Source organism: Dermacentor silvarum, chromosome 5 (genome assembly GCF_013339745.2).
Source record: "Dermacentor silvarum isolate Dsil-2018 chromosome 5, BIME_Dsil_1.4, whole genome shotgun sequence".
NCBI classification, from domain to species: Eukaryota; Metazoa; Arthropoda; class Arachnida; order Ixodida; family Ixodidae; genus Dermacentor; species Dermacentor silvarum.
Window position 1 is genome coordinate 40,052,058 of NC_051158.1, and position 144,179 is coordinate 40,196,236.

Here is a 144,179-nt window from a genome sequence, read left to right on the forward strand (position 1 = left end):
GTCGGGGTGCTTGAACTGTTTTTATTTCATTGCGATAACGATTATATGGACACTCCAAGCGGATTTATGCCGTCATCGTCGCCGTGAGGTTCCGTATAAAATCCAAGGGCCATAAAATCGTCACCGCGCGCTGTATGCTGTATGTGTGAGTGCAATCGCGTTAGGGACGCGCGCTTTCACGGAGAGCGAACGCACGGCGTAGAGCAAACGCGACGTCTTCCGTCGTGCAAAATCTCGTGGGGCGATGGGAAGGAAGGCGACGTTTAGCCGCGGCACCAAATACGTATCTTGCGACCGGGCGCAAGGGGAACTGGCGACTCAATCTCCCACGCGAAAGGAGGAAAGCGGGAAGGAGGGGGGGCAGCTTCTACTCTGCGAGCAACTCCGTACTTGTATTCTGAGCGGCTGCGGGCTGTCGCGCGCACCGTATCATGAAAGCGATATGCAACACTGCTCCTACCTTTGTATGTGCTGTGCTTTCGCCGCTCAGTTTATGTTGAAGCGATAGACCGCACGAACCTTCGCTCGCTGCTGCCGCCGCGCTTGCTCACGCCAGCGTTTTTACATTGGTTGTCTGCGGTCAAAGAGTGTGATCTATTCATCTTTGCATGCGCGCGCTGATACCATGCTTGTTAATTCAGTTAGTAAGCGTTGATATACACTCGATAACAATACTATCCTTACTCCATATATTTCTCTACTAATTGGCTATCGCAATTGATGCTTCGCCTCTCGGGCGAAACTGTGACTTTTTTATTTGTTCACACTCAGCTAAACTAGAAGCATGTTGGTTCCTAACTGAGCTGCTATGTCGGAACATGTGTACGTAAATTACTGTGTGTTCTCTATCAACTAGCTGCAAGGATAAAAAACCGATAAATTGACAGTCACTTAAGTATCCTGACGTGATTTGAATGCGAAAGCATTATGAGTTCTCTAAGTTATCACCATTAAAGACTTTTCAAGTTCTACAACGTGTTTGCGTTCTGTTCTTCGCTTTCCTTTCTCTGCGTTCATTAATCACCAGACCGCAACCATTTAGAACTCATCGCCAAGTGGCTACTAGTTAATATTGTGATTGCCTCATTATACCACCAGGAGACACACGCGACTGATGTAAGCAAACTTCAGTTAATTTCAGACATCGAGACCTTTAGAAGAGGAGCAAGCTCCTGCTGTTTGGCTGTCCTCGCATCATAGCCTCCCGCGCTTCGGCCAGTGTTGGCGTAATTCGTGGTCGACGTCAGCAGAAACTGGTGGTAAATCCGGTGTAGTCGACGTAGAAGCCTTTTCCATCACGAGACGGGACGCGAACCATAGCAGACAGTCATCTGGCACTGACTGAAATCGCGTGCCTCGGAGTTTACATACCAGTAGTGGCGCATCGTCGTCGCCATTACTACAGTGCCTACGAATATATTCTAGGCACTGTACCATTACTACCTTCTCCCATCACGTGTACAATACATGTGTGGAGACGTTGCATCGTATGATGTGGCACGTGAACCAAGCGCATGGCAGGAGGTGGCGTGATGGGACGTCAATGCGTGACACGTGAAGTCATAGATGAGCATCTCGGAATCAATTTCACTTCCAATTATGCACGTGGCCACGATACGTGACGTCATACACTGTCACGTGTCCTTAATAACTCTAACTTAATCCTCCTTGTTTTATTTGTACCAACCTCAATCCTCCTTGATCCACTTTAACCAACCTTGATCCACTTTAATTCACGATCATTCACTTTACTCGACCTTAATTCACTTTACTCCACCTTAAGTAATTTTACTCTAATTTAATTCACCTTACTCTAACGTCGCAGCCAGGTGGCTGCGAAGTGACGTATGCAATGACGCACGTGGAAGCGCCTCGGAGGCATGGGTTCGATTCCCTCCCAGACCCAAATGTACGAAATTTTATTTTTAGAGCTATTATTTGACTTTTCTTTACAGGAACCTCCCTGAGAAATTTGACGTACTATATCCGAGCATTTTTTCACGCGTTTTCACTCTTTGCGCCGTCGACCATTTCTGGTACCATCGCTTGATCACACCGCATTTCCTGCCTCATGGGACATGTAATGTTTTCGCTTTAAAAAGCGCCAGTAACTGGCAACAGTGCAATGCAATGCACTGCAATGCAGTGCATTGCATTGCATGCCGCGCAGACGCTCGCCGCGCTCGGCGTGTCGCGCGCGTTTCCGTCGCTAGTGCGAGCGTACCTTTATAGGCTAGGTTCCAGGAGATTGTGTCCGTAGAAAACCGGAAGTGTAGTTTACAACAATGTTTAGGGTGTCTCGATGCCCAGCGCCGCAGTCCAGGGTGGAGACAACTCCGCTGGCGCCGCCATATTGTGTCACACGAGCTGAGACTCGGCTCATAACACTTCATAAAGTGTTACTCGCGGCGCGCTTCCAAGTGCTTTGCCTTGATGAGGATCTTTTTATCGGTGTCCCATCTGCATATCTTTATAACCAATAGCCGTTAACTCGTCGAAGGTCGAAGACGTAAATGCATGGCGCCGGGAACACGCCCCAAGTTGCCTGATTCAATCACATTTAATATGCCGTGTGTATGTTTAAAATACGCACTATTTTTTTTTTGCGCTTCGATGCTTGGTATATAAGGTTTGCGACCCCCTGTGTGTGGAAGTTTTTCTTTTTCGCTGTTGTATTTTGGTTTACAGGTCACGCCTCCTTTACCGTAGCCAGCCACTCGCGCACGACGGTTAGTTTCCCTTGCGTTGCGCGTGCTCTTCGCGTTCGTTGCAATTATTTGACGATATCTACGCGCAATTTTTGCTTTTTTTGCCCACAAAACTGTGTGCTGACAGGAGTAAGCTGGTGTAAAAATGACTGCGATGTGAAAATAAGGTTTAGTTAGTGCTGTAGAGAAAAATGTAACGTAACTTGTCTGTGTCAATCTTGCGTATTACACACAAGAAATCAAACGATGCACAAAATACATTTACTTATAATGTCTAGTACAATCGATCATGAAAGAGATATGTACATGAAAAATTATATGTACTGTGTGGCGCCTGAAGGTTATGTTGAAAGACGAGATAAAAAAATTAATTCGCAAAGTAGGCTCGACACACAATTCGGGATAGAGAGAGTTTTTTTTTATTTATTCAGTACATGGGGGGGGGGGGGGGGGGGTTCAAGTGAGTACATCAACCTTATTACACACAATATAAATCGAAAACAAGAATGCAAACAAGAAAACGCAACCGCGGGTAATATTAATCAAGATATCCAGCCAGAATACATACATCAGCTACCATCGAATACGTCGCATCAGCCAAACACATCGATGGCGAGTACAGAACATTTCATAAATAACCATTAGAACACTGATAACTACATTGAAAAAATAAACAACAATGCATACATATCACGTACAAAAACCGTAAATGAAACTAAGACAGTTAAATACAGATTAGCAATGTTTTTCACTTCGAAAATATAGTCCATGATGATGTAGGGCTGTTGACTTTAACAGACGGCGCCCATCCTGTCGATTTCCCTCGTACTGGTCCTCTTCAAAGTGTTTCTAAGTACAGGTAAAACAACAAAAGTGATTATTGATATGAAAAGTTGCCTTGTAAATACAGAGAACCCATTACAGTGCTTAAAAATAAATTTTAGCAGAAGCAATGCTGTATTACCTCGCTTCACACGTTTCGAAGAAATGCACAGGCTACAACAGACACCATGTCAGAAAGCGCCGAAACATTTTGGTCCCATGATGCCCCTTAACTCTACTACACCTGAGCATACCGTGCACAGGCATTTAAAGACCGTCACAGTACCCACTACGATCGGGAATGAGCACGAATGACCATCGGCTTACGATCACCACGCTACAAATATGTACAAGTCTAAAAAATCAGCTATGTAACGTAACACCCTGAGGTCCGCAAGATATCTCCTGAGAAATCAGAGAAAATCACAATGTTTCGCTTACCACGTACAAAACAGCCGCTCTCCCCAGACGAAGCACTGCGTTCTTTAGTCCCAAATAACCAGTACCGAGAAAAGAAAAAAAAAAAAAAAAAGAAACAAGCGACACACACGATGTGTACTTCCCGTGAAAAAGGAAAATAGGTGGCTTACGTGACGATTCGTAGCTAATGTAAGACTATTTCGCGGCTAAGCATCTTCGTCAGTCCTTAAAATAAGGGTACAGACTGCGTCCATCAAAACGAAAAAAGCCTATGCGACGCGCGCTCGCAAACCATACACTACTCAGACAGCATCGGTGCAGTGCTTACTTAGTTCGTGAGCGAACGTAGGTACGTGAGCAAGGATCAGAGAATACTTTCTTATTTAAATGAAAAACACGGTGCGGTAGTCTAAACATTCTTGACACTTACCTCGCAAATGCAGGAGTTATCCGTTGCCTTCCAGTGATCGCGCTTTACTTGGGCTTCCCATCTTTTCCGTCGCTCTGGGTCCCGGGGGAAGCGAAAACAACGCAGTCCTTTACGGGTCGATCCGGCGCACTTGGGAACACAACAGCCCGTCATGTCGACACGATGCACTTGATAGCTTGTCAGTCATGCGGCTGAACACTGTCTAGCAAGTAGAAGCGTCCGCGAAGCATCCGCGCGCACTGTGCCTCGAACTCAGCACCGGCCCCAAGCAATCGCAACGGCTCGCTGTGACACAATATGGCGTCGCAGCGAGAAAGCGGCAGCGACGGGGCGGTCAAAGGTTGGCACCACCCTGAACGGCGGCGCTGGCATCGAGGCACCCTAACAATGTTAGACACGTCGCGTCACCTAGTGGAGTCGTATGAAAACGCCGGGTTGGCAGCGTTTTCAAACTTAGAATTGTAGAAAAGTGTCAATTAAACCGCGGTTTTCACCAGATCTTAAGTTTGCTTCTTCATTACGGGACGTAGGTCACCCTGGCGACCACGTGAGCGCGTTAGCGCTTGTGTGCGCGCCGCGCTTGGCGTAGCCGTCTATAATAAAACGCTTTGACGGTACGGTGATCGTGACTGTGTACGTTCGGCCTGGAACGCGTACGAAATATCGAAACGTTCATGATAGGCATTTCTTTCAATAAAGCACGTTGCGGGGCTATTTGGTGAAACGCCAGTCCTGTCATGTGTTTCTGTGTCGTCGTCTTCAAGAAAGTCGCAGTTTCGTCCGAAAGGCGAAGCATCAATTGCGATAGCAAATTAGTAGAGAGCTATATGGAGTAAAAATAGTAGATTTATCTGCTGCATAAACTTGGACACATTCACCTACTAACTGAATTAACAAGCATGGTGTCAGCGCGCACAAGCAAACATGAATAGAACACACTCGATGGCTGCAGATAACCACTGTCAAAACGCTGGCGTGAGCAAGCGCCACAGCAGGAGCGGCCGAAGGTTCGTGCAGGTCTAGAGCTTCAACGGAAACTGAGCGGCGAAAGCACAGTGCATACAAAGGTAAGAGCAGTGTAGAGATCGCTTTCAAGACACGTTGAGCGCGACAGCCCTCAGCCGCGCAAAGTACAAGTACGCAGTTGCTGGCAGAGTAGAACCCGCGCCCTCTCCCTCCCGCTCTGCCTTCCCGCTTTCCTCCGTTTCGCATGGGAGATTGAGTCGCCAGTTCCCCTTGCGCCCGGTCGCAAGATACGTATTTGGTGCCGCAGCTAAGCGTCGCCTCCCCTCCCTCCCATCCCCCCACGGCCTTTCGGCACGACGGAAGATGCCGGGTTTGCTCTTCGCCATGTGTTCGCTCTCATGTTAAAGCGCGCGTCCCTCGCGCGCTTTCACTCGCACTTACAGCATACGGCGCCCGGCGACGATATTATCGCCGTTGGACTTCATACGGAACCTCACGGCGACGACTACGGCGACGGCAGAAATGCGCTTGGAGTGTCCATATATTTCCTATAGCAATAAAAGTAGCGCTGGATGACTTTTGTAGGAAAGAAGAAATAATGACAGACATGTTCGGTTGGGCGATGCCCAAGGACGATATGCCCATTCTGATCGTGGGGGCAATATTCACTACAGCAGACCCACCATAGTCGCAGCATTCGCTGGCTTCCATCTTCACAGGGGTGGAAGGGCTCTGAACTTTTTCAATGGCCGTTCCCGGAGGTAGTGCAGTCCCAATATAATTGCCACTGGGGCCATTTGAATGTGCCAATGGGTGTGGACCAGTTGGTATAGGCCAGAGGGGTTGTGATGAAACTGGGTATGTTCCACTGGGTATGTGATTACACTGTGTTTGATGATGATGATGAAAACTGATGACAAGAATTTGGGAGGCGATTAAACCTTTAGTTGAAGTCGACCAAGCGTTGTTGCGCCTGCACTACTCTACCAATAAATTATGCAGTTCATACTCCTCATTTTCACCCCCAACTCGCTCGGAATACTTTGTCGTTCACCGACGTCAGCTAGGGGTTAAATCGCGTCGCAACGTTTTGATTTGATTACAACATAGCGATGTTGGGCTGAATGTACATATTCATGCCTCAATTCTTTGCCTGGCTCTATAGAGCATCAAATGTTAACATTACGGGGGGGGGGGATATTGGTAGTTTTTTTTTACTAACTATTCGGTATCTTGAAATATATGAACCTATCTAAATATTTCGCAGCATCCGTTTCTTCAAAGTCTCGTTACTGTTGTTCTGCTAAACAAGGTATCACAGATTCTTAAAAGTGAAAGAACAGCAAAAGCTTTCGAAGGAATGCTGAAACAAAACTGGACAATGCAAGATATTGTTTTCGGTTTCCCGGAGGGCGTCCGCATGAAAACCTGTGTGCATTGCGTGTAGACTGTCACGTTACGCTCTTGGTAGTCTGTTCATGTAGCATTTTTAAATTTTTTATGCTACGGTCAGAGAGTTTTGTTTTTCGGAAACTGTCCCTTTTACATGTGTTTACGGTGCACAAGTCCTTCAGCAGCCTTTTCTTTACTTTTAGCACAGCATTTGATTTTTTCGGCAAGTATTTATTTGGCGTATTTATTAGTCTCTATTCCACACAGCAGCCAGTCATTCTTAGAAAACTTGTTTGTGACTAGCCTCTAAAGATCTTGAGAGGCTGTCTTTCTTTGTGGGGTTTTACGGGCCAAAACCAGTTCTGATTATGAGGCACACCGTAGTGGAGTGCTCCGTATTAATTTTAACCACCTGGGGTTCTTTAACGTGCACTACAACGCAAGCACACGGACGTTTTTGCATTTCGCCTTCATCGAAATGCGGGCGCCACGGCCGGGATTCGATCCCACGACCTCGTGTTCAGCAGCGCAACGCCTTAGCTAACTGAGGCACCGCGGCGGGTAATTTTGAGAGGCTATTTGTGCAGTTGTTAATGACAACTCGTATTCTCGTGTTTAAGACTGATTCTTTCTACAAGGTGGACTAGCTTTTTTGGACTAGTTACTGCAGACATGGTACCAATTGAGGTTGCTATAACATGCAAATTATCGCAACCACTGGAGCGGGCGCTGGTAACACTGCTGTTCTGGCCAGATTTAGCCCAACACATCTCTCGGGTAACAACAGCTCATCTGCGTATCATTGCTTACCCCAGTATACGTATTTATCAACGTTCCTCAGTAATGGTGTGGTCGATGGTGGCAAGTTGGTTTCAGCAGCATGCCTAGCCACGACGACCTTCCTTCGTCCTTTGATTTCAAGATGACATGATGCATTGATGCATGAAAAAGTTGTACATGGACGTATAATAGTTATTTGGCAGCGAAATTTTATGAACTGAAACGGGCCAAGGGACGGCCACTCAAACTCTTGTGTTGACGTACTTGCGACCATCAGCAACGCCTATTATAAGTTTTGTGTTCGTTGTGAGAGTACAACAGGAGTATACTAAACCGATCTACAATGTACCTGGTTAGGAAGCATTGCTCATGTTTTGAGCACCTATATCTTTCCGGCCGACGTGCGTCTCCTATTTGTCAGCAACAATGACAGGGTTGCTCGTAGCTCGACGTGTCGCATGCCGAAAGTACGAAAAAGCCCTTTCTCGTGTTTTGAAAGCTTTCTTCGTCATTGAATAATTAATGATTGTTGTCGCACTTGGCCCTGTCAAAGGTATACACGAAGCCATATTTCGCATGCACTCTAAATGGCATGCACTCGGAATACTGAAGCATAAAACTCTGGATCATTCCAACTAACATGTCAAGCGAAGCCAATTGACGTGTCACACAGGCACTTTTAGCTGGCTGTAGCATTCGAGAGCTGCTACGAGTCGCTTAAACCATGGCTCTGATTATACTTTACTCGTGTTCCCATTGCTTGATACAGATTCACTTCAACGACCATCGATACTGCGCGTGTAGCTCTGTAGTAAAGATATGTATAATCCGAACCATGGCAGCAACGTCGCCCTTGTTAAAATAACAGTAAATAACAAAACACTATAGTGAACCCCACACTCTCAAAAACGCGTCATAACTGTAACTTGTGTGAATGTTGAGCACTTCACTTCAGCGGTTTGCAACGCTTCATGCCACTCTTCCATCAAACTTTCATCCGTAGAAATGTTTGCTTCTCAAAGTCGGGTGAGCGAAGTGTGAGAAAACTCCTTCCGCTTTATCCGGTGCTCACGGCGCTTGTTGTTTTTCTTTTCGGTTGGCACTGCGTTCGTTATTGCAAAATGTGATTTCTCGAGCTCCCTGTAGTTGCCTCACCTAAAATTGTAGAATTCCCGTATTTATTATAGCCATTTCGAATAACCAAAAAAAGTTTTAACCTCCTAAAGCAGGGCAATTTACGAGATCTATTCACGTAGATCACTGCCGTACCGCGGGGTTTCCGAGCGATTGCTTCATCAACACGTGCGCTCTGTTGGGGCGTGCATAATTAATGGGAGGAGCCAACCTTATGACGTTGACTGGCCAATCGACGGCGAAGAGAAAAGGGTCGTGACACTTGTCACGTCGAGTAGAACTTGCAGCTAGGCGAGGTGGTTGAGATCTGAGGAACACACTGTTGCGCTGACAGGAAACAATGTATTCCTCAAAAATTTGCCCAGTTCCAGTGAATTTATATGTTGTGAGTCGATTTCCTCGTATATCAACCGGTAGAAAAGTCGGTTTGAAAACTGAGGCTGACGGAGCCGATGCCAGCCGTAGCCGATGCCTGACGTGAAAGCAGCACAGTACAGGTGTCGTGGCGGGCACCTGTACTGTGCTCTCGCAACTCTCTGCCCGGCCCCTAATTACATTGTCTTCTTCTCCACGACATCTTCATATTCCGTCGCCCTCACCGCGTCTCTAATTCAGTGAGTCGCTCGCGTATGCTGTTATACTCCACCTCACAAGTAGTTTGCACCGCTGCCGAAGATACCAGGCGTACACAGGTATTACCCTTGCGCAGAGGAATATAGTTCCGAGCGTAACTGCCTCAATATTTGCGGGATTACATAGCTTTATTTTAGCTTGGTACATGATACGTGACATGTTAGGAGCTGCGCGCATGCGCGTCGTATACCGCGAATTCCTGTGGCTGTGAGCAGACGACGCGCCGCGGATGAACACACCTCGAGGGGCATTCGGCCTTCCTATTGGCTAAGGAGTCCTGCAGGTTCCACAGTGTTACACATCACTTGTGAGATGGGGGTTGGAATCTCGTGAAAGAGCCAAAGAAAATTATCACTTTTATGAGAACGAGTGGCCCCCGTAATCTTTCCTGCGATCTTTGTGTCAGAGGCCGAGAATTCAAAACAAAGTGATCAAACTGCCGTCGACGTGTCCAATCGAAAGGACCCCGAAGCCAATGAAACCATCCCATTGCTTAGTTTTTCCGACTGAAAATGTCTTAATCAGTTATTTCAACGTGGCCCCGGTGAAGGCTTACTTATACGTTTGAGATACATTTATACATGAGTGCGCGCACGCAGGGCGCAAGCGTTCACCTATCGCAGTGGGTCGCGATCTCCCACAGTTATGCGACGCGTCTGCGAAGCTACTTCCTTTCCTACCATTTCTTTAGTTAAGGTAACCATTTTTCAAGGACCCTCATTGAAATGGACCGCCTGAGTGCTGCAGTTATACCTCCCCAGGATCTCCATTTCATCTGACGGATAGCCACATACCGACGTGAAAACTGAATAAGAAAGGAGGTCAACAGAAAAGAAAGGGACGAAGCAGAACGGCACCCGCAGATCAGCGTAGAAACTTGGAACCAAAGCGCCAAAACATCCAACGAACGAAAGACTCTCTCTCTCTCTGCACTGTGTCTCTACCGCGATCTGTGTTGACACCGGGGGTGGAATGGCACGACCTGTTTGAGGGCACTCGAAGTGGAAAGGCAAAACCAAGAGAAGACGACTCGCTAAACTCGTTACGGGCACTTTATCTTATCGCGAGCAACAATCGGCGAATATTGCTTTAACCGAATTTCTCTTTGCTCCGTGGGCGCCGGAACATAATAGAGCGAGAGAAAAGCGGGGAAGCGGCGGGGCAGAGTCGCGCAGCCTGCGCAAACTTCTATTTGTAATGCGAACGCGTGCCCTGGCGGCAGGACGTGTTACACATCTTCAAGCAGGCACGGGCTGAACGAGACCCGAGACGTTCGGCTGGCTTCGGCAAGGCATCAAGGACACTGAGGGTCGTTCGATGATCTATACAACAAAGAGGGTAGTAGTTGGGAAAGGGGCAGGGGGAGAGGGTGAGATGTCGGGGACGTATGGCAAATGAAGTGAGAGAGATAGAGAGAGATACGCCGTTCTCAAAGTCGGGCGCCGCCTGCTCTATTACCCGACTCTCAATCTCGTCTGCTCCCCTCGAAAAGCTGCATAGTGCTGCATTCGTTTTCGTCTGGCGGCATCCGAATAAGACAATCGGGAATAAAAAAAAAAAAAAAAACTAAAAACGAAACAAAAAGACAATACGGAGACCGTGCGTCTCGCTTTGGGCGTGTCTGCCATTGTTTCGCGGTGATATCTCGATTGTGTTGTGAGGTATTGATGCATTGTATACGCCGCACGTAGAATACGTTAATGCGGGCGTATGGCAGTGCGAGAATCGCTGCGGCAGTGTCGTAATTTTAAATAACACTCTGGGATCAAGGTGGCGGAAGAGTGATGAGCTGCGATAGACTCAGGCAATGTGGAGCGAACGCTGCTTGCACGAGTATACTGGCGCCTTTTGAACGTCACTGTGTCAGCTCGTAAGCTCTCGAGAAACGAACATGCAAATGAAACTTCAGTATCGAAGCGTTCTGAGAACTTTAATCAGGTTTACGGGATCTTGTTTGGTTAGAGCCTTCTGTTCGGGGCAGAGTAAACAGTGCAGCAGTATCGTGAACAGTTTTTTTTTTTTACTTCATAAGATTTCGCCCCCCTCCCTTGCCACACTGACGCTTTCCAATTCACTTGCTCTAAACTTGACTGAATGAAAGGCCGAGCGAGTGAATGAGCGAGCACCGCTAGCTTTTCTGGTCGACAAGAAAGTTCCAACGCGTTGTCCGTCTGGTGCGTTGAACAGCGCTCTATTTCTTAAAGCTTGAACGCATCGTGCTATCCACATCTCAAGTAGGGGACGTGAAAGAGAAGAGCAGGGAACCGCGGATCTGCTATTTAGGTAGACAATGCGTTTCTAGAAAAGCATTGCATTTGTGAATGTACAACGAAGCTGCCCCTGCTGCTTAGAATGCACGTTTCAATTTCAGGTTATAACCAATTCTTCTGAAAGAGCGACCAAGCAATCTTTTTAGAGCGCAGCTCTTAAGCGCCCGTTGCTACGGCGAGCGTCGACGTACGCCTCGTACCTCGTAACCAAGCAAACGAGCACAGCGAAGGGAGAGCGAACGCGTAGCGCAGCGGGAGATAAAAGACGGCGGATAGTGAAGAGACCGCAAGCGGAGGAGGAAAGTGGAGGAGGAGGGTATGGTGAAGGCTGGGAGAAGAAAAGCGTAGCGGCGCGTAAGACGGGCTGTGTGGCGACGATGGCTACGTGATGGCGCCATAGTGGCGCGCGTCGTCTTTATGGAAACAAAGCGCTGCATTAGCGGAGGTCTGTCTGCGGCGGTTGCTTTGACTCGCACCCACGTGTCACCCAATCGCTGCCTCTAGTGACCTCCCGATTACCGAGGCCATCGCGCCGCACTTCGCTCCGTTCGCAAAGTGCCACACGAGACTTATTGCCCCCGCCAGCCAATATATCGCGAAAATGAAAGCACGTATAGAGCTGCGCTCAAATTTTTTATTAGGGAGTATCGTAATGACTAAAGTCCCTATATGAGAAAAGTACCGCCATCCTTTGATAAACGCCGCTTCTCTCTCACCTGTATCTCTGATTGAACGATGATAGTGCGCGCTTTTCACTTCTTTATATTTTCTTTTTTTTCCGCCTCAGAGCCATGTTGAAAGTCCTCTGCGCAGCCGCAGTCGCCGCCGGCGGCGCGCGCCCGGCCTGAAAGCTTCAACGTGGACTTTCTAAGTGCGCCACCGTCGACTTGGCTTTCGCAAGCAAAAAGTAAAGAAAAAAGCAGGCGGTTTAGGAGAGGAGGCGGCGGAGGAAAAAGTAGATGGCGGTACTTTTCTTATATAGGGACTTTAGTAATGACCGGTGAATTTTTACAACGAATGCTGTATATGGGTAGACGAAACGAAGAACTGTTCGCCACATGTTTCGATAAAGGTCTCCATTGGCTGCGCCGTCAGTTACGTCGTTCTCTACGTCGCACCCGATCGCGCGCGCCATTGGCAGTGCCGTTAGTGACGTCGTTCTCTGCGTCGTACCCAAGCACGCGCTCTGCCCGCAACGCCGCCTCCTCGGCTCGCCGTTGGCGCATGCGTTCGATATCTCTAGTTAGTTCGGCGTCGTGGTTAGCAGCATCCGCCCACCATTGGCGCTTGCGTTCCACTAGAAACGCAAACATGTAACCAATAACTTAGAAACGCTTCAATACAGCGTCGCGATTGACCTACTGCTAATTAAACAACGGGGCCGCACGTTTCAGCTTCGCTTGTTAACCATCTGTACGGAGTGCTTGGGCGGTGAGTTTTTTTATCTTTCAGATGGCGCGGCGGGATTACGTGCGTTTACGTACGTGGGCGCTCCCATGTGCTAAACGCTCTGTCGTGAAACGCACTGTCACGTTCCGCAGATCGCTTGCGTGCTGCGTACGTATCTTCGGGGCGCAGTACTCAAACTCTTTAATTGATGTCAGTGGAACGGGCCAGCATACGAAAAGCTAACCATCTAACCTTTTATGTGGGCGCTGACAGAGGGAGACGGTCTCATTTCTTGCACCATCTAGCCGCGATGTCTGCGACGTCACCGGTGGCACGCCAGCCAGCCGCTTAGCTATAGTTACTCAACCAGTCGGTCGGTTGATCGGTCGGTCGGCCCAGCCTTATGCGGTGCGTGCTAGCCGCCCGGGGTTGCCCCGGCGCATTGCTGGAACACCGTCCAAAGAACCCGAACACAACGGAAAACGTTAATTTGATATTGCTTGCAATGTGTCACCCTTCTGATGAAACTGCCATGTGTGTGTTTATACATTTGTTGGAGTTTCCTTGCAAAAAAAAAAAAAATTGCTGGAGCTTCACACTATTGTGGTGTGATGACTGGGCAAAGAGCGAAGCTAGTGGCCCCACCTAGCTTATTCTCGCGTCGGCTAAGTTTCTGCGAGTTTATGCTTTTTATTTCTTTCGAGACTCGGGCAAACCGTCCATCGGCACCTCCGATGGATTTCTGAACTTGCCGCCGAAAGTTCTCCATGACTCGCAGGCCCGGATCGTTTTACACATGCTTTTGCTCGGTTTCACGGGGTCGCAACTCCGGATCTTCTGCAAATCGCTGACGTTTCGCCGCCGCTTCACCGGCGCGATATTCGGGATTCGCCCGAAGTCGTCTCTTCCGCTCAGGAGTAGCGGCACGACGATTTCCGCGCCGTGCTCCTCCTCTTCGGGAGTAACGCACTTCTTTGGTCGCCCCATCTTCACGGCAACGTGTTCGGCGCGGAGATACGGCACTGTGTCGCCGCCGCAGCATCGCGATGGCGTCACGACTTAGCTCCGCCTCCGTAGCTGTGGCGAAGCACGGCGCAGCTGGGCAACTTAGTTTGCCTCGATGCGCGTGCCCCGCTTAGGGTGGTGCTTAGGGTGATGCGTGCCCCGCTTAGGGTGGTGCCAGCCTTTGAACCAGTCGACGCCGCCTAGACCGGCTCTTGCGCGCTCCCTCCGCCATTTTGTTGCCCGCATTGTCCTCGCCGCGCTGCTGTGCTGGCGTACGCCAAGTGCTGCTGCGCGTTGGCGCTGCTTTCTTCGACGTGGAATGCCTGGATGTCCCCAGTGCTCCAACCACTCGCGAAATGGTGGGAGAATGTTTCATTTTCCAAGAGACCCAAAAAGGAGGCTTCTGTGGGTGGTGCGAGTCAAGCGTGACAAGTGGCGACCTCCTCGTGTGTCTGCAGCCGCGTGTCGGTTCCGTGCTACGTTTATTGTGATTTATTGATTTTGAGATGCGTGTAGGTAAATGCCGTTGACTGGAAGCAGCGGGCACATTAGTCTTGCACTAATGCACTATTAGTCTTGCTTGACGAAAAAACAAAACAAAAAAATGTGGTTGATCCCTCTTATATAGGAATCGGTATAGAACACGAAAGTGAAACGTGTCTTCACAGAAGTAGTGTAATGTTTATTGCACATTGATATATAATGTCTATTGGTGTTTTGTGGCTAAAGCGCCCTTAGGCGTTGATGCACCCACGCTGACGCCTGGTGGCACGTCTCCTCCATCACGACTACCAACGTCGATGACCATGAGCAACCGTCGTGCATATGGAAGCTGCACTACGCTGCACACGCTAGCACAACGCGAAAGACGAAGCACGTAACTGACACACTAATACAACGCGCAAGACAAAGCACGTAACTGAATCGTCACCGAGTCAAATCAGCGCGTACAGCGCGTCGTAATTGCAGCCTCCGCGATCAACTTCAGAAACATTTTCAGAGCTAATTGCGGAGGCCACGCTCCGCTGTGCTGAGTACGGTGAACGCCACCTAGGTGGCGTTGGTAGTGCTTCTTGATGCCAGCGTCCCTTCGAATGCTGGCATCGAGGCGTCGTAGTGCTGAGACCACCGAAGCGTTCACTGTCGGTGCGCGTTAGTGTCATAATGCAGTACTTCTCTTTTCTGCTCGTAGGCGGCGGCACCGCCCCGAGCAAGAGCGCGGGTACACGGAGGAGTGTTAGATATATAAGGCGCGTCTGTGTAGCTCTCTGCAAATGCGTTTGTGGCGCAATGGGTTAAACGCTCGGCGATCTATCGTCGCGGACCGAGAGGTCGTGGGTTCGATTTCCAAATTTTGCATGTTTGTGGAACTTTTTCTTCTGGTTTCTTTCTTTGTATTATGTTCGTGTACATTGTAAGCTGACGTATTTCCGTGACGGAAATACGTCAGTGAAGTCTTGGTGGACCCCGGCATAAAACACTTTCGTGTTAAAAAAAAAGGTTCCGCGAAAGACTGACAAAGTCATGAAGATGCTCTAGCGTGCGGGACCGGCAGTTGCCTGCGGCATGCTTGTTTGCGTCCGAGATTGTGCAATACGATGTTGCCGCTTCAGAATAAGTGCCAAACGTGCTTTCGCCGCTTTCTTTCATTAAAGTTCATTGCCTTTACAAGGCGCTAGTTAGCGAATCGCGGTCGGCGTCCTAACATTGTATCGGGCCATTGCCTGCCGCATGTTTGTTTACGTCCGAGATTGTATAGCAATACAATGTTTCCGCAAAGTTGAGCGAACTTTTGCTCTGTCTGAAGTCTGTATCTATGTACATATGTCATCACCATTGTTTCATAATTTATTGTCTTCTATTTAACATTCATGTTCAATTTTACAAGTGCTATAACGTTATGGTCTCATATTAAAAATTTGGTCACCTATTATCTGTGTGTTAATGAGCAATCAATAAATATTTTCTTCTTTGCTTGGGAAACAAATTTTGCGCTCATTCAGAAACACAAACTGGTCATACCTCGATGAACAGGTGAGATATTCGATTTTATTACTCTTTGACGGGTTTTATTCGTTTCTATTCCTTCAATAACCAAGCAAATTTTTTTACCAATGAAATATCAGTGCAGGTCAGTGGGCTTGCATGGGGCATCCATAACAGAAATATTAAAAAGGCTAAACACGCTGGGACAGGTATTGGGTGATGGGTTTCATCAGTTTGATGGTGGAAAGAAGCTACAAAGGAAAAGGCCAGATGTAAATGTCTAGAATGGAGGGCATGGGCGTGGTTGAAAATAAAATCTCAATCAAAACATTAGTAGATTAATACATTTTAAAACTTTTTGTTTTCGCCGAGACAGTTAACATACGTGGGAAGAAGGGCGCCGACGGGCCTGCCAATACCCGCGGCGATTCGTGGAATATGTGCTGACCTCAGCAACTGCCGCCGAGATTTAACCCACCGCCGCGTTTTGAAACTGTCTATTGCAGGCTCCGCAGCTCAGTTAACGGCGCTTTTTATCGCAACTCAGCTAGCAAAAAGCTCGGGCGCATAAAAACTTTCAGGAATTATTTTTCGCTGCTGCTTTGAGAAGATGGGCGCTTGGTGCGAGTAAGTTCACGACGCCAATTTATGTTGGGGCGGGTTGCCATTTCGACCCACCACTGAGGTCAGTGGATCAGCGATAATTTCTGTCAGGATCCATTTGATTCCCTGGTATTCTGCAAACAGCCTCACTGACGTCATTGACGCATAGCAAGCAGGAGTGCCGGTCGACGCCGTTGACTTTGGCTACTGTTGCCCCCTTTTTTTTTAGTCAGCAATAAGGCGTTTCCGAGGAACATTTAGAAATATATTCATTTGAAAGATAAATGCACGACCACACTTTTCCTATTTTTCTCAATTTGTGCGCCCGTGGGAAGCGATAAGCGAGCGCGGCGCTCCCCCCGCGAGAACGAAACCTGTGTGCAGTGGGGGCGAGAATGGCGGCCGCCGTAGCAGACGACGCAGTTGTCCTCACCCTAAGCGGGGGCGGCGCATCAAGGCACTCTAGGGCAACGCGTTGCTAGGCGACGCATAGTGACGTCCTCACTCGGCGAGGTTTTCCTGCGCACACTCCCCGGTCTAACCCCCGGCTTAAACAGCTTCGCTGTTAAAAATGTACCGACTGCGTGAGTTCCAACAGGTTGACGTTTTAGCTTATCCTGACCGGAGAACAGAGGTACTGATGGAGGCTTGGCGCATGACAACGAAATACATTACCGTATCAGCAATCCGATAACCACCTGCATAGCGTGAAAAAGAATTTCTGTTTCTGAATAAATTAGCCATATTTTACAGCTGTATATGGCTAATTTCCAACGGATCGATGTCCGTAGACCAAATATCTCGAAGATTGTGCAATACCGGACCGACCCGGTATTGCTTGAACTGGTATTTGAAGTAGGGCGCGGTAGGGCTCGAAGCAGGCTTCAAGCAATCCGCAAGCTTCCAAAAGTAAGTTTAATATCTTGGGTCCAAATACATCCCGTAGCAGATATTAAGCTGATAAGAACAGATACTACACGTTGACCCGCGTCGGCCATGTCTAGTTCGCACCATACACGTGTACGCCATCCCGCGTATTCAAACTAGTGCCTACAAATCTGAGTGTCTTCTGTCTCCTTACGTCATGCTCTCCGCAGGCTCCTTACCTCAGTTCTGCTCTGACTGTGAAATGGTTTGGCCGCGTGTTGTACGGTCTGAAAAAGAACAGCGTGCCTACCAAGAACGACGGCGTGAACAGAAAAGGGAATGGGCGCGGCGGCGGCGGAAGGAGACCACCGACGATGAGCGGGCCACGGACGCCAAGCGTAAGCGTGCCGCCGCCTAGGGCCGCGAAGCGGGAAGAAATTCCAACTTCCCAACTGGCCCCTATCCAGCAAATCGGAACGTTTCACCGGAGCAACGGTCTATCACCACATACACAGCTTCGCTGATCATCTACCTTCACAGAGTTGAATGGCAATGCTTTCTTTTTATTTTTTTATTTTGTATGACTACATGTTCCTATGAATGTGTAGATTTTATTATTAAAGCTTCAGTTGGAGGGTCGGCGCTTGTGCTAGCCTATCTTCTCTTGAAACTTGCCACGTATTTACCTAAGAAATGAAGGAAATATGCATTTGATAGAATAGTGTACCAAAATAACTTGAGTTAGCGTTGCTTTCTAGTGAGCCTTTAAACCCCACCAGTGAGACAGTTGGCCAGCCAGCCACTTAGCTAGTTACTCAACGAGTCGTTCGGTCGGTCAGTCAGTCAGTTCATACGTGCTGAATAATCGTTTCTCGACAACAAATGTTTGTCCACTTTCTCATGCTGCTCGTCGCGGGACACTCAGATATTTCACCCGCCTGGAAGTACAGATTATTACATAGCGTGCAACACGACTCCACTTAGCCGAGCATGTTCCCAGAGGTCCCTTGTGGGCTGCTCGCTCGTCGATGGAATTAAGCGCTAAGAGACACCCCCCCCCACCTTCCACCTCATTGGATGCGTTCCTCGGGTCGAAGCAGTTCAGCTCGCTAGCAGAGAGCCGATTACAAAACGAAGAGCGACACCTGCATACCAAAGGTAGAGTAGACGGCAAGCACGCGAGCCCGCAACTGGAATCGGGGTATTCCAGCCACGCACAGCGTCAAAACTTCCGAAACACTAGAAAGGACAAACGGCCCGCATTTCCCCGTCCGTGCTCACTGGGTTGCGTTTTGCGGGCGACGTTCGTCGAGACGCCGTTCACCTTCGCACATCCCTCCTCGCCTGCACCAGATCACGCCGCCGCGACGCCCTCGCAACTTGCGTTCGCATCGGCGCGCATGAGGGGAAGCTGCCGAGTGATCCGCGCAAAAGATCGGGGCATCCACCGAGAAGAAGCCGTCGCAGCCCGCCGAGGAACGCGAACGGAAAGCGCGCGACGTACGTGTACACGGTCAGAGACTTACGCGAAGTCGGAAGGTTGCGCAAGTTACGCGAGCGTCCGAGTGTACACCGTCTAGTTGAGGTCATCGAAAATGTCGAGCTCGTAAATTTCTCGACAGGACGCGAGATTAAGGCAGGGCTGGGGAAGCGTTACAAAGTGATACCTCGTCAGCGTGCATAACGACGCCGCGTTTTGGCAGAACGCGTGTCGTGTGGTAAGCGCTTTCCGAGTCTGAGAAAATGAGTAGTAAAGATAAAGAAAGATCTAGCGATTTCATTGCAGCATGCTGCCCAGGTGCTCTTACATGGGTGCATTACATTTGCACTGCTTAGTAAACCACAACTGAGCTTATTGAAGAATAATGTTTCTTTTTTTTTAATTGCGCCTCTTGCAATATACTTACGCACGCTTCATCAGCGAAGATCACACTCTGTGTTCGTGAGTCTTTGTAAACAGTTCAAGTGTCAAATTCAAAAAGCTATGTTGTCGATGTGTAAAATGTCATCTAGTTATACCACGTCGAAGCGTTAAGCCGGCGAATTACTGGCATGAACGTTCATGAATAATGTGCAACCTTACGCGGGTGGACAGAAGCTACTCCAATTAGTTTTCATGGTATCGTTAGTGAGTATAACTAAAGGCCATGAGAAAATGATGCTTTCTTGCCAGACGAAATCACCAAATGACACCACCTCCTATGAATGTATTAGAGGTTTATGGCGTGTCCAGGATTAAAAATATCATAAGAACTACGCTTTAATGCTGCTACACTGGTCAAAATACCATACGTCAGTTAAGACTAGTTCAGCAAGATTTCATGGCGTCTCTTGTGAATATCTCCGTCGGGTATGTTAGAATTGTGCTTTCGTGGAAGACGTCACCACAAAGGAACCACAGGCACGAATTTATTCCAGATTCACAAGGCGTCAGCCGTCGGGAATTCAGCAGCGGGTCGTAGTCGTAAATCGTCGCTAACATCGGCTATGTCGCCAAGCCAATTACAATAGTTTTGGAGTGACAGATCAGGCTTTGCCATCAGTTTCCCTCTGTGATTTTTACAGTTGATGACATGCAACAAGAAGGAAAAACCAAGGTAAAACAGAGTGTGTTCAAGGAGCATATTCTAGCTTAACCTGCCATGTGGCCAGACCGGGCAATCAAGTGTGACCGGACAATCAGTCCGTAGTCTTTGGTACGACAAAAAGGTCGCTAAAATGACCGCTGGCTTGTAAATGACGTTTGCACTTTTAGCTAAAGAGAGAAAGATTACCCTTAGATTGTAGGAACTGCGAAGGAGCGTTCTTATAAATTTTTGCTGACCTTTGACACTGCGCATCAGGAAGACCCACCTATACAAGACCCATGAATTCTCCCCATAAAGCCAACAAAAATAAAGCTGCGAGTCAAGAATCAAAGTTCGATGTTTCCAAGCTCTATATTGTACGAATAAATGATGCATTTGGTATTGTGTTCTTATCTTGTATGCATCGTTTAAGCCATTCATAAATCGCTGCCAACTTAAGCCGAAGCGTCGCTACAGAGACCGTATAGCTGAAAACAAAATCTAATGCAGATTCAACGCGCGTTTTCACACCTCGGAGAACATGATCACGAAACCTCTAATCGTAGCAAGAATCGGCCGATGCAAACACCAGTAATCTCTCGCTCTTTATTTTTTTTCAAAACACGCGTTTCATAACAAACCGGAGGGCCCGCCTCTTCGTGCATCTCATCGCAGATTTCATCCAAACACTGCGTGTACAGACGCCACAAAACTCCGCTCTGCTTAGCCGATCGTCCCCGCGTGCCCCGAAGCCACCACCACCGGCTGGCACGGAGAAAACGCGAGATATGAGTCTCAAAAAGTGCCGGCAGGCTTCGGAGGCAAGGGGCACCCCGAGGGCGATCAATGTTTAACCCCCTGCCGCGCACGCTGAAAGACGGTTTCATATTTCATTTCCCGTCGTGTACGACATTGCCCCCAGCGTTTCGTCGACAATTAGAGCGAATCGTGTGAAAACGGTGTGTGAGCGAGCTCCGGGTACAATCTGAGTGCCGCGTCTCTTCCGCCGATATCAACCGGATTCCGCGTCACAAAAGAAAAATGGCCTCGCTCGGTTATTTGTATCACTTCGGGGACTGTGCGGTATATTTAAACGATGCTATTCCCATGCCGGATGCGAAAGTACAAAATAAGTAAGTAAGGCGCCGGCGTTCTGACGGGCGGTGCTGGCCTTTTATCTGTGAACGGCTTCAGTTAAAGATCGGCTCCGTCGCGAAGACGTTTGGCACGTGTTTTGCCGTGTTGGGGCGTGTGCCGTCGCGTTTCCCAGCTTAGCCGCTTGCCCTTGTTGCCCTCTGTGTGAACGGAAACTGGCGCACGGAGCTGTTGCCTTGCTGCTTTCTTTTTTGGCGGTCCTTTCCTTCCACCCGTGGCTGGAAAGGCCGTTGGTGCACTTTACCGGCGCCCGCTAGATAGCGGAACTGCAGCTCTAGGCGGCATTGCAGGCGAAGCATCGTTGCTTTTGTATTCAAAGCATGCGCGATGTGCAGGGGCGGGAGTAGTTAACTGAAGGTCGAGTTCTTGTTTTAAACTACTCGGTTACGGGGATAAAGAAAGCGGCTCGAATCAGACGGTACGTTGGAGCTGTATAGGGGCATACATCTTTTATGGGCGCGTGGCGAATCGAAGCGCGGAATAGGAATTAAGCAAGAGTGGGTTTCGTGAGCTCTCTGCCAGAGATCTACGGCGTCGACGACAGTTCCTTTCTTGCGTCTGCGTTCATGATCATAATAAAAAAAGAGGGACTTTCTTGAGCGCATAACACGAGAAACAAAAACAAGTGCCACTATTATCCAAAGCGAGAGCAAATACGGTAAAATATCGACAAGCATAGCAGGCTGGTTCTGATCGGCAACGTGAACCAAATTTTAGGCCAACTTTTTCTTGCTGCCTGAATAGACTTTTGCCAGTCGCGATTCCGCCACCAGTGCATCATGTCATAATTACGAAAGCAACGTCTAACTAAACCAGCCACAAACCTACCGCCTAGGTTCTCGATTCCAAAAAATGCTGCAGTAATAAATACGCTAAGTAGGTTATTTTGAAATTGCTAACAAATATATATTTGCGAACCGCTTGGTCAGTGTGGTCTTATACGGTAAATGTGCACTACAGCTTTACGGTAAACTCTACAAATTGTGTACGGTCGTGGCCAAGGTGGTGATGATAACTAGAAGGGAGTTGAGCAAGGTGACCTAGCCGGCAATTTCTCCGCCTGAGCGACTCGTCTGCTACTCCTGTTGCCCACAACCAGTGTCCCCCCCCCCCCCCCCGAAAAAAAAAACAGTATTACTGAGAAAAACAAGGAGGGTGATGAAACCTCCTTGCGGTTAATGATGAATCGTTCAGGATTCATGAGATGTTCTAAACATTTATGAACGTTGCCCTGTTGGCTCTTAAATAGATTTCCTTCCAGCTCGTTAGCATGAGTACGACAAAAAAAAGTGTTTGATGCCTCCTACCGCCTGGCATGAACAACAAAGCGGAGAAAAGGAACGCTCCGCCTTAAAATAGACGCGATGGCATATAAAGAATTGATGCAAAAACAAACTCGGAAGTTCTTTTCACTCGACTTTCGCAAAGTTAGACCCACGTCGAGGAAAAAATACCATATAATACCTGCAATATTTCGGGTGTTCGAGGTAGATTGCAGAAGCGTGTGCAGCCAAAGAAATTACTTATATAGCAACGTGGAAAAATCCAGTGGCTGCATACCGTAGGGATCAGTCATCCTAAGCGGGCTGGTAACTGGTGCTAAGAGGCGTCGAATGTTCAATGGATGCAAGCTCAACCACACTGGATTAGCAGCTCTTCTGGCCCACTGTGTGAAAAGGCCGAGTCCGGATTACTCCACGGTAGTTGAGCAAAACCTTTCTTTAAGTAATTTATGGGAACCATTTGTACAAGGGAGAATTGCCCTAATTGTGATGCGCGATTTAACTGCTCGGAGGGAAACTGGAAGTGGGAAACGCGCGACTAACGACTGCAGCAAGAACTTGAGAATAATACATACATACATACATACATACATACATACATACATACATACATACATACATACATACACACATACACACATACATATACATACATACATACATACATACATACATACACACACACACACACACATACATACATACATACATACATACATACATACATACGTACGTACGTACGTACATACATACATACATCAAGAATGATTAACAAAAATGCGGAAGCATATTGAAACCAAGGCGCATGCTGCTTTCACATCCAAATATAATACTCTCTGGTGTTATAATCGTCGCACTACACGGACGCTTTCGCAGTATTCATGATTATGATATAATGAGGAGGTCAGAAAAAGGGGGCACAAAAGCCACTTAGATCATGTCATGTTTGCTCTATTCCGGGGTTCTTTCACTGGTGATATTAACAAAGCATGGTACGCACGAGAGCAAACCAGAATTTTTACATATCTTTTTAGCATTTGCTTGCCGGCACACACTTCGACAATCTTCCTAGTAGGAGGTAAAGAGTTAAATATCTTGGCATGTCGCTGCTCATTTGTCGACAATGACGCACCATAGCAACACAATTATCTACAGGCATTGTGCTGTATTGCACTGTATATTTACTTCATGGTCGCGCCGCCATTCGGCTGAAAGCGAGGGCATAAAATAAATCTGGGAGGCACCAGCCAAAATCCACTGGCATTGGGTCGATGCGAGAGACACATTCGTTTACGATTCTCATCAACGATCAAGCTAATGCTTTCTGCGATGACATTACAGATGTGAAACAACCATTAATGCGCATGCGAGTAATGATACGTAACCTTAGGCAAAGAAAACTGGCAAACAAACGCTCTATGGCTCCTTGTTACAGAAGTTCTGACCTAAGTACCACCTGAGGCGAACTCGTATTTCCTACCAAATTAGCATTTTTTTTTCTTTTTCAGATATGAAATGTGTCATCCTCGAATAATTATAGAGCTAATTCCACAAAAGATAAACGTATTTCTCCTATAGATTCCTCAGCTTTATTTTCCAATGACTCATTGTGCGACGAAATGTCGAGACCCACGGTTCCCGGTTCTCACATAGGCGATTTTTGTAACTTACAAGTAGCGAGAACCGGGCAAGTTCGTATATGTTCGATGTCAGCCAGCGCAACTAAACAAAGACAAAAAAGAAGTGACGATCACGTAATTCAGTCGCTTATGTCACAGGTGGGAGCATTTGAGGGCTGAAACGGCGAGACAATAGAAGCGACAACCGGGCTATAATTGGCAATGATTCATTACGAGTACAGTAGCCCAAGACAAGACGTGGACAAGCAAGTTCTCGATCACGAGGACTAGAATAGCGCTAGTTCCGTTTAGTTCCTCGTCTTGTCTTGCGTTACCACACTCATACTGCGAGATAACTCCACTTGAAACAATATCTTCCCAGCCACCCACTACAACCGCTACGTCATTGTGAAATTGAGTTCGGCAAGGTTTTCACTTAGGCAATTTGTAGTGATAACGACGCAAAATACATAAAGAATATCGCACTGATCTGTTACTTTCCCGAAGCTTTAGTGCGAAAATGAAGTTGGTTATAAAAAAATAGAGCGAAAATAGTTGCTCTGGCTACCTGAAGCGATAAAATTCAACATATTCACTGCACAGCAGGATAGAAATTACGCATGAGCGACTGCATAGCAGAAAAAGCAAGCAATAATATCCCGGTTTGCAAAGTAGGAACTGAACCTTGATGGCATTGTATATACGCACGGTGTGAACAAGACACGAGTGCTCCGATACTGAGGGCATTATGCTTCACTGATGCCAAATGAAAGACGCCATGATATAGAAGAAATTAGGGCGAAAGATACAGTGATCGTGGTGCTGCATTAATTTCATGGACTTCTCTACTTCCGAGGGCTGGACAGACAGGAGTTAAAATTTTGTTAAGGCTCGTCACAATACTATAAAGGTACTGCGATAAGTACCGGTGCGTTAGCAGGGCATATACACTATGAGAATGCCGCTGTGATCAGCATCAGTGTCATTGGTAATTGTCATTGGCATCAGTGTCATCAGTGTAATTGGAAGAACAAGAAACCTGCGAGCGGTCGCGCGAGCCATCGCTGGGTGCTCTTGGGCATCGCCGGTAAGGACTGGGGTCTGCTGGCTTGGATACAGGAATGTGCCATTATCACATTGACGTGCGTAACGTGGGGCCCCGGCTGCGTTTCGGCATGGACCATGGTCGCGGGGAAGGCTGACGGCACCCATTCCACAGCCGGTAGCGTCTCCTGCCTGGGCCTGGTGCGCGGCAATCTCCGCGGAGCGATTCCGCCTGCTCCTCGCCTGTCGCCGCTGATCGGGCCTGGCGTGGGCCCTGCTGCAGCTCTCGGCGCCGCCGTTGGAGAAAAAATTGTAGCCCTTCCCCTGTCGAGGAAATGGGGGTAAGCGAAGCTTGTCATGTGTTTCTTCGGTGTTTCTCCGAACGAATTGCACTGACGAGTACCACGTTGTGCTCGAACCACAACCGGTCACACACGCCAGCTGGCTCCGCAGTTCCGGTTGAGGAACTCGCGTTGGGACCAGGCCGTCGCATCGGGGAAGTTGTCGCTAGCGTTGCCGAGGCGTGCACCACCGTTGTCAGTTTTCTGGAGGGCTAGGCGACGCTGACCTTTGGCCTCAACATCGCACTCCCGCAACTCAGGATCTGTGGTTCTTCGCTGACGTTTGGCCTCAACATCGCGATGCCTCAACTAGGAGTCCGCGGCTCTTCCCTGACGTTTTGCCTGGGCTTCAGAAGCTCTCACGGTAGAATCGACATGTCCACGACGAGCCCTTTCCCGAGTGCGTTCATTCTAGAAAGATTTCCATGAAATTTCATCAAATATCAACCTCTCCGTTAGGTAAGACAATGAATTGCTCATAACCCCTTAAGCAATGGATCATACCGTCGTAAACGCGGCCTCCCCATTACGACGACAGATTCTTCTTGTTCTTTCTGGAGTTTTATGTGCAAAAACCAGTTCTGATTATGAGGCACGCCGTAGTAGTGAAATTCTATGCTGGAATGATTAGTGGCACGTGCCGCGTGCCTGTGCAGCTCTGAGGGCAGCTGGTTTTTTTGGCGTTACATCGCCGGCGCAGGCTAGCGTATACAATCTTCGCTTGAAAAAATTTGGCTGTGGCTTAACTCAGTTATGCCTGGGTGTACGGTTAATGTTATTGTTTAGCTTGGTTCTCTATACGGTTACATTTTTATCGTTTAGCTTCGTACGTCTGCGTGTTTAGGTTTGGTTGTTACCTCTTGTTAAGTTATGGTTACATTAAAGACTAGATATTTTTAAAGTGTAACGGATTTTTTAAAGTCTTCATCTTGTTTCTCAATTGCCACAAGGACGGCCCGGTGGTCGGTGAGGTGGGAGGATAAGGGGTTGTCGTCCAGTGACTTGAACACGTTTCGGGTGCTATCCTCATCTGAATCCACTCGCCTGGCCGCTTCGTACTTAGGACGCTTCTCGAGGCGTGCGGCTCGTTCTTCCTCCGTCTCCTCGGCTCGCTGCCTCCTCTTGGTTACGTTCGGACGACGAAGCCTGGCTTCTTTCAGTCTCTCCAACTCACTTTCCATATCTGCCGACAAATCTCACCGAGCCGCCCCTTCTATATATACGATGCAACACCGGCTCCTCCTCTGTTGTTGCAAAGTGGTTTCACGGGCTCCTCCTATGACGTCATGCCAGATGGCGCGGCGAGCGGCCCTGCCAGCTTCGGCGGTTGCTGCGCACCGGCTCAGCTTGCGGTGCGGCCACCGGCCACAGCCGTTTTGTTGTCACAACGCGGTTTCACCGGCTCCTCCTCTGACGTCATGCCAGAGGGCGCGGCGAGCGGCGCTGCCAGCTTCAGCGGTTGCTAGGCAACGGCTCAGCTCACGGTGCGGCCACCGGCCACAGCGAAGCGGCGAGAATACGGCCAATGTAGCTCTCGCTACAAAAGGGCACTGACAGGCCGGTTGACGTCATCAGCGCGATGGCGCCGACACCACCTCAAGAGCGGCTGCGTCCCTCGGTGATGCAGTGTGCGGACTTCCCCACAGACGGCTCGAGATAACCTGGTAAATGGTGTGCGGTGTTCCAGTGAGGTCGCGGGGTTTCAAGGCCAGTTGCTAATGGTCGCGGGTGGCAGCACCGTTCGAGCGACGATCATCATCATCTGCGATCTTCTCCTATCTGGTACCTGCGCACCTGAGGTGGCTGGCGCCGGTCTCTGCGCAGTCTCAAGGCAGTGAGCGTACGGCTGCACCTTCTGGTGATTTTCTGGGTGCCCTCGTCAGAACGAGGCCGGGGAGAAGCCCAGACCAAGTGTTTGTCAAGGAATGGTTTTGGGGCTTCGGGTTCCTGCAAGACCTGGACAACTCGGAGGCTGCACCAGCTGGTCTGCCGCATCTTCGCGAGGTGTGCTTCCGAGAAGCCAGCCAGGTTTAGGTTGGTACCTGCTCCGCCGATCCTCGTTCGGTGCAGCAGTCTGCAAGGTGTGCCCGCTGTTGTGAGTGCCGTGCCGGCGCTGCAAGCCTCCGTAGGCCAGTGGCATCGTGGCCTTCGCAAAGGGATGGGCAGTATGGGAACGCCACCATGATTTACACCAGAGCCATTGGTGAAAAAAAATTATTAAGCCAGTTCTACGTTTATGAAATCTGATGAAGAATCGGAGCTCTGCGAGCGCGGATGTATAGTCTAGTGGGTATGCCGCTTGCCTTCGAACCGTGAGTACACGGGTTGAAACCCCGCCCCTTCCCCCCTCTCTCTGTCTCTTTCTTTTTATCTCTCTGTGTCTCTCTCGCTCTCATTTTCTCTTTCTCTCGCCCATAGCAAGATGTGTTACAATCGTCGGTACAACGCAATCGTATGGCTCCCATAAATGCATGTTCTGCAGGCGTGGGTGTATAGCCTAGTGGTTATGACGTTCGCCTTCAGACCGTGGGTACCCGGGCTCGAGTCTCGCCTCGCCAAAAACGTGTATTTTGTTTCCTTTATTTCTCTCACTCTCTGTCTGTCTCTCTTTCTTGCCCTATCGGCCCCTAGTCTCCTCACGTCACAATCTCTCCACTACGCCCGAAACTGCTAACACCATCGCTCCACAGGGATCAACCTCTACCTTGAACAGATCCGCTGTTAACAAGGAGAATGAGTAACGCGTGAGCCGTGGCTAGCCGATCTTAATTGAGGCTGGCCAGCACTGAGGCCAGCTGGCCTGGACTGCGGGGCCCCGCAGTCCAGGCCCCCACAGTCCCACGCTACTTAGAAGGAATTCTCAGGATGACACCAGTTTCAAGATAAACATCCCTAAGATGTGCAACTGTTGTTCAGGCTATTTTTGAGCTTCAATGCATATCAGGGCACTTTGCTAAAGAAAGAAAGTTGAATAACAACAGCACGTTCTTACTGCAAATTCCGCGGCGCTAATTTCAGAAGTGGTGGTAGTTTCAAAATTCATTCCAAGTGTATTCAATTCGTTCCAAATATTGTTCTTCTGAATTTGTAGTCCGCAATCGCGTTCTACAAGCATAGTGTATGCAAATTCCTAGGGAGCGCGTGTTAACTCGAATGCCGTAGTTCGAATGTTAGCTACGGGAAGATAAGCTTCCACTCTAGACATCAGTCGAGCGAAAAGAACATAGCAAGAAACTTTTGAATATCGAATTACACTCTTATCTCTCTTCCAGCAAACGCGCTGCCTCTGTAACAGAGGCTGCTAAACCAGCTTGCAGCAACCTCTTATCGGAACGCGAACCGTCCTTGAGTACACGTTTCTTTTTTATCAACTAAACGCGCGCTCACAACGACACTCGGAATTCGGTACTCTATTCAATCAAGCGAACTTGCGCGCTGTTGCAATGAACAACGTACAGCATCGACAAACCGGCGACCCATTTGTAGCATGTCTGGTTGCGAAAGGGCCGTTACTCGAAGGCGATGAAAAGGGCAGAGGCGTGAAGCGCGTACAAAACGATTTATTTCCTGCGTAGAACAAAACAAAGCACGAGAATCGTCATTCTCTAAGGTGGCACTGATCCTGACGGGCTGCTGACTGCATTCATTGAGAGGCTTAACCGCACGCTCCTTCACGCTTCCAGACACGTAATCGGCCATCTGTTGTTCCGCAGGCACCAGAGGTATACGGATTCCCCTGACGGTGTAGTTGGTGTTAGAGTGTGAAGACGTTTTCACTTTCTTGCGTCGGGCTCTTTAACCCCGATTCGGCTTTAGAGCCAAGGTCGTTGACGCGTCGCGGTTGTTAGCCTGCTTGCCATCCCCCTATGCAACCCTCTCTCCCCTAGCTTAGGTGACACCTCTCCCCCGCAGCAAGCAAGGGTTCGAAGGAAGGAGCGAGCACGAAGATCCGTTGTAAACCTTCTTCCGACCGCAAAAAACAGAGCCTTCCCTTCCATCCGAACTGAATTCGAATTACACCGAAATACGGCCTCTTCTCCGAAACCATACAGCACCGTTTAGGGAGAGGGTGTCAGCCTCGGTGCATCTGTTTACTTGCGGGACTCTTGAAGATGTAACGGGGGGGGGGGGGGGGGGGTGAGGTTGTGCTCCTGGAAATGCCGAATTAAGTCTCGCGGCGTCTCGGCGTGTTCCCCCCCCCCCCCTCCCCCCGATCGTGACTCCTCGAAGCCAAGGGAGTCGCCGTGCGGGGAGAAAGATCTCTCCACGAGCCGCGGCTTATCTTTACAGTATACCTCGCGCTCATCGGATTAGCCGCCGGCGGTATCAGGCCGAGGGAAGAGCGCGTCGCGCACTGCCTGCGACGTCTCCGCGCGCCCGCGATGTTGAGGACGATGCGACAAACTTTTCGTCGCCGGTGATCGTTTCCGAGACATCGTCGTTCCTTCGGCGTGGAAGGAGGGGCAGAGAAGGGGGGGGGGGGGGTGGAGGAGAACGGGGCAGGCGCGGATTTGTGTTGTGTGGGAGGGTGGCGGCAGCAGAAGAGACGTCGTTTCGAATCCCCGTAGATCCTCTTCCATCGCACGGTCGTCGAGGCGTTCCACGGGCGAGGTATAAGAGAGGAGCAGCGATCGCGGAGACTGATTTTCGAGCCGGTATATAAAAGTGAAGGGGTGCCAAGGATCAGAGGCCATCCGTTCGAACAGTGCCACAACACTAGGGACAAGGGGGGACCAGCCACCACACTTCAGGATGCAGGCCCTCGTGAGTACCAGGACATGCCCCGCGCGATGCTGCAGTAGTAGTCTATGGCACTTCCTGATGCGATGGTGCGCCGCGAAGCCGGCTACAAGTCGCTTCCCGAAGACGCGGTCCGTGATCCAGCGGTTCTGGGCCCATGATGGATTACTCTGCGTCATCGTCTTCAGTGACGGCCAGCGACTTCCTGGGCTCGGCTCCCAATGCGCGCGGCCTGCCTTGACGTCAGAATAACCCTGTGCTAGTTCCGATCACTCGCGGCGTAACGGGCGAGTTGCTTTGTAGTCCGGTGTGCTTTCGCTTTCTGTGCGTGGTAGCTGTTGTGCCTTGGCTCTGAAAGAAAGGTGTACACATCTTGCGAACACTGATCGCACATGGTAGACTTTTGAAGTGGGTGCCATACCGACAGGGTGTCGACAGCTTTTCTTTTCTAAACTTTAAGCCGGTGCATTCATGCACCTCAACTGTATAGAGCTGCTGTAATAACGTGACCGAGGTGACCGAGGCTTTGACAAGGCATTTGCTTTGATAGCAGCTGTTCGATAATAAGAGTGAGAGTTTGTCCACTCTCGCTGCTCCTGCAGGGATGTCCACATCTAAGATGAACATCAATGGAATTTGATTAACAAAAAACCTTGGTTATACAAAGAAGGTTCAAAAGACACCGGAATATATTTTTCATGCAGCAGTTTCCTTGAAATCAACATTCTTCGTTTTTGGCGATAGACAACTTAGGCAGGCCCCTGACCAGACCGTAGTTTATGAAACCCAGACGACACTTGGCCGATGATACGTATCGACGCTGTGTATTTCTGCTCGCTATCAGTAACGTACCATCCATATGCTGTGTTTGTTCGCCCAAGGCGACCACCACCGAATGGTGGCTTGGGTCTCAATGGAGACGGTGAAAGGATGCGAATCAATAAATCTCCGGGAAATGGTCAGGAAGACGGAGATTTGGAATGCTCTACCATAGGCAAACAAGAGAAGCTTCAGTCTTGAATCAACGATTCCTCTCTTCGTGTCACTTGCTCCGTTGTTTCGTTTGTTTACCCCGTGGCTGTGGCTTCATTTGTACAGGCGCTCTGGGTCACAAAAGCACAAGGAAGGTGTGACAACCTCTATGATGCTTTATTTGCGACAACGGACGCGAAACGAAAGTTTCCTTGGGAGACCTTCAATATTTTACTTTGCCGTCAATACCATCGTATATTTTGATTGGTGACGCCGGAATCGACTAATAGCAGTAGTTGCTTCTTCTCCACTCATAGAACTTGCACATTTCATTCGGAGGTTGCAGAATCTCTCGCTTCATTGAGAAAAACCTTGCGTATCAAGAAAGCTTAGCTCACTCTTGCTGTCAAGAGGCAATGCAGCTGTGCCGACCCCCTTACATTCGCGTTCACACCTGTCAATAGCTATAAACCCTTATGCGAGCGCAAGAAGTCTGTCAATATCGGTAATTCATATAGAGCCGACTGTTGTCTACATCATCCACAAATGAAAGATGGTGCTCCGCTAATGTGGGTGGAAATTCTTAATCGGACTTGCTTTACATGCCCATATGCCGTAGCCAGGCTGCAACGTCACAATTAGTCTATAGCGATGGCTGAACGCTAGGAGTCTTTGGGAAACAGAGCTCAGAAATATTTTGCTTCACTGTTGTTACCGATCCTCTCATCAAATGTCAGAGGCAGCAACTATCCTGGCAAACCTCAGATAGGACTTCGAATCTCTTGCGCAAGCTATAAGACAGCATCTGCGCCAGCCATGTGACCTCCTCTGCTTTCAGATAGAACAAGAGTCATTTGGCTAGCACGATATATACGTACACTAGTTCGAAGAAGTGTTTAGTGAAATCAATCGGCAGGGTTAGGTTCGTAGGTTGCTGTTGAGGAACGGTCTCAGCGTTTGCCCGAACGTACGCATCCAGAGCTACTTTGTAGCTTTGACTGGTGTGGTTCATTTCAGCAGTACGTTTGCTCTCCAGTATCCGGTTGCAAAACCCCGAGGCGTCCGCGTGGTCGACAGGAAAAAAAAAAAAAACACGAAGCACAGGGTGTCTCTAAACATGGTTGGTGCTATGACGTCAACAGCCGCAAAACAAAATTAAAAATTGGCCTACCATTCTTACATGAGCCTAACGACCGCAAAGAAGTAAATGTAGAAAAAAAATAACGTTTCACGACGGGAAATCTACTTTAACGACAAATAATACATAGATTTATGCGGAATGGGTAATTGCAAAAGCTCTGGCATTAACGTCGGTGCCAACGTGTAGCGCAGAGGGCGTGCCTTCTCCGAGCACATTTAGACCTCTTATGGAACGTTGCAGCTTAGCTGAGGCTCCATCCGGGTTCAGGTTAGCCGCCGTCAAAAAATGGCCAGAGACAAACTGTACAGATACCTTGAGGCCGAAGTTAATATGTAATAATACGTGTACAATGAGAAAGTGCAACAGATGCATCTGTAGACCTATGAAAAGATTTTAATGGGCGTCATTATAATAATCTAGCTATAACGAATTGGCATGAAAATCTCTTCGAAATGTCATTTAATATTCCTTCGTCTGAAATTCTGTGCTAGTATATGTCACCCGAAACCTCTCCCTCTCACCCGCTCATCATAATTATCATCAGCCTATATTTATGTCCACTGCAGAACGAAGGCATCTCTCCTGCGGTCTCCAATTACCCGTGTATTGCGCTAGCTGGTTCAACGTGCGCCAGGAAATTTCCGATTTCATCACCCCATCTAGAAAACCCAACCTTCTAAATAATAAATCGCGTTCACAGGAAGACGGAATGCTTGAAGAGATTAACAGTGCGCGAGCGAGGGAAGCCCCAGGTTAGACAACGTTTTGACTAAGGGACGCGACTTTGTCAAGGTAACAGGAGGATGCAATTGTTCCTTCCTAGTGTGCAGGGATGCGTTGGAAGACAATCACCAAGGGACGAATACAGTCATACATCCGGCAGCATACGTGCGCTTATTTGTGTGTCTCATTGTCACCGCAATGTATCTATGAATAACCAACTTGCTCGAAGAGCTGGGCCGTAATTACAAAAAAAAAAAATTGTTACACTAGGATTGCTCTTAAGAGAAAACTTCAGCCAATCCTGGTGCTTGACATATCATTAGCGAAGGCAACCACCTGATCACTAAGAGCACTTACGAAAAGAAAAAAAAAAGCGTTCTGAATTTGGCCCCTGCTCTTCTTGAACGCTGGCTCCTCGACGACGCTACTGTTGAACGCTTCCTTGCGTGTACATATCAGCTGAAAGCAGTGGTTGGCCTGGATATCTTTTCGGAGATATCTTCGCCTGCGACACTGCACGACTCAAAGGAATTGCTACAGATGATCGCCGCAATATGTAGTTGTTGCAAAACATCCACTGTCTATTGCTCTTCACGTAGCTTCGAATTAGCCTTAATAGAAATACTGGGATCACTGAACTCGTGGTAGTGGAGGTGGGTGCGGCTGTGGGGATATGATCTTCCCCTTTGAAAGGGAGTGGCATAAGGCTCGCAAGCAGCACCCTACGCCGAGGGTGTTCCGTTAATTTGTTAAGAGCGCACAACCCACTATGCGCGTGACCGAAGGGGTTTTCGGGCAACTAAATTATGCTGTTTAGTAATACAAATAATACAAGAGCATCTTGAATATCCGTCGCGCTGCTTGGTCGAAGGAAAGGCTGGCAAAACATGGCTGTGTCAATGGCGTTGCATTCCGCTGACTGATAGGATATATAGGTTAAAGGTAGTACAAGCCTACTCTCCAACCTCCAAGTAATGATGATGAAGAAGTAGAACAGCTTTATGAAGATGTTGAATTACCATTGAGAATGGTACAAAAACCGTATACTGAAGTCATGGGTGACTTCAATGCAAAAAAAGGCCAAAAAGCAGGCTGGGGGACAACCACCTGGCAACTGCGGCATCGATTCTAGAAATAGCAGAGGAGAAATATTGGTATAATTCGCGGAAGAGAATAGACTCCGAATAATGAATACCTTCTTCAGGAAGCGCCGTAGCAGGAAGTGCACCGGGAAAAGCCCTAAAGGAGAAACAAGAAAGGAAATAGGTTTCATGCACTCTGCTGATCCCAGCATAGTGCAGGATCACCAAGTAAGCACCAAGTAAAGTAACACCCTCCAATGTAACAGAGGACCTAATAAAGAAATGACGAAGCACGAACAGGGTAATGTCATCAGCCATTTTGATGATATAGTAAAAAGCAGCAGAAGGATTCTATGCTGACTTGTATGGTACACAGAGTAGCCACGCGACTTTCATTGGAAGTAGTGATGAACAGGATACAGAGGTTCCTGATATATCTGGCGATGAAGTTATAAGGGCGCTGAGCGGCAGGAGAAAATGGCATAGCAGTCGATTTAATCAAAGATGGGGAAGATAGTATGCTGGAAAAGCTTGTGGCCCTTTATACGCAATGCCTCAAGATTTCAAGTGTACGATAGAGCTGGAAGAATGCCAGCGTTATACTAAGCCGCCAGAAGCGAGACATTAACGAATTGAAGAATTAGAGGCGCATTAGCTTGATTTCGTTATCGCGCAAAATATTCAGCAACGTAATTTCCAGTAGAATAAGAGCAAAAACTTAACTTCAATCAACCAAGAGAATGGGCTGGCTTCAGGAAGGGTTATTCTATAATCATCTATAATGAAGCACGTCCATGTCCCCAAAGAGCTAACTGAAAAATCTGCGCAGTACAATCAACCTTTCTATATGCCTTTTATGGATTACGAAATGACATTTGATTCAGTAGAGGCACCAGCAGTCATGGAGGTATTCAGTAATCAAGGAATACAGGAGGCATACGTGAATACCTTGAGAAATACATCAGGATGCTTCTATGAACTTGTACAGAGCAGTTACATAGACCTGTGGCTTCTCGTTCACAAGCCGATCCTGCTCTTTTTCACGCGTTCATGAAATTTAATAATGTGCTATCATGAGACTATCGAAGCTCACGATTCTCTTTAAATTCAATTGTGTCGAGAGAAATTACTCGTAAGTTTCGGCTACTACATGGGTACAAGGAATGCTTCAGTTCTAGCCTAGAAGCACAATAACAAAATCTACGGGCTGTGATGACTAAGATTCATAGAAACCGTACATTTACCCGGCTGTGGCTCGATTTGCTTACATTTTTTCTGCGTTCTATTATATGAGTGCTTTTCGCGAAGGCCATTCTTATGATTAGGTGCATGAAGGCGAAAGGGCAGATATTTTAGGAGAATACATTATTCCCAGCAACGTGTATAGCAGCACGGACAATACATAAGTGTGGGCAAGTAGAGGATGATATAGGATAGGGAAGGTGGGCACCTTGGGCCTGTCTCAATATCTCACGTACACCCCCGCCCCCCCCCCCCCTCCCAGTCTCGCTTGCGTACTTCCTTACATGCAATCTGTGCTTCTCATAAAGGAATTGAGAGAAATTAGGACTCAATTATATATCAGGTGAACGCCCACATGGTTCTAATAGTCTCGTCATTGTGCACAGGTGTTATAATGGGCCGTTCGAAGAAATGTTACTTGCAGACACTCAGACAGAAAACATGTCCACAGCGTATAAAACTATTGAAAGTAGTTTCACAATTCATTTGCAATATGACAACGATTTTTATTTTTCACATGAGTACAGCGTAATGATACGAAGGAGGCGTGTGGAAAAAGCTGCAATTTCGACAGCTTGACAAATACGCAGGCTCCCGCATTGGCGTTCACAGCACTGACATAAACACAACGAGCCTGTAACGTTTGAGAAAATATACAAGAATGCGCAAATAACAAAAGTTACGTACGAAGAATACAACCACATACAATTTTACAGGAATTCATGAAATACAATCATGTAATCCTACATATACAAATGCAATCTTGTACAGAGACGCAAAAGAAAAAGCACAGGGTGTATATTATAATACAAATAAATTTCTGCTTCATGCAGAGCAAGAAAGAAAAAAAACGCAAACATACTGCTCTTGTCAAAAAAAAAAAGAAAAGCACCAGATGAAAACAATTTTTTGCACAGAACGAAAAAGGAAAAAAACATTCGAAGATCTTTCTCTACCTTATATTAAAGTAACTATGAATTGTTTTAAAGGAAGTGTTATCCAATTGAAACACTTCGCTATTTAATCTATTTAGTAGTATTGGTAGGTTCATTGCAATCGCTTACAAACTTCGATGTTTTTATACCTATTACGGAAAATGTGTTCGGAATTCCCGAAACATGAGGAGTACGCGATAACTAAACGATTTCCTCGCGATCATTTTCGACCACAATAGCATACTGATATAGTAAATCGGGACGCAAATTATACAAGTTAATATGCAAATTACAGTGAATACCTTTTTGACTGAAAGAGCAGCGTGATTGATCCTGACCTGAGGTTTCAAACTTGCCATTCGAGGCGCTCGTAACCATTCGAGACATGCAAAAATTTCACGCTTCTGATTTATGCAGTGCCCTAAATTACTACCAATGTCCCCTAGAATACCAAAATTAAACTGCCTAAGAGCGCAACTGCGTCTCTCTTAGCAAATGCCAATGAATGACATGACTGTTTATGCCTCGTCGTCAGGAAAGCATCAAGCCAGCAACGGGGAGGCTAAACAGTTACGTTATTCGTAGAGAGCAGTTAAAGGTGTGAATGTTGCGCTCATCGGCAGTTTTAACGCGCGTTAAGAGCCCCGTGTCGCAGGAAATCCGGTGTCGGTGTCGGCGTCGGCGGCGTTGTCCGTTAGAGAATGATCATCCCGAACCACACATGTAGGCGCTCCGCGTGGCTCAAAGGCGCTGCTGAACTAATTGAATTTCTCGTGGTAAAATGCGTCAGAAATTCGTAATGTTCGACTTACACACAGCCTGTAGACGTGATAGCGTCGGCATGCAATTTGAATATACGAGAAAACATAATTCCGTTACGCGGAAACTCAAATACAAACCAATTTTCCAGCTGCCGTTTGAGGCCTGTAGGAGCGGCGCACTCGCTCGGTTCCTTGCGACACCATCCAAATGGCGCTCGCCTCCGCGCATATTGCGGCAGCGGAGGCACCCGCGGTGGAGGGAAAGAAAAAAATAAGAACCAGAAAGGTCGCCTTCGTGTATAGCGTTCGCCTCCAGCGGTTTCAGGAAAACGCCATGGTTACATAAGCTGCAGTTGCCGGGAAGCGTGAATAGTACTCAGGGATCTTTGAATGCTATCGCGTTCCACTATTAAAGGCGAAGCTTGAGCATCCTCCAAGTTTTGTTTAGGGTATTCAAGGTAACATTGGCTGGAATTCACTAAGCAGCGTAGATGAGCAGCGTGGACTTTTTGGCATGTCTGGAAACGGTTATAAACTACTCGAACGACAGGCTTCAAGTCTGGAATTGGAAATACTCGCAAGGCTCAATTGGTTGAAATGTATTTGGCCTAATTTCCTTAAGTACTCGTCTAATTACCACCTCGAGTCATTAAAATGCAGGTATTTGTTATAAACGCTATCCAGTGCAAATAACTTAATTATTGCGTATTGTAGATGTTTTATAAACCTCTAATGCATTTCATGAAGCATTGCCCTGATGAGATATGTTCGAGTCTGTAGCCATCATTTAGTAAGAACGTGTGAAAAAAACGTGCTTTGAATATAAGCTGATAAGTACTGCTGGTTGCGTAAATCGTCAATCTAAATACCTTTATGATTATTTGATTTACATAGTACACAGGCCCGGCAGGAGGTTGCTGTCGTCGCGTCTATATAGTAGAATTCACAGTGGCACTTTGAGTAGTTGCTGTGGTGCAAGATTTGGTGCCAGCGGAATACTAATACAGCGCAATCTTTCACGCAGTGCATCATCGTACTCTTGGGCCTGTCCAGTAGCGCCTTCGCAGGATTCCTCCACGGAGGTGGCGCCGCCATTCTCCAGCCCGCCGCGCCCACCGGAGTAGCCGTCGGCACAGCCTACCCGGCAAACCTCGCATACAGGCCTGCGCCGGCCCCCACGTTCGTGCAACAGGCAGCGCCTGTGGCAGTAGCGAGGCCTACCGTGACCGTAGCCGCTGCGCCCGCTGCAAACTTCGCTTACCACCAGGCGGCACCAGTTGCCTTCCGAGGCCTCCTAGGAGGCGCAGCACCGGCGGCGGCATTCGTCAGCCATGGCCCTGCCGTGGCCCAAGTTCGGCCGTCTTTCTTCCAGTCGGCTCCGGTTAGATTCCGCGTAGCGCAGCCCGTGTCCTACGCGGCACATGCGGCCGTACCAGCCGTGGGCCAAACCCTGGTCGGACCTGCGCCAGGAGGTGGAGTCCATGTGAAGCACATCGTTCCCGCCGCCGCGCCAGTTCCGCTCAGGCAGTTCGTTGCCGCTGCGCCAGCGCCAGCAGTCGTCCAGCAGGCACCTGTCCACATCAAGCATTTCGTATCAGCCCCTGCGCCCACTTTTGTACAACAGGCGCCCGTCGTAAGACAGGTCGCTGTCGCGGCAGCTGCGCCAACGTTCGTCCAGCAAGCACCAGCCTACCGACAGGTTGCCGTGGCCGCTCCAGCTCCGGCGGTCGTGCATCAGGCTCCCGTACACGTCAAACAGATATTCTCAGCCCCAGCTCCCGCGACCTTCGTTCAACAGGCCCCAGTCCTAAGGCAGTTCGCTGTACAGGCACCGGCTCCGACCTTCGTCCAGCAAGCACCTGTCCACGTCAAGCACATCGTCCCTGCGCCAGCTCCGGCCGTCGTTCAACATGCTGCGCCGGTCTTTAGCGCTCCTCGCGTGACCGTTGCAGCAGCTCCAGCTCCTGCATTCGGTTTCCGTCAAGTTGCCTTCCCTGCTCCGGCAATTTCCTACCGCGCCGCTGCCGCAGCGGCTCCTGTAGCTACTTTCGGAGCAGGACTTGGGTTCGGACACACCCTGGCTGCTCCTGCCTTCGCAGCACCTGCGCCTGTTCACGTCAAGCAGTTTGTCTCTGCTCCCGCTCCTGCATTTGCTGTGCCGCGCTTCCCGGTCGCCGCTCCAGCACCTGCTGCGACGCTCGTTCAACACGCTGCGCCTGCTGTCAGCTATCGTACCGCGGCGGTTGCAGCTCCACTCGCAACTTTTGGAGCTGGTCTCGGTTTTGGTCACACGTTCGCCGCTCCGCGGGTAGCTGTAGCGGCGCCTGCTCCGGCTTTTGTCCATCACGCTGCGCCTGCCGTTAGGGTTGCGGCTCCCGCACCAGCCGTTTTCCGTCCGCTTGCCCTTCCCACTCCAACTGTAGTCCAACACGCCGCACCTGCAGTCGCGTACCGCTCAGCTGCTATCGGCGCTCCTCTAGCGACCTTCGGCGCGGGTCTCGGCTTCGGTCACACGCTTGCCGCTCCAGCCGTTGCTGCTCCTGCGCCTGTGCATGTTAAGCAGTTCGTGTCGGCGCCAGCGCCGGCTTTCGTCCATCACGCAGCTCCAGCATTCGCCGCTCCTAGATTTGCAGTAGCTGCTCCAGCTCCCGCAGTCGCTTACCGAAGTGCTGCTCTTGCTGCTCCAGTGGCAACCTTTGGAGCAGGTCTTGGCTTTGGCCACACACTCGCTGCTCCAGCTTTTGCAGCCCCCGCGCCGGTGCACGTTAAACAGTTTGTGTCCGCTCCTGCACCAACGGTTGTTCACCACGCTGCTCCAGCGTTCGCCGCACCACGCTTCGCGGTAGCTGCCCCAGCTGCGCCTGTATTCGCCGCTCCGCGTTTCACGGTGGCCGCACAAGCCCCGGCTGTTGTCCATCATGCCGCTCCCGCAGTCGCTTACCGCACTGCTGCCCTTCAAGCTCCAGTGGCGACCTTTGGAGCGGGTCTTGGCTTTGGCCACACACTCGCTGCCCCAGCGTTTGCTGCCCCCGCGCCCGTGCATGTTAAACAGTTTGTGTCCGCTCCCGCACCAACGGTTGTTCACCACGCCGCTCCAGCGTTCGCCGCACCACGATTCGCGGTAGCTGCCCCCGCTGCGCCTGTATTCGCCGCTCCGCGTGTTACGGTGGCGGCGCCAGCACCGGCTGTTGTTCATCATGCCGCTCCCGCTGTCGCTTACCGCACTGCTGCCCTTCACGCTCCAGTGGCGACCTTTGGAGCTGGTCTTGGCTTCGGCCACACACTCGCTGGACCAGCATTTGCTGCCCCCGCGCCCGTGCATGTTAAACAGTTTGTGTCAGCTCCCGCACCAGCGGTTGTTCACCACGCACAACCAGCGTTCGCAGCACCACGCTTCACGGTAGCTGCCCCCGCTGCGCCTGTATTCGCTGCTCCGCGTGTCACGGTGGCCGCACCAGCACCGGCTGTTGTCCATCATGCCCCTCCCGCTGTCGCTTACCGCACTGCTGCCCTTCACGCTCCAGTAGCAACCTTTGGAGCAGGCCTTGGCTTTGGTCACACCCTCGCTGCTCCAGCTTTTGCAGCCCCAGCGCCCGTGCACGTTAAACAGTTCGTGTCCGCTCCCGCACCAACGGTTGTTCATCACGCTGCACCAGCGTTCGCAGCACCACGCTTCGCGGTAGCTGCCCCGGCTGCGCCTGTATTTGCCGCTCCGCGTGTCACGGTGGCCGCACCAGCACCAGCTATTGTCCATCATGCCGCTCCCGCCGTGGCTTACCGCACTGCTGCCCTTGCCGCTCCAGTAGCGACCTTTGGAGCGGGTCTAGGATTCGGTCATACTTTTGGCGCTCCAGCTTTTGCTGCAGCAGCGCCCGTGCACGTTAAACAGTTTGTGTCAGCTCCCGCACCAACGGTTGTTCACCACGCTGCTCCAGCGTTCGCAGCACCACGCTTTACGGTAGCTGGCCCTGCTGCGCCTGTATTTGCCGCTCCGCGTTTCACGGTGGCGGCACCAGCACCGGCTGTTGTCCATCATGCCGCTCCCGCTGTCGCTTACCGCACTGCTGCACTTCAAGCTCCAGTGGCAACCTTTGGAGCGGGTCTTGGCTTTGGCCACACACTCGCTGCTCCAGCATTTGCTGCCCCCGCACCCGTGCATGTTAAACAGTTTGTGTCAGCTCCCGCACCAACGGTTGTTCACCACGCACAACCAGCGTTCGCAGCACCACGCTTCACGGTAGCTGCCCCAGCTGCGCCTGTATTTGCCGCTCCGCGTTTCACGGTGGCCGCACCAGCACCGGCTGTTGTCCATCATGCCGCTCCCGCTGTCGCTTACCGCACTGCTGCACTTCAAGCTCCAGTGGCAACCTTTGGAGCGGGTCTTGGCTTTGGCCACACACTCGCTGCTCCAGCATTTGCTGCCCCCGCACCCGTGCATGTTAAACAGTTTGTGTCAGCTCCCGCACCAACGGTTGTTCACCACGCACAACCAGCATTCGCAGCACCACGCTTCACGGTAGCTGCCCCAGCTGCGCCTGTATTTTCCACTCCGCGTTTCACAGTGGCCGCACCAGCACCGGCTGTTGTCCATCATGCCGCTCCCGCCGTCGCTTACCGCACTGCTGCCCTTGCCGCTCCAGTAGCGACCTTTGGAGCGGGTCTAGGATTCGGTCATACTTTTGGTGCTCCAGCTTTTGCTGCCCCTGCGCCCGTGCATGTTAAACAGTTTGTGTCCGCTCCCGCTCCAACGGTTGTTCACCACGCCGCTCCCGCGTTCGCCGCACCACGATTCACGGTAGCTGCCCCCGCGGCGCCTGTATTCGCCGCTCCGCGTGTTACGGTGGCCGCCCCAGCACAGGCTGTTGTCCATCATGCCGCTCCCGCTGTCGCTTACCGCACTGCTGCCCTTCACGCTCCAGTGGCGACCTTTGGAGCTGGTCTTGGCTTCGGCCATACACTCGCTGCTCCAGCATTTGCTGCCCCCGCGCCCGTGCATGTTAAACAGTTTGTGTCCGCTCCCGCACCAACGGTTGTTCACCACGCCGGCTCCAGCGTTCGCCGCACCACGCTTCGCGGTAGCTGCCCCCGCTGCGCCTGTATTCGCCGCTCCGCGTGTTACGGTGGCCGCGCCAGCACCAGCTCTTGTCCATCATGCTGCTCCCGCTGTCGCTTACCGCACTGCTGCCCTTCACGCTCCAGTGGCGACCTTTGGAGCTGGTCTTGGCTTCGGCCACACACTCGCTGCTCCAGCATTTGCTGCCCCCGCGCCCGTGCATGTTAAACAGTTTGTGTCCGCTCCCGCACCAACGGTTGTTCACCACGCCGCTCCAGCGTTCGCCGCACCACGCTTCACGGTAGCTGCCCCAGCTGCGCCTGTATTCGCTGCTCCGCGTTTTACGGTGGCCGCACCAGCACCAGCTGTTGTCCATCACGCCGCTCCCGCCGTCGCTTACCGCACCGCCGCCCTCGCAGCTCCAGTGGCGACCTTTGGAGCGGGTCTTGGTTTTGGCCACACGCTCGCTGCTCCAGCATTTGCTGCCCCTGCGCCCGTGCATGTTAAACAGTTTGTGTCCGCTCCCGCACCAACGGTTGTGCACCACGCACAACCAGCGTTCGCAGCGCAACGCTTCGCGGTAGCTGCCCCGGCTGCGCCTGTATTTGCCACTCCACGTGTCACGTTAGCCGCACCAGCACCAACTGTTGTCCATCACGCCGCTCCCGCCGTCGCTTACCGCACCGCCGCCCTCGCCGCTCCTTTAGCGACCTTCGGAGCAGGTCTGGGATTCGGTCATACTTTTGGCGCTCCAGCGTTTGCTGCACCAGCGCCCGTGCACGTTAAACAGTTTGTGTCAGCTGCCGCACCGGCCGTAGTCCATCACGCTGCTCCACAGTTCAGCTGTTGCCGCTCCCGCGCCTTTGCACGTTAAACAATTCGTGTCTGCTCCAGCACCAGCCGTGGTCCATCACGCTGCTCCACAGTACGCCATTGCTGCTCCAGCGCCTGCAGCTACACTAGTCCACCACGCGGCTCCTGCCGTCGCCTACCGTACTGCTGCTCTTGCGGCGCCGCTGGCGATGTTCGGTGCTGGACTCGGTCTTGGTCACACTCTTGCTGCACCCGCCGCGCCATTTTTGACACAGGCTCCGGTTCACGTTAAGCATTTCGTAAGTGCTCCTGCACCTGCTACGGCTGTAGTCCACCACGCTCCACTCGTGAGGCAGGTCGTCGCAGCTCCTGCGCCATCATTTGTTCACCACGCCCCAGCCGCACCTGTGTTTAACGTCCCACGCATCACGGTAGCCGCTGCTGCTCCGGTTGTGCACCACGCTGCTCCCGCCATCGCCTACCGTACCGCGGCTCTCGCCGCTCCTTTGGCAACATTCGGAGCCGGGCTCGGCTTTGGCCATACTCTTGCCGCGCCAGCATTTGCGGCAGCGCCAGCTCCCGTACACGTAAAGCAATTTGTATCTGCTCCTGCGCCGGCTCCCAGTTTCTTCCAGCAGGCCCCAGTCTTCTCTGCGCCCCGCGTCGCAGTAGCGGCTGCTCCAACGGTCGTCCATCACGCCGCTCCAGCAGTGGTTCAGCACACCGCTCCGGCTCTTTCATACCGCACTGCCGCTCTGACCTCTCCGCTGGCTACTTTCGGCGCTGGTCTCGGTTTTGGACACACGTTCGCTCCGGCGGCAGCTGTGGTCCACCACGCTCCTGCCGTCGCAGCGGCCGTTCCTCACGTTAAACACTTCGTTTCCGCTCCCGCTGTGGCTCCAGCACCTGCCGTGTTCGCTGGGCCAGCAGTGGCTCCAGCTCCCGCCGTACTGCAGTCTGCTCCTGTCGTTCACCACGTGAAGCAGTTTGTATCCGCTCCGGCTGTCGCTGCTGCTCCAGCATTCGCCGCAGCTCCCGCCCTAGTCCACACCGCTCCGGCAGCCAACCTAGTCGCTTACCGCACCGCCGCCCTCGGCGCTCCCCTCGCCACGTTCGGAGCCGGTCTCGGTTTGGGCCATACACTCGCTGCTCCCGCGGTGCCTCATGTCAAGCACATCTTCTCTGCTCCGGCTGCCGCACCTGCCCCTGTCTTTCACCATGCTCCTCTGGTCCAGCAAGTACATGCCGCTGCGCCAGCCACCTTCGTCCAACACGCCCCCGTAGTGCAGCACGTTCAGGCAGCGCCCAGCGTAGTTGCCTACCGCCAAGCCGCGCTCGCAGCTCCACTGGCGACGTTCGGAGCTGGTCTGGGCTTCGGCCACACCTTCGCCGGCCCGGCTGCTTCGGTGCTCCACCACGCTGCTCCGGCCGTCCACCATGTGAAGCACATTGTCCCCGCTGCTCCAGCCTTCACCGCTCCAGCTGCGCCTGCCGTCGCCGTCGCCCACGCTCCGGCGCCAGCTTTGGTCCACCACCTCGCCGCTCCTGCTGTCGCCCCGGCTCCCCAGGTCGTCGCCTACAAGACCGCTGCCCTGTCCGCTCCACTGGCTACTTTTGGCGCCGGCTTGGGTTTCGGACACACCTTCGGAGCTCCGGCCCTGCTGCAGGCTCCCGCCCCTGTTCCTCACGTCAAGACGCTCGTTCACCACGCTCCGGCGGCCGTCGTCCAGCAGGCTGCTCCGGTGACAGTGGTCCAACAGGAGCACGCAGTAGTCCATCACGCCGCTCCGGCCGGCGCAGTGGTCCACCACGCCGCTCCAGCTGCAGCCCTCTTCCACCACGCTGCTCCCGCCGCGGCCGTTGTAGACCCGCTGGCGCTCGATCTCAGTTACCAGAAGCTCTTCGCTTCTGGTCTTGGTCTGGGTCAGACCATCTCGTACGGAAACGGCCTCGATGCGGAGCCCGGCTGGGAGGTGAAATACATCGAGTTGCTTCGCAGGAGGAAGAAGAAGTGAGAAGCCTACTCAGCTCCTTCTTGAATACTAATATATTGTTGCGCGAGGATGTTGTTGAAAGGGAAATAAAGTTGTACAGGTCGACAATAAATTTTGGCTTGCGAAAGCTGACATGAAGGTGCTTTTATTTCGCGAACCAGCACACTCTTCAAGCACGTGGACAAAGCAGTCAATATTTACAATAAGATGACGCTTGCACAGAGTATTTTACTCGCGATTGATTCTAACCACTGTTCAGGAGCTCTGCGCTTGCGCAAGTAAGTTTCAGCAAACTAGATTGTCGATAAGCAAAGAAGAGACATTTCAGCGAAAGCACTTTTTCTTTGTCACCAGATGAGGTAGAGTGCAGTAACTTAGCGTTCTTTATGGGACACTTTTTAACCGCCGGTGTACAGGCCCAGTTGAGTCGCATTTCTCCGAGGAGCGATCCAGGATGACTCATTGGTTTCCCCTATCGCGTTTAATTCAGCATGATATGACATTGTCATAACGTATATTTTTTCGCCTCTTGCATTTTCGTCCCGTGCCGTATGGGGAATTCCTATACCTCGTCTTTGAACGACAACAGTCTCAGATTATTCATTGTGCAAAATTCGAGAGAAAAATGACTATCTTCAAAAAAGCGCTTCATGAGAGCTTCACAACAGCGGTGAGCATCAACAGTGGCGTGATACTGCCTAAGTTACAAAGCAACAAAGTTAACTCTTTAGTCGACGACATTACGGCGCACGTTGTAATTACAAAATTGAAGTCAGCCAGTACTCGAAGCACAACCTTTTGCTGGAAGCTGTATTCCTCACGCAGTTTGGCAGAGTACGTATAGAAATTTGCAGCTAAGTGCATGGCCGTTCCCATAAATATGTTTTCCTTAGCGTAAAAGAAGGTTGTGTGTAATACTTCACTGGAACAGCAATATATATATCACTGCACAATTTGAGTAAGTGGGTCTCAAAAGTGGTGCTATATGTACAGTTTCTAGCTTGAAGTTGTGATTTCGATACTAGCTGAAGGGCGAAGCATGGACCTTGATAGCAAAGTTTAGAGTTGCGCTTAGACTCTTTCAGTTCGGGCTTCTGCTCTGAAATTGACCCCAGGGATGTTCGCTCCTCCGTCCAAGAATTGCTTATGGAGTTCAACCGAATTCCCTGTTAAATTTGCATCTTTGTGTACTTTTTAATTATTGATTATTGATTTTTTCGACAATTATTGCTTTCACTTTAACGTGCATTTCAACTTACAACATCACTTACTCTGCAGCAATCCTCAAAGTTTATTGGTGGTTATAACTTGAAATAGTCGACCTTGATCTTGCCCAGTCCCCTATAGTCAGTATGAGGCCAGGTTGTCGAACCAAACCCAAACCCGAACCAAAAGCCCAACCCAAACCGGAATTTTATCCAGAACTAAGCCCGAACCGGTATTCTTAGAGCGTACACGAACCGGAACCGAACTAGAATCGAAAAAAAAATAATACCGGTTACCGGTTCGGCATGAAACGGTTCAAGCATATTGTCACGTAGTAGTGACGCTGAAGAAAACAGTCGTAAAACTGTGTATGATGAAACTGATTCTTTACTGGGCGAACCTGTGGCCACAAAAGCAAGCTACACTCGAAGCACAACGAGAGCTGGGAAAACAGTCGGCGATCGTGCCGGCTCCGAGTAGCACAATGGGGTATTTTTTTAACACTTAGACGATGGCTATACAATGCCCGGCTCTGAAAGAACTGGCTCGGCGTCCTCGGGCGACGGCGTTCCTAGCGCGTTCCTCACACTTTTCTACGACGTTCCCAGACGAGACTCCTTGACCAAACATCCGTACATACAATCAGCGCCAACGGGAACTGCTCACACATCCCACTCCTCCACTGAACCACTTTTTTTTCGTACACCGCCAATGGTTGGCGGTAAACGAAAAGCTCTCCCCATCACCGCGAGTTATGTCAACCCCTCTTCCCGCTCTCCTTTTCATCTGCACCCTCTCACAGCATTCTCACAGGGTTGAGCTCTTATTTTCCTCTCCTCTCCCGCTAGGTCAACGTGGCTTTTCTACGGGCGGGCACGGTCCTGGGGGAACTAGCCTTTAACAGCTTCGCTGTAAGAAAACCTATTGGCTTTAAAATGCGCGGAAGGGTTGATGAAAGCAGTTGTGTAATAACAAGCGCCGTCGGTACTCCTCAGAAGGAAGGGATTGTCAAACTGCGGTCTGTTCGGCATGTAGTGTGACAGTATGGTCTGTCATTATCACGTTTCGAGGGGCATTTTCGTTCTGATTCCATGTCATATCCAAACAAACAAACAAAAGTCGCAGTTTCGCCCGAAAGGGGAGGCGTCGATTACGATAGCAAATTAGTAGTAAGCTATACGAAATAATGACAACAGTTTCATCGGCCGTATAAACTTGTAAACATTGCCCCGCTAAATAAATTAAAAAAGCGCCGTGTCACGCGCACACGCACACAACCAAACTTGAACACATCTCACTCGACGACCGCGGAAAATCGCTGTCAAAACGCTGGGGTAGGAAGCGTGGCAGAAGCAGCGAGCGAATTCGCTTTCGTGCTGCCTCTATAGCTTCAACGCTAACTAAGCGTCGAGAACACAGCGCACTAGAAGCCTTGAGCCCTACGCGCACGTATACTCTCTACTCATCGCAGTTCGCTTTCAAGATATAGGGCCCGCGCGGCCGTGCCACACGCAGCAGCCGCCGCAGTATATAGAACGCGCCCGCCCTCCCTCCCCTCCCCATGGGGCCTTGCCTTCGACGGTAGACGGCGCGCTTCCTCCCTACTTTCCCCCCTTGCGCCCGCGAGATTAAGCCGCCATCGTCGACTCATCGTCGCACACTTTCACTCGCACTTACTGCATACAGCGCGTGGTGACGATGTTATCGTCCTTGGTCTTCTTTGTGCGGAACATCACGACAACGGCGCCGGCAGAAATGCGTCTGGAGTGTCCATATACTTGCTATCGCAATAGAATAAGATTAGCGCCATCAATATACTTTCCGGGTGACGTAGCTTAACAGTTCTAATCTGGTAGACAGGGTGTAAATGCACAGTCGTCACCAAAACTTTATGGGTTGAGGAATATGAGAAGTCATTTCATTTCTGAGCGCTTTGTGACCATAGTCTCTCGAAAATCTTGCAACGCTGTGTTGTTCCCACACAACAAAACAACGTGTAAATGCAAATACCCACTGCATGCCACAGGCTGAGAAAAATGTCTGCTTTCTCTGAGATGCTTTAAACACCTTACTGTACGAGACTGTACACGAATGGTGGTACCCGGACCTGGTATAGTTGCACCAGGGTGGCGCTACTACCATTGCTTAAAGCATGCATTACATCTAAATAAATATCAGCACAGTCTACTAAGAGCAATGGAGAGTGAATAGAAACAAGACAGGTATTTCATTGCCGGATATTCAATTTGACTTGGAGCCACAGCCGCATCTGGTAATACAAAATAAAACAGCAACTATGACTAGTTAGTTTATGTCGTCCTTCGCATATTAATTAATGGCTTCACTTTCTATCTTCACGCACATTCGCCAAAAAGAATATGAATCTCAGGCAAGTGATCAGTATTATTGGACATTGCAGGAAGCGTACAGGAAGCGCCCTATGGGCAACCCTTCGAATTGATGGCCGGAGGCAGGGTCGTCTGAAACAACCACGCCAATACTTGATCAGAAAACAATGCATGGGTATTTGTATTGATTCAGTGTTACTTTACATATTTACAATTCATCCTTTAGTCCCACTCAGTTCTTCATCCTCCGTAGTGACTAGAAACATGGCGAGGTATGTTTCCTGGCACCAAAAGAACACAAAATTACAATTACAAGATGTTTCGCAAGCTGCACATTTTTTCATAGATATTTTTCACAGAAAAGCTGCTAGAGCGACTGGAAGCGCTTAAAAACAGCTATATGCCTGTTTACACGGTTTGCTGAAATGAGCTAGATCACTCACAAAGTTTATGCTTTGAGGACATACAGGAAATGTTAGGGGCGAAACGCACATAAATATTGAAGTGCATGCGTTAAACTGGGTTTCAATTAAAACTGCTAACCTTCGTTTACGGCCCGTTTAGACGCGTTATATGAAACGCTTAGAAAGTTTCCGCGCTGCCCTTTGAGGACCATAAACATCAGCGATTTTCTATTTCGACAAAATATGGGCCATTCTATGGGTAACGCGAATCGAAAGTTTAAAGTGTGTAAATTAATCATGTGCAATTGAAAATATTCACTGAATGCTCATTTTCTCCCCAATTTTCATGCGTTACGCAAGGAGTGTAGTTGGTTTTCCCGGTATCTTCGGTGAACTATCCGAGGCACGTTGTTTATATATCGTTGACGTGCAAAGGACGTGGTGAGTTACGGATGATAAACGTTTAATCTGTGTAGATTATTTACTGCCTTTGTAAACAAAAAAATTCTTATTCTAGCGTTCGAGAGTGCCATACTGCCGTTGGCCGCAATATTTACCAGGGTTATAGAGTAACTGCACATGACACCAAATTCTAGATTGATGGGAATGGCGGGCATTTTAAGTTTATTGCATGCAAAAACTTTCCAGTTTCTGGGTTAGCATTAATGTTGCAAAGAATCACTGAATCCTCGACTTTCTCATATTTTTCTTTTGTTGCGTTATAGGACGTTTGTAGTTTGTTTTCCCGGTATCGCCGGAGAACTAAACTTGCCGCGTTATTTCTATCTGGCGAAAATAATGGGCATGTTAAGGCTAATGTATAGGCAGCGTTCAAAGTGCGGGGGTTATTTGCGGCCTTTGCAAAAAATTACGTGTACCAGTGCTCCAGAGCGTTATGAGTGTGCTTCACTAACGGCGCAAGATATAGCGCACTTCCGTGGCATAAATACGCAAGCCGCTAAGATTAAATTTAGCGGAAATGGGTAGAACGATATCGAAAACCTGTCTGCGAAGTTAAATGCATGTGGATCAAATAAAGCTTTTGCAAAAAAAATGAACATTTTTAAGCAAGTGTTTGAGAGTGTCTTACGGTCGTTATCTGCTACGTGTCCCAATGTCCCGAAAGAATTCTCCGCTACACCAAGTTTATATTTGCTGGCAATGGGCTAAGGCATTTCTGGTGTAATGAGTAGTGAAATTTCAGTTTTAATTAGGAGTGTTGCAAATAATAATGAACCCAGACTCCTTTTTTTATTTTCATGTTTTACACGAGGCTCATAGAGCGTTTCCCCGGTATCCTCAGTCAACCATGCTAGGCAGCTTGCTTATGTTTAGTGATAGTAGAGCGTAGGTTAGGGAGGATGTGTAGGGAATGATTAAAGTGAGTGGGTCAGTTGTGTGTCCTTTGCAATAAATTTTGCATTCATGTGCTCCGGAGTGTTATGAGTGCTTTTACGACTGACACAGAATTTAGTCCGTTGCCCTGGTGGAATTATATATGCCACCGAGATCAAACTCAGCCAAAATAGGGGCAACGCCATGGTGAAATCGTTGTGCGGAGTTAAGTGCGCGCGGAATAAATACAGCTTTTGCAAAACGTTTTTTTTTTTTTTTCAAAAGTGATCTGAACTGTCTTACGGTCGTTATCAGCAGTTTCCCAATTTCTCGAGGTAACTCTACGTTAAACCAAGTTTATATTTAGTAATGTGTGGCGAAACTTCAAAGTTCGTGGCCTAATTAAGAGCGCTTCGAATAAATACCCATCCACTGGTCTTATTCTTTATTTTATGCGATATACGAGGTTTGTAGTATGTTTCCCCGTATCTGCGTAGTACTAAACGAGGCCAATTGTTTATATTAGTTTAAAATTAAGGGCAAGTTGTGGGTAATGTGTAGGTAAAGTTCGATGTGTGTGGACTAATTATGGTCATTACGGTCATAGTGTACATTACGTATGCATGGCATTCGAATTATTCTAAGGGCATTTTATGAACAACGTGGAATATAGCCCGCTGCTCTGGCATAACAACCAACTCTACCAAAATCAAATTTTGTTAAAATTGGGGGAACGTTTTCGCCAGTGTTCTCGCGAAGTAAAACGTGTGGATGAACTGCTTCTCTATACAAAATTACATGCAGCGTTTAAGGTACGTGGTTTAATTATAGGCAACTGAATTTCTTAATCTGACGACTTCCGGAAACAAAAACCTTCACCGGGAATTGTTCTGTGATCCTACAAAGGTCACACAAGTCTGTTGCCTTTTTTTATTATTATTTTCATTCCTTTTACCATGTTGTCTATCTAATTTCCGCCCACTCTCAGCTTCCTTTTAACCCTGTCGTAAGCGCGTGGTGCGCCGCCCTACTGACTTCATGAATACATTATACAGCGAAGCTGTCTGCGGCAAGGATCCGGGATTTTATGGCTTCCGCGCGGGAAAAACTCTCCCCTAAATGTGCGAGTGAAAGAGCCAACAACAAAAGCAAACGCATATCGCCGCTCGCGTCGGAGCTCGGTTTAACGGCCACCTGTGTCTAGAACGATGTGTCTCTGTGAATGTATGACGTAGTGAGTGACGTAGTGTGCGCCTGATAAGGCGACCAAGGGGAAAGGCTTGGCGCCCCTCGGCGCAACCGCGCCAACGCGCTCGTGCCACTGCTCACGTGTTCGTCGTCAGGCTGCGTTGCCGCTCATTATTTCTACCTAGAATTTGACTTCTCTTGTGTCGTCGTAATGGGGAGGCCGCGTTTACGGGGGTATGAGCCGTTGCTTAAGAGGGTATGTCCGTCTTACGTGACGGGCAGATTTAATAACAGAGGTGATGCGCGAATGCGTGTGCGTACTTATCGTCACGATGCCCACCGATCAGGACAATAAATATGTGGGTACCTTTGTTTAAAATGCTGGGCCACCGCTCGGTCGTGCGCTACACAGCTTCGCTGGTCATCCACCTTCACGGAGTGGAATGGCTCATGATTTTTTTTTTCAAGCGAAGCTTGTATACGTTAGCATGCGCCGGCTATGTAACGCTAAAGCTCCGGCTGCAGCAGCGGCTCGCCGGCTCCGGAGCGTGCGTCATTAGGCACGGCTGCCAGCTGCGTAGGCGCGCCGTCACGCCACGTTCGCAGCCAATCAGAGCCGTTTCGCTTCCACCGGGGAGGGAAAGAACAGGAAAGGATTTCGCACGCTGCGCCTCCTTCGTTTCCGTTCCGTCAGTCTCGGAAAACCGATGGGACTGGCCGCGCATTGTGCGTACGCCCGAAGCAACAGGCAGCTCTCGCCGATTGCCGACGGGAGATCGCCCGTGAAAGGGAGCGTCGTGGACAGGCCGCTGAAGCTGCGGCACTCCGCCAACGCCGAGCAGATCACCTGACCTTCCCTTTGTCCCGGTCAAATTACTCACAAGAAACATAAACGTCAAACACAAGCTGTACCCAGGACAAGCTTCGCTTACCTCCCCTTTTCCTTTAGGGGAAGGGCCGACGATTCTTTCTTGTTTCATCTTTCGCGTTGATAAGTCCTAAGCGGGAACAAAGTAATCTTTATTTTTATGTTTGATATTTTGATACCAGTATTGATTGGCGCTGTTAATAAGACCTTGATTACGTTATCTCTTTCATGGCTTCTACGTCTGTCACGGTAACTTCTTTTTCTTTTTGTCGTTGGTTGTGTTCACGAAACCCTTATACATCACATTTTTCTAGTGCTAGGGGTCTGTGGCCCATGCACTCTGTCGTTGGCTGAAATTTCGATTACCTGCCCCGACTAGCCAGACGCGTACACAAAATAACTTAACAAGGCATGCTCTTGGCCCAGTTTTTTTCATGACATCGAAGGAATTAAATGAGGGCGAAAAGAAAACAGCGAGAGAGCACGACTGACGCGCCGGCGCCACACACACAACACGTGACGGCGGAGCGAAACACGCCAGGCGGTTGGAGAGGGGGTGAGCGGTGGGGAGAGTACGCACACGAGGGGCTGTTACCGGGCGAGGAGGGAGCTGTCAGCGCGAGGGGAGAGGCGGCGGCCGAGGGTGAGTGCAAACCTAACGGGGGGAGAGGCACACCAGCTGCATGGCGCCGTGACGTCACGGCGCGGAGAGGGTGCGAGGAGCCGGCGCGGCGCGCGCAGCCACGGCGCGGAGGCGCCAGCTGCACAACGCGCCGTGACGTCACGGCGCGGAGAGCGGTGCGGAGCCGGCGCGGGGCGCGCGCAGCCACGGAGCGGAGGGCGGAGCGCGCGCAGTCACGTGGGGCGTGACGTCGCTGCGCCGTTGCTACAGACGCTCCTCTCCGCTCCTCGCGCCGTTGCTAGGGGAGAGGAGGAGGAGCGCGGATGCCGGCGGAGTTTTCGGGGTCGCTTAAGAAGTGCATTCGCACTTAAAACATGGGCGGAAGTGTGATATGCGACGCCCGCGCGATCGGAAAGATATGATATGACGCGATATATCAGGTCATCGGGTGCTCCAGCTAGGCATGCAATGTTGTAGTGGCACACGCGTTATCACGGCTCTGTTGTGCTTAAAAGCGCCGGCGACCGAGCCGGCGCGCGTCTTGCTGTAGCGTAGGGCCGGGCAGTCCGCCGTCACTGCCAAGTTGATGGCTAAATAAAGCCTGTATGTGTCACGGCAGGACCGCTACGCTGTCTTTCCGGCAGACGTGACAGTAAGCAAACCGGATTTACAAGTACAGTCTGATCGACATATGGCCGGTCATTCCCGAATTAAACCCATTACAATATTCTTCCTTTGGGAGCCTGAGCTTTCAAATGCGCTCATAGGGAGGTTCGCTGTGTCATTAAGTTTCTCTGCCTATTCTGTTTTTATTCAACGCATTTATCGCGCTAAAATATTTCTTCATCTTGTTATATTTTCTATTTATTTTTATTTTTTATTTCAGTCTCTTCTTTATTATTATGAGCGCACTTGGCCTTATCGTCTAGTACCACCAGACCCTTGGTCAATCCTGTATAATGGTTATTTACCGATCCCTGCAGAAGAATTAAGATAAATAAATAAGGTCTAATCTTTTTTTTTTGTGTTTACCACTCGCTTGCCACATGGCATATAGTTAAATAAATGAGGGCGGGTCTTGTCCGTTAAGAAGCTGCCTAAGTGAGCAGATCACCGTTCCTTACACCGTTCCTCCTCTTTTAGGAGCAGGAGGGCGTCGAAAATTCTTGTAGGCTAGTCTGGCCTGCTATTGACTCTTCCGAACGTTTTTATCATGTAGAGCACAAATTATAAGGCATACCCGCCGCTCCCATCAACGCACATCTATCACCTCCTAGTAGTTCTTTCTTCATTCATTTAGTTCAAACAGACACAAAAGTTGCATCATCCAATTGTGATTGCTCAATTACACTTCTTATTTTATTTTGTCCGCTTTGTTTATTGATTTTGGAAAGTTAATTTTGCTGAGGCTTTTTGCTTGAGCCGCCTCGGTCCTGTCTAGCCCCCTTAGAGGGTATGCGCCACAACCTTCGAGATTATCATCATTATCAGGTCAAATCAATGTCAACATGGCGTAGCGTGGTGTCGCAAGACGACTAGACCCACAATGGAAATTGCCACGTAAGACTAAATTGTCGCCTACGTTCTGTTTGCACTGGCTGACGTAACGCACCCGTCAAATTGCCCGAACTATGCCGGCCGGCAAGCAAGGAAGCTGGCAAAGCAAGCACCTCAAGGTCCTAGCATAGAAGACGTGGGGCATTAACTGCATCCACGTGTGGCATGGGACATAACCGGCTGTGTCTGAAGTACTGATGGGCTCCAGCGATGATGTACGGCAGTGTCCCCTTCTCTGGAAGGCACGCGAGCAGGCTGTAGCTCACCAGTGTTGACCGAGAAGAGGTGGCCATGTTGTTGAACAAATGGATCGCGATAGCACTACTCATGCTGTCGTGGCCTGCGCTCGTCTGGGGACATCAAAAGCCACACGTTGTCGTCATCATGGTTGAAAGTTTGGTGAGTTTGCATGCAGGTTTTTTTTTTTAATCTCAATTAGACAACTGACTGAGCGTAACCCGGATATGTAGAATTAGGGATTGCGCTAGGCAAATGTCAAGCGATACTGACGAGAAATGTTTGTGCTTGTTGACGTCCTTTCCTCTACGCTTGAGAGAGAGAGAGAGAGGGCGAGAGAGATAGGCATTCTTCAATGGCTGCTGGAGATGTTTGCCTGGCCTTTTGCCTGGCATCCACTCATACACGGTACACAGGCACACATCATGCAAAAGTAACAACAAGCACCGTTACAGATGGTAACAACCATGGAGAGTTTCTGTTGAAGGTCAGTGTCGCGGAGATAAACTAAGAGCGCCGGAGTCGCGCGCAAAGCGGTAACATCGTTGTTCCAAGGCTGAAGAATATGTTCCAGCTACGCATAATTCCATGTAAGCTTAAAGCCGATTTCGCGGCTAATATTGTGTTCGAAAAGCCTCTGCAGATGCAGAAACCAGTGGCGATCGCATCAATTCACGCCCCGCTTGCTGCACGTGCTATCATGAATGACAAAAGTGCGTGGTGAAGCCATTGCCAGCGCACGTAAAACAAACACAAAAAACACAAGAACGGACACGACGGGCACTATTACAACGCTATGTGTATGTTTTATTTGCGCTGTTTGTTTGCGCTGTTTGATGGTTTCATTTCTCTAAAGTACGCCGGCGACTGCAGGTTTAAAGTTGGAATTGCAAGATTGGAAGCTTATGCTTGCCGTAGCATTTTTGTTTGTTTGTTTGTTTGTTTGTTTGTTTGATTGATTGTTCCTTCAAAAAGAAAACGAAAGTCGAAGGCGAAGCATTGATTGTGATAGCAAACTTGTAGGGGACAGCTACGCCAAGTAAGGATTATAATTTTATCGGCCGTATAAACTTCCAAACATAGGTATACTAACTAAATTCACAGGCATGGTGTCACGCGCGCACAAGCAAACATGAACGAATCTCACTCGATGACCGCGGAAACTCTCTGTCAAAACGCTGTAGTGAGTAAGCGCGTCAGCAGCAGCTAGCGATTTGACCTTCGTCCCGCCACTCAATGCGAACTTAAGCCGCGAAAACACAGCGCAGAAAAGGAAGGACTCTGCCCCCGCCGCAGATGGGTTTCATGATACAGCCGCCCGTGTGGGAGCGCGCGCCGTAGTACGCGGCCTCTCCCCTCCCCACCCTCCCCCCGGCGCCTTGCGGAGGCTGGCGGCTCGGCGGGCGCGTGCTGTCGCTAGGGGGGCGCGGAATAACCCCCCCCCCCCCCGCCAGCCCATCCCTACCTCCCTACCCCCTCTCCGGAGCGTTGCGCGGCGTCTGGAAGAAGGCGCGCTTCCTTCCGTTTTACCGCCCTTGCGTACGCGAGATTGAGCCGCGATCGCCGGCTCACCCTTGCACGCTTTCACTAACACAAAGATCACACGGCGTGCGGCGACGATTTTATCGCCCGTGGACTTTATACGGAACTTCACGGCGATGGCGACGCCGACGGCAGAAATGTGCCTGGAGTGACCATATATCGCAATAAAACTGCACTAGCTATGCCATACGGATGCTCTAAAATGTCTGCTTATGAGACAGATTGTGTAAGCAAAAGATGTCACAAACCAGGGTGCGTAATTGTACGCTACATTCTATTCCACAAAATTTGTTGCTCAGGGTTGGGCTGACGTCGGCTTCCACGGTTCGCGCCAAATGCGCACGCCCAACATCGACGCCCTGGCGGCGGACGGCGTCATCCTCAACAAGTACTACACCCCACCTTCCGGTGTGGCCTCGAGGATTGGCCTCCTCACCGGGGTGTATCCTTTCCGAGCAGGTACAACGCGAGCGCCACCTTGCTCGCGTGGCCGAAGTCTTCATGTCGGCGTGACAGGGAAACGTGGCGCACAAATTAGAGTAAAGGCGGATTTTCGCGAAAATGCCTTTTCATCAAACTTGTTCCGCCTACTAAACCTGTGTGTCCCCATCATTTTCGCACGCGCCATTTTGCTTTATTAGTGTTCATGTGATTTACTTTGCGGAATGATCTGCTTTTCCTTGATTGTCTACTGGTCTCTTGGTTAGCTGAATTAGCATACCTAATGCATCGTAAACACGGAAACGCAACTTATTCTTGCTCACCTACGAAGCTTTCCTGGTGATGAAACTAACATGCATTCTTATTGGCTTCTAACTTTATATTTCATGATGAAACTCCTATCGTAGAGCGTCGCAATGCAAGTTGCTTACATTTTAGGTAATGAAGCTGCGCAGAGGTAATGACAGGGCTACAGGCCAATGAGCGGCCTCGGTTTAGCAGGCGTGAAAAGCTTTGGTGCCTCGAAAGTGGTGTCGCGACGGCACTTGGTTCTCAGGGCAACGATGACAAAAACCCTTGTCAAATTATTGGCTCTAGGCTGGACACTTTCACGTTAAACAAGCTTAACATAACGCTTAACAAGGAAACGGTCAATCTGGAGCCAATGTTTTCACAAGGTTCTTCGTCTTTGTCTTCCAAACGAAGACAAGAGGCCCGCCTTGTCACTCCAAGTTGAGCTTTCCTAGTTCGGCCACTCTCGATCACTCGGACTATAGAGGGCGTTGAACAACGTGACAGTGTGCTTATTTTAAGATACGTCGTCGTATTGGATACAGAGGCTAAAGCTACAAAACACGTTTTTTTCACCTGTAGGTATAACAAGAACGATCCATCCTTCGCAACCGACTGCGCTCCCCACGCTCTTCACGACGCTTCCGATGTTCCTGAAGAATTTGGGCTACGCTACGCACTTCGTCGGAGTCGTGAGTCTGTATTCTTGGGCCACGATTAGTAATACTATATAGTGGAAACTGAGCTCGCGTATAGTTTCCATCTATTTTCAACTCTGCGTAATCTGGCGCTTATGCTTTCACGACGTTCATATGCACAAATGGGTGTTTCAGCGAAGAAGCGAATTCTTCACAGAACGGGGCAATGCAGATACAAAGGCGTTATTCTCTCGGCGACACAATATTCCGGCTGCAACAAGATTTCCGGCTGCAGTGGTGTCACACGAGGGATGTAAAGCCAATGAAATGTACACTGTAGCTGTCTGTAGAAATTGCAAACAAAGCGATAGGTGGCTTGGGGGAACCCCATTTCCCGTTTTCTTCCTGGTGTCTCCTTCCTATTGCTGCATAAATTTACTCATTATGCTTACTCAATTTACTTATAAGCATAAATTTACTCATTATGCTTATTCATGATGTGTTTTGCGCATTTAGTTAGAAAATAAACCTTTTCTTTCGTGTATTTATATGCGCCAGCAATTAAGCTAGGGTTACCTCTGTAAATGACTAAAATTCCGTCAGTGTTTGAATTCGCCATTTTCAGTTGCTTTTCTTAGAGCAAGTGTTACAACTTGCAGAATGCAAGCCGTTCACGCAAACATCTAAAATTTTCAACGATTCACATGATTGCCGCTCAAAATGCAATATCTTTATCGAGAAAGTCCCAAAACGGAGACCATACTCATGAATATGTCGTGCTCTGAGTTCTGTATTGTTTGTGCTTTAATTGTTCCTAGACGTTTTCTTAATAGATTTTAAACTAAAACTTTAAATTCCCACTCGCGGGGGCGAATCGGCGGTCTTAGTGTGAAAAAGGCAAACTGAGATTTTCTATAAAAAGGGCACCAGGATCTCAACATTGTGTTTTATCTACAAAATCAGCTTTGGTGACAAGCTCTTCCGTGTGTGTTGAGAAGTAGACCGAAATTGAGGCGCAGATACCTTCCTTGGAATAAAATAGGCGCCTGACATTGAACTTGGTCAAACTTGCTTGTGCAATTTTACCGGGACAATTTACGGGCTATTCACGTCTCAGAAAAAGCCACTAAAACTCGAAAATGACTGAGCTGATGTTACCATTACTAAAAGCTCACTAAATTCAGCGAATGTATCGCTAAGTCACAAATACTTAGTGCTCAAGCCACGCCCGCAGAGAATTACCTCCGCTATTGCCACCAGTTTCCACAATCTGGTCCTCAAATTGTTCTACGAAGTAAACGTGTTTTTTTTTAAGACACACTAAATATACTCAAGAATATAGCATCCGAGCGACGGAACGCACTCTCGTAGAATCTCCGATCACAATAAATAATATCTTGGAGGCACAGAGACGAGGAAGGCAATGGTATAGCTTTCCAAACCCATCCTTGGACTCAGCGCAAATGCGGGACTGGCGCCGACTACAAACCCGTACATACCCACACCTACTCCTACTACACCACATACACCCCACCCGGTACCCCAACACTTGCCCTTGGTGCGGGGGGCGGCCATCTCTTGACCATATCACATGGTCGTGCTAGAATCGGCCACAAGAAATCCAATCACCCCTTTTGGGGCAAAACTCCAAAAGTAGGCAGTGGGAGGTGTGGCTAGCCAGCACAGTGCGGGAGGACCAACTGACCCTTCTCGACCAAGCCCGGCGTGCCGCTATCGCCAGTGGGGCCCTGGACTGAGGGACCCACCCACTGGACCTGGATTTAATTTTTTTTAAATAAAACTTATACTACTAAATATAGTCAAACACGGAAAGAAAGGAGGAACCAGTGCTTTTTGGTTATACAGCTGGTGCTCTATGTTCTTGTGACGCTGCTGGGTTTAGGCACCCTCAAGGCTCTCACCCCACTCCTGGCTCACGACTCATGAGGGAACTGTTGCGGAGACTGCTTTCGAGAACGTTGCCCTGCTCAATGTGCGAGGTCAGCTAATTGAAAAGGCGAATGTCTTCGTGAGAGAGAGAGAACAACTTTATTGAGAATGCCTGCAGAATCGACTAGGCTCCCTCCACGCAGGAAGGACAAGCTCACGTAAAAAAAAATGTAGCAGTGACTTATGCACCTTATCACCCATCAGCCAGCCCGCATAACTTGCAGGATGATCACTCCGTAAGTAGGCTGCGCTAGAATCATACCTCATGTACCTCATGTACTGTCTCTTTTTCCTGGGAATTGCCACAAAAAGTGGCAAATGTCTACTGTGAATGCTGGAGATCAATAATTTGGGCAGCTCAAGGTATTTTCAGGTGCTAGGTAAAGCATAAATTGAAGCTTTGATCATCAAGAAATGCTTATGATATTATTCACTATTTCTTTCTCCTCCAACGCACTGGAGCAGTGGAGCCTGGGATTCTTCAAGGACGAGTTCACACCCGAGAACCGCGGTTTCGACACGGCCTTCGCGAAGTGGAGCGGACCGGGGGACTACTGGACCCACGTGTCGTCAGATGTGAGACGTGTGCATGTTTACACTAGACAAATACGCCTGACTCGGCAATAATAAACAAATGGGCGTTATCTCGTAAACTCCGCCTCAGCGAACATTTCGAGAGGACATGAGATCAACGTGCTGACATGAAGTCTGCGTCTAATTTCTGCTTGAGTTGCATGTGTCTCGCATAAATTTCATTGACCACGTACAGATGACTGCAGAAGCATATAGTTTACAGCGCAACATATTGGACCTTAAGAGGTGCTCTAACAAATGTAAGCTGCGTAATCGCCGTGCTTGTCTCGGTCCCGTACTTGAACACTCCAAAACATTTTTTTTTATTCTTCTGACTTTCTGCGATTATTTGGAGGATATCAATGGTTGACACTACAAGTGACTAGTCAGTGACTCCCAATAGTGAATTTTCTAGGAAGAGCAAGTGCACAGACGTTACCCGCCTGAATATTTTTGATTCACTACCCGGCTCATGGGTGGGAAAAGATTTCAAAGGTGGTAGGAAGAAAGAAGAACATAAAAAATTACGAGAGATGCAACGCACTTAGATCGAACGTTAAGCAAAGCGTTCTGGTATCGTTACAACTAAATGCCACTAAGAGAGACACTTGATATGTGCAACTTCTGCAAAGCCGTGTGAACATGGAGAATCTCTGCTGAGCCTATTCAGCTAAGCATGCTTTGTATCTGTCATTTGGTACCTTGAATGTTCTACGTGCTTTCTCTCTCCGTGCCACAGCTGCTTCACAGACTCCCTGCTACGTGCACTCAACGAGACACTGTCGCCCGATCCGGAGAAAGAGGCAAAAAGGCTATACGTTCAGATTTTATAACATAACAGTTGTAATATGGTTAATAGCAAATGTAATATCGTGCAATGTGACAGCGGAATCATTGTTATCAGAATCGCACGACCCCCACGATCGGCTCGCTTTGCGAACGACGTGGCAAGTTTGCGAGGGCGCATATGTAGCACACTGGTGTAAGGGTCGGCAGGCCAAGTCACCCCCTTTGATTACCCAGTCACCGGGTTCGGTTCCAATTTCGATCGCACCATCTCGGGGAGTAGTCCAGTTTACTCCTACACTGCCTCAGAGCTCGGTTGAGTTTACTCATCGAAAACGCAGCCGTTCACCGACACCAAGACCCGGGAGGTAGAAAATGAACGATCGCTTAAAGAATAGGATGTACCGTAGGCGTTCATACACACCGGTGCAGCAACCACTGTTGTGCACAACTTTCTGTAGGGAAGATAGGCCACGTCATCTCACTTGAAACAAGTACCGTCGTCGAAATGTCTGAGCGTAGTGTAAATGTGCGTCATTGCGCGTATTACTGTGGGCACTAGAACTCAAATTTGGTTAGTCGGTGGTTTGTGAGCAGCAAGCGCATTTCATTTGTACGGCAACACCTAGATAACTTTTGTCCTGAGTGAGTGAAGTGTATGTTATTTGCACCAGCGGAAGTACGACTACTTTCACGGGTACGACCTGCGGCTGAATCGGGAGGTGCTGTGGAACAAGACGGGCACGTACGCGACCCGCGTCTTCACGGAAAGGGCAACGGAAATCATCGCGCACCATGACAAGTCGAAGGTGAGCTTATTGAAAATAAGACCGGTAGCGTGGTCCTCTATCAATGCCGTTGAAACTCGGTATACAGGTGTAATATTTTAACACGAAACGTCATTCTGGCCTCTGCCGTAGCCAGGTGTTGCAGCACGTGTAATTTGACACTATGGCTGAATCAACCTATAGCTACCAATCTATATAGACAACTATTCATCTGACTGTCTGTCTGTTTTCCTTTTTGTCAGCCTATCTGTCCGTCCGTGGCTCTGCACCTTCCCTGGAGTATCATGCAATTACTAGAGGGAACTGTGACGCAGGTGTCTACTGGACCTGCATGCGGGGTGGGCCAGCCAACATGGGAATGGTGGGCCCAGTTCAGGATAAACTTCGTTCTTCTGGCTTCAAACTGCTTCATGACTTGCAAACTGATCATTTTCGACAAAATACTGCGTTATAAATTCTTAAATGCACATTATTGAAATAGTCTGACAACAGGATTCGAACACAGGGCCTGTAGACCCGATGCGGGTCGACAGCCCCTGTACGGGTCTGAGGGTGAGGAGAATGCCTCCGTTGAAAAAAAAAAGTGTATTTGAGAAAAAGGTGACTTCGCACTCCGCTTGTGAGCTACACACGCAAAATTTGTATGAGATACCTTCTATAGCGTATGCTATCCGGATATTTTTTTTTACCAAGCCCTAAGGGTGGTTCAGGGCGCCTTTAAGCGAGTACAAGCGATTATGCTGCAAGGTTGAGTGAGTCATGTATAAATAATCGACGCATCTCAGCCGCAGTTCAGATTTCGATTATCGACGATTGTGCTCACCGCAATACTTGTGCTGAGCGTTATTTGTTCTGCCGGACACCGGCGACGCAGGGCATGCTGAGGCAAAGTCGCATTAATTCATTCTAGCGGTGGCACTACGGATGCGTCTTTACATCAAATCAACACTTCTTTGCCCGCCACGGTAGGTTTGCGGCTATTGCGTTGCTCAAGGTGGCGGGTTCGATCCTGACCGCAGCGGCCGCATTTCCACGGGGCGGAAATACAAAAAAACGCTAGCTTACTCAGATTTAGGTGCACGTTTAAGAACTCCAGAGGGTCAAAATTAATGCGGAGGCCACAACTACGGCGTGCCTCATAATCCGATTGTGGTTCTGGCGTCCAATAATTCAAATAAAGGTAAACACTTCTGCCATGATGCGATGGGCAATGTGAGGCAATCACAATACCAACCTTCACGGCGTTTATGAATAATAGCGTACAACAACGCGCCAAGCAAACATGTCGCGCTGTGTTTACTCTGTACTATGTAGACAAGCAGCCGTGGGGCACGCAAGGTAACGTTTAACATTAACTCACCACTGTCGTATTGCACTACACGCAGAAGAAATTAAACATTTATCGTCGACATCGCCGCTTGTTATCGTCAACCAAAGCAAACAGCACAGAAAGCTTCGCTACATCGATTTATACAATGCGTGCACCCGCATGATTTTCCGTCCGTCCGTCACTCACTCACTCACTCACTCACTCACTCACTCACTCACTCACTCACTCACTCACTCACTCACTCACTCACTCACTCACTCACTCACTCACTCACTCACTCACTCACTCACTCACTCACTCACTCACTCACTCACTCACTCACTCACTCACTCACTCACTCACTCACTCACTCACTCACTCACTCACTCACTGTGCCAGAAAGCGATAGAAGCTTGCGCTCTGTAACCAGTACAATTATAACAGTGCTCAAATATCAAAATTCTTTCTTTGTGTCTTCGTTCATTCTCTGTTTTGGTGTGTCCTGCTGTTTTCTCTCCCATTGTGCAGCCTTAACATTGTTGACGTTTTTGTTACAGCCTCTGTTCATGCTGGTTGCTCATCAAGGTGTCCAGGCAGCGAACGACTACGGTTCGGTTCAGTGTCCACCCGAGCACCTCGAATCATTCGCGCCCATCGCACATCGAAAAAGGGTCCTACTGGCCGGTAAGATGGCATCTATCTTATGCGACTTGTAGGCCCGCAACAAGTGCACGCGGTATAAAGCTACGAAGTAAAGATCACGCTGTCGGCGACATGATCCTGTTCCGAATTTGTTTTACGTCACGCCCGAATTAATGCGTGCTAAAACGAATTTTCCAGATTGGTTTCGATCGAGAACGGGGCCTGCAGCGTTCGTGTCTTCCTTGACCTAACTCTGGAAAATGATGATTGTAGTCGTTTTTTTTTTTTTGTGCCACAACAAACTTGCTTCTTAACAGTCAACTCATACCTCTCCATTAAGAATGTCGCATAGGTGGACAAAGGCCATCTAAGGTTGTGAAACGCTGCCTTTCTTAGAATTCACAAAATATAATGCGGAGGTATACTTGCAAAACGACGTTTGCTGGTGTGGAGTTCCAAGCTTCCGAGCCGAAAATGCTTTTCGAATCCCTCACAACATTGGATGAGGTGCATCAATCGTCCTCATGATGTTCGTTGAATGGCACAAACACAGCTCTATTCAGTAACACTGTTCATATTTTGGGAGAAGTTTAGCATGTCAAGTTTCTTTATGATATTCATTCCAAGCAGCAAATACACCTCTATAATATAACAGTATTCTTATTGAGTGCGAAATTCGGCCCACAGGTTGGGAATCTCTTTCGCTCGCGGGAAGTGTAGCCTACAGCCTTCCTGGGCTGACCTGGGGTGTATTCTGTAAGTGTCCACTAAGTAGACTGTTCACTTCAGTGCGCGCTGATTGGATAGAACTTGAAGCCAGTAGGGCAGGCGCCAATAGTCAGCGCCGGCTCTCACGGTCTGTCCAATCAGTGCTCGCGGAAATGGAAAGCGCACTTAGGGGACATACTACGACAATGCCAGCAAACATTAAAAATTTAAAAAAATATCGACAGGCAAACAAACAAATCCACAGGAAGGTGGCTTCCAGCCAGCTTCCTGTCGTTTGTCTATGTTTTCCTCTTGATATTCTTCTTTTTCAAGTTTGCCTGCATTCTACTAGTATAACCATGTACGAACTAGCCCAACAAGCCACTCTTCCTGAGATCACTTAGTGGACACTTGCAGAATACACGCTCAGACTTTCTGTCTAAGAAGTCACTGGTAGGCTAAATTGGGAGAGTTTTGTTTAAACACACCCAGGTAGCATGTTGATGCTGTAATGCGGTACTTACATAGCGAGGTTGACCAACTTAACGTGCAGAAGCACACTCTTGCTTCCTTCCAACACGTTCGGCGCACGCGCGTTGGCGACGAGCAGGCGCCCTGGCCGAAGTGGACGACTCCGTGGGCAAGGTGTTCGCCGCGCTGCACAACCGGACCATGCTAAACGACACGGTGCTGATATTCGTCTCCTCCAGCGGTGGCCTACCGGATCGGGAAGACGAGAGCAGCAACTGGTCCTTCAACTGGCCCCTGCGAGGCACCAAGGGAACGTACTTCGAAGGTGGCATCCGGGTACCCGCCTTTGTATGGAGCCCGCTGCTGGGCGACCGGTCACCGCGAGTGTCCAGTCAACTGGTGCACGTTACGGACTGGCTTCCAACAATCGTAAACCTCGCCGGTACGCAAGCGAGTGGAGGGGAAGGCGGGGCGCGCCTGGTGAAGTGGACAGAGACCAACACCACCTAGGGAGCACAAGGCCTGTTCACTCCGATCCATGATGTCATGCTACCTGGGCCAAAATTTCCACTGCCATGCCTGGCGTGACGAAAGCGGTGACGTCGAGATTACAACTGCTTACTCGGGAGCGTCCCCATTAGATTCTATGGCAGCCGGGGCGGGTAGCATGACGTCGTGGATCGGAGTGAACAAGCCTTGTGCTATCTAGGTGGCGTTGCAGAGCCTCGATGGGGCGCGAAGAAAGTGGATACAGTTGCCGTCAGCCCGATTAAGCTCACTGCAAGAAAAATTATTCGTCCCTGTCTTGCACAAGCTGAGTTCATGTGGCAGCATTCCATCACCAATGCCTTGCGTTTTTAGATGCGTCATCGTTGCCTTCGGAGGCGTCCCGCAATCAATAAGAAACAGTCTAGCGCATTCCAAAAGCGCGAATCATAGTGTCAAAGTAAGGACGTGGGCCTATAAGTGGCGTCTGGGTTTTTTGCTAGTCAAGTCATCAGCGATAGCATCGTCGGTTATCAGCACACGATGTAGACAGCGTGTTGGCTATACGCTCTCACGTGACGCCGCTTTTAACAGCAGAGCTGTTTAAGGTCGAGGTTGACCCCTACGGAGCGATTGTGTTCGCAGTTTCGAGCGAAGCGGAGAGAGCGGGAAATGAGGAGAGGAGGTGCAGAGAGAGAAAGAAAGACAGGCAGACAGAGAGCGAGAGAAATAAATAAAATCGAAAGCGCCTTTCTTGACGAGGCCGTATTCGAACCCGGGTACCGAGGGTTCGAAGGCGAGCGTCACAACCACTAGGCTACACACCCACGCTTGCAGAGCATGCATTTATGGGAACCATATGATTGCGTTGTACCGACGATTGTAACACAACTTGCTATGGGCGAGAGAAAGAGAAAATGAGAGTGAGAGAGAGACAGAGAGAGAAGCAGAAAGAGAAACAGAGATAGAGAGAAAGAGATAGAGGCGGGATTTCAACCGAGGTACTCGCAGTTCGAAGGCGAGTGTCATACCCACTACGCTATGCACCCACGCTTGCAAAGTTCCACTGTTTTATCAGATTTCACAAGCGTGGAACTGGCTTAAATTGTTGTTTTTACTTGAGCTGTTTTCGATGCCAAGATATTGCTCCATATAATGGTATCACTTGTGGCAATTATGAAATATGAGAGTGGCCCCATTTTCACCGACTGAATGGGCCTTTCCAGAAATGAGCGACCGCCGTCAGCGGTGACCGCAAGGCAGTATGGGAAGTCTGAGTGCTGTCTTGCCTGTTCGCCTTGCCTGCAGCGTGCGGGCCGCGCGTGGCGCGGCGCTTCCTGTTCCCACAATGCCTTCCACCTAACCACCAGCTGATAGGCGCAAGACATTGTGGCAGAAGGGAGCATCGGGCTTAGCGTGGCTGTTAACGAAAATGTTAAGCCCTAGATGTCTATGGGCGCATGCTTTCCAGTTGGACCTACTACAGTTTTCACGTATATGTGCTGCAACATTTAATTCAGGAAGAGACAGGTGTCAAGTTGGGAGTTCTGGAACTGTACAGTTCATTACACATATTGAAACTTCTTGTACGGCATCAGTTAAGTGGTTTAAATCAAACAAAATGTGCTTTTTATACAACGTTATGAAATATATTACTAATTTTCAGCAGGACTTCAAAAAAAAAACGCGTTCAAACAATCGAAACATTTAGCATAATCTGTAACGTACGAGTATAACATGAACGTATCCACTGTACAGTTCATTACACATATTGAACTTCTTGTACGGCATCAGTTCAGTGGTTTAAATCAAACAAAATGTGCTTTTTATACAACGTTATGAAATATATTACTAATTTTCAGCAGGACTTCAAAAAAAAACGCGTTCAAACAATCGAAACATTTAGCATAATCTGTAACGTACGAGTATAACATGAACGTATCCACTTTAAATGCTCCATAAAGTTTAAAGAATTGCGATATTTCTATGATGTGTCTCATAGCTCGTGGGTGGCTATGGGATGTTAAGCTCCATAATTTCCCGTGGTTTGCCTTTTAAACCGTTTACGCGCCGGTTAATTCTCTACATCGAAAATTTAGGTGCACCGCATTTCTTGCATTTCCAAATCACAAAAAAAGTACAGCTGTGGAACGGATGCAGTATTGCGAAATCGTCAATCAGTTTTGTCAAGTTTTATATATATATATATATATATATATATATATATATATATATATACCAGCTTTGATGCCGTCAGGTAGTGTGTGAGCGTTTATTGGCCAGTTGCCTTCACCCAATAAGTTCACGTACAACGTGACGCCTGGTGTGTATATAGAATGTTCTACATCTACTGCCATGGCCATGAACGGTGGCACTGGCTAACACTCCCAGGGTTATAGTTCTAGTATATAAGTACGTAAATCCTTCTGAAAATGGACGGAAAAACGACTCCACGATAGCTCAATTGGTAAGAGCATCACAAACGTAATGTGAATACCTGCATTCGTATGCCACCTACGGGCATATTTTTTCTTGTGCACTTTTATTCCCATTTATTTACGATTTGCACACTTCAATTAAAGCTACGGATAATGTCCGCTATGCATTTATTAGTGTGATTGTCTTTTGGCATCTGATAATTGTGACTATTTATATAAAATAACAAAACTTAGCATGTACCACAATACAAACTAAATAGTGCCAAATATACCACAAACTCAAGGACAGTCTTGTCCTTGAGCTGGTTTTTTCGAAGAGGGGGACATTACTAGCACGAGAAATAAAAGCACATATTCAGCTAATTAACAAGAAATGAGCTAATAAAATCCTAAACAATTAGTTTACGACACATATTGCAACTTACGAATTGCAGCCTGTGAGCTTGCAGGACCTATCCACTTGAAATGAATATCCAAGATGACACTAACTTCGAGACATTATTTCCCAATGTGTGGGACGAAATACGTGGGCCTTCCAGTTACCTTTGTGCTTCAAAACTAAATGGGGGTTTGGTAAAGAATTAACTGGAACAGCAGTACATTTTTACGGGGAGTTTCTTGGCTCGTATCTCCAAACTCGTGTGTCATTCTGGAAATTCAGCGCAAGTGAATACGCCTTTTTTTTTCTTTTTTCTTTTCTTTTTGTTTTTGTCATCGCAATTGTGCACACGGTGCCTGAAGCGGACGAATGCACCATATTTTCTACATATTAGTGCAGTGGTTTCTTACGAGAAACATGTCTGTGTTCCAGGTGTATTTGCATAAGAATACCGGATTTGGCTCCCGAGCTGACACCGCTTCTTAACCTTTCAATCCCTGCACAGACAAGAATGACGACCCTGTCTTGCGCAGGCGGGGATACGAAGATTTTAGGAGACCTGGCCGACTTCGACTCGTACAACCAATGGCCGATGATCAGCAAGAACCTCGTCTCACCGAGGAAGTCCATCATCCACCGCTTTGACCTGGCCGGCCAAAATTTCGTGATCCTTCTCGGTCAATACAAGGGCTTCATCGCCAAGCACCGCAGCGTCAACTGGGAGAGGAAGTCGAAGTGGTTCTCAGTTGTGGGTCTTGAGCTCAAGGAATCGTCAAATTTCGAGAAACGCGTCTCCTCCGGCGAGACCTACAAGGTGCGAAAATCAGTACATCGTTAAAACAAAATCTGCCGAAACCATCGACGAGGGTTGTTATCGTAAGCGAGGAATAGCCGAACGCTTCTAGAACGACATTCGTCTTAATAAAGGGAATGACGCGCTTCAAGGTGCATATTTATTACAGTGAGGATATTTAGGTAAATGAACAACTAATTTAGCGCAGTAAAAAAAAAAACAGACACAAGAAAGGGAGACAAAGACAGGCGCTACTCACAACTGTTCAATGGAAGGGAATGATTCTACATATATATCCTCTTGACGCGCATGCGCATGCCGGAAAATAAGGACGGACACGTGTAGATCAAAGATGGTTGCGCAAGAAGTCGAATTGTGAATCAAGTCATGAGATAGACGGCTCACTTATACACCGATCTCTGTACGTCTTGACAAAGAAGGCCTCCAGGACAAGTCTAGAAGAGGCGTTACCGCTCCTGACCAGAATGGTTGTTTCAGGAAATCGAGCGTCACAACCACACACGGTAACATGGGCCACCATATGCGCGCCCTTATCCTCCTTTTTGTATATTTTTGGTGTTATGTTGTATATTTTTGGTGTACATTTTTCGTGTTTGTATATTTTGGTGTTTGTATTTTAGTGTATATTTTTGTGTTAACTTCGGTGGAGTTGTCCTTCCCGAGCGTTCGCCAGAACATGTAAACGTTCAGGTGATCCAAAGCTTTCGCGCCAGAACGCGTGCCTCTCGAAGAGCTATAAAGGCCAAACCAGAGTGAATGCGTTTCCGGCGGATTTTTGGCGTAAGCGCAGTATGAAGGCACTTCTCACACCCTTCGAAAGTCTTATGGGTGTGATTTGCCACTACCCGGAATCTCCCGCAAGGCTTCGTAACCTACGCTGGCGTTTGGTTGCGCGCTCACACTGACGCCCTGGTCAAAAGGCTGTTTTTGAGGTCCGACGGAAGCTGCGTTTTTGGATTTTTTAAAAATTCAATGGAATTCGAGAGTGACTGCGCTGCCGCACGCCGCCGTCACGCGAGAACCATTGCGTAACTCCCGGTGAAACACTTTCAGTGCAAAATTAGCCTGCCTGCAACATTTACAGTCATAAACTGATGTTATCCTTAGGTTGCAAAACTATTCCTCGCAGAAATTTGGACTGAGACCATCGGAAGAGAATCGTCGAAGTCATGCGATAGCTCTCGTGTAGATCTGTTGAGATATATGTCGCTTGAGAAACTTATAGGTCAGGTCTATTGGCTAATTCTATGGACGGTGCGGGTGCTGCGACGTACCGCTGCCCCCAGGATTCACCTTCGTTACAAGTAACAAATCCTCTCGAGGATATATATCCTGAACTGGTATCAGTGTCGGACCAGCAAGCCATCACTTTTGATTAGGCGTCTCTGAAACCAACCCAGTTTAACGGCCACACAGCCGTCCAAGCGAAATGGGGAACAACTAAAGAAAGCTTCGCTTTAATAAAAAAATTTCCCGCTTTCCGTAGAAAGCATACATTGAGTTCTTTCTACAAACTCTGTCGGCTATCTATGGACCTAAGTCTTCGCATCTCTCCATATTCGGCGTGAAATCAACTACTCTGGGATGCTACGGATAAGGAATAGCTAGAATGAGATTTATCAATAAGGCACTGAAGAGGGAAATTGGTTATTAGTAGAGATCAGTAGGATAGAGTTGGCTCATCTGTAGAGTGAAAATCACTATTTCTGTAACCATCAGCGTTGGTTATGTGATATAATACTCTGGTTGGAGAACAATTCCGTACAAAACTATATTTACGCCGTCTAAAGAAAGCCTACCAAGGTGTTTTTTCGAAACTTTAATAAAACTATCAATGAACTAACTGTCTCGATAACTTTTTGCTTACTACTCTCTATAGTCAGTATAAATGTCCACAGTCAGGATAAATACACAGCCCGATGTAGCCTCGTTCAGTGGACAACAGTGAAATATTGTGAATCGGGATTTCTTTATATTATTCGTGTATTGAATACTGCGGACACATGGTGAAAGCAGCAGGACCCCAAATAGCACGTACAATGGCAAGAAGTGTGACACTGAAAGATAATACGGCACTGAAGAACAGTAAATTGTTAGTTCAGGTATTAGGACCTGAACTCAATCATACAATTCTCTTCTTTATAGTACGCGGAAAAATAGTTCTAAGTGTTTGTTCGTGCAAAGTACGGTGTTAACGCATTCCGCCGGTAATCTAAGAGGCATCAGCGAAGCGAAAACAACTTTTTTTTTTAACTTTCATCATCGCGATCGAGTGATGTGATGTGATACTATGGTGGGTGAACTATCGATCTTAAAACAATTGACGCTATGTGTAAAAACGTATAGAAATATTTCAATAAATTGTACGGAATATCTGTCGATTTACGGACTCAAGAGACATGTACAGAAATACGTAGTGATATGTGGCCTTTGAGACGCAGCAAGTATGACGTATCCTTCTCTCCCCTTTTTACATATGTAAAGGCCTGCGCACCCAATTGGTCAGTAGATGGTGCTATGTGGCCTTTGAACTTCAACAGTCTGATCGTTAGAAGGGTTTCACGGTGTAGAAATAAAGCATACACACACTGTGCTGCGATTAGAGTTTATGTTCATTTGCACAGGTACTTCAACAGCTTCGTGGCAAAGGCTTCACGCTGACAGACCCCACACAAAGGGGCTCTTTACTGAACTGTAAGCCCATTGCGAATCCCAGAGGTTGCCACATTGGGCGTGGTCCGTGCCTGTTCGACCTGGCCAAGGACCCTTGCGAGCAAGATAATGTCGTCGACAAACACCCCGCTGTAAGCCTGCGCACTTTTCTTTCTTGAAAAAGGGCTCTACGAAGAAGTCGTTGTGTTGTTATCATTTAAGGCACGTATCCAATTTGTACCAAACAAATGTTTTGTGTCATCCGTTAGTTATCTCGTCGTCACGTGACGCTGTGGCATACAAGTGTCATAAGCTTTTCTCCTTAATCGTGTCGGCTGCTGACTACGAAAGCTTTTTTTTTTACCGCAATTTCTTTTGCAAGTCACTTGTAGGCTACATTTGTGATGCTGCGGCAGCCACAGTAATACTCCGGTAACGATCGTTATTGTAGTGAATAGGTGAATGAAGGTTCACCTTAATTGTCAGGGCTTGACATGAAAGGAGTAAATAGAAGCCATGCACCGTCTAAGTCAAAGGGGTTTGGGGCGAGTTATCTGCTAGTTTCAATTTTAGGAACCTTTTAGTGCTCTAATTGTAGTTCTTAGGAAGGGTGATTGGCAACAGCGAACACATAAGGGTTTCGCAGCGCCAACTCCTAACCTTCCGACCTCCCCGATTCTCCCTCTGGAATTGGTCAATACCCCTTTTTTTATCACGCTCTTAATTCATCAGTTTAACGTCCGAAAGCAACGCCCATGCCGCTATAGCTATTGACTGATTGACTCATACATTCATTTATCGATTGATCAATTTGAATGGCTCCACATCTGAGCATCGAAGAGAACGATCAAAGAGATGGCTCGCGAACGGCTGCATCCTGATGTTAAGCTTGGAACGTTGCGCTCGCCATATTGGGACGGCTTAGCACTCTGCGCCAATAAACCCTGCAAAAGTGTATTATCCCACATCGAGTTTTCCCCACAACGTATTTTCCACAATGTTCAAGGGAAACACCTGGTTTATGATGTACGCCGAGAGGCCCATTAGAAACCCTGATTTGAAATAAAGAGACCATGCTCTAAGCGACTATTTAAGACTCATCCTAAGGTTAGCTCGAAGGTACAGTGGTCTAGCGACGAAATGTTATTCGCTTGTCCTTAGCACAGGGTTTCTTGGGCTGTCCGACAAGAGCAAAACACGTGAATTAACTTTGCGACGGCTGCTGCGCAGGTAGTGGCGAATATGAAGCAGACCATCATATACGGCGACAGCTTCGTTCCCTGGGAGAACGAGAAGATGGGGGACTCGGACGCCAACCCGGGGCTGTTCGGCGGTGTGTGGGTTCCATGGCGGAGCCCGCCGCACAGCCAATACAACCAGAACAAGCGCTCCCAGGACTGTCACTTCGACTGCTAAACGGCGAGCTCTGCGTTGCGCTTCACAGTCATTTACGTCAATACGGCTGCCCTATCCGGCTGTTAGAAGGTGGTTTTAAAAATTCTAAAGCATATCCCTGAGTCAGTTAGGTGTAGAAACTTATTAAAGAAGGCTGATAAAAGAGTACGAGCTGTGCTTCGTCATTGACCTCCAGGAGCTCCGGGAGCATTGCTCGCTGCCGGAGTACTGCAACCGGAGTAATACTGCAAGTGATGGCTTCTTTTCGCTACCGACACCGTCATAGCTAACCATTCAAAGCCAGGTGCGGTAACATGAACCGGTACGCTAGTCTTTCCTGGTGCACTTCCTGTAAAGATTGAAGTCCTGCTTGGCGACTAACATTTGGCCACTGACGGTACTCGGAAATTGGTACACGTTGACATGGCAAAATGTGCAGGACGAAAAAAATATAATAATGCACAGTCGGAAGTGCGATGGAACATTGTTTCATTGGACTTCACAGAAGACTGAACCTCTTGAGTGCCACTGCGGCATAATACCCCGTCACAAACAGACCATACGTTTACGCAACAGATACTGTTATTCGGTGGCGAGGGTGCCACTTGTAGGAGAAGGTGATGGCTTCGTTTTTCACCTTTGGTATATGGCAAGCTTCCCCAAAGACAAACCATGCATCATCACTTCAGCTAGCTGGGTGTCGATATTCGGTTGTGGATAACTTGCAGTTGCAGGAGGTGGTTCCAGCTGTTTTTCACATTTCGTACATCACGAGATTCAGTCATCCAATAGATGGATGCCAAAACCCAATTAGAGTCATTTGTGTACAAGGGTTTTGACGGAGGATACAACACCTTTTGTATACAAGGGTGTTGGATCCTCTGTCACGCATTTTGCCTTTAATCCGAAAATCCTCTTGTTTTTTTTTCTTCTACAAGTAAACAATAAAACTGAAACTGAAACTAATGCTTTCGTCAAAGCACTGTGCCTATACTTCGTACTTCCTTAAATATACACTAAACTTTTTGATGTAAGTATATGTCGTATACACGCTGTAGTCGAACAGGTCCCATCAGGTGCCTCTCGGTGGCCGCTGCAGCAATTGATATCAGGAACGCGAGGTATTTAGAGTCGTGTTGTGTTGCGGGCGCTCAGGACACTCAGCTGCTCAGAGCAGGTCCGGCTTCGCCTCAGCACATTTAACCTCGTCAGACTGTGGTCTTGGTGTCGTTCTTAAGGGCCACGGCTGATTCCGCCAACTCATGTCTCCACAACTCGTTTGCTTCCTGTCCGTGTGACTCAGTTACGTATTATGCGGCATTAGTATCTTGTATATGCCACGGGAAAAACCGTCCCTGCGAGCTGTTGGTCAAGTGGCTGGTGTCAAATACTCTGATTCCACGTTTCCAGGATTCAATACTGAAAATACAGATTTCAATCAGACTTAAGTACTGATCGAGCACAAGAAATGAACTCACTCATTTCTTTCCCCCACTCGCATTGTTCCGCTAACTCAATCGAGTACTTGAAGCAATGTACGCAACTCGTTTTATGAACTGCACTGCCGACAAGGTGTTTTGGGAATCCACAGCTCCGTCAAGGTGTCGAGAGATGGCTTCTATCGGGGGCTCCTCTGCTATCATGTACATATGTGTTCGCGAAATCAAAACAATTTCATTGACAACAAAGGTTTTACGCTCGTGTTTTCCCTCTGTTACAGCAGCTGCAGAATTCAGCTCACAACTGACCGCTAAAATGCAGCCGAGATGCCTCAAACATACACTTCTCGTGTGTGAACTCTTATTTGTGCCGGTATTAATTTAATTTATTTGACCATTTAACAACTAATTGACAATTGACAATTTATTCGATAACTAAAGTTGTATGCTTGTGTTGCTCCACTTTTTTACAGCGGCTGCGAATTTAAACTCGCAACTGACAGGGAGAATGCAGCCGAGTTGCCTGTAACATACACTTCTTTTGCGTGCACTCTTATTTATGGCGGCATTAACTGTAGGGTCCCCCGACGAGCGGGCGGGGAGGATTATCTTAATGCATACATTTATCACAGCGAAGGTTTTCCTGGGAGTAGGTCGCCCGCACCGTCCCAGCTGGAGAGCAGATTAATCGCTCGCCGAACGCGGGCCGCCTCGCTTTGCTCCATCTTGAATGCGCGAGGTTTGCGGAGCGATTGCCTCCTGCGATGGCCTTGCAAGAGGTATAGCTACGCTCGCCGTGACTGCTCCGTCTTTTCGCCTCTTGCAAAACGAGAGCGAACGGATGAGGGGAAAAGAAAGTCGAGCGGGAAAGAGAGAAAGTAGGAGAGAATTGCCAGGGTGCCAGCTTGTCCGCTGGGAAGTGTCGCCATCTGGCGCCAATAAGTGACGATGCTCGAGCACGAAATGTGCGTACAACATTGGCCGAAATAGACGAGAACGAGCGAAGGCGAAAGGAGGGTCCGTAGCGGAGAAAGCCCTTCGAGCTGCTGCTGCCACCTGTTGATCGCTACCAGCGACGCCGTGACGCGGCACTCAGTTACGGGCCTTAGTCATCATTCGTAATAACGTGGAACAAAGTTTTCTCCATTCTGTATTCTTTTCTTTTACCGGGGTCATTTTTCTGTCCCGTTTTCTTTCTTATCTTTCTTTTCTACGATACCCAGCAGTTCTGACTATGGGAGATTGTAAGTGTATGTGCTTTCGCGATTCAATTATGTATGTGCTTTCGCCCGCGCTTGACATACAAGACGGTTGTTTCTAGGAGTAAATATACACGGCCCGTCATTCTCATGTAATCAGCCGCTCGTGAAGAGGTCCATTCATCTACCTGCTAAGTAGCCAAAAGGTGTCTGTAGATGGGTTCATGAACGGAATGCACGCATCTTTTCGTATAGGCAAATGAAAAAGAAGTTTCAAAAGTTTCTTGAATTTCTCATGATGCCTGCATGCACCAGCGTGGCCAATAACCAGCATTCGAAAGCAGGTGTAACGTATGACAGGTACCCCTAAATTAATTGCCTAGTTTTGCTCAGAAATAAACTGGGGCCTCCTTGGCCTGAATGAGTTTCACTTTGATTTATACGTTGATCTTGTACTTCTTTCTGGGGTTTTACGTGCCAAAACCAGTTCTGATTATGAGGCACGCCGTAGTGGAGGGCTCCGCATTAATTTTGACGACCTGGGGGTTCTTTAACGTACACTACAACGCAAGCACACGGCCGTTTTTGCATTTCGCCTCCATCTAAATGCGGTTGCCGCAGCCGGGATTCGATCCCGCCACCTCGTGAACAGCAGCTAAACGCCTTAGCCACTGAGCCACCACGGCGAGTGATCTTGTACTCCGTTACTCTATTTGGGTAGAGGAGAATGTGACAGGGTTCACGTTGCTTGATCACTACACCAGATAGATTTGTTCGGGATTCCACAAGAGAAGCCCGTTAATAAATTTCCGAGACATCTTGTTTTCTGTAGAAAAGGGAGTTGATAAATTACCAAAACCATTACGAAAGCGAGTGCTCAGCCCTGTAATGGCAGACGACAAGCGACGCTGCGACTTTTGAAAAACGTTACATGTTACAGTGCCTCCAGAACCCCTTCTTGCATCTGCACTGTGATATTTAATGACATTAAACTGATAGCATCAGGGCTTTGCAAGATGAAACCTAATTGCAGAGCTTCCTCTTCACTGATAGAGAAATTGTCTCGCCGAAGATGCCAATTTTGTACGCAACTGGATGACACATGTCGTAACTGGCGTCACTTCCTTACGTGGTCTTGGCTGAAACACTTCCACTAATTATCCTGAGTTGTAAGCTTTGGGCTTAAAAAAATAATAGGGGAAGTCACTGCCAACGAAGCCCCACAGTTTCGGTAAGCCAGTCTGCTCTATTGTGATTAATGTTTTTTTTTCGCCGCACAAAATCTTCGAACGCAAGTTACAACGCCAGCAAAGAGCTTGAACATGACGTTACTGACATATTATGGCGCACCATTGATAGCTCTTAATTAACGCGGCTTAAAGCACAAAATAGCTGAACTGAAGGAAGGTGCAGCTTTCTTTCTTTGCTATTGTAGGGGTCGCAAAGATGACTGTGCGAAACCTGTAAAGAACCCCAGCGTGTAACATCTCCCCTGAAACTTCATCGCTATTATTGCCAGAAAAGAGTAAAACCATCAACTTTTAGTTCGCGTGCGCATAAGTGCTTGGTGCTATTGACGGCATTCGCTGAAGGGATTCAGCCGCAGTCACGCAACGTGCATTAATTACACAACATCACAGCTCAAGACGGATGGAGCTTTTTTCGTAAGAAACAACCCGAAAACCCCGAAGCTATACAAACCGTTTCCCAGCCCAAGGGGGCCACGCGTAAGAACTGACGCAATGCCTCGCACGCCAACGCACAAGAATACTGAGGTGCTTTTTGTACCATACGCACAGTGTCTGGCCAAAGCAGTGAATCAGACGAAGGGAAGTGAGGGGTGGGGGCCAGAGAGGGACATGCTTTATCAGTGGCGTGGTCGCACAGTTCTCCTTGAGTCCTGTCCATGGTTGCCCGGGGCTCAAAAAAAAAGAAACAACAAAAAAGCTAAAGAAACAGTCTCCCACGGAGACCTCGCGGTGGCGGTGAGCCCAGCGTGCCAGAGCAGGCGTCCGCCTCGTTGCCGGCGTTCGCAATCGGGGCCAGCGTGTTGGTTGTCGCCAGCCAAGGCGCCTTCGTCTTTTGCCTCCGCCGCCGTTCATTAAAAAAAGGCCAGGCTGGCAGCGCATACCTGGAACAAGGCCGGGCGCCTCGGGTTTCTCGCCTGCCACGCCCAGGAACTGACCGTTGGCCGAAGGAGAGAAGGCCAGAACGCGATGCCCTCGCTGATGTGACGCCTCGCACTTTCGGTTATACTTTCCGGGCGCCTGTTAGAACTAAGCCTTTGGCTCTGAGCACTCGGTGCAGGCGACAGTATGCAGCAAAGTCGGGTTTCGCTGTCCGACTAGTTGTGAAGTGTTGGTCTCAATGCTTTCAAGAAAGCTAACGTGAAGGCGGGTGATGTAACTGACATGTAGTGTGCCACAGTGTGTTCAACATAAACATAATCAGCTATAAGCACACAAAGGAATATATGCTTTCAAACATCTAAGCCAATCCAATATCGCTGACTTCTTGACGAGTGCGCGAACTCGCTGTATGGTACATATATATAAAGAAATGATGGCACAATGGATGCGTTGTGGCAAACGAAACCTTAAAGTTTATTTATGCCAAAAGTTTCGAGAGTTCAACTCTCTTCGTCTGGGCAGTTTCAAAGTTTGTCAAACTGCCCTGGCAAAGTGGTACCACTCTCAAAAATGTTGGCATAAATAGACTTTGTGTTTTCGTCTAACGCAATGCCTTCACTGTGCCATCAATTCTTCAAATAACAACGGGCCTTCTCGTCGTTATATATGTTCAATCCTTGGCATTTTTTTGTAGTTTATTCGCGCAATTTAAGACACGTCGGCGCATCAAAACGCTGATAAATGTGCTAGCCACACGTTTTATTTGAATAATGAATATTCTTGGGAACCGTATGCGTTTCTGAGATTACATCATATATTAGGATTTGGTCCTTTAGCGCAATTTTCAGCGATGCTTGACCCCGCGAACTTTCGTTGCAACCGTTGACTGCGAATGATATGTATGCTTTGTCATGTTTTATTGTCAGCTTACTATATTATGCACGTTCGCACTGAGCTAAACACCTGCGTGACGATTCTAAATTTTGTACAAGCCGACAGTACGCACTCATTAGAACTGTTGCTGCTCTGAAAGGCCAACAAGGTGAAGAAACAGCTTTTAGGGGTAAACAACTCCTCATCAGAGATGCGAATGTTTCGTGCAGTCCTAACGCCATTATTAATTTTAAAATTGCAATTAATCATGCTTTGAACAACTCGCAGTTCCAGCAGTAAGGATAGGTGCACCAAAGCACGAGTGAGAAGGATTCTATCATGCACTGGTGCAGTGGTCTCATTAGTGATCGTGAACTATGTAACGTGTACATTTTTAACAGTTTGTAATTTCTGCGTAGCGATTGGCATGCAGTTGATATTCATAGACGCAACCAGTAACATGCAAGACAGGCTTTACAAACATTTTTATTGTGTCTCGTGGTCCGTAGAGTGTGGTGCTTGTCACGTGTAGCGCATGTTACTTGGGTAGAGTGTTTCGTGAGAGTTGTGTGTACGTACTTTGTGTGTTTGTACTCTCGAGTTTGAGCGCATCGGCCGATGGCGAACACATTGCGTATCCGTCCTGCGGAGCCTTTGCCCGGGTTATGTGTTAATGTACATGCACGCAGCTGCTAGCTTGGTGAATCTGAAAAGAAAGAAAGCAAAAAAAGAACAAATTGTTACAAGAGCACGCTAAGAGACGAAGAGAGCCAGATAGCCCGGCTTGCCCACGTTACAAAAAAAAAAAAAAAAAGCCAGGCTACAGGAACCCTCAGCTGTGCTGCCGAGACACTAACGAGGAACACCAAAATTGTTTAGACTCAAAAAGTACTCCTTCAAAATTCTAGGTTGAATTATAAATGTATGTGGTTGATTATTAGTAAGAGGTTGATTAATAAAAGGGGAAAAGATTGTGAATGTTCAATGTTACATTTTTTCCCATTTTTATCCGGTACGCTAGGTGTGGTGTCAATAATTTCAATATATTTATGGTGTTGTGACTGAATCAAATATCTTAGGGCTTTCTAAATTTGGTGTCTAGCTTTTTTTAGAATACAATTAAGCTCATCCTTAGCCATAAAAGCAGTAACTGTGACCGAGACAATGCCGTCAAAATGGCGACACCATGACGAGCGAACTTGAACAGGAACTTCAAGAACCCCTCGCCTACCGTCTTTCGCTTTTGCTTCATTTCTACCTTATTAAGCCTCTTCTAATAGTAATGGTGACTTTTTGGGTACTGACGAAGTGTAATTTACTAAAACAGCTCAAATAATTTTTTTCTATTTAGTGTCCCTTTTAAGACAATGTGTGGGCCATGACAACTTATTTGCCAGAACAAGTTCCTTACGCAATTTCAACCCCCCGGTCTCGAGAATTCTGGTACACGTATAAGCGGACCCCTCAAGACGCGCAAAAGCTTTTCAAGTGCGATCCTTTGCTCTGACTAGCCTTCACATATGCTTGGTTTAAGCGCATAGATCGACCAAGTCTGCAAGAAGTTTACACGAAACATCCTTGGACACATTGCGACTGTTCTTCCCAGATTTATAGCAACTTGGCTGATCAATTTTGGGCTCTACGACTTCACTACAATCTTTATATTCCTCAGCCGTGTGTGCCTAACGTCTACTCCATTGATGCAAAGTTTCACCTCGGTACATTTTATCGTTTCCCTCTGGTCACTGTTTCAAAATTGCCCGAAGACGCCTAATCTACGAACGAAGACGAGCTCTTAACAGCTGATGGTGGCACCAGACGTGCCCGGGCCACGTGCAAGTGTCACATGCCCGTACCACGCGCCAGTTGTGCCCTGTCTCAAGGACGGACGTGGTAATGCGAGCTCTTACCAGCTATAAACCTATATCACTAAGGTTCGGGCCTGTCGTTGATACATCATGAGCAGGAGACTAACGACGCCTCGTGGACTAGAACATGGAAGTAGTGTGTCCTCTCACCAATTTTGTTTTCGTCCACAATGCGTTCACAATGCGCTATACGCGTACTGCTCCTAGAAACTAAAGCTTTGAAAAAGTAATCGGACAACTGTCATCTCTGCAGGGCGCCTGAGCAGCTTGTACTGGAAGCGTACCGTTTAACCGTAGAGCTTTCCGTATCCAAGACCGTGTCCGTAACCGCCATAGCCGAGGGCAAGACCGTGTCCGTAGCCGCCGTAGCCGAGGGCGAGACCGTGTCCGTATCCTCCGTGGCCGAGGGCGACACCGTGTCCGTAACCACCGACGGCAAGACCGTATCCTCCGTGTCCGTATCCGCCGTAGGCAACACCGGCCTTGACGCCACCACCGAAGCGCACCTGCGACAGATAGTGCTCATCAGCATCCTTGTGAAATGAATTCGGACAGTGCGTAGATTTACACATTCTCTTATGACTTCTTGTAGACTGCTCAGCCTTTTTATACACTTACAAGTTCGTCACTATACAGCCCATGCAAGTCCCGGACAAAAGTTAGTAAGTCTGTTCCATATGTTGATTGTACTATTTGCTGTAAATCAACAGACATTGGTCGACAAGAACAGTAAGACCCAAAGTCTGCAGGAAAAAAAACGTGTATACAAATTCTAGTGACTGCTCATATACATATTGTGGGGGCTAGAATAGACTTGGCACGGTTACTGAAAGTTGTGGGCGTCAGGCTGAAAACAAATGTATTATCTTGAAGAGTGAGACAAAAGCAACGCACTAGCTTGAATGCATTTTGACCTTTACTCCGGCCCATCTGAGGACTCCTGAGTGGCAAATATCTCAATATATGTCCACCGTATGCTCATATTCCAGCTGTATAGCCGAAACAACTATGCTGCATGATAATAAAGGTATTGTAACGCGCCGTCATGGTTATGGCTGCGCACACGGCCATACAAAGTATTAAGTATACCCTGTCATATCGAAGCAACAAATACTAAGAAAACTAGCAGCTAGAAATTTGAGTGAATGAACCGAAAGTACACATCTGGGGTGATAAACAATCTACGCGCTATCATTCAAGAAGCAGTGCCACGAAGAAACTAAACTTATCAGAAAATCAATCACAATCGCAAACCATTTACGCACAAATAAAGTTCTGTAATTATGAAGCAAACGCTAACTCTGCTATACTGAACACGTAACTTCAAAATCTAGTTCTCCTGTGACCGTAATAGGCAAAAACTCCGCCATTTATTCCTTCCATTGTATGTGTAATAAAGCGATTCTGATTCTTATTCTGATGCATACATCAGCACAATGTTTATACTTCGTGCGCACTGGGCATGGTGGAGACAAAGGAAAGCAATGGTTTATGTACGCTTGAAGGTTTTCTCAGAGTCTTACACGTGAGCAGCAACCCAAGTAGGTTTGAGAAAAATACGTTGGAGGGAGACTCCGCTTTCTTCGCTGATACATGTGCAAGCATTCAAGCACAATGCAATGATTCGAACGAATGAAATGGGAGCACGTAAGCTGTAGAGGTATCACGATTGTTTTGCGACAACCTGAGCGAGCGAAAACGTTCCAAGCATCACTTGCTATCAAAAGACTTTCTAATGGCTTCAGTCATTCATAAAAAAAAAGGTATGACCACTCACCTGGAGGTTGTAGGCCTGAGGCAGGAATCCGCGTCCGCCGTATCCGTAGCCAACGGATCCGATAGACGGGCCGTACACGCTAGCGGCGTAGGGGGATGGGGCGGTGAAGCCTCCAGCGGCGGCGTAGGACGCCAGGCCCAGAAGAATGGTGACCAACTGCGGAAAGCAAGCGGTTCACTCAATCGTAGTCAACGAGCTACAAAAAAATCCACAACTTTGGACTTGGCAAGTGACGGCAATTTCTTGAGTTACTGGTACGCGAACTCCTGACTAAACACGTGAGAGACTTCACAGTTCTTTGTGACACATTTACTTTAAAAACATACCTGCCGTGAGAAAAATAGCGGACGTGCTTTTACTGAACGTGTTGAAAGGAAGCTCAAGGGACTGTCTTGCAATACGATGCAAAATTTCCATATATACTGACTGATACATGTTTTTCTGAAGAAACACCAACTGTGTTTCAGCCGCATGATAAAAAAAACACATTCAGGTGTCACGGATTCTAACTTTCAGATTAGCTTTAGCAGAGGCCAACGACCTTACTTTCAGAATTCTACGAGTACGTCATTGCAGATGGTAATAAGGTGCAGGCTAGAAGAACTGACGGCGCAAAAAAGTATTCATCGCCTTAATATGGCACAGCCTTGAGGTGACGTGACCCACTGTCCGGTGTTGAGTATACGAGTTTAAGCACGGTTCCTAATCGTCTTGACCACCTGACGTGAGATGTTTTTAAATTCGTGCTACTGAAAATGTATGTTTCAAAGGCAGTTTCCTCAGTTAATGAACTATAAAGCAAGCATTTGCGAGGCATGAAGTCCTTTTTTCATGTAAAGTGTCGTTAAAGTTCGAGCATGGTTCTCCAGTTTCAAGATAAGCTTTAGAGATTATTCTCCAGAAGGGTGTTAACATTACAATCATTTCTTAATGCATGTCCCAGCTTCAAGCAGAACGTCACCACTTCTCTTGCAAGGGCTTCCGAAGGGATGACATCAGTGAACTAGGAACCACGGAGTCCTCATCTCTGGACTAAGTGATAAAATTTTATCCCGTACACAGTAAACGTTTACTGATCTTGCATATTCTCGTAGATGCACAATTACTTCATATGGCTAGTTTCAAACCACCAAGCATTCAACGAAGTCGTAAACCTTTTAGCTGCAGCTTATCCAGCCTTGTTAGGCAGATAAGTGAATGTGGAACACTATGGGAGCATAGGTCAACGAGACAAGGTCGCAGCCGAGTCGCGGGCCAACACCCACAAATCAAGAGTGCTTCTCAGCCTCCGAATGCAAAGCCCACGATAACGATTAAACCGTCGTCGCGGCAGCTTGGCTTGGTCTACAACTTAAAAATGTCTTTACAGCCAATCTAATTCGAAGCTCGCTATCTAACCGAGCAACGTTCATCACCGTAACCGAGCAGCACAACAGGGAGATAAACCCAGCGCGAGCTACAACATTCTCCCGAATCTTCGATCAGTCGGCACGAGAAAATTGAGTCCGAAACTCCGACCTATCGCTCTTTCACTTACGATATGCGAACGCTTAACGTTAATCGAGACCACCCCACTTCGAGCGCCGGTGGGCCTTGAAGCATGAAGCAAAACACAAGGAAAGCGACCTCGTGCATTTAAAGCAACAACCTTGCGAGGAGCCGGCACGCAGATACATAGTCAGGCCGTGAATCTATAGGACGTTGCGGACGGTCTCTTGTGTGCTCGCTATATTTATTTGTTTGCTTCTTCATCTGAGGAGGGAATTAAGCGTGCCATAATGGAGGTGTATAGAGCGTTCGAGACTCTTTCGCAGCTCAACCGAACCGCCACAGCGCAAGGCGCATATATTGGCACGCCAAGGTCCGAGACGGCCGGTAACGATTGGAGCACTTTACCGAAGTAAGCTCCGTAGAGAAGGCGATATCGGACCACCGCGAAAGCGTCGAGTGCTTTCCTCAGCAGCATAGTATCGTGGTGCACTTTAGAAAAGGTGCGCGCGAGAAGGCTAAGAAATCCTGCCGTTCACGCATCGTCTTCATTTACGTTGTAAATATGAAGTAAGGGCTCGGCCTTCTTTTCTTCCTTATGATCATGACGCAGATAAGCGCCGAGGAAAAAACGACGCGTCCTTGGTTCTCCCGTTACTTGCGCAGATATTACGCAAACAAACAAAATAAACAAGCGAGAGTAATTTACTTTGCGAAACAAACAAACATATGTAATCCACTTTGCTCGTAAGCGTGTAGGTCAAAGCGGTTTAGCCGGTGGCACTCGTACAGAGCTACAAGCTGTGAAACCGTGTCACATTCCACGCCTTGCAAAATATTTGCCACGCGGCTATAGGAGCAATGTTTGAAAATGCTCAAATTGTGACGTCACCCACGGGAAGCATGGACGTAACAAATTTAGCCGAAAGGTACCCATTGGGAGAAACGCTTGGGCACCTTGTGCACCTGGCACAGTAGTTGAGGTGGCGGGTTACTCCACTAGCACACCGTGTACGCCTCCTTTTTGCGGTTGTCTGCTTGCGCTTAAGCGTTATCCAAGAAAAGGTTTGATTTTGAAGCGTGGCTTCTGAACTGTTATGATATAACAGCTACGGCCTAAACAACTACGCAGTTTACCGCGACTGCATGAGAACTCACTTTGTATATCGCACACACGTACATTATGGATGCGGCGATTTGCTTCTTCAAAATGCTAAATCTTGTAGACTGTAGAAATTCTATAGATGCCGATAAATGCCACATTTGGCAGACGCAAATTCTTGGTTAAAATTTTCTGGCAGCTAAATTAGATCCTCTGGATGCCAAGTTACATAAGGATACAGGGGAACGTCGAAAAAAAAAAATGCGAGAGAAGCTGAAAACAACTGCCGCAAGAGGGCGTACGATGCCTTTTTGTTTCGAGCGTTCGATAACAGTACCAGAAATAGTGGCAGACTACAAATTATGATAACAGTCGGTATCCTAACGGTTAAGATAGCGACTTGAGAATTTTGTAAATAATTTAAAGCGGGGCAGCTGTACATACGCATTTACAAAATTTGGCTACGCCACAGCTACAAGTTGCTGTAGAAATGGATAAATTCCATGAAGTGTTGACTGTAGGTACATCCTTCCTAACCTCTAGATGAAGCCCCCAGCGAACGAGCTCACGTGCGTCACAAACCCAAATCGATGACCACAATCCTGAAATCCTCGCATGGGCCTTAAGGCATATGTGTTCCAAGGGAAGCCAAACGCCGCTACCCTGAGAGATGCATGAAGCAAACGTAGTTCTGGAAAAATAACTCTGGGCTATAACCTCATTGGTGCATATCGGCAGATGTATCCTAATTCTAAGTTTCAGGTCTCCAATGGGCGCGTCACGAAGGCATGGTTACGTCACCAATACGGGACTATGACGTCACGCTAAAACCACAGTCAAGGCCACATGAGGCCATTAGCGTCCTTCAATCGAGATTCGCAAACCTCTAAGCTGCGTCTGGTTGACCTCGCGTGACATCGAGCGGTTTGCATTTGCAACACCGTCCAGCTGCAAATGCAAATAGGAACCGTCAGCTGCTTCGCAGCTCGTGGCAGTGTTACAAGGATCATGGCGTTCCCCGTGACGATGAGGGCGTCACAGGCACGTTCTCGTGACGACACGCGAGACCTTTAGCGTGGTCACACATGACCGGCGACCCTCCCCTCGGAAGATGTCCCTTAGAGCCTCGCATCATCAACTCATCGCGCGACGTGGAATCCGAGGAGCAGAGCCTACGCGCAAACGAACACGACCACGACGCGCAAGCTCTCGACGGCGCGCGCCCGCTCGGGCACGTGCAAGCGCTATACAGACCAGAGCGTTCATGGCGGCGACGACTTGGGTGTGCTTGCGATAACAAACCGACAGCGGCGAGTAATTGTTCTCCTGGCCGGCCCTGGTTTTTATACAGGGTGGGGTGTGGGGAAGGTGGACCCCCCCGAGGCTTAGCCGCGAGACCAAGCGGCCTCCTCGTTCGCCGGCCGGCCGCACGCCGGTCAGGCCGCCTCGGGTCCTGTCAGTCCTGCCGGTTCGCTGTTTTTTTAGCGGAGCAAGGCCGACCCCTGTACGCGCGCCCACCCTCGCTGGGGCGCGGTTTGTCCGCGCGGCGATCACCTTTCGCGCGAAGGACCTCTATCAGCTGTGCTGGCCTACAGCCGCGCGCGCACCCGTTCCTGTGCCTGGTCGCTGGACGTCCGGGTGTTACGTACACGACGAGAGCGGAGTGGCAGTGCGCGAGTTTCCTGGAACGCCGCGAAGTACGGAGGCGCAGAGGCTGTGACGAATGTTGCTGCCCTCCCGAGTTTTATCCGTATCAGAACAAGTGACGGACATGGCACAAATTACGGCTAGGCTACGCGCGCTTTCTTAAAGCAAATGTGCCCACCACACGTCATGCACTCCATTTATCGCTATTTATAGATGCCCCCCCCCCCTCCCCAGCCCTTGCATATCGGAATATTAAAATTTAATTCTTGAAGGTACTGTCATGCACTCGAGCTTCCCTTGTTGACGCACCACTTGTGCAGTCTTCCGCGCCCGATAATCAGGGTGCGTCACTTAGAACATCACTATCTCCGTTCGTGTGCCGTCGTGTTCCACGCTGTATCATAATAAACTGCTCCGTGAGTTTTTTTTTTGTGTGTAGGTACCCAAGAAGAGTCACGTGTAGCCAGTGCCTAGTCACAATACAGGCCTAAATTTATGCTGTATTTAAGCTTTTAGTAAGCGCGCTGCGAGAAAGTTAGTGGGGATCTCGTGTTTCTGAAAAGTAAGGACAGGGCGTTAATAATTTCCGCGCAAACCTATTTTCACACCGCTCTTTAGCTTAAAATTACAAATTTACGCGACGATACTAACCGCGGACAGATCGATCACCTGACAGCATAGCCGACAGCATTCTGTGTGCAGTGAGAACTTAACAAATAATTAGAAATGCAAATGGCAGTCAGGAACAACCGGACTTATTCCCGTGAAAATAGCCAGGTGTTTAATTTCACTCGCTTAAGATCGCAAGTGCGATTCCAATTGCAGGTGAAGACATGAATCAGTCTGAGGTAGGCGAGGAAAGAGAAGCGGGAACGAGTGACGCACGACCACGTGGTACGCAGTTCGCAAATCCACACAGCAATTTGGTATGTCGTGTGTACTCTGCATCAAGCTCCGTAGTCGCGTTTACTAAAGCCAGCTAAGCAGATGACGCTGATGTCTCACTCCTCCTCGAAAGTTCATAGGCAATTAACTTTGCGCGATATTCCATAGAACATGGCTAGGCGTCATGCTGCGAAAATGAATGTGCATCCAAGGCGTTCAGAAGGCGTTTCGAAACGAAAGCACAGCTGCAGTGATAAGGTCTGAATGTTTCACGCTGAGACAAGGTACACCAGACATTCAAGGTGCGCAGCGTAATGGCCATGTAGGCATACTGATGGACTTGACCGAGACATCGATAAAGGCCAATGAACGCGCCGTTGGGCGTGACTCAAGCTAATCGCTTCCGAGACCCGACTGTAGGCGATGGAAGCTAACTGGGCGCCTCACGAACGAGTAGGAAGTGGTGTACGACAGGTGCGCGGCGAACTGGTCCGTTTCGATGAGTACCAACTAAACAGTGAAAAAGAAGTGCGAGAAATTATTCTAGGCAAGTTACAAGCGCAAGTACACGAAGCACTACCGCCATTACACAACCTTATCGTGGTAATATACGATCAATTCAAACAAGACATCGTTCCAAAAGAAGATGAAGGCTGGATGTGATCAACAGACTGATCAACAGCATGAGTGTTCTTTGTCAGGGCGATGTCCTGAAAGAGACAAGTTTCCTTGTCGGAAAGTGGTTCCAGTTTGATATATCTATTGTTCGACCACTGTTCATAACATGCTATGAAGGCGCACATTGTCCAATTTCACGGCTGTTTTAATAATGACTTAATATAGCCAGAGATACACGGTACCATCACGTGCACGATCCGACTTATATGACTAATTGTACGAACTGCATCATCGATCGAGTTCCAAATCGTTCTTACACTACAAGCAGCCAAAATAACGAAACGCCGCCGCGTCCTGTGGGACGCTGCATCACACCATGAGTATTTTGCTTATGGTCAACCGCGAATCTTTCCTCATTTGTGTTCAGGTGTAAAGGTGACGCCAATCGAAGTAAGATTTTTAAGACCAATATATAAGCAACTTTTGATCCTGCACAAATGTGGACAAAGACAGATATAAAATAATCAGTCTCGCGCATGCGGTAATTCCTTTGAAAATTCGACAAATTGCTTCGGGTAAACTTACTATCATTACCACAATATTTTAGACCACGCGAAATAAAAACTATGTCGTGCTGGCGACCCCGGAGCAAAACTTTCCCGATTTCTGAAGGGCGAGTAATGCATATCATAGAAATCTTCTTGCTGCTTATTTCATCTCACGTCATGACCTTTTAGTCGCATAACATCCATTGTCATGGAAAGGCGGGCTAGAAACACGACGGGACCAAATAAATTCCCTGCATAAAACCAGCCGCTTGTGAAACAGACTGCAAAAGCTGTAGTTTCATCAACCCAACACTGAGACAATCCTTAGTGTATATAGTTGCTACAGAGTTGTGCTTTTTCGCACAATACCGCAGTTCCGATTAGAGCCCTGTCCGAAACGTCCAAATGAGATGTACGTGAATATACTCCTAACGAGCCTTGCGTGCATGCTAAATGAGCCTTGCGTGCCCGTTAAATGAGCCTTGCGTGCACGGTAACGAGCTTTGCGTGCGCGTTTTTCACCACAGGGTTTCACCCTATGGTGAAAAATCCACAGATCTTGATACATAGCATCTCGTATCAACCTGGTTGTTTTCAGAACTCCATAAATAAATCGATCAGCAGCAGTCACACATCTCCGCTGAACACGACTGAAACCAAGAAGAAGCATAAGAAGAAAATTCAGGCAAAACTCATTTGCGATGCCTATCCAAGTATGTAAATAGCATTCTTTTGCGAGTAATATTATTTCGCCGAAATATTCAAGAATTTTTTTCTCAATTTGGAGCGCCGTGAATGAGGTTTATGCACGCATTTTTAGGTCGCACTATCTATAGATCGGCCCACATTTTTAGACTGCACAATCTGCGCGATTGGCCCACATTTTTAGACTGCATTATCTGCGGGGTCATCCCACATTTCTCACTGCCCAGTCTGCGGTATGAGTCCACATTTTTAGACTGCACAATCTGCGGGGTCATCCCACAATTCTCACTGCCCAGTCTGCGGTATGAGTCCAAATATTTAGACTGCACAATCTGCGGGGTCGTCCCACATTTCTCACTGCCCAGTCTGCGGTATGAGTCCACATTTTTAGACTGCACAATCAACGGGGTCGGCCCCCATTTTCACTGCACAATCTGCGGGATTGGCCCACATTTTTAGACTCCACAATCTGTGGGGTCGGCCCACATTTCTCACTGCACAATCTACGGTATCGGCCCACATTTTTAGGCTGCACAATCTGTGGGGTCGGCCCACATTTCTCACTGCACAGTCTGCGGCATTGGCCCACATTTTTACACTGCACAATCTGCGGGATTCGCCCACATTTTTAGACAGCACAATCTGTGGGGTCGGCCCACATTTCTCACTGTACAATCTGCGGTATCGGCCCACATTTTTAGACTGCAGAATCTGCGGGATTGGCCCACCTTTTTGGACTGCACAATCTGCGAGGTGGGCCCACATGTCTCATTGCACAATTTGTGGTATCGGCCCACATTTTTAGACTGCACAATCTGCGTGGTCGGCCCACATTTCTCACTGCACAATCTGCGGTATCGGTCAACATTTTTCGACTGCACAATCTACGGGGTCGGCCCACACTTCTCACTGCACCATCTGCGGTATCGGCCCACATTTTAGACTGCAGAATCTGCGGGATTGGCCCACATTTTTAGACTGCACAATCCGCGGGGTCGGCCCACATTTCTCACTGCACTGTCTGTGGGGTCGGCCAAAATTTTTAGACTGCACTATCTCTTGATCTGCCCAAGAAAACTGTTCGTAACATAGCCGGAAAGAAAGATGGTCTGACAATGCAAAGGATGCTGTTCGCATTCGTAACTGTTTATGAATTGAAACGTAAGCATAATTATTAATGGTGATAATTATCTGCGAAGAGCTTCATATTCTTACTAAAAATAGAAAGAAATGAAGTGAAAAATTAGAGACTTGCTGCCAATGGGCACCGAACCTACAATCTCTGTACAAGACAAGTGCGATGCTCTACCAACTGAGCTACGGCGACAGCAATCCCTCCGTGAACTTCCGTTGGAAACAACTACGAAGCTCATTGCAAATTTAATCCCTCATTATTATATATTCTACATATGAATTAAGAAGCCGCTTTCCTTGGCTTTATTCTCTGTTGGCTCCACTGCGTTACTAAATATGGCGCCCCTTCCGTTTCCACGTATAATCTCTGAACTCTACATGTGTCGTATGCAGAATAATATTGCACCTCAAAGCAGCAACTTCTCCTCCACTCGGAGCATGCCAGATACATCAAAAAGCCGGAACCCGAAGCTCGTTCCTTATGTAAGCGCGAATATTTTCTCGCTCGCTCGCCCAACCGCTTGGAGCCAATTAGGCCGTCGTTGTGTTCTTTTGTCGACGCCAGCTGGAGATCGAGCCTTCTATCAATGGCATGGCCGAACCGCGCTCTCTCCGGCTCGCGTTCGCCTTATTCCCTTTGAAAAAACAATAAACAATGCGCCCGCAATCAGTGCCACAGGAACAAGGCGAACAAAAAGCAAATACGACAACGTTTTGCACATCGCTTCAATCGAGCAGCTTTCTCGTGTGCCATCGACACCACCGCCTCGCGTCTGGCTAGACCTGACAAGTCGTCGAGCGAGCAGAGATGCCTGGTCGAGATACCACGAGTCAAGCGGTCTTGAGGTTGTTAGCGCACGTGGTCAGCCGAGGTGGAAGTCGAAGCGAGGTCGGAGAGTGCGTCGAACGATGTGAGAGTAGCGAAGAGCGCTTGGCCGTTGACCATGATGGCGCCGCGCTGTTGACGATGCCTTCAAGGGAGACGTGACAGCGGGCGAAGGTATCCCGAGAATGTGTGCCTTGGATCGGCTATACTTTCACGGGCGTAACACTTTCGCGTGACCCAACGTCCGGTGCCTTATAATAGGGTGAACGCCGTTGATTTTCGTACTAATCATGCCGGAGAGAAACTTGGCTTGGCGCTGTGGTCGATCAGTAACCGTGAGAATCCTGGGGTACAAGTGCTTGTGTACGATTCGGCATGAATTCATTGAGAAGACACATCGATGAGGCCCCTTTTTGTTGTTATTCGTGTTTTAATGACACTTTGTGATGGCCACGGAACGTTTCACATATACCGACGGTTACACGCTCCCTTTCAGTGACCATTGAAACCAAAGGCCACTGAAATCCGCGTGCCTAATTTGCTAATTTGCGTGAGCTGGCCGAAGGGAACCATGGGTGCTCGAAGATTTTTAGTGATCATTGACTTCATTGGTCATTGGAAGTGCACGTGCGACGGCGGTATGAGAAGTAGTCAAGTGTTTTGCGCTCACAATTCATCTTAAAGAAACGACGACCTTTTCTAGTACACACTAAACGATGTAACATTTTATAGGTGTTAAAAGGGTGTTTTCTCACTTTACAGTATTCATTAGACCCATTTAACACCCACATTACTGAAAACTCCTTATAATTGAGGTGTGTGCGAAAAACAAATGAAAGCACAATAAAACTTCAGGAAAAAACTCCTCTGGGAGTTGTCTAAGTATGCGCAAGCATTGTGCCACTTGCTCATCTCCACGCAGGCCGGATTCATTATCAATGTTATGAAACTTGATCCGACCAGTATAAACCCTTATCAACCCTTATCTGTCCTTATCAATCTTATCTGGCAGGATCCGGCCCTTATCAACTCTTATCGGTCTTATCAACCTTATCTGACTTCATCCAACCATTAGCAAGCTTTATCGGTGCTTATTAACATTATCAGAATTACCCCGGCCATTATAAACTGCGCAAGGTTTCCCATGAAATGAAGTAGTTTCTGGGCAACTTTTACATATAGACACAAATATCTGCATATTTGAAACGTGGCTTCTGTGTGGCACAATGTCTGGTTTCTACGGGAAGTTCCTGGGTTAGAAGTCACCTCCATGGATTTGTTTCGTAACTTCTTTAAGGATGAATTGTCCTTTGACGCCGTCTGTGTAATAATTGCTCATAAACAACTTGCAAACAGTGGAAAGTATAATGAGCTAAGAGCGACATTTTCATTTCGCTTCTAATTCAGCCAAACACCTTTCCTAAGGGTGTTAATAAAATAGGGTGATTGTATATAACACCGTAAATATGCTCGTCAGGCGACAAATTCAGTTGCACCCTAAAGGATGTTAAAATGTTTATTGTGTCGTTAAATAAAGCCTGATGTTGTAATGTAACATTTCACCATGCACGATTTTTACAGTGAAGCTTATTTTGCTCTGCCCCGACGTTTATCGCACGTTGTCGTTTCCTTGCAGGATATATCTGTGGATATATACAGGTTGTCCCGACTATGACGAACCGAGTCTTGAAAAACACAGACCATAAAACATTAATAGTCCATGTTGTTCAGAGTGTTGTTGAAGAACCGCCGGTAATCTTTTTTTTTTCGTTCCTGACATTCGGCTATTTAATTAGGAGTCATTATGGAAGGTTCTATTTGTTGTCATTGACATTTGTGATTGGCTAATGGAACTTAATATTAATAAATGCAAAGTAATAAGAATATCCCGAGTGGCTCATGCCTTACCTAAGTATTTCCTGGATAACATTGACCTTGAATCCGTTGACAACTATAAATACGTTGGAGTTCATATTACGACTAACTTGTCTTGGGCTGTTCATACTAATTACATAATTAACAATGCCAACAGGACGTTAGGCTATTTGCGCCGAAATTTTCATTCCGCAGCGCCAACTTTAAAACTACTGCTGTATACGACACCAATACGCCCAAAATTAGAATATGCATCGGCTGTTTAGGATTCATGTCAAGTTCACCTAATCAACTCTCTTGAGCGTGTTCAAAATAATTCGGTTCGTTTCATTCTTTCTATCTATAATATAACTGCAAGCATATGCACCATGAAAATTAACCTCAACTTACCGCCATTAGCTACTCGCCGAAAAATATCCCGTCTAGCTCTGTTTCATAAATTATACTATCACCTTGTGCAACTAAATTATTTCATTATGCAACCAATGTATGTTTCTCATTGCATTGATTATTATCTCAATAATCTCAAAGTAGGGATCGTATCGTACCCCACCAAAAGTCTTTTTCAGTCATTTCTTCCACGAACATCTCGGGAATGGAACCACTTCCTATTACTGATAACAATGCCTTTAAACTAGCAGTAGCTAATATTATATAAGCAGCAGCTATTTTGTACTCACCAAACATTATTACTGTCTAGTTTTCCTAACGTGACTTTTTGTTCATTTCATTTGTACCTTAGCTAACATTGTATCTTATCAGCAATGATTATTTCTTTTTTTTTTATTCTAACATACTGCATTCTTGTGACCTTTTGAAACTGTTCATACCACACCTCTCTGCAATGCCCCCTGGCCTTCAGGGTAATACAAATAAATAAATAAATAAATAAATAAATAAATAAATAAATAAATAAATAAATAAATAAATAAATAAATAAATAAATAAATAAATAATCTCAATTATGTGGTTGTGATGATAGTAAGATGGGTCAAACGGAAGTCTTTCCAGCACGTACGCATAGCGTGTTTACTTTTTCGCCCAAATTGAGAAAGCCTGCGGAATATTTCAAAGAAAAATACCACGTGACGGCGCACCCGTGCGAAAGAAATAGGAGCGCCATCAAACAGTCTCAGTGGGAAATCAAACTGCCAATCTCAGGTTCACCGTTCAGGGTGGTGGATATGTGTTGCTTTGTTTTCACTGATCTCACGTCTGCATTGTTCTGCTTCATGCATGAATATTTTTGTTTTATTGTGAGATATATGTGCCGCTATCCGCGGTCCATATTCTGTTTGTACAAGAGACACTGCTTTGAGCAAAGGCAGGTTCAGGGACACTACGTGCGCGATCAGTCAAACTGCCGAGACCTGTGATATCAGTCGGAAGCTGAGGTAAATAATTGAAAGTTAATGCAATAACGGCTTGTTGTAACAAAGGCTTCCAAAGGAGTTTCGCTTTACCTTGGCATCAAAAATTACACAAATGTTACAAGATTTCCCAAAAATTAAAAAAATACAGTGGACAAACGATATCACTTGTGGCCTAGTGCTAATACGCATGCTAATGCAGAAAGGATGCTGTCTTGTCAGAAGTAAAGTAAGACAGCTTTGCTTTCTGAAATGAAGTGGAACCCTGGGATCAAACATACGGTCAATTTCAGACGACGACACGTAGGTGCGTGCACTGCACGTGACGGCTTATCGATAGAAGCAGATAGTCTGTGCACACTCACTCACGCATAAAGAAATGGAAGGTGTGTTTCTTTTCCTGGCGAAATTCGAAACTTTGTGCTGGTAGTGCGTTGCAGAGAAGAATTCAAGCGTGAGCAGCTATCTACCCCACTCTACGTCTTCTACAAGTCGAGCAAAAACCTTCGCAAGCCGGGTACATGTTCTTTCGAACACCGAGATCGAAGCGCGAATAGTACGATCCGTTTGTTTCATACACTTTTACTGTGATGCTGTTCCACTCTTGAGCTCCCTGAAATCCCGTGAGGGCCTCAAATTGTACTGTCATTGATTGGTATTACAGAAAAGTAGTACAACAGTACATGTCAAGTTCTTATAACTTTAGAGAACATGCAGGCAAGCGTGTGGTGACGATGATGGTCATTAAACGGGGTGTTTCAGCGAACACTTTCCTTTTTTTTTTTAATTTGCCCGTGGCAGACATTACTCAGTTCATGAACTGGTCTATTCGTAGAGGCGGACATTATTTCCACAAAAAAATTAAATGCATAATCGAATAATTAAAACAAATTCACTAATTAAGTTTTTAAATATTTACCTTTTGGCCCATATTGCAATATACAAATTGTAGCTGTTGAGTTCACAAGGCGGATCACTCGGAAAAAATTCTCAGGATGTCACCAGTTTCGAGATATAAATTCCTGAACTTTGCGGAGAAATGCATTGACATTCCAGTTACTTTTGGGCTTCAGTGCATGAAACTACGTTTTGCTAAACGTTATTTATTGGCATTCCCTTTGAAACAGGGCGGCGACAAATAGTCAAATAGCCAGCTTTATGTAATAACGTTTTACTACATCTATCGCCATCTAGCCTTTTTCCTATCTGACCTCGATCTTAACTTCCATATTTAACACCTATATCAATATACTGAACCGTTGCCTACGCTTGCAATGAGTTCTGATCAATGTCTTCGCTGATTTTTTTCTACCAATACTCTACCCGTCTCTTACTTATCTCAACTGGGGACCAGGTAATCCTTCTATCTTTGAATCACAACGCTTCTGGAAGGTACACACTCCCTACGGGTCTCCAAAGGTGAATATCTGGCTTTCCATTACGATGTGCTAGGTCCTTTCTGGGCTTTTTTTTTTTCGCACACAACGGGCTTCATCCTGCGGCGCATTGCATAAGTATTCCGGTATTTTTTAAAATTTTTATAGCGCAGCTCGTGGGCGCCCGTTCCTGTGGCGATCGTCGGCATCGTAGTTGTCCCTCGTAACCGAGCGAACGAGCACATGCGAAAGATGAAAGCGAACGCGGAGTGCAGCAAGAGATGAACGAGGGCGATAGCGAAGATAGCGTGAGGAGGAAAGCGGAGGAGGAGGGTATATGGCGAAAGCGTGAAAAGAAAAGCGTAGTGCCGCGAAAGACAGGCATTGTGGCTACAATGGCTACAATATGGCGCCAGAGTAGCTCTCGTCGTCTGTATGGAAATAAAGCACTGCATGAGTGAAGGTGGGCCTGCGGGGGCTGCTGTGAATCGCACCCACGCGTCACCCCCAGGACGCCTCTCGCGATCTCCCGATTAGGCAGGCAGTCGCCCCACACTTCGCTCCGTCTGCAACGTGCATAACGAGAAAGATTGTCCGTACCAGCCAATTTATTGTGAAATGAAAACAAGTGTACACCTGCGCTCAAATTTCGCATTAAGTAGTATCGTAATCGTCGATGAAGTTTTTTTTTTGTCCTCGGGAAGCTAGCTGGGGCATGAAACTGCCTCATTGGTAGTTTTACCGTGGGCCCACTGACATTTGGTTCATCTCCAACCCGACAAGATATTTTATTTGAAGCAGAGAATTGCTTTTGTGAACGTTAGCGCTATCACCATTACACTATTCCAAATTCCTGACCAACCGGAGCAATCTTCAATACCACCTGCCCTTTTTGATAAAACTCTGTATGCCAACTGGACTCCGCCGAAGTGTGCTTTATCGCTTATGGCTAGGGGTGGCATACACGAAATCTTATTCATTTCTTATTGGAATGGCCGACAACGCTCTTCGCAATGCCTGTCTTTGCAAGGAGACGCTAAAACACATTCTATGCGATTGTCCTGAATATAATGTTCAGAGACCATCCCTGGCGTCCGTTCTAGCGCTCCTTGACAATAGATCAATGTCAGTTGAAGCGATTATCACATGTAGTCGACAGACGACATCGCCGCGGAAGGCGACGAAGGGACTACTTAGGTTTTTAAAAGAAACGGGCTTCGACTGGCGGCTGTGACAGTGATGTCACGTACCACGCAAGAGTGACGGACTGTAACTGACAATGTGTGTGCTGTGCTATGTGCTCTCTCTCTCTCATCCCCATCTTTCATTCCCCCTCATCCCGCTCCCATGTGTAGGGTAGCAAACCGGTTGTGCTAAACTGGTTAACCTCCCTGCCTTTCCTTCTCCACTCTTCCCTTCTATCCTTCCTCGCAGCACCTGGTATTTATCGTAGGCCTAAAAGAGCTTTATGTGTCTTTCCTGCTGCATGCCGCCTAACTTTCATTTTTTAGACTACCTTTGTAGACACTTGAGTAGATGTTTCCTTCTTGTATGTATACACCAAGGTATTTATTTTGCTTGACTATGGGTATGACTTCTTCTTGAGTTGATATCATGCCATTAGTCGTCTGTTCTCTAAAGATCGTAATTCCTGATTTCTCTGCGCTCAACTATATTCATCTAGATTCGTCGCGGGATTGGCCCTTATATTACCAAGTTCTCTGTAAGTCTCTTGCATCGTCTGCTAGTAGCACTGTGTCGTCCGCATACATAAGCCGAGGAACTTTCAGTAGCCCTTCCTGCCCATTACGGATGTAAGAAAGATCAAAGTTTAATTCGCTGCTTCGCCGTAGTTTTTTTTATGCCCCCCCCCCCCCCTTAACATAAAGCGCGATCAACAATAGATACAGAGGAAATCCTTGCTTCAGTGCTCAGTGAAATTCCCCCACTTCATTGCATATTACGGCCTTGCCATACGATTTGTTCTCGGTCGTCCCTATATATCTCCTGGCGCGAAATCATCGTCTATGCCCTCGTGCTTGAGAATATCCCATAGCAATTCCATAGCAATTCTACGTTGTCCTAAGCTCACTCAATATCTAGAAATGCAAGTCATAAATATCTATTCTGAGCTACCAGAATCTCTATGCACTGCGTTAGTCGAAAGATGTTCTCTAAGCGTCTGCTTGGTGTGAACCCATTCTGTAGTTCCCCCAGTATATCGTTTTGGAGCGCAACTCTTAGTCGCCCGTCCCTACAGCGAGTATCAGCGTGGGCGTTGTTCCTCGTAACTGAGCGAACGAACACAGCGGAGGATTAAACTAAAGCGGAGCGTAGCGGAAATGAAAGACGGCGATCGCGAAGAGAGCGCGACGTGGAATGTGGAGGAGGGGGCGGGACGGAGTGCGGAGGAGGAGGGTATGGCGAAAGCTTGAGAACAAAAGTGTAGTGCCGCGCAAGACGGGCTTTCCAGCGACGATGGCTACGAGATGGCGCCAGAGTAGTGCGCGTCGTCTGTACGGAATCAAAGCGCTGCGTTAGGGGAGCTCTGTCTGCGGCGGCGGCGGCGGCTGTGAATCACGCCCGCGCGTCGCCCCCACGCTGCCTCTCGCGAACTCCCGATTAGCGAGGCAGTCGCACCACACTTCGTTCCGTTTGATGTAATAGTTCAGCGGAAATCCGCTAGGTGGAGATAAGTAAATTGCTACATTTGGGTGGAAGTCTCAGTTTCCCTTTAATTCGTTCCGTTTGCACCGTGCCGCACGAGACAGCCAATATGTATATCGCGAAATGAAAACACCTATACAGCTGCGCTCAAATTTCGCATCAGAAAGTATCGAAATCGTCGGTGAATTTTTTCTTCACCCACTTCGACAGCTCTAGTTTTATAGCTTGCATTGCCCAATCTATATGGGATGAACATTTTAAAATTTTTACAGAATTTTAAAGTCACTTGAAGCAAATAGCCTAATTGCATTCCGTGAGCTGGAGTACTCAAAGAGGCGCACATTACTTGCACGGGAAATAGAAACAAATATTTGACTAATAACCGATCTTCACTAATTTACTTCTTAATTAAATATGTTACAGCACATAATGCACAACACGAATTATAGAAGGTGAGTTTGCAAGGCATGTCCACTAGGAAGAAGTTCTAAAGATGGCACTGGTTTCGGAATATGCGCGATCAAGCAAGGGTGTGTGTGTGTGTTTGGGGGGGGGGGGGAGGGTGTATCCGGTTGGGAGCGGTATGGTATACTCGGACGAATCGTAAAGTTGACCGTTGATGCACACGAAAAACTTCCATTAGTGGTTGAACGTTGACTCCTTGTAGTGACAATTGTCACCACTCATGGCTAACGCCCGTGCTGCGCATATTGGAAAATAATATTTTATGTGGTGACAAATTAAAAACACGAATGTAAAAATTTTAATCGGGCTGGTTGCTGCCGCTGGGCTATGGCTCACCGATTTTTCAAGTGTGTGTAAAACGAGGGAAATAGAAAAGCTTTACAGTTCTTGCAGCGGAGTTATCATTCTTGCATAGAGTATTCACCTCTCGTCTTAGCTTTGCCGACTGCAAAACGCTATACAGAGATAATGAAGGCCGCGAATCGTTTGAAACAGACAATACCGTGCACAAAGTTGGCTTTTACTTCTTTTCATAGGTTATTGTGCCCCACATTCGCATTCTTGTTTCCAAGATAGATTTAACGGTGTGCTAGGTAGCTGAAATTCTAGTGTATTCATGGATTCTGTCCTTGGCTCTACAAGCACACTCCCGCCTAAGTGGAACTGATTTTCATCTGTTTATAGTCGGTGCGATGCTTTACATCAGAACTCGGGAAGCAGCAGCTACCGGACGCTGAGAAAATGAAAACGTTCATTACCTGTAATTGAAACCTGGCTTCTTCTAGGATATTTCCACACTTCTCAGTTTTATCAGAAGGGCATCATCTGTCCCTGTAAATGTTTTCTGAATTCTGAGGGCCTCGTGTTTTCGTAACTTTACGAGAAATCCTGCTAACGCATTTCCTTGTGCTTCCTGATAATCGTGCATGTTTTCCGTAAAATTAACGCAATGATATGCACTAAGGCAAACTTTCGCATAACTTCCGTAAAGGATTGCCGGAAAGCATGAAGTTTTGCCTTCATAATTATTCTGTCATATTGCTAAGAACGAGGTCACAGGTAAGATTCCAGTCAGCGGGCGGCCACATTATGACTCGGACGGAATACAAGAACGCTGGCATACTTAAATGTAGGTGGACGTTAAAGAGACCCACATGGTCAAAATTAATCCGCGGCCTTATTCCTTCGCACTCGTAATAAACTCCATAATCTGAATATGCAGTTTGAATTTATACGCGTTATGGAAGGACGAGTCTATTCGCTACTGTGTGCCGAAATTCAGTGAAATTGAGCTCTTACACGCACCAGCCCCTCTCTCTCATTTCTTTTCATTCCCCGTCTCCCTTCTGCCAGCGCAGGGTAGCAAACCAGACTCTTGACTGGTTAGCATCCCTGCCTTCCTTTTATCTCTATTTCTCTCTCTTGCACACACCAAACCACCGTGCTCTTTAGCAGATCATGGTTTATATTACATTCCGAGGTTTTACGTGGCAAAACAACGATATCCTTACAAGGCACGCTGTAGCTGGGGACTCCGGATTAATTTTGACCACCTGAGGTTCTGTAACGTGCGCCCAAATCTAAGCCCGCGAGCGTTTTTGCATTTCGCCCACATCAAATACGGCCATGGCGGCCGGGATCCAACAGGCGACCGGGTGCACAGCAATGCAACGCCTACCACGGCGGGTAAGATCACGGCTCACTAGCGAATGCTCTTGACTGCGCTAGAGACGGGGACGACACACGAACCCCGTAAACGTCAATTCAATTTCAATTCCAGATATTGCAGGGTTTAATCTTCTCACGTCTGAATTAAAGTGCGCGAAAAATGTTTCTTCGCTGTAGTGTTGTCTCTGTGTTCACATAACCTGTCTCCGAAGACATTTTTCCCGCTTCCATTATAGCACCAACAATTTTGTTGGAAGGTTTGATATGAGACTATACACCTGATACCTTGTATGACAAAATATGACGCCACAGAGAGCTTTTGTATGCCCCATGCACTTTCAGTCGAGAGTTGACAATAAAAAAACTTTTGTACGATAGCATAAAAAGAACGCAGCGAGTCTAGAAAGTGAAATGTACTCACAGCACTAAAACTTGCGGAATAAAGGACAACGTGGGAGCGATACTCAGCTTTTCCGACGTGATCTGTTACGTCATGTTCTTTTCAAGTGTCATTTCAAGTGTCCTTAGGCTATCATGTCCACATCACTAACCTGTCACATGCACGTGTAGACTTCATTATGTGTCGTTTGCGCTCGTTGTTTCCGGATAAACAGACATATCTACCGCTTGGGTTACCACGACGTGAACAGACCACGCTGTACCATCTGTGCCTAGGCGTAGCATTTAAAAACTCTTATGCTCTCTTATGTATCAGTATAATATGTATAGCTTATTTTCCAGGTTCAACTGGAGGGTTTTCTGGCAAAAAGCTGCCTGCGCAGCTTGACTGTGAAGACTGTGTGTGTCCAGAAAACCCCTACAAGCAGTAGCACACCAGTGGTACAGGAAATGTTCAACAAGCACACATACAATAGTCACATTCAATAAAGAGAACATTCACCATTTATGCATAGAGAGTCTAATAATCTTTGCACAAAATTCGAACAATAAAATTGAAAATCGAAACGCTGAAATGGTCATACATATGTTCAGAAATAATAATAGTAATAATCAAGCAAAACATGCAGCATCTACAAGCGAGGATATAAAATCACATAAAATCACATTTCAACAAAATATTTCCGCAGCTCAGCTTTGGTATATCCTATTGTATGTTTATACGTGTTTAGAACATGGGGCAGGTTATAAGACAACATTTGTAATTTATAATTACTGCGAAAACGTGGTATATTCTATGTATTAGTAGTTCTTGTGTTTATGTTAGCACTACACATGTCCAAAGATGCCAGAGTAGAATAAAAATCGGCAATGAATGCCGTCGAAAAATACATTGTTTGTAACAACTTACAGTTATAAAAATGATTGACTCGGACAATGTTTTGTGCTTCAAATGCATACTTGGAGGTATTGTATTATCAACAATGGCGATTATTCGAACAATTTTTTTTGCAATACGAGAACTTTATTTATGTTTGTTTTGGTCATTGTGGCCCATACTAAACTGCAGTAGTAAAGGTGAGAAAAAAAAGTTCGTAATAAACTTATAATTTAAAAATTAAATTATGGGGTTTTACGTGCCAAAACCAGTTCTGATTATGAGGCACGCCGTAGTGGGGGACTCCGGAAATTTAGACCACCTGGGGTTCTTTAACGTGCACCTAAATCTAAGTACACGGGTGTTTTCGCATTTCGCCCCCATCGAAATGCGGCCGCCGTGGCCGGGATTCGATCCCGCGACCTCGTGCTCAGCAGCCCAACACCATAGCCACTGAGCAACCACGGCGGGTAAAACTTATAATTTACATTTCAAGGTAAACTTTCACGACATCACGACAGAGCCCCGCAGCCGGAAGAGAGCTTCTTGCAGACAGGGTCAGTGTGGGCATCCCAGTTTAAATAACACGAAAAATATGCTCCAAGAATCTTGTGCACTTCAACTATTTATATTTGGTGATCTTTAAAGTGAAGCATGCAGTGCGGTATTAACGGTTTGTTTCTTGCCCGAAATATTATAGCCTTGGACTTTGTAGGATTTATTTTTAACTTATTCATCCTTGACCACCTAGACAATTTAATCAGTAGGTCATTACGTTTAACCATTAAATCGTTAAGGTTAGGACCTGAAAGAAGTAGTGTACTATCATCCGCGTATATCACAAAATCAACGGAAGGATCAATACTTACAATATCATTTATGTACGTATTGAACAAAAGGGGTCCCAATACGCTCCCTTGTGGGACACCACAACTGATAGGCAAGAGGGATGAAAGTTCATTATCTAAAGACACCGACTGGCTTCTGTTTTGGAGATATCCTTCAAGCAATGCGAGTGGTTTACCACGTATTCCATACATTTTAAGTTTGTTAACAAGAGTCATATGATTTAAGCAGTCAAAAGCTTTACTAAAATCAACGAAAAGCCCCACCGTATACAAGTTCTCATTAATATTGCTCAAAATAATTTCCTTCATTGTTAATAACGCTCTTTCTGTAGATTTACCTGTTCTGAAACCAAATTGTGACTCAGATAGTACCTTATGTTTGTCAAAAAACTTACTTATTCTTGAAGAAATGACTTTTTCCAGACCTTTGGAAAACACAGGGAGTACTGAAAATGGCCTATAATTTGCTGGTACATGTTGGTCGCCCCCTTTAAGAATGACGGATACTTTTGCAGTTTTCATTGCACTGGGAAAAAGCCCGCACTGAAATGCAAGATTGTAGATGTGTGAAATCAAGAGACAAATTATAGGTAACACGTATTTCAATGGTTTTATCTGCATGCCGTTGATATCTAAGGCTTTGCTGTTACTAATTCCCACGTACACGTTATAAACTTCATTTGCATCAGTAGGCTCGAAAAATATAGTCTGACTAAGCTGACTAGGATAAGTGGGAATTGTAGTGTCCCTAAGGTCTTGAGATGAAGAAATGTTAATAAAATGTTTCTTAAAATATTCTGCTAGTGCCCTCCCTTTTATTTCGTTGCGATTTACTAGCATAGATTTTATGACAGAGTTATTCGCACTGCGACCTAGGACATCGTTTTAAGCTTTCCAGGCAATATCTCGTCTACTTGAACTGACGCTAGAAAAGAGCTCCTGATAATATGATGCTTTAGCTTTCCGTAGCTCAGAGTTTAATCGGTTTCTTAACTTTTCAAAGTGAAGGAGTGTATCCTCTGCACGTGTTCGAAGGAACGTTTGATAAAGACGATTTTTGTCCTTTATCATTTTGAAAAGTTCTCTTGTTACCCACGGTTTTCTTATCTTTTTCGTATTTTTTTTTTCGTGTACGTTTCCAGTGGAAAGTGCTTCGAATAGAAACGAATGAAATGGCGAAAAAAAAAGGTCGTACGCATCATTGACATCAGTTTTCTGCAGCACACAGGACCAATCGAAGTTCATAATGTCGTGCTTCCAAAGAGGCATCTGTTATGTGCTGCATAGTAATAGAGTCTTTCACATTGTTTCGCTTAGCATGCTCATTCCGAAAGACGACAAATACCGGACAGTGATCGCTCACATCAGAAGCATTTGTACCAGAAGAGAGCACACTCGTTTCAATATTCGTAATTATTAGATCTAGTGCCGACGCAGTAGTGCATGTCACACGTGTTTCTGTTTGTATTAAGTTCACAAATCCACAGGAGACAATATTCATGTTGAAATCATGTACAGTAGCGTTATGGTCAAGAATATTGATATTAAAATCACCACTGCACAAAAGCGAACGTTTATTTAGTGACGAATATTCTATAATCTGCTCGAAATAATCCGTGAAATTCATGTTACCATTTGGGGGGGGGCGGTATACCACTAAAATGATTTGATTTCGATTTTCTAATGTTAGAACTTCATAATCATCAGTAACGTCACTAAGGTTTGGCACAATGTGACACCTTTTGCACGCGAGGGTATACATAGCGACACCGCCACCACGTTTGTTAGGTCTGTTAAGGAAAAACATTTCGTAACCAGGCAGCTCTAGCATCTTGCTATCAGTTTGATACCACGTTTCAGTGAGCATTAAAACCGTAAATTCGAAAGAGAATTGTTTTAGAAGCCGAACGATTTCGTCTTGCTTGTTACCTACCGGGCGGGCGTTAAGGTGCAAAGCGGTTTCACAGTTTGGGTCTTTTAGCTTCACCTGTTGTGGTAGGGCAAGTTCGTGATAGGCCATTTTTGTTTTTTTGTTTTGTGAACACAGAGCAGAAAGACGCCAGATTTAAATTGCCAGCTGAGCCATGATTATCGCCTGTTGCTGGCTCTGCAGGATTTCTTGCCGGAGAGAAAAGCTTGATAAGGTCTCTCTCGCTGGTTATCGACACAACCGCCGAGCCATCGGATTGACCCATGAAAATCTTTCCATTCTGTGACCACACAGACTTCCATTGATGCTCATACTTTTTTTTTAACAGGGAAAGCAAGCAGTTTCTTTTGTGCCGGGCCCAGGTGCTCATTTACGTATACAGGATCAGGATTTTACAGTCCAATGTCAGTGTTTTTCAGCCTCATCTTCTTGGCTTTCTGGAGGACAGCGTCACGTTTGGCTCGAGACCGGAACTGAACTATAATATTCGACTTATCTCCCGTTCATGTTGGTACCCGATGACAGGATTCAATGTCGCATTCTTGAACTGACTCACTGATTGCATTTCCTATCTTTGAGACAATGTCAACCACCGATTCGCTGTTACTTTTGACGACTCCCTGTATTTCTATGTTGGCCCTACTTGAGTATTGTTCGGACAGAACAAGTCGCTTGTCCAAATCAAGCACTTTACTTTCCAGATTGGTGTGCATTGATTGAAGCGTCTCATTTTCAGCAGAAATGTTGTTGTTTTTAGCAATTTCCGCGTTTAGTTTTCCCTCAAGCTCTTTAATAGAGTCATGTGCAAACTCGAGGCTTTTAACTAAGCCTTGCCTTTCGCTCTTCAGTTCTCGAATTTCATTTCGTATTTCCCGCTCTATCATCTCACAAAATAGCCTGATTTCAGCTTTGGTTTCTTCTCTTAACTTTGCGACATCAGCTTTGAAATCCTCTTTCATCTTTGCCACTTCCTTGCGAGTCATTTTTAGACGTGTGTGCCCCTACAGTCAAAGAACACACTCGATAAGTTGGCGAACAAAACGAAAAACAGCAAAAGTTCGCGAAACACTTGGCAGCAGCGACAAGCAACTTATAATAATGCGAATGATCAATGTGTTCTTTGCACTAACCTGCGATGAAGGCAGAACCAGATTAGGATGCTTCCGACGCGCTCGTCGCTACTGCCAAATGCCGCAATGTCGACGAAGGTGCTTCTTTGTAGTGTAAAAGGTCACGTGGAAGCCAACGTAGCCGGTCACTGCGCAGCCGACGGTGCCGCCTTCTTGAACCAGGTGGGTCCAGCGTAGTCCGTGTTTTCACAGCGGCAGGCTGCAGGATGAATCAATGCTGGCGTCTAGTGCGGCTGCGTATGTGTTCCCTGCGATGAAGGCAGAACCAGATTAGGATGCTTCCGACGCGCTCGTCGCTACTGCCAAATGCCACGCTCTCATCGACGCGCTCATCTCTACTGCGATGACGCTACTGCGATCATCGCTACTGCCAAATGGCCAACAGCCCCAGCCGCGACACATGCAGTTGTGATGAAACACTCACGCACATTATCTTTGTCTGGCCACGCTATAGTGCCGAGAGGCAAGTGATGGGCAGAGTGCTGGACAAATTGGACAATCGTCCACTATCAGAACTGAAAATGCTAGGCCAGTGCTCCCTAAAAACATCCGCGCGGAAGGCCATATTCGCGTTACTAAGATTCCTGAGGTCTATGGGGCTGCACAACAGACTTTAAGAACGCTGCCCCCTACCGCTCTATGGCGTACGTTGTTGGTTTGTGCTCGTCTTTCTTTCTCTCCCCCCCCCCTTTCAGCTCTCATTCTCTTTTCATCCCCCTACTATTTCCCCCCTTGCTGGGTAGCCAACCGGAACTACCTCGGGTTCACCTCCCTGCCTTTCTATGCATCTTTTCTTAATCTCTCTAGCAATAACCTGTACAAAATGTTTCAAAGAAAACTTCAAGTAATTTTCAAAAACAATGCATTTCAGATACATGGAATGTATTTTCGTAAACACAATTATACGTGATGGTCGTCGTTATGAATTGTTTCATAATTGGCAATAGGCTCTTTAACAGTTAAGAAAATGTCATTGATTGATGATTTAATTGTACGTGTTGCACATGCAGCAGTAAAATAAACCAATGCTCCAAAAATAACCATAAGATAGAATGCCGAGCGTAGAAAAAATTTCGAGATGTGCGTCAATGAAACATGTTGAAAATGAATCCCCCAAATTTGGCGCCAATGTTCCACATGACTTTTTCCCACCAAGGCTACCTACGCAGTGCGAATTAGCACCAAGTGCAACATAATGTAGATCTCGTGGCAGATTCAGAGAAGCAATATTTTCAGACTCGCGCTAGGTTTTACATGGCTAATAGACAGATGTGCTTTGAGTGATCACCGCACTCCAATCGATATTACAACATTCATGCCAAACCACTAACTACGAGGTAATCTGTGCATTGTAGTGGTTAGGAACTAACTGGGAGTTTCGGCACTATTGTAACTCATGTCTTTGGTATTCAACCGTTACGGAAGAAGTTGACTTCTTTATTGTCACTGGACTATCTGTACGGGTCACTTAATTGCCGTTCTCTGAAGCACGTTCCGCTTCACCGTAAATATAACTTTGAATCTGTCGAACACACCCCTATACCCTGCTGGAAATATCAACTTGCAAAACTTTTGGGGGGAAGAAGATATCAGCTATACCTGAATGTCACCGAAGTATGGCAGACATGTTTTCTGTTCTCGTTTTTTTTTTTTTTGGCAAAGCGTGCAAGGTGGTCTGATCTGCCGTTTAAGTTTATTCACTGATTTCTTTACGTCATGTTAGGTTTAAATCAGATTATGTTATCAATTATCCGCAGTTTGAGTTTTCACAAAATACGGTGTCCAGTTTATAATGGCGTTATCACAGCCTGTTATTCGCCGCTGTTACCGCTCGCACGTTTGTCCAGAGGTTTTCTGCCAACGACGCCCTAGGGAACTAGAACGACGTTTCGACAAAGGGAACTGCTCTCCGTGTAAATTCGATTCAGTGTCGTCGAACGCAGCCCAAAACAAGACCAAGGCGAACGAAACGTGTAGGACAGAGCGTTGGCGCCGCGCGCTCCCAGCGTACGTGACGAGGGGAGTATTTCCTGCTTCACCTTTTCGTCTTTGCATTTGATTTTGTTTTACTGAACTCCTTTTTGTTTTTCTCTTCCTACGGCTTCCGGCATTCCTTTTTTTTACGAGCTCGAGATTAGGGCGGGTCGAATCGGGGTCGTTGGATTTCACGTCAAGACGATAGGCATCGCCACGAGAGGAAATCAGAAAAGGCGGGAACTCACGTGCAGAGCATAAGTGGCGGAGCGATTCGAGAAGGAGAAGCAGGAGCACGCAAGAAGCAAAATAAGGAGCGGAAGGTGCTGCCACGTAGTGGCGGCCGCGGTAAACGTAGAACTGGTTTTAGTGCGGAGCAGTGAAACTGGTGGCCGCCAGATGTCGCTATAATACCTGAGTTCAGATTCTGTCTTTAGGATCCCCTGCAGAGGGTTCTTCCCAACTGAACAGCTACAGCCGATATTTCGTGTTGTGCACAGCTCTCAAAGCTCCAACTTAACATGACACTTCACCTTAATGTTTAGCTTCACACGGATGTTTCCTTGAATAACTGTGACGTTTCTTGCTGAGGTCAAATTTGTTCATCCGTATGGTTTGGCGAGACTGCTGTCAACTGCGCGCAAGTGTGTATTCGAAGAAACACTTATTAGCAGAAAAAGAAAACTATAGAGCAAGTGCAAGAATTTTCAGGTTTTCCACATAATGCTATGGTTCCCGAAACACTTCGGTGTTTCAGCACCGAATATGTTATCAGTGGGTTCTTTATAATTTTTTCTTATATATGTTTAAGTTGGTGATTTCAAATAGTCAAGCATACAGTTTAATTTACTTCGTGATGAACAGTTTGCCTACCTTGTACATCTCGTCATCGCAACAAATAGCGACTTCAAACTTTTGTGACCACATCACACATGTCCTCATTATGTAACTACGCCTGGCAAGTAATTGATGTCTTAATCATAATTTTCCTTGAATGAAGCCGTGGTGATGAATTGCTATAAGAGAAAGGGTGAAATTTCTTACATTCTGATTATTACTGATAAAACTGGTTATCATTGGTATGCAAAAGTATGCGAGCGTATAGCGACTTTGTATGTCAACCTTTTTTTATCCTGTAGATTGTGCGCTTTGTTTCAACTGCAGAATATTGCAAATTCTTAGGTCATATGAACTTGCTGTTAGGAAACTCGGCATGAGCCACGCGTGGAAACTTGGTCATTAGGCGCTGCCTTAATTGCATTTTGTGTAACGGCTCTCTCTTTATTTTTTTCATGTCAGTATACTTAGTGCGCTCTCCACAAACTCTTTTGTATGGCTTGAAACTTTATCACGCCTGGCATTTTCTTTACTTTTATGTCATACGCGTTTATTTTTCTCATTCGGTCAGGAGTTATTTGCACTGTACTCTATTTCCACCACGTAGGTTACGTTGATGCTAGTAGGATGTTCGAAAAATTATAGCCCGCAAGTATTCAACAACAACGAAATATGCTGCATTGCATCAGATGAACAGAAGGTGAAGAGGTGGGCAGGAAGAAGTAGCGAAACCATGAACGTTTGTTACGGCAACTTGATAGTATGGTTCACTCGGTAGCAATTAGTTTGAGGATGACGGGTGAAGGCAACTGTACCACGTGACCAAAACATCCCAGATTTGGTGGTGTGCTCACCAGAAAAATGTCTTCTTGATGTTCGCGGCATCGCATTCAATCGCCTACTTTTGTCCACCACTGATGGCCACTGCCTTTTCTTTCCGTGAGTTGTTGATTCTCTGCCATGGTATTCAAAGCAACTAAGCAATTTATTGATAGAATTCACTGTTTCAAGGCAACCCAGGGGCGTTCAGGCAAGTCGTATTTTCGACCGCCTCGACTTTGTTAACGTACGCGCACTCAAAAGATTTGTAGACTAGCGTTTTCTTTCTTTTTTTCATTATTATTTTTTTTTTTGCATTTTGGCCCCATCATCCACAAGAATATGGTCACTTAGAACAGTGATGAAACCCGTAACCTTGAAGTACCGTGGCAGGTACATAGCAACTACACTGCTTAAGCGATGTGTGCTTGCTTTCTCTTCATTATTATTTGTTATTGCTTCTCCATGTTAATAAAGGCGAACAACTTATTCTAATCCCTACACACCTATTGACCAGGTATCCGTGGCGGCCGATGTTGGCTCACCGCAACAATGTGTAATATTTCTTCATTCTCAAGACGTACATATCACAATTTCAAAGTTATCTCGTTAAGTAAGCAATAAATACAAAATAAAATGGAGAGGGCACAACACGAAATAACAACTGTTTTGCACACTGCATTAGAACTTTATAACAGTGGGAAAGAAGTGTGGCTCTTTTACCCAACGCGGAGTAGCGTTCAAGACTAAGGCTCGTCAGCTTGTAGCAATCTTATAAGTGTTCCAGTAACAAAGAGGGTGTAGTTATTATGAATTCTTTTCAGGTGACCTTGTCGAAATAAGGTTTGACGAATACATTAACGCTGTGGGCAGGATTTATAATGAGCGGGTATATGAAAAAGGAACTAGATTAGCATAGGTACCTGGTGGGCAGGATTTACGACTGCAATCTGCAATGAGCAGGCATGCAGTGAAAGCAAGCACTGTGCACCCCGTACGGGGCCGCTGAGGGGCGTGCTGTGGAATTCGTGTCGCAAGTACAGAGGGCTTGCGCAAGCGTGCAAAAAAAACTGTAACGGTTAAAAACGTTATCAGCGCCGCCACTATTCCTTGTCTATGGAGAAAGAAAACAAAAAAAGGAACGACAAGAAATAGATGTCTCCAACTAGCGGAAACAACCCCTCGGTCTCAGCATTTCTGCAGCCTTGACCCAGTTTACAAGTGAAAAAAGAAAATGGATTAAGAGTTGCGTGGTCGTGCAGGCGTGGTCAGCTGCTTAACGCGGGCAGGAATGAGTTAGGGAAAGCGCTCGCCGGAAATGTCGGGGCGCGATCCGTTATCGAGCTGCTTGCGTGCCTCAGCGTTGAGTGTCAAAGGAAGTCGACAGCCTGAATTCGGCCGTGCTGATGGATGATCTGTCTGGATTTCTTCCTTTTCGATCTAGCTCGCACTCGGCGAGATGATAGCTTTACGAGATTGAAACAAGATGCCATTGGCGTATACGCGACGAAGAAGAACAGATTCTATTTTTTTTTTTCATTATAGCCCAAGGCAAATTGTTCCGAGCAAACATATCCCGATTGAATTTTGCTGCATCGCTCTGCAGATGTTCAAAATGTTGTTGCTTACTGACTTACCATTAACTGACCGATACCTTGGTCGTAAGAGACGTTGCAGTCTGTGTAGTGTCCCGGAATAAATGTGATCACGTATAATCCTATAACGTCTACCATAGTCTCAGCAAAACGGCTGTTTGAACTGCTTCTGCCATTCAAGGCACTTTACCATACGAACATTCACTGACTCATTGGCGTGCCGCATAAAAAACAGTTACACGGTTGAATGAGAATGAGTGATGGGCGAGCCCCGTTCTCACACCCTGCCGATATTAGTGTAATCGATCAAAACACAATTGCAGTGCTTCGTGGCAAAGTGCTATTGTGTGGCCGGACGGTGACTTGAAATTGCGTTGAATGGCCGTTACGGGGCTCCAGAACTCCATTAAATAAAAGTTGAAAAAACGTAACATCCGCAATAGTAGCGCCGCTGTCGCAATATGGAGTCGTCAGCCGCCATTACACATAGCTCTATTTTTTTTTTCATCAGTAGTCAAATCACATTCTTGAGCTTGAAGACGCACGGCTAAGTTAGGTTCATACGAGACCAGTGATCTTGCGGTGAATCAAAGAAGACAGTATTGTATGTTATCTCTGCCATTCTAAGATGCGAAATATTTTTATATAGAGTGACCCAGTTAACGTTAGCCAAGTTGTTCAACGAAGAAAAAAGGAAAAGAAAAGATTAAAATGCATGGTGTAAGATACGATTGATTTGCTGTCATCAGACGTCTGAGGACCGAACACCGTACGTGTTATACTTGTATCTTGCACCGCGCTTTTAAATCGTCTTTTTTTATTTTTCGTTAAACAACTTGGCCAAAGTTGGCTGGGACACAATTTATATTGTGCAGCGTTTAAATAAATGCTCTTGCACTATCTTGGTTTTTTAGTCATTCACGCCAAGACATTCTTGCAGCACTGAAACTACTGCGAGAATATATTTTTTAAGGTTGCCACAACTTGACCAGTACGACCACTTCATTCAATTCTTATTCCCAACAATGTTTCTACGTGATTTCGTAAACACTCTGGAAACTTCGTTTCATTTTTCATAGTTTTGCAACTTATCAGCTTCTCTGTAGGCAACATAGCTCGAAACTCCACGCTCCCGACGATGCCTTGTGTAAAACGACAATCGGGCCTCTGTAATTGCTTTCCGTTAGCGAGGAGAATAAGTGAATGGAACGTCTTTCATTCCCAACTCCCTCTGTGCGTAAAAATCGTGAACGCGCCGTGACGCGAGTCGGCGACCGTTTCATTCATAGTGCACCCATAACACAATGGACATGCACGCTCGCAACCGTCATAATTGCGAGACCAGCCATTGATAATACATTACGCTCCCTAGACACGGCGTGTCCTGCGCTGTCGTTCACAGAAAACAACGACTGCAGGCACTCTCGACAACGAGTAAGCAATACCGGGAAAAAGTATACGTAAAGAAAATAGCGTGCCCGAGCAGGACTTAGCCCAAGGCACCTATAGACTGCTTTGGCAAGGTTGCGGCGGCTAGGGAAACCGTTATCTTTCCGACAACGGGCGCCCGACACTATAGGTTTCCTTCTTGCATTCTTTCTTTGGTTTTCTTCTTTTCTTCCACGTAATTGCGTCAGGATCTAACGGAGGCAAGAAAATGGATGTCCAAAGTGGAACGAAGCAGCAGCTGGGACTCGCTTTGGCAAGACAGCTCTGGGCTGTCGTTCAAGTTCAGGTTCACGCTCTGATACAGCCCTCGGGGGGATCGGCTCTTACACGCCTTTGTACTGTCACGGGTAAGGCCATGATGGCGGCACTTTGTTACGCGGGAAAGCCTGCCGTCTGAGGCTCAGTTAGCCGGTCGCACGTCCGTTTTGTTGTAGGTGCCACCATCGCAACTTCCTTGTTCGCTTAATCATTGCAGAAGTAAAGCCACACGCGCTATAAAAAGGGGCGTGTCAGACGTTTACAGGTACCCTCGCGCTATGCGTTTATAGCTTCTGTAAACTACAGAGCGTAATTAGGTGTCGCTGCGTTAGTCCAAGTATGGAGGCGTACTTCTAGTCAAGCTCAAGGCTTCTACTTGCGGCGCCGGCACAAGGAAAAGATGAAAGTTGTGATTAGCTGCGTTAGACTGGAGCTCTCGTGTGTCCTCCACGTATCACGTGTGAATGCTTCAGGCGCCATATAGGCTCATACGCTGGTTAATCCCTGTTCCTTAACCAGGGATTTTCGTTTCTTGCTTTGATTTTTTTAATCACTGATCACTTCCGACCCTACCGGCTTGGACAAGAGGAATCAAAACTTGGCCTACACTACAGATGTCGAGATCAGTAGGAAAGCTGAAAAGGGCTGGAAGTTGTCTCCTCGAGGGACACAGTGTGACTAGGAAAAGCTGTCGTTCTCCGAAACCAGCTTCCTCGAAACCCAGTCCGAGCTCCACAAAACAGCTAAATCTGCCCAAGTTGCACGCAATATCTCACATTTCATACGTCTTTCACAAGGTCGCACACAGCACCAAGGGCTCTTCAAATAATTTCTCGTAGACAAGGGAGGCGTGGAAAACGGGCTCAGTAATGATGAAGGGGATGGTGCTATAGATATCGAAATCGACAGCGGTGCTTCAATACTGAAACAAGGAAACCGCCGACAGATAACAAAGTTATGAATGCACAGTGAGGGTGCCTTCAGCCCACTAAATCCAGAAGCGGTGTCCCCCAGACAAAACTTACTTCACCTGATGACATACGCCTTCTTCGTTATGAACATCACGCCGTAACATTATACCGGGTGTTCAAAATTAGGCTTTACGGAATTTTTAGAAATCGCCTGAGGCAGGTAGCATAATTCTTATCATTGAGCTGGGTTATTCGATGAGGCAAACATTAGTCGCACGAAAAATCGAGACACATAATCAATGAATTAACGAAAAATCACGAATTATCTTCTTAGTTATTTACATTACGACACATATTGCAATTTACGAATTGTAGCCGGTGAGCTTGTCAGGCGTATCCACTTAAAATGAATTGCCAGAATGACACCAGTTTGTAGATATGCGCCATCCAACTCGACGTCAAAATGCACTGCTGTTCCAGTTACATTTTTACCAAAATGCTGTTTTATACATTGAAGCCCAAAAGTAAATGGAACGCCCATGTATTTCGCCCCACACTTTGGGAAATACTATCTCGAAACTGGTGTCATCCTGGAAATTCATTTCAAGTGGATGCGTCTTGCAATCTCACCGGCTACAATCCGTAACTTGTAATACGTGTCGCAAAGTAATTAACTAAGAAGTTCATTAGTTAGTTTTTTTAGTTCGTTGAATATGTGTTTCGATTTCTCGTGCTATTAATGTCCGTCAATTCGAATAACCCTGCTCAACGATAGGAATTATGCTACCTGCCACAGGCGGTTTTTAAAAATTGCGCAAAACTTCAAAATGAACACCCTGTATATACTGCTGATGCGTGTATATGCATACTCTATTGCCTATAATAAATTGCTGCGGAAACCAATCTCAGGCTCACTGTCGAGGTTAACGCGATTTGCATCGAAGCAATGTAGCAACAAAGCGCATTGACACCGCCTAAACAAGTCATGTACGAGACGTGTGCAGCAGTCTGGCTTCTTTCTGGTGCTGTTCTCTAGACGCACTACGCCATCTAGTGGCGCCGTTGTGAAGTCCGCGCATTGCGCATGTGTTTACATTCAGACAACATTCAGACAACATTGGCTGAATGCATATGATGCGGGTTCGTTGTGAAGTCGCATGTGTTTACGGCGCGTGTGTTTACATTCAGACAACATTCAGACAACATTGGCTGAATGCATATGATGCGGGTTCGATTCCGCCAAGCACTGGCGACATTTTAAAGGATTTCTAGCTATCGGAAAGCGGCAGATAACCATTGGTGCATAGCCGGTGACCGAGGTTAACGTGAAAAAGGTGCATTGAAGAGCAAAACATATGCAGTGGCATGTACCCAGTGAGCCAGGTTAGGGTTCGAACCCGGTTCCCCCAAAGAAGGAGCCCGATGCTCTACCCATTAGACCATAGACTGCTCATTGGCCCAAGTTTGCGTGAAAGAGGTTTGATACGCACCGACAAACAGACACAAATATACCGTAAGCTTGGTGAAGTTCGCGAAGAATGCAATTCGCAGTTAAAGAGTCGGTTTTGACTTCTGTGCGCAGAGGTGACGCGGCCTAATTACGCAATTCTTTGTCTTGTTTGTCACGTTCAGGGCAGCATGGGTCTCTACAAATCACCGGATCTAAGCCGCATTGTGCTTGGCCTATGCTTGGGATAGAAAACGCCTGGGAGGGTAAGGAGATGATGGATCCGCTTCTTCGGTATAGTAACTCAGTTGCTCTTTATTGTGGCTCAAAAGTAACGAAATGGAAAATATAGTCCCGGTGTCCTAATTAGAGAAATTCCAACAACCCTGGGCGAACACGAATTTGATCATTATTGATAAAAGCAATGACAACTGTAGATATTCGTCTGTGGTTAGCAAGAACGCACAGGTTAATTACGAGATAACGAAAACCGTGTCGCCTTTCGAAATCTCGTGCGAATCGTGCCTGGGAAAATGTTACCACGCTTTTCCAGACAGTGTCTCCGGAATGCTGGTCTCTCATTAGCACCAAACCGTGCAAGAGCCATGGCTTGATTCATTGCGCTATACCTCACAGTATTGCGTTCACTAACTGAGCAAAGGAAAAGTTAAAGCGAAAGTATGAAGCGGATGGAGAGGGAATTAGACCCAATGTAAGGACTCAATGCCAAGTCTCAGCGGGTATAGGCGCGGACAAGACCGAGACAGCAACAGTGCAAAATATGAACTAGCAAAACAAAATAAAAGTACTGTGTCCGGTCTTGAAGGTTCGAGGACGGCGCTCCCGTTTCGCGCTCCAGCCAACGCGGCCCAGGTCGCAGCGCCTTTATCTCGCCGAATCAGTTTACGGACGGAAGAAATCAGTGCTGGCTCCAAGGAGGTTGAATGCACCTCGTAGGCGGGCGATAAAAAATGACGTGCCGGTAATGAATGCAAAGTGACGGAGCGGGAATGACCACCGGCCGGAAGAACCACACAGGGAGAACGCCACGGAGCAAATATGTGTGGCCCCATAAGGCATACGTCTGGTGGAGCAATATGTGCGTCCCCGTAAGCCATACGCCGACAAAATAAGTACGAAAACACCATCGATGTATATTGTCTACCGTGAAATAGCAGTCTATTGATGACGATGGCGATGGGTGGCGATAAGGCTGATGACGGCGGTTAATGGGATCACAAAGAGAATAACAAGCGATGAAAAAAGTATTATGATTATTTTTTTTTGCTTAGACCCGAGGAGGGCTGCCGATAGTCATAAAGTAGTTGCTGAGTCTTAGATTGAATTCTGGGCGAAAACAAGATATCCTTTTCAGTTCTGGAGACACGTTCTGCCATAGACACACGATGACGACAACTGCAACAGACGTCACGACGAAATTTGACTTGAGAGGCTTTAGTGAAGCTATCGCTGTAAAATTATAGGGAAGGTTGAAATATAGCGCATGTGCTGGACGGTTTTGCTTGCCAATTCTTGCATCATTCGATCCACGTCACCCTAACACGGGGAGGCTGTACGAGGAAGCAGTGCAAGGCCGTTTTGTTCTTTCGCATTTCCTTTCCCTACACTATTGCCGCACCTTCTTTTCCTTCACACTCCCTCCTACAAACGCATTCATAAAGAAATGACTCACTGCAGTGCCACACGGAGGAACGAAATACTCACGCTCTGGTTTACAAACGCTCATTTTTACAAGAGCCCAGTTTCCTCTATAAGGATTGCGAATTGGGCAAGTCGGTAACAATTCATACTGCAACAGCTGCCCTTACAACAGGCACAGCAAAGAGAGCAAAGACAACTCGGCACACGTGCTTTGGCCTGTGTTGTTTTTGCTGATCCCTGTCATAAGTGATGCTGTTGTAGTGAACTGTGGTATTCAAGTTGCATGAAGCGGTATGAAGGTTAGCCTACGTTTCGACAGGTAGACCTATCACCTTCGACAAAGATAGGTCAGCCTAAAGCAGGCCAGCCTTACTGAGGCACGTGATTTCTGCTTATGCACTCAATACCGCAGTGTGCTATTCCATATGTCGGTCCTCTTCGTAATACAGTTGTGGTAAAGACAGTTTCTATTCTACTTAATAAATTACCTATTGAAGCTTAAATACATTGGATATTTGCTACTGGCGAACACTTTACGTGGTGGTAGAGTTGACATGATGTTCTGCTGCTCAGAGCGAGGTTGTCGGCTCGGTTCCAGGTAATGGTGTTCGCATTCTGCTTGCGCACCTTGCGAGTACTCCAGGATGGCCAGTGTAAGTGGGTGTGGCTCTCTGAGCTTTTCAAGGAGGTGAACACGAGTAAGGTTCAAATGAACCGGTGTGTAACCAATATCGAGAATCCATACGTCAACTGCAGAGAGCGGATTGTATATGCACTTTCTCTGGCCTGGTCACAAAGTATATGTTGGCGATTCCTTCGGCTCTGAACTTATTTACTGGTACAGCAGCATTATGGTCTTTGCTGAAGTGGCAATCCGTCCCTTTGTGTGAATCCCGCTTGAAGAAAAATTTTAGAAAGTATAGAGGCTGACAAGCTGAAGAATATGTGCATCAGTTACGCTTTGATGTATTTTTTATACAGGGAAAGAATGTTATGACACATCTGATTCTCTTAAAGTCATGGGGGGCGGGGGGGGGGGAGGTCTATATCACTTGGTTTCAGCTTTTTATTTGTGTCTCTTGTGGTCTTGTGGTTTTAGTTCGGGCAATTTGCATTATCGGCTTTGCTGTTACCTCTCGGTCCTTTCCAGCCATGGCACCGGCCCGTGTGTTTTTTAATGAATACTGTACGAAAGCATTCATGTCTAGCAGCTATAAACTTTAGTTGCAGTTCAGCTAGTCAAGCGCTTGTGTGTGTCTCTTTGTGCTGCAACATGCCTCCAAAGGTTCGCTGCCTGCAGAGCTATAGCCAACCAACTATCGCTCGAATATTTTAGAGACACCGTAGCGGCATGTCTCACATCTGCTGAGTTGCCTTTAAAAAATATGTCCAGCCAACCAATCAATCAATTCATAAATGATTTCGCAAACACAATCGGATGATACTAACTATAAGTAAAACCTGAATGGGTCAGGAACTACGCAAAAAAAAAAAAAGGATAGGTGAACCTGAATCATTGCAGCAGTTCCCCGTGGCGTCATGCATTCAAGCAGTCGAGACGTTGGGAAACCCACAATGTCATGCCTGCGTCGTCAATCGCGTGGTTTTCTTGACGTCATTAGCGACACGGAAGTTTTGTTTCTGTTGCACTTTTATTCAACAACCTTTATCGCCAAATAAATGTAATTACAAATTTTAAAAGATAACCTACCAGTGCAAACTGATTTATTGTTTCATTTTACGGCATTTTAAGTGGTCACGAACGGCAAAACACGAGGCGATATATTTTGCTATTGACTCTGGACTGCTTCGACTCCGGCCTGCTAGAGCAGCGTTCATAATAGCAGGCGCAGTTCCCAGTATTTATCCTCGTTGTTCTTCAGGAGCACCAAAAGTGATTAGCAGTGCTCGAGGTTTCCATGCAATGATGTTTAAGCGAATACAGGCTCCCTGGTGGGTTACGAAGAAGAAAAGGTGTGGCGCTGGCTGCTGTCTGGCAAGGTTTTGATTAACCCATACCGGACATACTGCAAACAAGAACCTGATGTACTGCAAACAGAAACGGCCCTGGGTGGCAGGTCATGCACGCAAGCGTGAACGTGAGCTTTCACACAAACACACAGTCGCCATTCCTTCGTCATCTGCCTGACGTCTTCACTCTGTCGTCGTCACTGCATGATCATCGTCAGCACGCCGCCGATGTCACGCCACCAGCAACGTTCCGCGTCGTCCTTCCGTAGCAGTCATTCTCTCGTCGTCACGCCGAACGTGATCATGCACTCGTCAGTATTCCACAGTCGTGATGCTGCCATCTTCATTCCGACTTCGTCATGCGATCATCAATAATGTGTCAGTCGTCATAAGTCGTCGCTATGCATTAGTGGTCGTCGTGTTGTCATCATGACCGTACCATCGTCGTAATTCCACCTTCGTCGTGCCATTGCAAGTCATGCCGACGTCATCATAAGTCGATGTCATTCCATCGTCATCGTGACGTCATTTTCGCGCAGCCGTCGTCATGCTATCGTCATCTCATGGCCATCACGCCGTGGTCTTCATACCATCCTTGCCATTCCAACATCGTCCAAATATGCGTTCTAGCAACGCAAAATCTGTTTGCACAGCCGGTTTATGCGCTTTGGCAGACACAGTTTTCGCAAACAGTCATCAAACGCATGAATAACAAAGGCTTCGTAATTAACTTTCTTGCTCTCACGAATAAATATAAGTTTATATTTCAAACGACACGACCGCCGTATTTGAAGACAGCTTCACTCTGATTATCCTGGAATGCTTGTGTTCCTAGATATACGGGATCACATTTGACCCTCAGTAAGCTAATTTCGCATTGAGGGGCGTGTATCTCGGCATAACGTGAAGCCGTGAGGGAACGTGAACGTGAGGGAAAGGGGAAAAGTCAGTTTTTGTTTGAGTCTCGCTCCGCTGTTATCAGCTTCGTCCATTTGGCTAAAGATATGCCACAAGCCAGTGACAATGCGGGCGTGACGTTGTGTCGAGATCCATGCCGTTGAATACAAAATTAGCTGAATGAGTTTCAAATTTCGTTGTGTATATTTCGGAACAGAAGCGCTCCAGAGAATCAAACGAACTGACGTCGTCTTCAAATACGATTGTGTTAATGCTTCAAATGTAAGCATATACCACAATCGCGATGGCAAGAAAATCATATAAGCAGGTCCTTGGTAATTATGTGTTTGATGAGTCTTCATTGTCTCGAAAATTGTTTCCGCCAAAGCACATAAACCACTTGTGCAAGCAGGTTTGTGGTAGCTAGCATAGGCGTATTTATTGAAGTTGCAGTTCTGTTAGCTTATAATATTCGGGTCATGTATATGGACAAATTGTCGCTAAACAATAGCAGAATTGTTCGATAACACCGATGAAGGCTTCGCTAAACTGATTGCCACAGCGCATGAGATCGGCATATTATCTTTTTTTCTTAATTTCTGCTAGGAAATAGGCCAATTCCTTCGAATGTGTATGTGAAACTGTGACAAGAGGAATATGTGTGACTTGAATTTAGGATGTCTGTGCCGACACCTCTGAACGTATTTCTTCTCTCTAGAAGCATGATATATGGTATTTGTCCTCATGTGACCGAAAGCTAGGACGTACAAGTGACGAGAGAGTGCGCGTGTCACCAGCTATACTGCTGCTATACCTTTGTTGACGCTAACGAGTTTTCTGTCATGTAGATTGAGCATGGTGTTGGCGGCAGGCTTTTGTGATGGTGACGAGAGAGAAAGCAGGTGACGGTGACGAGAAACACACGTGCACACACACACACGCACACGCACACACACACACACACACACACACACTAGGACTAGCGCTTGTGTAAGTCTTGTCTCTCGTCACCGTCTCTCTCTTCCCCGTCTCTCGTCACCGTCTCTCTCCTCACCGTCAAATGCTACATGCACTCGCCCAAAGCAGTACACTACCCACTGTTTTGGGTCAGCGTGATTCTTATAGCCAGCCGTGACAGATCTCTACATTTGCGAGAGCAATATTGCTACGATACTCGCAGTAATCACAGATGGATAGGGCAGTAGTAGATTCCAAAGGTGTACTGCCATCATTATTCAGCGTAACGATGGTTTGTCTTTGAACTGATGTGCCCAGTCAGGTGCCAGCTGGCTATTATTCGTGGAAGGAGGATTGCAGTGTTGGCCGAACTAATCACAAAATGAGGAACCTTAATTGATACATTGTGAAACACTGGAAGTACGTTTTGAACCATCACTTGCGTGACCACTGCCATCTTCCCGCACGCTGTGGCGGCTCCTGCAGACGTTTCTTATCGGCCGAAGCACTTTGGTATTACAAGTGACCTATCGCGTGCTGTCGCGTAGTAAAGCCGCTTGCGTTAAGTGCGCCCTCTGCTGCTGTGTCCAAGTGACATACTACTTTCTTTAACTTTACGCTTTGCCACAACAGGCAGCTCCAAATATGCCTGTTTTTATTTTTCACCCCATTCCATCAACTGAGTTTCAATTTTGTTCTTGCGTAAGCTGCCCGACTCGTTGATCTTATTCTGCACCTTGGATAGTTTGTTTACGTAGTGTTTTCTTTTTCACTTTTATCAGCAGATATGCAAAATTCTTCATCCGATTTGCTTTTCATAATAATATTTCTGCTTTCTCGAGCGTTTATTTAAAGTTGGTTCAAGATTTGACAGCAAACATTTTTTGTTATTCCTTCGATATCTAATTTAATCGCGGCTAGGACCCAAAGTTATGTTTTGCTGGGACAACTGTGCCACATTTCATGCAGTGAGTGGGGATCGCTGTGCCCTGTCGGGGTGTGTGTGTTGTGAGTATAGCTTTAGGTCGCAGAGTGTTCAAGGGGGAATTTGCAGTTCCGACTAGCTCCACGCATGACGTAATCTTGGGGATCGATTTTCTACGAGAGTGCGGTGCCACTGTAGACTGTTGCGCTGGCGAAATTCTGTTATCCGCTTTTACTGAGGAGTCTCCGCGCTGTCAAGGAACCTTCGCCGTCACTGACGATATTTTCTTGCCGCCCCAGTCGATGAAGAGAGTGCCCGTTGATACCCCTGCTGTAGAAGCTGGAACGTTTGATGTCCTTGTGGTGCTGGTCCCCCTCAACTGCGCCAAGAAAAATGTGCTCGTGCCGCGTTGCGCACTTTCTATTACCGATGGGCGATCCTCATTATGGGTGCTAAATTGTTCTAGTGAGCATGTCGTGCTACCTAGGGGGAATGCGGCTCCCCCTCTTCGAACAAAATGCGGGCAGTTGTTGTACTACAGCGTTAAGACACGAGACAGTAGACCAGGTTGCTGTCACTCACCCTACAGAGGCCAAGTTTCTGAGCACGGTCAACAAGTCGCTGCCGTCAGAGAAGCGCCGAGCCTTGGTCCCCATCCTTGCCAAGCATACCGCAGCCTTTGGTTTTGCGCACAGCGCGGAACAATTTAATGCACCAGAGTCATGTACTCGTCACGTGATTGGACACGGGATCCGCTCATCCTATCCGGCAGAAACCGTACCGTAGTGTCTCACCTGCAGAGTGCAAAGTCATATTGTACACTCTCCAAACAGACTGTGCGCGGAGTTTCACCAGACAGCCCATTTTTAATGCCCCTACGTGACTCCGAAAGATATTTCCAGTAAATAAATAATTAGTCCTTTAACTTTTTTTTCTGTTTTGCCTTCATGATGCATTGCTTGATGTTTACTTTTCTCCTTTCTTCTTACTTTCTGTTCTTTCTTTTCTTTTTTGACAATTTCAAGTGCACATATCTGTTCTCGCAAAAATAAAAATAAAAATAGGCTGCGGCTTGAACACTTCGAGCATTTGTGTCCAAATTTCCTGCGTCTACACCCAGTTAGCTTCACAGTGCTGTCAAAACGCAGTTTTCCACACTCGCGTAAGCTTCGGCGCTCCAGGCGCCGGTAACCCAGCAACTGCAACAGGTCTTTGGTCGCCTATAGCAACAGGCCTTTTCGACACACCTCGTTCATTGTGGAGCGGCTGCCTAACTTTTGACAAACACTATTCGTCCAAGATTAAGGACAGAGTACAAAGCCAGTGACTTCGAGGTCACTGCATGTATGTTACTGAGCAGGGTAGTTTTTTTTTTCGTTTATTTTTTCATTGTTTCTGTTACCCTGTGGCATACAAAAAAAAAGAAGCGTCAGCAGTAACACGATCCGCAGACGAAGACTGGAAAAGCTAAATAAAGAAAACACGCCCGCTGGCTTCAAAGCCATTGAATTTATTTTATTGTGAACAGGCAGTTCCGTAAACCTAAGATTTTCTTGTGAGCCCTTCCGAGTTTCGCTGCTCGTGGCTGCTCCTTCTGCTGTTGTCTTGTCGATTGGCTTCCACACAGCACCGCACTCTTATAACGAATCCGCTAATGTGTAACCATACGTATTCTCTACGGAAATAGCGCCTCGAGCGGCCAGTCGCGCGGCAATTTTGCGTTTATTCGCGGGCTTCTTTCGCGCTCCGAAAAACTCTTTTATGCAGCACGTATACTGAGCAACAGAAATCTGTATCGGGAGTTTCTCATGTTGCTCTACGGTTCTCTCATTGACACTTTTCATCTGATTGTAATAATTGAGAAGTTGAATAAAATTATATACACTAATTACCTAATTAGGCGGGATGCAAAAATTGATCTGGGTATCTCCAAGTGACGGCAAACGACATTACCTTGGTTCTGTCCAGCTACGTGGCATTTGCATATTTTTAAATCTTCGTGCATGATAGTTGGGAGGCTCTGTATACGGGAGGGCATTACTGCTTTCATAAAGCGACGTTGTTTTGCCTTCCTCTGCGGTGTTTGACACGTCTCCTAGGTCAGTTTCGCCGCTAGTAAAGTGCGCTGATCCTGGTGACACTGAAATTTCTAAACTGGGTGGATCCCGGACATGGTGTAACGAAAACTGGACCGACACCTTCGACAGTTTTTTTTTTTTTTTTTTTTTTTCAGATTGCGTTGCTGACGTGAATCGCTTTGTCGGGGTCGTTACTTCTTACCGTATTGCAGGGCATGCACATCGTAATCACTGTGTTGCAAGACGCTTTGCGGAGGATGGAGTCCTATAGCATTTCGTTAACGACTTCACGAAAGCTTCACTTGACATATATTACGTGTGCGTTGAATTCGCTTAATTTTCCCCCCTAATTCTACAGCTTTCCCTGCGGCATAAAATGAGCAGCAGTTGCAAACTATAAAAAAATCAAAGCCCCTTTCTTAAAGAAAGATGGTTGAACGCGAAGCTTTCGCCCATGCAAACTGAATCAAAATCCAAAGCCAACGACCACGCAATGAACCCTAGAAATCCGGAGCGACCCGATGCGATGCCTATGTGATTTGATTGCTTGTTTAAGATTGTATTTTTTGAACTTTGAAGTTGAATGAAGACACAGTTCGTTAAGTTGCATAGACTTTATTTTAGATGATATAGCCGTTGATTAGACGCACACACTCACACCTTCACGGACTGCATGCCGTTGCCGATACACGAGATCGGCCTTACGGGCACGATCGCACTCGCGCTTACGTTCGCGTACGGCAGCTTATTCTTCTGCCGTGCGCTGCACCCGCGTCCTACCCATGGTGACGGCCGAGATTGCAGTGCGTGACGCGCGTCATGCAATGCAGATATATACAGTTCGTCTGGGTAGCGTGGCGTTGCAGTTCACATTGTTCTTATCGGTACAACTGCGAATGTAAACTGTAGTGTTCTCTGATTGCGTGCGTAGATACGCAGATAGTGCAATTGTGTAAGTTGGATTTCCTGCTGTGCGTTTTCGGCGCTCACGGACGAATCAGTGAGACATAGAAAGGTTCGCTTTAAAATGGGCTGAACGTGTCTGTCCGTCCGTCGCATCGTTAGTTCATTCCCAACAATCAACGCCACTGACATTGCTTCAAGGATTATGACTTCAGAGGCGTATCAGACAACGCCTGTGGGGAGCTACGGTCTGCACAGTAGCCGAAGGAAGGAAAAGGCTCGGGCCGTCTGAGCGCGCGTTAGCGCGGTAGCAAGGAGCAAAAGAAATTGTGAGGTTTTACGTGCTAAAACCACGATTTGATTATGAGGCGCGCCCTAGTGGGGGACTGAGGAATATTTTGGACCACCTGGGGTTCTTAACCTGCACCTAAATATAAGTACACGGGGGGTCTCGCACATCGCCCCCATCGAAATGCGGCCGCCGTGCCCGGGATTCGATCCCGCGACCTCGTGCTTAGCAGTCCAACACCATAGCCACTAAGCAACCAAGGCGAGTTGAGGATCAGTCAGGCATACACAAAACTCAAGTGTGGCGTGCGCAGTTAGAAAAAAAATCTGTATTTTTTTTTCCCGTACCAGGTTTCTTCCAAATGAGCTACCTCCACGTTGCGACGGTTATATAGAACTTTTTTAAATATTGCAAGACAGTCGTCCAGCTTTGTAGTTGAAGTGCATTAAGAAAAAACTTTCGTCAGTAACATCCCAAACTGCCCAGTGGGTGATGAAGGGCGCAGTACGCGGTAAAACAATTTACACCCTTAAAAGGGAACGAGGCTGCAAATATGCCTATAGATCACACCGTTCCACTCAAAAAAGGTTGTAAAGGTGGGAGTTACAGACACATTTACACCATTATTCATATATTTAATGGTGGAAAATATTTTACAGTGCAGTGAAGGGCTCCGGACTTAATTTGACGGTCTGCAGTTCTCAGACGTGCACCCAAATCGGGATACACGAGCATTTTTTTTTTTTTTTTTTTTGCTTTCCGCTTTAAGCAAAACGTAGCCGCCGTGGTTGACAGTCGAACCGGTGACGTCGTGCTCGGCAGCAGAATGCCGTAGCGGCTAAGACAGCGGTCGGTGCCGGCATTTAAGTACCAGAGCGTGAATATGGGTTTATACATATAGCATGCATAGTTTTTGCGAGTTTCAGACTGCTGTTAGCAGTGATTAGGGAAATAGATCAGCCATTTTTTTGTTCCTGTATTTGAGTTACCGTGGCATGTAAGCTGAAAGTGCAGCTGCAGTTTCTCACCGCCCAATGGTAACTTTTCTATGGAAGCCATCGAAAGGGACGCAACGCTGCAGATTACGGGGCGCAGATATGGAAGCAACGTGTTTTGTCTTTCTGTGGGAGTGGCTGTCGAGTTCAATTTCCCATTTGTTGTTAGATTCTTTAACTAGTTCACACCTTCCATTTAACAAAAGAACTGTGGTGTAACGCTAATCCTAAATCAGGTTAATTTAATTCTCCAAACAGCGATCAAATTAAAACAAAATTGCATTGAGACCGCATTACCATTAATAGCGTGGTTCGTTCTGACTCATTGCGGTTCTCCGGTAGGCGTCCGGAACCGGCACAGTTACAAGAGTGCGATACTCTATCAATCCGCCACTTGTGTCTCCTTAACCGACTTTTTTTATATGCGTCGAGACAGCTTTTTATCTTTTACTTCCTCTCCCTCGTCCGCCGCTCTGTGGATTTCCCCGCTATCCTAGTGGCCCTCGTTAACGCAAGGTGATACTGCCGAAGTCAGCAAGGCAACTGGACGGACTCGACTTGGCCTCGGCCTGCGGTGGAACGTCCTTCCAAGGCCGTCCGTTTGAATCTCATTGCTTCTGCCCAAGAGGCGGAACGTAACACCCGGCCGCCCGGTATCAAGCATATACCTGTACTACAGAGAAGCCTACCAGCGACAATTCCAAGACACTGTTAACAAGCACGCGATAAGCCGATTCGGCCATGGAAAAAAAAATAAAGAAAACGAAAAAAGAAAGTCTGCCAACTTTCACCGGGCCCCCTCAACGATTCGGGTGCGCGGATTTTGGAGGCCCGACAAGAGAGGGGGGAGGGGGGGAGAGTAGTTGAAGCAAAGTGGTGTTGGGTGCGGCCTCTATCGTCCACCGTAGGGCGATGTGGAGCGTGGTAAAACGGCGTGCAATCGCAATAGTACATAACAGAGCAACGAAAGGGCAAACGTCCCTCCCGGTACCTCCTCCCTACACCCCCACCCTCCTATGTCCTACGAAAAAGGCCTAGCATCAGGAGCAGCAGCAAGCAGCGCGCGCATTTGCACATCGCCCTTGCGTGAGGCGCAGAATCGACGGTGTGGAGGAAGCAAGGAGGTTTTTTGCTCCGGCGGCTAGATGGCAGAGATGATGACCACGCCTCGCGGCAGCGGCGGCCTTCTCGAAGTGGCCGGCCGGCCGGCAGGCGCCGGTCAGTCCCTGGGCTTCCGTGAGAGAGAGTTTGAGAGAGATAGAGTCTGGAGGAGGTGTTGGCGAGAGGGCGTGCGACCGCGCGTGTACGCACTGTTACTCGGACCAGATGGACACGCTGAAACTAAAAGCAAGCAAGAAAGAAATATCCAGAGGAAACCCTGAATGATTTTCTCTCGCTTCGCTCACGTCTTCTTCCGCTCTCCGCCTGCTCTCGTTGGGAGACAGTGTCCATCCCTCCACCCCGATACCCCTTCTCCAGTAGCACCGGAAAACGTTCCCTTTCACTCGGACACGTCCTCTCCACCGCTCGGACACCTCCCTGTACACCCCCACCCCGCAACTGCCGGTTCGACGCACCGTTAGCAGCTGCGCCGGTGGCGAGTATATAAAGCAGCGCGAGCCATTTGAACGCTGTGTCTTTTCTTCATTCGAGGAAAGAGCCTTCAAGTAGCAAACATGCTGGTAAGTGGCCCGAGGTGGTATCGAAACATGGCTGAAGCGGCGGGTGCAGCACACAGACATTGGATTCCATTTGCAACCGGCAGCACAATCGGGAATGAGGAATGTCTCAAGAAGCGGCTTCCCATAAATCAGTTTCGGTTAAAACAATTGCAGCCTTCCGTAGCACATTAGGTGTTTTGTTTCGAGGACTAAGTTTTGGTCGTTCATTCCTGCAGGCGTCCAACTTAACATCACCTCTTAGTTTCGACTGATTGCAGGCGAGCAACGTTACTCATGAACCTTTAAGAGAGCGCTCCTACAAACCAAAGCTTCTGCTCTGACGATGCAATTTCACAAACATGTAGACGTTTCTGGTCTTTCGTGTTAAATGCTATTGCCATTGGTCATTGTGCTCTAAAGAAGCAATTTTTTTTCATAAGGTCTCTAGTTGTTGTCCATAGCTAGAAATGTAACCCACCCGCAATGTTGCCAACATAATCTACTTTAGTATCTGCTAGGAAGCTGTACGTGGATTGAACCAGAACTGCCAAAGTGATGCCTTTTCAACGCTCCCTCAGCCCAGATGTCAAGTGAGAACGTGTGCTCAAGCCGCGCTACATTTTTCTTATGGTTTACGCTCACTGAAACTTTTGCCACAGGGATCCGTGACTTCTGTAATTCTAATCGAACACTAAACTTTCCTCCCACTATACGCACTACGGCCAGTGTTGGTAACGGCTGAGTACTTCCTCCAGCAAAAGATCGACGTAAGGGAGTGGCTTAATCGAAATGAGGCAACCAGGATAGGATAGGAATAAACTTTATTTGTAACCACTGAGACCTTAACTTAAAGCTGTGTCCTCTCATCCCTGTATCCTCGCAACGTCCACGGTCAGCCGTATTGGTAGTCACTAAAGTTTATTAAATATCACACGCCAACACAGCGTCTTGACCGACAGCCCGACTGCGCCGTTGAAAGAGACTTGTTTCGCCGGTCACGTTTATGCCTACTTAAAGCTTGTGCATGTGGCCGAGTTTCCAAAAAGCCTCAACTTAGCCGTCTTTTCGTTCGACGCAGTCCATCGCTGCCTTCCTCGGCCTTATCGCCATCTCCTCTGCCGGCTACCTCGGTGGTGGCTACGGAGGCGTTGGTCTCGGCTACGGAGGCGTTGGCCTCGGCTACGGCGGTGGTCTTGGCTACGGCTACGGTGCCGGCCTCGGCGTTGGTGTCGCTGCCGCTCCCGCCGTTGCTGTCGCTGCCCCAGCCGTCGCCGCTGCCCCGGTCGCCGTGGCCGCCGCTCCCGTGGCCGTCGCTGCCCCCGTGGCCCTCGGACCCAGCCCCGCCTCCATTGCCGGCGGCGCTTTCGCTGCCACTGCTGTGACCGGTAACGTCGCCAAGGTCGTCACCAGCCAGGTGTCCACCGCTCACCACACCTCCCCGGGAGTCGCCAGCGTCGCCACCCAGGCCGTCGCTCCCGTCGTCGGCGTCGGCGGCGGTGTCGCCCACGGTGGATACGGACTCGGCTACGGAGCTGGACTCGGCTACGGAGCTGGACTCGGCTACGGTCTCGGTCACGGCGGATACGGCGGATACGTCGCTGCTGCCCCCGCTGTCGCCGTCAAGGTCGGATACGCCGGATTGGGCGGATACGGCGGATACGGCGGATATGGTGGATACGGCAAGGGATGGTAGAAAATGATGGTACGTCTCCGCCGGTCTGTTGCTAGCGTTCTTGCTTTTTTTTTTTGTTTCTGGCGTGTTTGCGCAAATCACACCTTCATTGTGAAAATGTCAGAACAGCGTTGACCGATGTAATATATTATAGTTTACAATCATCCAAAGATTACTCCCCAGGTTTCAACAACTTCCCTGGATATCTATTGCACCGATTCCGTTTTTAAAATAGGCCTCGTTTAAACTTGACGTAGAAGGCAGAGCTGCGTACGTTGGCTTTCAATTTCGTGAGGCGCTCGTAGTCATGCCGCTCTAGAGTTGCTGCCCTACTTGTTGTCCCTGATACACCAAGGACATCAGCGGATGTTTTTCACGGAAAATATTCGATATATCTGCTCTGTTTCGTTAGACCCTTCGATATTTTGCTTTTAGTTTAATCGTTTATAGACGCTGCACTTCCTATGTGGACGTTACAATAAACCCTGTCTCCTTTTGTAAGATGGGACTGCTTCATCTCCAACTATCCATTTCCATCTCATATTAACAATTTTGCCTAGAAACAATGTCGAACAGAAGTGCATTTTGTGCTAAACTTGCAATGATACGAGTACTTTCTCATTGTCATTTTCCAGGTACAAAGACGACATTGCGAAGCTTATACATACGCTGAGTGGATGCAAGCGATGGAGGACTGGTCAGAAGACACCGATGGTCCAGTAGCGAAAGAATAAATTATTCTACTTTTTCTGCCTGGTGCACACAATGCTCTCTTCATTGTTTCAACAGTACGGCGTACGTTGAACTCAGCCATCGTTCAATGCGAGTACATGAATACAAGCGGCAAAAGTGTTGCTTTCACATCCAACAAACATCACCAAAAGCATATCCAAGTTTTATAAATTGCAAAGGCTTCTCAGAACGTTTTACTTCTGTCTAGCCAATGCAAAACACATTTTACGCTCTTTTAAACACGCTTTGGGTATCTGAAGCATCTCAGATTTATGGTTAGTCTCACCCCCTTCACTTCAGCAAACATCCTTCCTCTTCTGCATGCTGACAAGGGAAGCGTAAGCTTGTAGCTTGTTGCCTTGAGCCATCGTAATTGAGGGACTTGTTTTTGTCACGGGTAAGCATCTTTACGGAATAGACAAGTCTTCTTTTGGACCAGCATCCTTGTGTTGGTTATGGTAAGTACCTTGTCGAAATACGTCCCGTTCTGGAAATGTCGGCGTCAGGTTTAAGGTAGCTCTGTCCGTTCAGTTCAATGCAATTGAAGTTTCCATCGTGCTGCTGCTCCTCTGTCTTGTTTCCATTCTATACTAATAACTTGGGGTTCCTGAAAGCTGACGAAATAACGTATTGGGATTCTGCGTTGACGCCAGATAGCAGCACTTTCCAAGATACATGAAGCCTATGCATTGAAATCAGTGCATTCTTTCGTTTATGCTTTACTATTTTTTGATAGAACTTGAACATTCTGTAAAAGGGTCTGACTCCAGATATAAAGATGTGCCAATATAAAACAGTGTTCCTTGAAGACCCTCTCTATCGTTCGTCGGCCTACAAAGATGTGAAGGCACTTTTGTCTTTCTTGAGGGAGACTGGTCTATGTAAACGCCTTTGAGTTGCTCAGGCCCTCCGCGTGCGTGCACGAGCTCACCGCGTTCTCCACCCCTCTCTATCTCATCTTTCTATTCTATCTTTCCCTTCCCCCAGAGTAGAGTAGCCAACCAGACGCATTTCTGGTTAACATCCCTGCCTTCTCTCTTTTTTTCTCCTCCTCCTGCAACAAAAGCGCACACATTTAGCACTCACAGAGAAGCTCGGAAGAAGCATGAGGCATGACTCTTGACTACGTGCACCTAGCTGAGCATGAGCATGGACCAGATAGCCGGCAGGACTGCAGTTGAAGCGTTGAAGCTTGCCTTTCTCTTTTTTGTGTGTGTTACGCACTCTTGCTATCCCTGACGACACGTCAAATACAATTGTCAATGGATGAACTGTCTCAACTGGGAGCTGCAGAGCGACAACTAGCACGAGCCAATGGTTGTCGCAGTATACTGTTCATATATTTCCTAACATATCTCTTCAGCAAATAATTTCTCTTCCTAACAAATCATATTTCCTAACATATCTCTTCAGCTTAACATCCAGACAGTAAAGCCCATGGAAAAGTGCAGAGCTCATGTGAAAAAAAAAAAAAAAAAGGTGGCGTCCCTCCAAGGGTTAAGGAATCAGCCGCACGGATCACAGACAAAATTTGTGCTCAGGATAGCACTGACAAAACCAAGAAGTAATGAATTATGGAACAGAAGTTGATCGGGAAAACACACAGAATGCTCACTACAGACACCCTTGTGGAATACTGAGTAATAAAATAGAAAGTGTGTGACAGTAGGCCCAGACATGAGACATAAATATACGGTGAGATGATCTGGATGAAGGTAATTTCTAGTACGCGTAGACGGAAACGCCTCGCATCTTTGTCGTGTATCTGGAAAGGAAACGGTGCTATTGTGTACGCCAATTTGCCTTATAGGCCTTGCCTGCGCGCAGGATCGGGAGTAGAGGCTACAGGATACATAGCCTGAAGCATATTTGCCTTTTCTGCTATAACGAAAATCTGTTCATGGTCATGGTAACTTTCTGTGCCCTAAGCACGGTTGTTACAACCCAGCAAGTGAGCTGAACGGTTATATCACCGTTGCAACCTGGCAACCTATAAAACACTCCGGCTACTCATGTACCCGGGAAACGCGTTCTCACGAAGAAAGCTGTGCGAGTAATCCACGATATGTCACTTTTCACTCGTGAAAGCCCGGGCCTTACATCCCCAAAAGCCTGTGTCATCGAAGCGTAATACCGCTATACCTTTTGTGGATTCTGCAGCTCGTGCGATACGACCTACATTGGTTATCGTGTTGGCAGGGACTGCGCAACAAAGCGAAATTAAATGCCAAAATACGGCAGCACATGGTGTGAACTCTACAAGATCATTATGTTATGTGTTATGTATGTTTGTTTCAAGCGTGTCTATATTACAAACAATTCGTATGTATAGTATACAATCCCATTGTCATAACAAATAGGTTTCCAGGCCATTGACATTTCTCTCACGCGACAACTCCTAAGTAGCTGCTACTGTGCATTGTCTACAAGAGATATGCCGAGAAAAAAATTCTCATAAACTAACAACATCAACAGAGACAATAGTTTCTTCATACCTTGGATAAATGTTATCCATAAATTGCGACATTACACATACGCGTAATGCACATAAGCCCCGGCGCATGATGACGGCTAAAGGGTAAAGTGGATGGCCATTTAAACAAAAACACGCTGTCACCACGGAGCGCGGCTCAGGACAATGCTCCGAATGTGTAGCGCAAACAGGCTCGGCGCAGCCTATGCCCGACAAACAGTTGCAAACGACGTGTCTGTGATGCCCCTTTCTTGTTACGCAGAGAACGAGGCACTTGGGAAAGTGCTTGCGAAACGTTTACGGGCGTACGTGCGCCCGACAGAGCGCGAGTAATTTCCAAGGCAGCGTGGAAAGGACCTCACATCGTTTGCGAACGCGGTCACTCGACCGCGGACTGTACCCGCAGGAAGCGAAAACATGCCGCCGGCGTCGAACGTGCCCGTGGCCTGTGCTCGTGGTGCCTAATCCTGAGCAGTTTTGAAGGATTTTCTAGGGCTTGCCTCGTCTGATACTTCATCACCAGCCGAATTATAGGTGTACTGCCATGTACAAATCGCCTTCCAAACACTTTTTAATTATATGTCCGTAGCCAAGGTCCACAGCTCATCAGTCAACGAGACTGCCAACACCTTCGTTGGCGTTTTCTTCAGTGTCGTATTTACTCTTTTGCAGTGTCTCTAAGTACACATTCCCGCTTTTTTACATTTTTACTTACACATCAAATCTAGTGACCGCTTTTTATCTGTCGCGCCCGGTCATCTCGCCTGGGGGGCTGGGGAGGTGGGCGACAGGTTTGACTTCGAAACACCGTGCGACTGGTTTCAGACCGAGAAAAGTGGTCAGAAGCGTATTTGTTATTTTTGCTATAAATGATTAACTGTGGAGAGATTGATGTCGAACACACACACACACACACACACACACACACACACACACACACACACACACACACACACACACACACATATATATATATATATATATATATATATGAACGAGAAGAAAGGGAACCGAGGGGCCCGATTTTTATTAATCATATCATAAGAAGCCAACAAACATTGACACCAAGAACAACATAGGGGAAATTACTTGCACACACTAACTGAATTAAAGAAATGATAAATTAATGGTAATGAAAACGGATGAAAAAACAACTGTCCGCAGGTGGGGAACGAACCCACGTCTTCGCATTACGCGTGCGATGCTCTCACCATTGAGCTACCGCGGAACCGTTTTCCCATCCGCTTTCTGGGTTATTTATGTTTTACAACTAGAACTCTGGGAGTGTTAGCCAGCGCCCCCACTCACAAGCCTAGGGGCGGATGTGGAACATCCTTTCTGCCGCAGGCGTCACGAGCACGTGGTCTTTTTTGGGTGATGGCAACTGGTCAATAAACTGGTCTTATGATATATATATATATATATATATATATATATATATATATATATATATATACTTATGCTACTGCATTTATTAGCGGTCTACAGCAAACATTAGCTATTTAAGTGATACATAAAAATAAATAAATGAGTGAATAAGACGATAATGTTGATAAGGACAAGCATGGCGCAGCGGGGAGTTCAACCACCAAGTAATTGCTATCCACGCCACAACATAAATGTGGGGTTCACTTTGCAGTCAACAATTGGTGCAAGATTCCTCCATGTACATGGATTAGTCCAAACACGCAGCTCAGTTTGAGGTCAGCCCACAGAATCGAAAATATATGTGCCACTGCATGCATCACTATACAGTTCTTCTCATCATCACAAACAGTGCCAAATCCTGTATTCCCTAAAATTTATTTTTAATAAGATGTTAGTTCCTTTGCTGCAGTTGACTCGTCGACAATAGTCCAAGTATCCTGCGTACAATAATTGAGCCCTTGTCCTAGTCTTCCTAGTTTGATCATGCATATTTTGTTCTTGAAAGTATTTCAGAAACTCGTGGAAGATCTTGTAAACCTTCTCGATTTCATAGCCACAGTATCATTCAATACCTCCCGCACCGGCATTGGAATTCCTTGACGGGTTGCACCGCCTTGAGGTGTAGCCCATGTCTTGTAAATTGCCACTGAAACTATTACAGTACAATATCTTAAAGTGTTACACCTGTCACTTTCCGCTTTCATCTCTCACTGCAGTGTGGTCTGTTTCTGCTGATGTCTCCCCATAAGGTTCAGTGTTTGGGAACTACAATGAGCTGTAAGTTGAATTAGTTAAGCTAGTTACTTATATCGGTTATGCACTGCAGCTTTCAGTTGCATGCATTGTAAGCTAGCTTTCAGGTCTTGTCAGTAAGATACACTTCAACCCATTCTCATTATTTTCGAATGCGTGCCTCTCTCAAGATACTGTCCGTATGCGGCTACACGTAGGCAGTATTACTGCAAGAAACAGGTTATCTATTTTGTTTTGTTCTTTTATAAATGCTTTACTGGGGAGAGATTGTGGCATGAAATACCTGGACTATGCTTGCTGTCAAGCGAACTGGCATCGCTTCAACACCTTAGCATGAATCCCTCCCTGAAATCGGTGCAGCAGTGACACTGCCTCCACTGTTTGTTGGAGGATATTGACAGTGCGGGGAGCTCGCTGTTTCGAGGAAGTGGAAAAGCGGAAGAGTGTTCCTCTTAGACGAATGTCGTCTCGCGCGCCTTCCTTGACTGCGCGAACGGTCGAGGAATGCAAATTGAGGAAAAGCACCCGATGCGCCTTCGGCATGTCTCTGAGCCACAGCTCGTTTTGCTCGTTCCGACTGCGAGGACAAACCAGCACAACGTCGCGCGTTAAATAAGGTCACGTGCAAAACGCGTGTCGTGTCCCCGGCATGCATGATAATAGCCAGTTCTGAAAGCTGGGTGGTCGGTGGTGAATGATTTCCGAATGCCTCTTTCGACCTGCTTTGTGCGTACACGATGACCTGATCACGACTGCGGATGAACCCCGGGGCGAACTTTTGTGCCAGGGTTTTCTGCCCACTGGCCTCCGCGTCTTCGCGTTTCCGGGGCATTCAGAAACGCTCAAAACGCCCACGATGGTGCTTTTTCGATATTAAAAGACTTGTTGACTGTAACAACTACGCTCCAATACGTAAACAGTGAGAACAATTTTGTGCATCATGACGGGACTGCCTGGTCATGATGATCTTAGTTTAAGAAGTAGCCTAGCAATATCACAAGCAGATGGAGACTTGCACCGATTGACAATGGAAGAACAGGCGAAGCCTAAGCCTTGAAAAGTTATACTGCAAAAAAAAAAACAACGAGGGCAAGAGAAGATACATTGGACATTGTGTCCACAGGATTTCCACGCTATACGAACCTTGACATGATGAATCCACCAGTACACATCGGTATCGCTCAGCTGGAGCTATCGAAAAAGAGACACGTTTTCACCACACCTTGCCGTATTGCAACCACGGAGTGGCTCTGAAACATTGTCGGTCCTAAGTATCTATAGTGTTTGTAACACTTAAAGCATCGTTCGTTTTTCCGTTGTAACTGTTTGTAGTAAGAATATTACTGTGTTTAAGTCATTTTATGATGTGTGTGCGGTTGATAGTCCTTCGCGTTGTTTTGTGACTTGGCAAATAAATTTGTACTTTTCCTTCTTTTTTTATTTCTTATTATCGCTGTACTGTAGTTGAGTCACTCAAAAAAGGTTGCTTGCTCCGGTAGAACAGCCGGCCGCTCCAAATCAGCAGGCTCCGAAGCACTCGAGTTTATTGGTGCAGTCCGAATCGTACATTTGCACATGACGTGACAAAAGATGTAACATTTATCTTGTAAATAGCTTGCATACATGTTTTGCAAACATCAGCAAATACTTTCAAAAGCTATTTTCAAAGCTTCGTCTTCAGTTGTCATGTTCAATGTATCAGCATCATTTCTTTTCACTCAACTTTATTGGTTTGAAAAAAAAAAAGCGAACGCACAAAACACTTTACTAGGCATTGCTACTGTTAAAGTTTGGAGGCGAGATAGTTTGTTACAGGAGAGATCGAAGAGGTTTGCTATTGCGTGTTCCTATTGCGAACACCATCAGATTACCAGTTGGGACCTACAGGGTGACTGCAATATTCAGTAACCCCTTGGGTTGCTTTGCATCTGGGCACATCCAGGGCGCATGTTTATAATAGTCACGTGAGATTTATTTTTTCTATAAAAGAAGACTCCAAATGTGAATTTAAGGTATCTGAAAGTTATCGCATCGCTGATTGAAAAATGGTGCAGCATGCCCCTTTGGTAGGTCCAACGTTCTTTGAAGGAACAGCGAAGTAGGATCGGCCATCTGAGAGACGAAGCCTGTAACACGTCCAGGAGATGGTATAAGCAGCAGGTCACCTGAAAGAAAAGCAATTTCTATTCCCAGAAAAATTGCGCTTGATGAACTCATGCTTTCTATCACACAGCTTTCTATATTGAAAGAATTTCCATGCTAACTACATGGTAGCTTCCTGTTCATCGTAGCTATACAACGTGAGACACGCTTACCTAAATTAATAGCCTTGACGGTTTCAGGGATAATGACGTTAGGATGATTTCATAGATACAAAGTTAAAATAATAACTGATATACTTCAGTGGGCAGAGGGATTTATCAAGTATTTTGAGCTTTTCTTCAAGTTGTTATCCCTGATGTCACTGGCACTTCTGGAGTTTCACTGAAAGTATTACTTCAAGAGAGGCTATCCATGGTCTAACCTTGAAGCTGCTTCACGGATTTTGTTGGCTTCGTTGACTTAGCGCCCCAAAGCTTTACCGCGTCAGGACGAGGAGCAGCCTTCGGGTTAATTTAGGCCATCTTGAATTTCTCAACGTAAACGAAAGCCATGGTTCGCCAACGTTTCGCATGTCGCAGAATGCAACCGCACGGGCGGGCGTACGAGCCTGTGGCCTTGTGCCCAACCGCAGAACGCTATAATCCCTAATCCAATATAGCGTGCGGCTTGGAACACTTAGAAAGGAGCCACCCGACTGTGGTTGACATGGACCTGCGCACGGGTTGGGTATAAGCACCGCAATACGAACGTGTTCGCAGACCAAAAGCACGCTGGACTCGCTGATCTCTATCTAAAACAACACAAGGAAACTGCCCTGGCACCTTAACCAGCACTTTCTCGTTAAAACACTGCGTCGCTGTTACGCACACACGCTGTGTGGAGAGTTGTCCACGAGAGAACGCACACGCTCCCCCTAATTTCTCGACGCGAGCACCAAGTATGTAGGGCGAGGACCTCCGCCTTTCTTCTCGCAGCAGCATGCAAGCAGTGAGAGTCGAACGAGTGCCGGGTTCGCGAGAGCACGCTGACTTTCATTAGGAAAGATCACGGGCTGCCGTGCCTGGGTGTACGGCTCGTAATCAGCGCCCCGTACACGATCGAACCACTCACGCAGGGCTAACAGCAACAGCAGCTGTGGTGGCCATGCAGTTGCAGCCCCCTGCGCGTACATGGTGTAGCCGTCCGTGCACATACGGCAACGCTGATGGAACGTATGCGTCTCGCCGAGCGTGGTCCGTTTAGCGCCGCGGCGAAGTCGACGGGCCGGCACCCGCCCATGCGGGCACGATGCAGGCAACGCTCATTATACACTACGCGAAAGAACCAACGAGAATGAATCCTGAGCGCTTATAAAGTTGAGATCGCGCTTTCTTGTACGCCGACGGACCCCCCCATTCCGCCACACGGACATGCGTTTTACGGGGGAGTTGTTTACAAGCATCGAACCCGCTCGAGCGGCCCTGCTCGGGAGCAATCGATAACGCTTGCGTTAGTTTTTATGCTTTCGTTGTTTCGAGTGTTCGGCACGAGGTCACAACTGTACCGAGATCCAGTGTGAGGTAAGGGGTGGGGCTCTGGCCGAGAAGTATAACTTGAACTCAGCTGGTGCACATAAAGAATAACGCTAACACCTGTAAGCTGTCAAAACAAGTCATCAGTTACACGGTGCTTCAACAAACAAACAACGGTGCTCTTGGTTTAAAACTAAGGCTCTCACGGCGGCCCATTTTCTTTGATACAGGCATGCGTCGTCACCACGCGAACTTGGATCGCGTATCTTATATGTGGAGCATGCGAATCACATGTCGCGATCTCGTGAAACAATTAAGCGCGCAGCGCACTATCGCAGCATCGTCATTCTGCGACGACGAGAAGCTGCTGAGAACTCGGGCATTAGCAGGGAGCTGTCGGGTCGACAAGACTGCACGCCGAAATTGCTTTAGTACAGAGCCAAGCAGTGTGTCATATACGATCGTGAAACTCAAGCGAATCCAGAACTGTATAGTTCATCATCAGAAAAGCAATCTGAACGCGTTCTCACGTGGTCGTCGCGTAACGGTATATAGCTGAGTATAGGCTGTGTAAATGCGTGTTCTTTAACTCCATCTAATTAAAGCAACCGTGCCTGTGTACATGATCACAGAACAGATTTTGCGTCGTCTGGCAAGAGCAACGTACTCTTGCCAGACGCCTCTTGCCTGGAGTCAGTGCTCTTCATTACTCCATGAGGACGATCTTATTGGCATCCCATTTGAAACTGGACGGCGACAGTCACCTAGCCTCTTTGATTTACTCAAGTTTTACTACACCCATCGAAGTCTAACATTCTGTCAATCTCTCTCTGATCTTTTCTTTAATTAAAACATGTACCTCTATAATACATGTAGCGACTCTGCTTCTATCCATCTCTTGCCTACAATTTTTCCAACAATATTCTAAATCTCTCGATTTTCTCCACTGCTGACCAGTTAATGCTTCCATCGTCTTCCAATCCCAGTGCTTCTGAAAGGTGGCCGTTTCGTGCCGCTTTTGCTGGGAAAATATTGCGGAATTCAATTACGATGTTCTTAGTCGTTGCCGGACTTCTGCTGCAGCAGACACATGTCCCTTCCTGTGGCGAATATTTGCTCTGGTCTGTTCGTGTCCTCAGGAAGCCGACAGGGACCTAAAATAGCGAGTCACCGTCCCTTGTCGTATCGAACAGATTTTCCTTCATCATTTCTTTCTTGTCATATTTGTAAATCTCCGTCACCTTTTGTTTGTTTGTTTGTTTCGACCTCTTCATCCAATTAGCGTATCGGTATCGTTCCCTTTCGTTTGACGACTCGCAGTTATCTATTTACACTCTCAATTACCCTGTATTTGTTTGCCAACTTTCTTGACCTCTTCCGCCATTCCGTGCACACGCTTTTGAAATACAGGTACTTTAGCCGCTCATTTCCTTTCATCAATGTTCCTGAGTGTCTCTTCAAGATTAACTTTGCTCCACCCAGTGGAGCACAGCGCTGCCTCTCGACTGGTGAGCACACTGTGCTTAAAAACGATCCACGGTTATTCCTGCCATAGAGTTTCGCACTAATGTTACTAGAGAGAACTCTGGCTCGGTGATCGGTCAGTAACTATCTAGAACACAATAATTTGTCTTACATTTGACCTTGTGGCTTCAGACGTTCTTGTGACTTTTGTTCAGTACGCTATAATTATCCGCCTTTACTGACCCAAAAGTCAATTCTTGTATCGAATTCTGTTTGTTTTTAACATGGAATGCAATGAGAGCGCGCACGTACAGCCTCCCGAATTTTGAGCTATATCGCGCGAGCGTCCATCACGCGTCACGCCTTTTAACGGCCATAATCGGCGACACCGCCAGAAGTACCTCAAGTGCACTACGCCCTCTCCTGTGCAAGAGTCGCCAAATGCGACGTTCCCTTCAGGACGATGAACGACCATATTATAATGTTCTCGCACGATATAGCTAAAAATGCGTGAAGCTGTACATATTTCACGTAGATATTTTACCGTCAATTGTAGCATTTCTCCGACAATGGTCATATGGGCAACAGTGGTCGAGCAAATGATCTTGCTGGAGCCAAAGTCTCAAGGGGACTTGCCATTTTGAGGGCTTCAAGTGCGTTCCGCTATGTTGATATGAAATTATAATCGAACATACAGGCTCCTATGTGACCATACATAGGATGTACATGTGGCATGCAGAATTTGACAATACGAATAAAATCACACTTTTTTTTTTACGTTGCAACAACTCTTGGGTAAAACTTACGCAGATCAGCTGGCCGTAAATTTGGTTTGATGTAATCTGCATCTCATCAGCCTGATAATGATGTGCACCAGCATACTTAAAATAAAGCGCACGAGTTGCCCGGGGATTTATCGTACTATATGTAGGAAAATCCGTATTGAAGAGACCCACCTGCCTTCCACCCTCCTGCCTTGTACCATAACCTTGCATGTGCTCATGGGGGTTTATATGGCAACGTACGGATCGTCATGAGTACGATTATGGATGCACGGCACATGAGACATACGTGTCCTTTGAATAGGGATATGAACTCACAAATTTATTACAGCGACGCTGTTGGCCTGTAGTTGGTCGGAATGTTTCGTGGGCTCGTTCTGTGCTCACCCAAAAAACAGCACCGTCACCTTGCAGCCGCGGCCACTCAGACAGACCTCAAACGGCATCTGGAAAAGGGCCAGATGCCATTTTTTAGTTTCCGCGTAACAGAACTTTGTTTAGTCGTATATTCGAATTACAATCTGAAGCTATCCGGAGGGGGATTTTTGTTTTTTACGTTGGAAGCTGCTTATATTTATAGAGCTGCAATAGTATTAAATTTGGTTTGACGTGATTTACACTATCAGTAGGTTGTTTATGTCCCCTGCAGGGCGAAGGCCTCTCCCAACATTCTCCACTTACTTCTGTCCGGCATTAGACGACTCGGTCCTGCGGCGGCAACCTTCCTAATCTAATCGGTCAGTCGAATCTTTCGCAGCCCCAACTGCGTTTCTCCTCTCTCGTATACGCTCATTCTGTTATTCTGAAAGACCGGCGGGGAGCTGTCTTGCACGTCACGTGACCTTGCCAACTCCACTTCCGCTTAATCTCATCTAGAGCGTCATCTGCCCCCGTTTGCTGCCTAATTATTATGGCGCTCTTCTTATCTCTTGACATTGTTCCTATCGTCGTGCATTCCATCACTCCCTGCGGGATCGTTAGGTATATTTCTCGCATATAAAAAACGGTAAAGTTGCGGGGTTTGAGATCACGAAACCGGCACAGTGACTTATGTGCCATGCCGCAGTGAAACACTCTGCAGTATATTTCATCGCCTCTGATTATCTAACCTGCAACTAAACATCAGCACACAAGCGTTTTTTTTTTTTGCATTTCGCCCCCATCGGAATGCGGCCGCCATTAGTGGTAATCGAACCCACGTCATCTTGTTCAGCAGCAGAATGCTGCCGCAGGTGCCTTTCCAGCTTACAGAAATGTAAGTGTGGCAGGTACATTCTTATGGCATCTGAAACAAAATAAAGACATCGAAGCTCAATCACTTCGATATCTTCAGTAGGGACTCTTTTCGCATCCCTACACATTGCTGGGCGAGTTGGTTTGAGTTGTACGATGTGATAGTTATAAAGGAACACATGTTAAAGCATCCAGTTGATTCTATAGTGCATTAGCGCAAGCTCTTGGGCCAGTTGGCCCATGATGAACCTGAAAAAGTTCATCATGCAAGCCTATCATCATCAATTCCATCTAAAGATGCTTTAGTCTATCTTGCGCTATGGTCATTGTGTCATAAAGCTCTAATAACGTGTTTCATAGGGGAAAAGGGTACGCGCCCGACGTATCGAAACGGTAGAACAATGAATTTCTTGCATGAGGGTTCTGTTCGCAAACACGTGCACACACGCACACACACGAACGCACCCGCACACACACAGGTCTGACGACCCATCACGGTAGCTAGGTTTTAAAATTGTAACCTACACCCTGCCTTTTTAATCATTTTTTTCGCTGAAGAGCTTGGCTAACGTTGCTGGGACACCCTATATATGCTACTGTATACAATATACTCAGTGTTATAAGTATATGACACGTGTTCGTACCACATAAGGAAATTCAAACAATGCCTTGAATCTCCTTTAGTGCCAGTGCATTGTCTGTGATCCGGCGACAGCGTGCCTGACCTTAATATTTTGTCCATCTCCGTGGAAAGTGCTGTAGACGTCAGTTGTGGAATCCTAAAACGTTTGAGAAGGCGAAGTTTCCACCTGGTAAGGTATCTTACTGCAGTGCACTGAGTCTCAAGGAGTTCGAGAGCTCCTCTCCAGATGTAGATCAAAACGCAAGGTTGTGTGATCTTCAGCTCTAGTTAATCCAGGTACCCACCCGTACCCACCCTATTCGGACACCTCTAGGCATTAAAAAAAAAGACACGAATCGGAACGTATTCAATGCCTCTCAAGTAGGCACACAGTTTCCTCACCTGCACACGGCTTCGCGCGGCTCACTGTTGCCTTATGGTCTTGGTTAGAATGCAGAGCATCATCGCTGAAAAAAAAAAGAAAAATCCTTTGCACTGCATTCTCGACCCATACGATTGCCTTTCGATTACCACGGCGGAAAAAATCAAACAAGGAACGCCCCGTCAGACTACCGTCTGCTAACCATTCCCGAGCAGTTTGTTCGCACCGTATAAGAGAACGCCTTCGCAACCTTGTCGGCACCAGTTCGTAAATCGTTCCGCTTGTCCGCTTGCACGGAGTTCCGTTTAAGCGAGCCACACCGCAGACGACCACGATATGCTCGGTACTCGGAAGGGAGGGGCCGCGCGTGGCACACACAGCGGAATTGAATCGGCATCTCGGTCACTGCGTTCCTCGGCGTCGCGCCATGCATCGACTATCGGGAGTTAGCTCCGGTTCGCTTCGCCACTCCCCGCCTTTCCTTCCGCTAACTCCCCCACCCTATCCACCCTCCCCCGTACCCCCCCAACCCGCAAGCCCACTCTGCACTAGCGATTTTCTTCGCACACATCGGTATGCGAGCGTTGCGCGGGTCGCGTTGAAACCAACGCGCTCCCTCACTCTTTGTGGGTGACCGCGAGATACAATCGCGAAAGCGCGCGGTAGTTGCGAGAGACGTGCAAGGCTCTTTGAAGTTCGTGTGTCTTTTTTTTATTCTATACTTTCTGCTTCCACGAAATGCGGTGGCACGTGGTTCGTATGCACACGCGCAGCGATATTTCTCCGCCGCTCACGAGCATGCGCCACGAGTGAAACAATACAAGACAAACAAACGAGAGCTAGGTGCCCGCCCAGCAAGAGGCATGTAGGAATCAACTGCGTGCGCCCAAAAACGATCCAGGCATCGCTCTAATGGATCGAGCATGTATTTGTCGACGATCGCTTACGGCCCACCGGTCAGTCGGGACCACGATTGCGCAATGAGTAGCCGTGTTTTAGATAGGAAGTGGTGTCGAACATTGATCGAATTTGCCCATCTGTTAATGCGTCCTGATTCCTCTGGCGCCGAAAGAGTAAACCTAAACGAGGACGGGCAGAGCGAAATTTTTGGGGCTGTATCTCGAACGCGTTCGCTGCTTCCGCACTCGTAAAGAACCAGCCGTCGATAAGTCATCAACAGCGTCCAAACACTATACTATAGAGCTGCTTTGTAGCTTTTTTTAATTATTCTACAGCCTGCAATCATAACAACAGGTTTAACATGTCAGTTGCTCATCTTTGTAATTGCAGCACAACATAATGATCAGGCCACCTGTATCACTTTACCTCGGCGGAAGAAAGAACATGTTGAATTGGGCGGAAGACATCAGCAGATTGTCGAAATCAAGGGATAGCTTCCGGTTTCTTTATTTTTGAAAATTTATTTTTGGCTCTGTTTTCACTCTGTATTAAGCGTGCTCATGTGACTTCATTGTAGATGTAAGTATGCTTTACTCCGAATAACATTCTCAGTCGGAAATACAGCGCCTATCCATTCGGTTCCTTTCTTTTGCTAATAATTGTCTCCTTTCGCACTGTATTTCTTAAAATGAAGTTACGCATTCCACCTCGCACA

The 144,179-nt window shown here is 47.3% G+C and overlaps 6 protein-coding genes and 1 pseudogene across 6 annotated transcripts; 5 read left to right on the forward strand and 2 right to left on the reverse strand.

Moving 5' to 3' along the window:
* Positions 1 to 17,320: 17,320 nt before the first annotated feature.
* Positions 17,321 to 17,536, reverse strand: LOC119454675 (U2 spliceosomal RNA; annotated as a pseudogene).
* Positions 17,537 to 30,085: 12,549 nt separating this feature from the next.
* Positions 30,086 to 39,490, forward strand: LOC125945677 (skin secretory protein xP2-like). Its single transcript, XM_049667907.1, has 3 exons — positions 30,086 to 30,178; positions 38,035 to 39,369; positions 39,434 to 39,490. The coding sequence occupies exons 1-3, from the start codon at positions 30,167 to 30,169 to the stop codon at positions 39,488 to 39,490; spliced, it is 1,404 nt and encodes a 467-aa protein (XP_049523864.1). The 5' UTR covers positions 30,086 to 30,166.
* An 890-nt stretch (positions 39,491 to 40,380) lies between these two features.
* Positions 40,381 to 42,938, forward strand: LOC125945678 (calphotin-like; the record flags this gene model as incomplete). The annotated part of the gene is made up of 2 exons (XM_049667908.1): positions 40,381 to 42,106; positions 42,210 to 42,938. Coding segments are annotated over 2 exons (2,454 nt in total), but the record flags the coding sequence as incomplete, so codon positions are not given.
* On the forward strand, positions 42,938 to 44,891 carry LOC125945679 (skin secretory protein xP2-like). The gene has a single exon (XM_049667909.1). It carries the CDS (start codon positions 43,086 to 43,088, stop codon positions 44,889 to 44,891), a length of 1,806 nt encoding a protein of 601 aa, XP_049523866.1. The 5' UTR covers positions 42,938 to 43,085.
* Positions 44,892 to 54,293: 9,402 nt separating this feature from the next.
* LOC119454087 (arylsulfatase B) lies at positions 54,294 to 73,046 on the forward strand. Its single transcript, XM_049667796.1, has 9 exons — positions 54,294 to 54,797; positions 56,477 to 56,636; positions 57,492 to 57,601; positions 59,963 to 60,073; positions 61,531 to 61,665; positions 63,511 to 63,637; positions 68,611 to 68,891; positions 71,516 to 71,695; positions 72,774 to 73,046. The coding sequence occupies exons 1-9, from the start codon at positions 54,690 to 54,692 to the stop codon at positions 72,957 to 72,959; spliced, it is 1,398 nt and encodes a 465-aa protein (XP_049523753.1). The 5' UTR covers positions 54,294 to 54,689; the 3' UTR covers positions 72,960 to 73,046.
* Positions 73,047 to 79,023: 5,977 nt separating this feature from the next.
* Positions 79,024 to 86,115, reverse strand: LOC119454088 (keratin-associated protein 19-2). Its single transcript, XM_049667800.1, has 4 exons — positions 86,068 to 86,115; positions 82,224 to 82,379; positions 80,731 to 80,952; positions 79,024 to 79,284 (listed from the first exon to the last, which is right to left on the reverse strand). The coding sequence occupies exons 1-3, from the start codon at positions 86,077 to 86,079 to the stop codon at positions 80,734 to 80,736; spliced, it is 387 nt and encodes a 128-aa protein (XP_049523757.1). The 5' UTR covers positions 86,080 to 86,115; the 3' UTR covers positions 79,024 to 79,284; positions 80,731 to 80,733.
* Positions 86,116 to 127,409: 41,294 nt separating this feature from the next.
* Positions 127,410 to 129,873, forward strand: LOC119452367 (cuticle protein 64-like). The gene is made up of 3 exons (XM_037714566.2): positions 127,410 to 127,430; positions 128,488 to 129,111; positions 129,717 to 129,873. Exons 1-2 carry the CDS (start codon positions 127,425 to 127,427, stop codon positions 129,100 to 129,102), a joined length of 621 nt encoding a protein of 206 aa, XP_037570494.1. The 5' UTR covers positions 127,410 to 127,424; the 3' UTR covers positions 129,103 to 129,111; positions 129,717 to 129,873.
* Positions 129,874 to 144,179: the final 14,306 nt, after the last annotated feature.

Bases quoted from the DNA above. Each gene is read 5' to 3' on its own strand.
- LOC125945677 (XM_049667907.1), top strand. The intron at 39,370-39,433 runs GTTAGGGTTGCG...CTCCAACTGTAG, and splicing joins TCCATCACGCTGCGCCTGCC to TCCAACACGCCGCACCTGCA.
- LOC125945679 (XM_049667909.1), top strand. From the start codon at position 43,086: ATGTTCGGTGCTGGACTCGGTCTTGGTCACACTCTTGCTGCACCCGCC.
- LOC119454087 (XM_049667796.1), top strand. From the start codon at position 54,690: ATGTTGTTGAACAAATGGATCGCGATAGCACTACTCATGCTGTCGTGG. The intron at 54,798-56,476 runs GTGAGTTTGCAT...TTTGTTGCTCAG, and splicing joins TCATCATGGTTGAAAGTTTG to GGTTGGGCTGACGTCGGCTT. The intron at 63,638-68,610 runs GTAAGATGGCAT...TGTCTTGCGCAG, and splicing joins AAAAAGGGTCCTACTGGCCG to GCGGGGATACGAAGATTTTA.
- LOC119454088 (XM_049667800.1), bottom strand. The intron at 80,953-82,223 runs GTGAGTGGTCAT...TATCTGTCGCAG, and splicing joins CTCAGGCCTACAACCTCCAG to GTGCGCTTCGGTGGTGGCGT.